This window comes from Xenopus tropicalis, chromosome 5 (genome assembly GCF_000004195.4).
Source record: "Xenopus tropicalis strain Nigerian chromosome 5, UCB_Xtro_10.0, whole genome shotgun sequence".
NCBI classification, from domain to species: Eukaryota; Metazoa; Chordata; class Amphibia; order Anura; family Pipidae; genus Xenopus; species Xenopus tropicalis.
In genome coordinates, this window is record NC_030681.2 from 49,975,723 (window position 1) to 50,081,845 (window position 106,123).

The window sequence follows — 106,123 nt, forward strand, 5'->3', positions numbered from 1 at the left end:
ATCCTTTGGCCCCAGAGCCAAACAATCGAATTAGCCTGGATTCTCCCGATATCGCCCACCCATAGGTGGGGATATCGGGAGAAGATCCGGTCACTTGGTGACATCGCCAAGCGAGCGGATCGGCCCGTGTATGGGGAGCTTTACTTAGTTTTTTACCTTTCTTTCTCCTTTAAGTCCAGTTACAACTTATACTTGACATTGTACAAAAGTGCATTATAGTCTTGGAATATGGAAATATAATAACGTAACAATGTTTACAGGCAAGGTGTACCCAGGGGTGTTTCTGGCCCCGGAGGCACCAGCTTCTGTGATGCTGCCCCCCTGACCCCCCAGCACTTACATTTTTTTGCGCTTGAGGAGACTTAAGAAAAGGCTGCAACAGGCAGATAGAGTTGAGCAAGTAATGCAGATTTCAAAACCTCTTAAAGAAGAGGATCTATCTTTCCCCAATAAAGGGAGGCCTAGAGGCCCACATGTGTCCCACTAAGGCCCTCTGGACTCTTGTGGAACCATCAGCCCCACTGGATCTGTGCAACCTGGAGAAACAATAACATCAAAGATTGCAGTACAAGTACCATCCTACCTGTGGCTTGGCTACACATGGACTACTGTGGGACCCTCTAGGTAAATCCTGCCAGTTGGTGGTGCTGTTATGAACTTATTTCTTAAAATTGCACCAAGATCTTGTGCTAACTGCTAATTAAAATTACTAAAAAATCCTATCCCTGACCTTTACTTTTGCCTGATAAATATACCGTCTTATGGTTTACAGATAATGAAGCACTGGTACAGGGGGTATAAACTCAGTTGTATTGTATTTTTTTACATGGTTCTCCTTTATTTTGTTTCTGAGACTTATGGCCATTTAAAAGAAACAAATAATTTCAGTGATTAGTACAAATTAGTAGTGGCTAGTAAGAGTTAAGGAAACTGTGCTGCTTTAGATGTATTGTAGGTTTGTAGGGTAAAATAAAAGTGGTGAAATTACTATGGTGTCTAACTGTATCATAAAAGCAACATAACTGGAATAGTATTTTGGTTTATGCTTATTGACTGTTTTTTGTTTGATTAACGGTGATGATAAAATAAACTTCCTGCAGAGTGTGGGTATACTCATCTTAATGTAGGCAGCCAGTCACCTGAATTTTTAGGCTCTCCAAACAATCTTGGGGTAGAATGAATTCCTTTAATATGAGTATAAGGGGAATTTATAAAATGTTGCTTTGTGTTTTTACACATTTGAAAGCATCTGCAGTATGTGTAATGTATTTATGATTTAAATGGTGCAAACATCATACCAACAGATTACAGAGATTTCATTTTTTTCACATTATAAACGTATTTTCCAAATATATCCATAAGAGGGCAGCATCCCCTAACATTGTCCTTAGCTGGGCTTCCCCTTGGAATTTTCCAGCATAAGGGGAGGTGAGTTCTAGAGCCTATAAGGGGATGGGGAAGGGTCATAGGCGGAGGGTGAATTTTTTGTTTGGGGAGGCTAAAGGTGTTACACACTGAGACCTGGAAATTATAAACATTTTTGGCATTTTCTTAAAGGTTTTATGATCATTTTTGTTGGGACCTTGTGTCTCAACCCTTTCTCCTTGTAGAATGTAAGCTCTTTTGGGCAGGGCTCTCTTCACCTCTTGTATCGGTTATTGGTTGCTTTAGATATTACTCTGTATGTCCAATGTATGTAACCCACATATTGTACAGCGCTGCGGAATATGTTGGTGCTTTATAAATACATGTTAATAAGAAAACAATAATAATAATGGGCACACTTACAGGGCAAGCAAAAAGTGCCACATAAGGCTATAACATATCTATGCTTGTCAACCTGCTATAGACATGCAGTATGTTCTGATAGACAATCGGCAACCCAAGTATATTATATAGGGATGCACCGATTCCAGGATTCGATTCCAGCCAAACTGGAATTAGCATATGCTAATTAGCATGCAGAAAGGGTTAAATGGTCAGGTGAATTTTTTTTAACCCTTCCGACATTAATTACCATGTTAATTAGGATTAGAATTCAGTTTAAAAAAATGTGGGTTCGGTGCATCCCGAATATTATATAGCGAGAAGCCATGCAAATTGAAAATTGGATATTATTTAATAAAAGAAAGCAGTTGGCGCTGTCTGTGAACTAATATTTAAAATAAGACCCCGGCAGAACTTTGCAAGTCCAAAGTAAAGCACAGGGCTTACTATAGCCCATCTGGCATTTGCCAGAATATCCTAATTGCTACTCCAGGCCTGGTACTGGTTTATTATATAGTGGGAAGCAGCTGGTGGTAACACCTCAAGCAAATTATCTATACTGAAACAGCTGATACTGGCACCTCAAGCATGTTGTAAAGAGAGAATTTAGAACTGGCACCTCAGCTGTTAGTACTGGAAACTCAAGCCCATAATGCACAATGACAAACACACATTGTATATAGTAAGTCAGTGGGTACTGCCCAAAGAACATTAAAAATAATAATTAATGGGTAATGATGCCCAGAGTATACACTACAGGCAACAGACTGTGGCACCCAGAGCATGTTACCGACTGAGAGACTGTGGATACTGGCGCCCCAAGCATGCTACACAGTGAGAGACTGTGTAGCATGCTTGGTGAGTACTGGCACCAAGCACGCACAGTGACTGATCCATCAACCATATGATCACAGCACAATTCTAATTTTAATTAAAGTGTAGTTTGACCACTGTGCTGCTCTAGGGCCACCAACATGGGCACTGCTAGGTAACATGAATCACATGCCCAAAATAACAAATTTATAATAATATATAGATGTACAAAAAAATATTAAAAAAAATACTCAGTACTCTACTCACAATCTATTTTGTTGCTCAGTGCTTTTGTATTATTTTTGCTTCTATTTCCCAATCTTCTCTTCTGCTTTTCTTCCATTTTTCCTTTGTCTTTTTCTCTTATTCTTTTCATTCTTTCATGTTTCCCACATCTACTTATGTGCTGTCACTTTCTATATATCCCAGTTTCTCCTCTCATTTTTTTCTTATTTCATTTTCTTTCTTTAACACTTTTTTCTATCCTGTTTTGTTGTTACTGCCTTACTGGGCTGCTGTACAAAGGATGTTTCTAGGTAGGTGAGGGGGCGTGCGGATGGCAGCAGGTAAGTTGACCTATTTGGGGGTAAGGCAGATACAGCAGTGCTTGGGTTATTTAAACCTTTTTGTCTGCTATAGCTTAGGTGCTGCAGCTACTACCGAAAAGTTTGTTCTAGCCAGGGATGCCAGATGTATTTTTGCAAACTAGCCAAAGTCAGTTCTAAAACCAGCCCAAAACTGGCCAAAAGCCACTTTGAAAGTAGCCCAATATGCACAATGAAAAAAAATTCTAAAAAACAAAAGAATATATTTTTTAAAGCATATAATCCCAACCCATGCCCTGTGCCCCCTCTACAGTTACTGGGAAACTTGATAATTCCCTGCCCTCTGTGCCCAGTCCAGCTGGGAAGTCACTGCAGAAATAGATTTCAAATGTTGCATTAACCCCAGACTTGATATACATATGAGGGTATTAAACTACAACTCTCAGAAGCCCCAAGATATCATGGGAGTTATATCTTAAGGATCGACTACATATTTGCCCCCACATCACAGTAGAAAGTAACAGTATAATCACATACCCGATATAGAAGGTTGTAGAACAAACAGGTTGAGCCTGACAGAGCAAAAAGTTAAACAAAATGGAGTCTCTGTCTATACTGGGCAATTGCATGGTGGGTATTGTAGTTTTATATTAATTCTAGCTGTAGGCTAACTGTTAGATACAAACTACATAACCCAGCATGCAGTGGAACAGGCACACTAGGGGAAAAAAACTTTGGGTAGTTTCCAAACAAAGCTCCAAAAAATAAATTCAAAGTTTGCCCTCCAACCAATCATATTCCTAGCAGCTCAACTGTGACTTAAACCTTAAAGGCAGCACTTGTGGTGAAATATACTTAATTTATTGCCACAGATGTTTAAAGCAGCCTGGCACTGCAATAACTTTCCAACCACTCTGGCACAATTAGCTGGCAGTAGGACCCACTGGAGACACACATCGCACAGCACTTAGTAAGGGTTCCTTTAATTTATTTTTTGTTTGTTTTGTTTTTCAAGTGTCAGGGAGGTTTGGGGAGGCATAGCTGGTGCCCTTGTTAGGAGAAAACCGCACCAGCCTGGGGTAGCTGCAGCGGGTATTTTCTCTTCCGTATTTCTTCTGTCTTCGGAATTCCTGGGCCGGCGCATGTGCAGTAGAGTGAAAAAACTGCCTTTTTTTGTTCAAATTCGGCTTTTCACTCTACTGCGCATGCACATGAAGGAACAAGATAGTAGCTCCCACTAGATATCAGAATAGCACAAAATAGTAAGAAATCCAAGTCCGGCTTGGGACTCCTCCAGTTACATGAGTGTAGGAGAAAAAATAGGTTACCTGAAAGAAATTCTAATGTGTAGCGCTGGCTCCTTCTGAAAGCTCAGACTCACAATGCACTGAGATGGCTACTTACACACAAATATTACAACTAATACATTTGATGGTTCAAGAATACAATTTTAAAGCGTAGAGTAAGTTATTTGCTATGTTACAGTGTAATTTAGAAATAAAAAGTATACCATAAAAATCATGATAGAATCCCAATGTTTGTGTACCTGCTTTCAGGTCGTATTGCTGTGTTATACCCAGTTCCCACTAGATCTCCTATGCCTACCGGGCCCCTCTCCCCAGGTCCCCCCACAAGGTCACCGTGGGGTTTTCTAATACTGAGTTGTGCCAGTGGCACCTGTGTACCTTTTACTTGTATTGCTCACTTCACAATCAAGCTCTGTAGTTCTCTGTTACTTTATCTGTTTTCTATTTTTGCAAAGAGCATAACACATCCTTGGCCAGTATAATATAATATAGGTGTGTGTACGGACACCTTTACTGCTGATTCACAACGGCACCAACGCTAAGGTATTTTCAGATTTGGCACATGTTGGTAGTGCAGATTACTTGAAGGCTGTTTAGCTCAAGAAATAACATATAACAGATTTTTGTGGATAAAACAGTATGTTCAACACAAACCCTATTCACTAAACTCATGTTGAACGAGTGGAGTACTGTCCCTTTAAGACTGATAGCACACATGGTATATTTAGCCAGTTGAGAAGTGCTGAATCAGCCACTGGTGCCTACCATTCACTTTAACAGAAAGACAGCAATGGTACTGGCACTTTTTAGCCTCAAAGTGTTTATAATAATCATTCAAGCATTTTGGGGCTATAACAACACCCATACCATTGCTGTGACACCTATAGAAATGATGATTACCTTATGTCAGTGCTGTCCAACTGGCGGCCCGCGACCCCCCTCTGTGTGGCCCCCCACCTGTCTGGCTGCTTTGATGACTTACTCTTGTGTAAGCTTTAAATGGTATCAGTACTGTGATTAACTGGCCCCCTGCATGGTTCTCACCTCAGATTCAGGCTGTAATCAGGCTGTATTGTTTAAATATGTAATCCCCTGTGTTGTTCACACCTTTTAATCTCTGCATTGTTCACCCCCTGCAGTGTTCACACCTCAGCCTCAGGCTGTAATCACCCATATTGTTCCCCTGTTCACACCTCAGGAGCAGTAGAAACCCACAAATAATCCCTGCACACTACAAAAAGAACATATACTGAGGTGGTACTGCAATTAAAACGTTTTTTAATATATAGTTATTGTGCAGACTGTAGGAGCAATGCTGGCAGCATTGTGTCACTGTAGGCTGCCTGTGTGTGCCATACACAGTCATCATAGGGCAAGCAGAGTATGGCACACACAGGCAGGGTAGGGAAGGCAGAGTATGGCACACACAGGCCAAGTATGGCACAAACCAGCCAAGAATGGCAAACACAGTGAAAGTATGGCACATACAGGCAGGGTAGGGAAGGCAGAGTATGGCACACACAGGCAGGGTAGGGAAGGCAGAGTATGGCACACACAGGCCAAGTATGGCACAAACCAGCCAAGAATGGCAAACACAGTGAAAGTATGGCACATACAGGCAGGGTAGGGAAGGCAGAGTATGGCACACACAGGCAGGGTAGGGAAGGCAGAGTATGGCACACACAGGCCAAGTATGGCAGAAACCAGCCAAGAATGGCAAACACAGTGAAAGTATGGCACACAGGCAGGGTAGGGAAGGCAGAGTATGGCACACACAGGCAGGGTAGGGAAGGCAGAGTATGGCACACACAGGCAGAGTAGGGCAGGCAGAGTATGGCAAGTTTTTGCTGTACTACAACCATTAATATGGGTATGGTCATGTGATAGCATGGGTGTTGTTTCAAGTGGGTGCGTTTTCAAAAAGGGGAGTAGTCAAAACTGGCTTCCATTATCGGCCCTCCACCACGTAGGTCAGAAAAATTCCGGCCCTCGGTACCACAGAAGTTGGACAGCACTGCCTTATGTCATAAGATAAAAATGTATGCATAATTTGTGATCCATGTAAATAGTAAAATATTGGAAGGGGAGGGATTCTATTGTTAAACACTGGGTAAGAAGCTTTATTGACTGAAAGGTAGAGCTTTCGTAGCATTGCTTCCACCTGGTATGTGTTTGATATTCTGTAAAAATTCTTTGGATACTGTTAAATATTCCTTGAATACTTGGATTCCTTGAATACTGTTATAATATTCATTAACACACACATTATTTACACCATATAAAACCAATGATTTATTATGGTGCTCTAAACTATGTGAGCAGAATAATTAACTTGTACCACAATTAGGGTCGCCACATTGGTATTTTACTGCCCTCACTTAGTATAAATGATGCTTCATTTCACTGCCATCCATAGGGAAGAAGATACAGAGGTATAGGAAGGACTTGATTTTTTTTAACAGAAAAGTTGGAGACCCTACCCACAATCCATTCTATCACTGTATATTCTGTGTATGGATTAATTTGGCCAAAGATCTAGGATCTCATATCTAAAATGCTCAGGGGCTTTACAATTAATACCCACTGGAACACTTCCTGATAAGCAGGTTCAGTATATTCTAACACAGTGATCCCCAACCAGTGGCTCCAGAGCAACATGTTGCTCAACACCCCTTTGATGTTGCTCCAAGTGGCCTCAAAGTAGGTGCCCATTTTTAAATCTCTGGCTTGGAGGCAAGTTTTGGAAGCACAGAGACATATTATTACTCCAAGCAGAGTCTCCTGCCGGCCAGCAGCCTACATAGGGCAACCAAATAACCAATCACAGCCCTTATTTGGATTCCCCACAAGTGTTTGTGTGGCTCATGAGTAAGAAAGGTTGGGGATCCCTGTTCTAATATATAACATGCCTTAGAGGGAGGGAGGCTCAAAGTTTGCCCTCCAGCCAATCAGATTTCCTGCAGCAGAACTGTGACTTAAACCTAAAAGGAGGCTCAGCACTTGTGGTGAAATATACTTAATTTATTGCCACAGATGTTTAATGCAGCCAAGCACTGCAGTAACTTTCTGACCACTCTATCTCTGGCACAATTAGCTGTCAGTAGCACCCACAGGAGACACACATCGCACAGCACGTGAGAAGTGGAAGGAAAATCATACATGATTCCAAACATTTTTTACAAATAAATAACTGCAAAGTGGGGTGTGCGTAATTATTCAGCCCCCTGAGTCAATACTTTGTAGAACCACCTTTTGCTGCAATTACAGCTGCTAGGCTTTTAGGGTATGTCTCTACCAGCTTTGCACATCTAGAGACTGAAATCCTTGCCCATTCTTCTTTGCAAAACAGCTCCAGCTCAGTCAGATTAGATGGACAGCGTTTGTGAACAGCAGTTTTTACATCTTGTCACAGATTCTCGATTGGATTTAGATCTGGACTTTGACTGGGCCATTCTAACACATGGATATGTTTTGTTTTAAGCCATTCCATTGTTGCCCTGGCTTTATGTTTAGGGTCGTTGTCCTGCTGGAAGGTGAACCTCTGCCCCAGTCTCAAGTCTCTTGCAGACTCCAAGAGGTTTTCTTCCAAGATTGCCCTGTATTTGGCTCCATCCATCTTCCCATCAACTCTGACCAGCTTCCCTGTCCCTGCTGAAGAGAAGCACTCCCAGAGCATGATGCTGCCACCACCATATTTGACAGTGGGGATGGTGTGTTCAGAGTGATGTGCAGTGTTAGTTTTCCACCACACATAGCGTTTTTGCATTTTGGCCAAAAAGTTCCATTTTGGTCTCATCTGACCAGAGCACCTTCTTCCACATGTTTGCTGTGTCCCCCACATGGCTTGTGGCAAACTGCAAACAGGACTTCTTATGGTTTTCTGTTAACAATGGCTTTCTTCTTGCCACTCTTCCATAAAGGCCAACTTTGTGCAGTGCACGACTAATAGTTGTCCTATGGACAGATTCCCCCACCTGAGCTGTAGATCTCTGCAGCTCGTCCAGAGTCACCATGGGTCTCTTGGCTGCATTTCTGATCAGCGCTCTCCTTGTTCGGCCTGTGAGTTTAGGTGGACGGCCTTGTCTTGGTAGGTTTACAGTAGTGCCATACTCCTTCCATTTCTGAATGATCTCTTGAACAGTGCTCCGTGGGATGTTCAAGGCTTTGGAAATCTTTTTGTAGCCTAAGCCTGCCTTAAATTTCTCAATAACTTTATCCCTGACCTGTCTGGTGTGTTCTTTGGACTTCATGGTGTTGTTGCTCCCAATATTCTCTTAGACAACCTCTGAGGCCGTCACAGAGCAGCTGTATTTGTACTGACATTAGATTACACACAGGTGCACTCTATTTAGTCATTAGCACTCATCAGGCAATGTCTATGAAAAAAAGGATTGCTCTCAACGCAAACCTTAAAGCAAAATTTCTCAGACAACGAGTTTATAAAGAAATATTAAATAAACAATTAGGTAGAGGGAGTAAATAAAGGGAATAATGAATTATAAGTACCACAAATTTAAGTGAGGCTCGGGTGTTCAAACCCCGAACCTACCGCTTGAAATCTAAAGTCAATCCCTTTTATGAACCAATATCCGAGAAAGCAATATGCTCACCAGTGCCCGGCAGTGGTCCGGGTGCTCTCAGCCCCGAACCCGCAGCTGAATGGGAGTAGTTTCACAGTAGAAAAGGACATCAAGCACCTTTCGGACACCGGGGATCCGTTTAAAATCCAAACTTTATTTCAGCATGTTTAAAAACAAAGAGTGCCTGACGCGTTTCGTGCGTTAGGAGCACTTATTCATAGGCAAACCACAGTAAGTATCAAAGGTCTTTAAATAGCTAAATTGCTAAATTGATATGACGTGGGGTTGAGGAAGCCTGCTAGGGCCCCGCCCCCCCACACAATTTAAAAAGACAGACATGAGAAATACATCGTAATGGATTCTTTTCCCAAGCAGATCCCATCATAAATTGAAACACGCAAAATACAATAAATATATAGTAAAATAATCAATTAATATGGAAATTCCAATAATGTAATATATTGAGTCTATACAAGTTTATAAATATTATATATAAAACAATGTAATCATAAATAAATACAAGTACAAGGAAGAACATATTAACAAAATGAGACACTATAAATGAATAGTACACCATCAGATCTCCGGTTCTTTAAGAGGTCAGTATCCAGTGCTAAAGAAATTTATTATTGGGACAAATCTGTGATATGCAGAGACTATATTTTAAAATATTTAAGAAACTATGTTTCATTTTCAGAAGCTCATATTTCATTTTTAAGGGAAAATAAAACTACATAATCATTGGGACCAAACTACTATATTCGGGGGAGGGGGCTTAGTATATTAAGGCCACCATTATACATAACAACTGATATCAAAAATCGAATTTAAGCCCACAGGATGACGAGTGTTCAGTGTAAAGATCCATTTGATCTCCAAACGTAAAAGCTTAGACAGTCTGTCAGAATCTCTTTCATCAGGCAAGACTCTGTCTATTACCTGTATCTGTAAATTGGAGACATTAGATTTGCAACAATGTTTAAAATGTCTTGCTACTGGACTGCTTTCGTTACCTGAAACTATGTGTCTGATATGTTCTCGCATCCTATTTTTTAAAGGGCGGATAGTACAACCAACATACTGAATTTGGCAATTTGAACATGTCAGAAGATACACAACAAACTGTGTGTTGCAATTCGCATAAAAAGGTATGTCGAATGTTTTGCCTGTAATAGAGCTACAAAAGCTCATAGATTGTTTGATATATGTGCATGTCACACATTTTCTTGCACCACAAATATAAGTACCTCTTGTTTCTAACCATGTCTTTTTTACTTTGTTTTTATTCAGTTGTGATCGCCATAGAGTGGGAGAGAGGACGTTGCCTAATGTCGGAGCCTTTCGTGCTACTATTTTACATCCACCCTGTAATATCGCAGACAGTTCAGGATCATTATATAAGACCGGAATAACACTATTGACTATGGGGCTGATTTTATAAAATTGGTTACTGAAACTTGTAACAAGAACTGGTGCAGTTCCTTCCGTAGTTTTGTTACCTTTATAGTTATAATGCTCATTAAAAGTCTCCGTCTTCCTTTTATAGTTACCATGTTTGAACTCTATCCTTTTAGTGTTTTTAATATCTTTAGTATTATTAAATAAGTCCAATCTCTTAGTATTTAAAGCTTTGGTAAAAGCAATCAATAAAGAGTGATGTGTGTAACCCCGATCTAAAAACCTATCTCGCAAAAGAAGGGATTGCTCAATAAATGCTCTATCCGTACTACAATTTCTGCGTAGTCGGATAAATTGACCCAAAGGGATGCCTTTAAACAAATGGCCTGGATGGCAGGAATCTGCCCTCAAAAGGGAGTTTCCAGCACAGGCCTTCCTGAAAACTGATGTTTCAATGCTAGTATTTTCAACGGTTAGAGTTAAATCCAAAAATGAAATAGTGCGATTGTGAAATTCACTAGTGAACCTCAAATTGAGTTCATTGGTATTTAATTCCTTAACAAAAAGGGTCTGTGCTGGAAACTCCCTTTTGAGGGCAGATTCCTGCCATCCAGGCCATTTGTTTAAAGGCATCCCTTTGGGTCAATTTATCCGACTACGCAACCCCACGTCATATCAATTTAGCAATTTAGCTATTTAAAGACTTTTGATACTTACTGTGGTTTGCCTATGAATAAGTGCTCCTAACGCACGAAACGCGTCAGGCACTCTTTGTTTTTAAACATGCTGAAATAAAGTTTGGATTTTAAACGGATCCCCGGTGTCCGAAAGGTGCTTGATGTCCTTTTCTACCAGGCAATGTCTATGGGCAACTGACTGCACTCAGACCAAAGGGGGCTGAATAATTACGCACACCCCACTTTGCAGTTATTTATTTGTAAAAAATATTTGGAATCATGTATGATTTTCGTTCCACTTCTCACGTGTACACCACTTTGTATTGGTCTTTCATGTGGAATTCCAATAAAACTGATTCATGTTTGTGGCTGTAATGTGACAAAATGTGGAAAAGTTCAAGGGGGCCGAATACTTTTGCAAGCCACTGTAGTAAGGGTTCCTTTTATTTATTTTTTGTTCGTTTTGCTTTTCAAGTGTCAGGGAGGCAGATTTTAATTAAGCCTTAATTAAAATCCGCCTGTGGGAAGGCTGAAGGACCTTGTCTGTATGACAGAATACATAGGAGAAAACCTTGAAACACTAGAAGAGAGTGGCTTCCTCTAGCAAGGTCTGGTGGGTGTAGGGTGGCAATGCACAATACTAGCTTGTGACAGTGTAGACCTGCAAAGAACTGGGCAATGTGACACCACTGTGGAGATGCTTAGACAGGTAACTGGCCTGGATGCTGCTGGCTAGTGGTCTGGATCCCCTCCAGTGAAAAATGTTCAGTGAGCAATATGCTAAGCCTGAATCCTTTCAGCACTGTAGTCCTTTCACTTTAGGCCAGTAATGCCTCAGGAGAGCTCCCTGTAGTTACAATCCGTTGGTGAAGCACAAGTTGCTCTTTCTAGCTGTGCATCACTCCCTTACACTCCTAGAACGTACCAGCTAGTCCTATAATTTAGCTAAACCTTGTTCATGGGGGGGTCCTGTTCCCAGACTTTATCTAGAAGGGTTGTCCCTCTAGTGCAGAACACTCATATATATGATATATAAATAAGATAACTTACAAAGGCCTCTGCCTAGCACTTGTAGCATATTTCCATCCATAGGGACTGTTAACTCTATAGGGCCCTATAGTAGCTTGCCTTAGAGGTAAGAGACAGTCAGGTTTGTTAGCATGGGTAGTTGTCAAGGGGGGTTAATGAAAAAATCATCCCAGCAAATGTGCCTCCAGATAGGAAACTGCCAGTTTATCCGGAACTGTGTTGCTCTGCAGCTCAGACATGACAGTATATTTAGGGCATAAGTCATTTTCTTGTAGATGATCCATTTTGTCCATTTCTGCTGTTAGACACATGAGGACAGTTACTATGGAAAGATATTCCCTGGGTGCTAGAAAGCCTGTGCCAAATGCCCATGATTTAAAGTAAAAACAGAGTGTTCTACTTTGCTGCAAAGTGCATGCAACCCTTTCTGAATACAGTAATGGCCTAACATTTATTTTAAGCCAGTGACTAATCCACCCACCCCACTTACAGACTAATCAGCAACTGTGAATCTCTTCAGTGTGAAACACTGTTATTAGGCCAATTCACCATTCTTACAACTCTTCTTGATATATGTTTTTAAAATGTTGCAGCAGGGGTTGCAGAGGTTACATGTGCATCTGCCTTATTCCAGAACAAGAAGGCAGGTAAGAGAGGACTATTGGGGGATTCATGAAGACATTGGATTATTTATTTCCACTTTCCTTCCTACACAATGCGCAACATGATGTTAATTATAATGACCTATTTTTCCCTGCCAGTACTCTCAGCTTTAATAATTGTCAATTCTAAGGAGAGGAAACAACATGCAGAGTGAGTTAGTGCCGCTCCATGTGGATACAGAAAGGAGAATTACTGGGGGATGGCAAGTTATTAGGAACCCCCCAATTATTCTAATGGCTCATTCAGGCTTTTGGGTTAGTGCTCCACTTTGTCAAAAAATACACCAGCCTGAGGTAATTTTATTATTAACAGAGGATGCCGTAACAAAGGAAAAATATGGTGGCACATTGCTAAGAAGTAAAAAATCCCAGGCTAGTGCATTTTTGGAAGAAGGAGAGTGGGGTGGAAAAACAATATAATAATATATAAATATATACTGTGACTTTAAATAGTAAGACATATAATAATGATCATGTCCAGTTAAATTCTCCTTTGATACATGATACAATATTTCTTGTCTGGTAAAAAAGGAATATTGAAACTAAATAAGAAAAAAGAAAGGCCTGGGATATTTAATCTACGGCTGCTCACCAACACAAGCCCCAGCTGGGTAATTTAAAAAATAAATAAAGAGAAGACATTCATTTATTATAATTTTACAGTGTCACCATATTCGGGGTGGATATGCGGAATTGTCCTTCATACACTATGTATGCCATTGAGAGAGAATGGCACAGGTGTGCATCACTGCTTTTTATTTCTAAAAATGGAATGTGTGAAGGATAATTCTAAAACAACATTAGAAAAGCCATTTTGTCTTGTAATTTAGAGAGTGCTGTTCCTCTTAAACAGTACTGTGCCCAAACTGACTCAGTATCATTATACAATTATGAACTCTGTGCCTTCTAAATTTATCTACATTTCATTATAATTACCAACAGTAATTTCTTTCTTTCTTCTATATTGGCAATATCTTGATACGGTAGTATTAGCAATTTATGTCTTTTATGGGCTTTGAAAGAAATGCTACAGGGCGGTGACATGTGCTAAGGAAAGGGGTGCTTCCAAAGTTTGATTGCATATGCATAGGTATATACATAAATCACAAGGCTTCAGCCCAGTGTTGGTGAGGATGGCTTTTGTGCAATGTCAGAATGAGCTGGTGGGTCAGTCCAGGAAGACTAAAAGGCAGAACCCAGTACCCTTAAAAGGATAGTTAACCTTTAAGTTAACTTTTACTATGCTATAGAATGGAGGTTAAAGTGGTTGTTCACCTTAAAATTAACTTTCAGTATCATGAAGAAATTGATATTCTCAGCTCATCTGCAGTCTGACTTTATTTTTTATTTTGTATGATTTTTCAGTTATTTAGTATTTTGTTTAGCAGCTATTGCAAGGGGCCTTATTTACCCTGGCAACCAGACAGTGGTTTGAACAAAATGTGGGAATATGAATAGGAGAAGCCTGAATAGAAAAATAAGTAATAAAGGGTAATAATAGCAATTAAATTGTAGCCTCACTGAGCAATAGGCTTTTGCTGCTGGAAAAAGTCAAAAAATGAAGGCAAATAATTAAAAAACGATAAAAAAATAAATAATGAAAACCTACTGCAAAGTTTTCAGGTAAGGGACATTATTCACCTCTTCCCTGCTCACAATTTTATCCTCTTTTGCCTTCTACTTCTTTTCTTTATCCTTTTTGCATTTCTCACCCCTTTTCTATTCTCAACTGTTTAAAGGAACAGTAACACCAAAAAATGTATATATTTCAAAGAAATTAAACTATAATGTACTGCTGCCCTGCACTGGTAAAAGTTTTGTGTTTGCTTCAGAAACATTACTAGAGTTTATATAAACCCTGGTGTGTAGCCATGGGGGCAGCCATTCAAAAGAAGAAAAGGCACAGGTTATATAGCAGCTAACAGATCAACCCTGTAGAATACAATGGTGTCTTATCGGTTATCTGCTATGTAGCCTGTGCCTTTTCTCCTATTTTCCAGCTTGAATGGCTGCCCCCATGGCTACACAGCAGCTTATTTATATAAACTATAGTAGGGTTCCTGAAGCAAACACCTCAGTTTTACCAGTGCAGGGCCACAGTACATTATATTTCAATTACTTTAAAACACTTTCCTTTTTTGGTGTTACTGTTCCTTTAACCTTACATTCCTTCGTGCTTACCATGTATTATTTACAATCTCATTTCCATTCTTCTCTACTTCCTAAACCCCTAAATCTGCATGATAATGAAATACAAATAATGTACAAGGGTATCAGCGTCACTCATAGTAAATAAGCCCTAATGTCTTTAAATTGTAAGTAATTCTCCTTCTCTTAACCTTCAAAGCCCTCCATTCCTCTGCTCCTCACTACATCTCTTCCCTGGTGTCTCCGTACGTTCCTGGCCGACTCCTTCGTTCCTCGCAGAGCAATCGTTTGGTTGCGCCCCCAACTACTACTGCTGTTTCCCGCCTTAAACCTTTCTGCCTTGCTGCCCCTTACATTTGGAATTCCCTCCCTGATGTCCTCAGGAGAGAATCCTCCCTCAGTCTTTTTAAAACTAAACTTAAAGACTACCTTTTGGAGCACTCACCCAGCACCTGATCTGGAAACTGGCACTTATACTGTAATGTCACCCACTGTGACCTATAGCACTTACATTTGCCCATTTGTGTCTGTTAGTTACCCCTCCCATATAGATTGTAAGCTCTACGGGGCAGGGACCTCCTTCATCTTGTGTTTCTGACTCTTATTGCAACTGCACCTTATTTATTGTTGTACTTTGTATTTATCCATTATCTTTTGTATTTATCCATTATCTTTAACCCCCTGTCTGTATTAATGAATTCTACTGTACAGCGCTGCGTACATAAGTAGTGCTTTATAAATAAAGATATACATACATACAATTAACCTAAAAGAAATGTTCAAGAAATACATTTTCACATAGGGGCCTATATAATAATACTAAGGAAAAAAATCCAATGTAAGTAAATAGTCTGTAGCAGAGTACAGTCTGAAAAAAACATTAGCATATTTGCACAATATATTGTCTTTATTTAAAATAGCAGATCATTTTAGATGGCATACTGTATTTTGGAGCAAGCATTAAGCCACATGAACCTACCACAAACAAATCCAGAACTGTCAGTTGGTGTTTACATTGTTGTATCCAAGATGCAAAAGTTATATGTTGGATCCCAGGTATGAGGGCTCATGTATGTCCACAAGTGCAGTGACCAAAGTGCAATTTTGAGCAAACTTTCCATGTTTATCACCACAATGCAGCATTCAAGCATCATTGCAGGCACAAGGGAGTGATGTGTCTGATTCTTTAGACGCAAGTGTGTTGCACCTATAGATGCTGACTACAAAGACAACCCTGGAGCTACTGCGTGGTTAGGAGGTTCCCCTGTATTAATACACGCAGCAATGTTCAATTCGGAACAGAAGGGAGGAAGAACTGAGCAGTGCCAAGCTTAACTATACAGGACTGCATTTTGATGTGTGGTGTTTTTTTAAGCAACTTACCGCGACAAAATTGCAGGAACCTCAACTACACTCGCAGACGTAAAAGAGTACAATGATGTAATAGTGCAGAATGCACAAGTCAACTGGTAATAATAAAGATAGGTACAAAGACATTAGGGCACATACACTTACCTAGAAGCAGTGTGCAAAGTGCACTTTTGTGTGCAATTGCCATGATTTTTCCCCCCCACAATGAATTATTTTATCCCACAATTCTGCGCCTATCACAGTTGCATTGGATTCACCAAAATGGACGCAACTGTGTATTTTCCATAAAATAAATTAAAAACTCACTTGTGTTAGGGAGCAGGGTCGGCATTCGGACAAGCAAATACATATGCTACAGGTATGTCTCACTGCTGCTTGTTCTACAAATCATCACTGTGGAAGCATAACATACGGCTGTGTTCTCTTCATACACTTGCTTTGTCTTTAACTGCTACTTATTTTGTATCTTTTTTATTGTAGTTATAGATAATGCTACGCAGTACATTTCTACACTGGGCTGTTTTATCTATTGGTTTCGTCCGAAAAATATGTTGCTGCGAGTCCCTTTACTGTAATAAAATGTAAAAGGAATGAGGAACACAGGGTAAAATTTACATTTAAGTAAAAAAGTGGAATGGGGAAGGAAAAAGAGGATAGATTCCAGGCTATAAAGGACAACAACCAGAATACACACATTTTTTCTGAAATTAAAAAAATCGCACTGTAATGAATTGGCCCCTAAAGGTTTGGTTTGACAATAACATAACTTGGAACCTGGCAAAATACCCCTCCCCATTAACCCCCTTTATCCAGAACTTGATTTTTCCCCCTCCCACAATAAAAGGGCATTTTAGCATTGGGCAAAGAACAAAGGCCAGTCGACAAATATATCCATGCTAGTCCATAAGGGTAAAATCCCATCACTGAGTGCTATTGAGGGAATATGGGGGAAACACCCTCGCAATATGTGGTGTTAGAGCCAGTTATACTACTACATGAATCTACTACTAAATAAAAATCAAAGGGACTGAACTTGGTGGGAGAAACTTATAGAGAAAGCAGACAAAGCGAACAAACCAATCTCACGATACAAGCTCTAGCGCCTCCAGAACCCAGGAGACAAACTTATAACAAGCTGGTATTACACTCCAACAAAGGTACATAAAATATTCCCTCAAACAGATAAAATGAGTTGGAGATGTAGCTTAGAGGTGGGAACTCCATGGTTTGGTTGTACAGGGATAAAGAAGTACTGGAAGGAGATATTCAATACAATTCATAAAATCATACCATTCCAAAGGAAATAATAATCTATAATATAATAATAATAATCACTATGATGGAAATGGAAATCACCAAACCTGCCTACAGTTATAGAATGGTATAAGCAAATGTCAGAAATAAAAAAATTTGAAGAAATAGCAGCTATGACCAAAGGAAAAAATAAAACCTTCCAAAAAACATGGCTACCATGGGATACCTACCTAGAAACTGCGTAAGGGAATACAAAGCCCTACCACAGCTGTTCACGAATGAGTAAAAGTATCAAGTACCAACACCTTTTTTGTTCACTGTAAACGTTCTTTCCCCTGCTATTAATTACCGTCCTTTCTCCAAGTACTAATCCACCAACAAGGTTACTTATGCTCAGGACTCTAGAATTACATGTCTTAAACAGAATAAATTTTATTAGTTCTACAGTGCATGATAATTGTAAACCCACCCCCCTGCTTTCTGTACCCCCCTAAAATATCTTCTTAGTTAATGGCAAAAAATAAAGATTTTACAAAAAAGAGGAGGATAGAAAGCATAAACGGCAAATTACAAAAAAAAAATTCAGAAAAGGGGAGATGAAAGGAGAAAACCAGGACAGAAGGGGCCGAGGGTAAAGGGAGCATAATAATTAGCATGTAAGTGCAAAAGCAAGGTCACAAAGGGCCATTTATTTTGTTTTTCCTTAACATATTACCCTTACAGTGAGATTATTTCTCATTTATTTATTCTTATTTCTTATTTATTTATTCTTTATTATGCTGCAGAATACAAGATCTTGACTGCATGCTTGTTATCTTTCTATAATTTAAAAATAGGAGCCTGAGTACATATACTGGCAACCAACTATAGTAATATTTCTTTTATATTAGGATTACCCTTTTCAAAGTGGAAGTGCTGTTCTTGAGTGGATAGAATTGTTTGGAATTTGTCTTTTTATGCTGATAGCAACAAAAGACGTGCAGGTTAGTATAAAAATAAGTAGAAAATATCCCCAACCAGTGGTTTGTGAGCAATATGTTGCTCCCCGTGGCCTCAGTGCAAGTTCTCTTTTTTGAATTCCAGGCTTGGGGGCAAGATTTGGTTGCATAAAAACCAAGTATAATGCCAAACAGAGCCTTCGTAGGCTTCCAGTTAACATAGGTCTACCAAATAGCCAATTATAGCTCTTATTGGCACCCCCAGGAACTTTTTCCATGCTTGTGTTGTTTCCCAATATTTTTTCCATTTGAATGTGACTCACGAGTATAAAAGGTATTGAGAATGTGGAATCTCCTGAAGACCTAAAAAAAGAAACTTACAAAAGCCACAGATGAAGGAGGAGTAGAAGGTTTCCAATACTGCTTCTCAGAATTACCTTATACGGACTGATATTTTCAGAAAAATAAGCAATATAAAGTAACAATAACAATTAAACTGTAGCCTCACGGAGCAATCGTTTTTGGCTTAGGGGTCAGTGACCCCCATTTGAAAGCTGAAAAGGCAAATAATTCAGAAACTATGAAAAACAAGACTAATTAAAAAGTTGCTTAGAATTGGCCCTTCTATAACATACTAATAGATAACTTAAAGGTGAACCGCCCCATTAATAGTTATTATAGAGAGTTATTAGTTTTGTTAGACAACTTTAAAGGCATGGGTACTATAAAGGATTATGGAATTTCTAGCCATATTCATTTAGAAGGTTTACTTTTCATTTTCCAATGAAAGATTTGTGATGATGTGTGCAATTAGTGGATACTGCTTTCTCGGTTTCAAAATTACACAAAAAGGCAATGTTTAGGACTGTCTAAGGCCTCTTCAGATATCCACTATATCATTACACCATATTGTCAAAGACTATACACCTATTTAAAAAAAACAACTTTCTATTAAGACCATGTGATGGACTATGCAGTCTATTAATCCACTGCATCTTTAGTTCATTTCACATCAGTATGTTGTTGCCTCGTTTCTGAAAATCTCCATTGAATCAATAACCTGAAAACGCAATTAGATAACAAAATGTTTAGTTTGTTGAAAATGTGCTGGTACAGTTGAATGCTTAAGTGGGTGGAGAGTGGTGGATTTGTGTTTAGAACTGTGATACATGGGTGTATATGGTTGAACCTGTTTTTCAGAGTCTGATATATAATTGGCTGGTGTCTGGCCTAAAGAGTAGTTATACATAGTAGCAGCAGCAGTATGAGAAAAATGGGTGAGCATTACCCATGTCTGCCAGTCTGTACGGTGACGTCATGGCGGGGCCTTGTTAGTCTGAGTTATGTTATTCTTTTCTTGTGAAATTTTTAATAAAAAAAAAAATAAAAACCCTCTCCTTCCTAAAACTTTGCTGCCCGCTACAGACTAGGAGCAGGGGGCAGCCATGGGCAGGATGTGGAGGGGGAGCAGTAGCGGTTGCTGTTGGGATGACTGTGCATGCACATGTACCCCCTCTACCTATGTCTGTATTAATAAGTGAGAGACAGGGACTTTGCCGTCTCTATTACTTTATTTTACCAATTTGCATCATGCCATAACACAAAGTGGTGCTCCACCAATCTGTAAATAAATACACTGGTCTTATATTTTTGATGTATTCTAGCCTTAAAGTCAAGCAAGAACATATATAACTAATGGTTTTGTGTGTCACTTTTTTTGACGCCCAGTTTATCTGTTTCTTTAAGCAAAATCACACTTAATTTCTTGTGTCTGATGTAAATGCACATAATACATATTAATGACTTCTCTGAGAAAGCCAAATGATCAAATTAGCCCAATATCGCCCACTTTTAGGTGGGCATATTGGGAAAAGATCTGCTCACTTTGCTACCTCGCCAAAAGATCGAATCTTACAGTGTATGGCGACCTTTACTGCAGACGGGGGGAGGGGGGGTTAAATCAGGATGACTTTTGAGAAATAAAGGGGAGTAAACATGGCTGACTATAGATATTGCTTTGTTCATCAGTTGTTAAAATGTAATCTTCTGTTGCACCATTTGAGCTAGTGCCCAGCACATGTGCAGATGAGTGGAGCAGATAGCCAGAACAACAGTAAGGTGGCGATTTCATGTATAGTATGTGTATGGTCTGATCAACTGGACAATGTGTGGGATGGGCCCATGTAACACTCCACCTTAACACTCCATTGAGCAAGATATGTTGTAAGGGGGCTTTCATTAGGCAACAGGTAAAGATGTATAAACACAGCACAAACACTGGAATAAAAGCTAGAATATTTTGCTTCAGACAAATATAAATAGTACATGATGTGTTGATTTAAACAAATAATTTGATATATTTTTATGTTGCTAGTTCATAAAAGGAGAATGGGGGTGCCAACGTGTTACCCATCCCAGTGAATAAAATTGCCTACTTTTTACACTGGTCTGACACTACCTGTGGACTGGTCCTTTCCAGTGCAGTACCACAACACTATCTTCCTCCCTTCTTTCAGTTATTCCTTGGGCAGTAGCAAAGCTTTGGAGTTGATGTCTGCTGACCTGCCATTTTCCTATACCCGTGTTATGAGTCTAGGGGGACCCTGACTATCATTAGGTTGAGATTTTTTTCCACTTCACACTGAATGGTATGGCCTAAAACATGGCCGATCATTATCACATTCACGATATGATCTCTGGGTGCTTGAACTGAAAAAACACGGCCATATATGTCACTATGAAATAAAGCTGACCGAAAAAAAAAAAAAAACCCTTCTCACAGGAAGCCCGACTGGAAGGGCGGTCCCGAACGCTTGGGCTGCGTGACGTCACTAGCCGCTGTCAGAGTGGCAGGAGACCCGCCCAGACAGCAGCGACAGCCTGGCTTCCTTCGAGTGTGGGCGGCAGCGGAGCCCGGGTTGCGGTGGATGTAGGGGCGGGAGATTGGACGGCGGTCAGGACGTATGTTACGTGACAGGACCGTTCCATAATCAAACCTTATCGCTTGCTTGCGGAGTGGACGCGCTCGCTTTCCCTTCTTCCCTCTCCGGAGCCATCGGTGGCGGCCCCTCGCTGTTAACCGCGGCCCCTGCCACGGAGGGCGGCCATGGACGAGCAGGCGGGGCCCGGCGTATTTTTCAATAACAATAACAATTCGCTGCTGTCCGCTGGTGCTGGCCCAGGTGGTGCCGGGAAAGGGTTCGAGGCTGGTGCAGCAGATGCGGCCTCAGTGGCCGGGGGAGGCGGAGGAGGAAGCGCTGGTACGGCTGGTAGGGCCCAGTACAGTATCCCTGGCATCCTGCACTTCCTTCAGCATGAGTGGGCTCGCTTTGAGGTGGAGAGAGCTCAGTGGGAAGTGGAAAGAGCCGAGATGCAGGTAAGGCTGGGGGCTGCTACTGAGCCCAGGCGTCTGTCACTTTCACCTCTACATTCCCATATGTGAAACGTACAAGAGTTTGGCGAGAGCTTGCCTGCATGTGTGAGCTGTGTGCCTGTGTGAGCTATATGTGCCTGTGTGAGCTATGTGTGCCTGTGTGAGCTATGTGTGCCTGTGTGAGCTATATGTGCCTGTGTGAGCTATGTGTGCCTGTGTGAGCTATGTGTGCCTGTGTGAGCTATGTGTGCCTGTGTGAGCTATGTGTGCCTGTGTGAGCTATATGTGCCTGTGTGAGCTATATGTGCCTGTGTGAGCTATATGTGCCTGTGTGAGCTATGTGTGCCTGTGTGAGCTATATGTGCCTGTGTGAGCTATATGTGCCTGTGTGAGCTATATGTGCCTGTGTGAGCTATATGTGCCTGTGTGAGCCATATGTGCCTGTGTGAGCCATATGTGCCTGTGTGAGCTATGTGTGCCTGTGTAGGCTGTGAGCCCAGGAGCAGGCAGCCTTATATCTGAGTGTGTGAGCCCAACTGGCCATGGAAACCAGGGCTCCCATTTATACACGAGAGGAATATGATGTGTGGGAGGAGACCCTCACAGGCATGTACAGTATCAGGCATGTACAGTATGTGTGAGATCACACCCAGACATTCTATATCATGGGAACACCTGAACTGTGTTTGTAAGCTTCTACAGTTCTGACTTGTGAACATCATCATTACTTATTTACAATATCTTCATTTGTCATTCTGTGATGTTAGATATTGACAGTCATAAGGGTAAAGAAAGATCTCAATGAACTGTTTTTTTGCCCAGTGAAAGCAAAAGTACAGTCATTTCCTAATATTCATTAATAAAAAAAAAATAGCGGTTTGTGTTTATCCCTTGCTGTTCCCTGGTTCTGACTTTTGGAACAATGTCGCAGAAGTCAGTTCTCCCCCATATCTTCTAATTAGCATCTGCTACAATGTTTCAGGGCTAGGAATCAGAACTGTAGCTTTGGACTGGAATTGCATTTGCAAATAATTTTTGTAATGTGAATAATAGGTGTTGGAAAGTTGCTTGGAATCTTCTTTGTCATTAAGCAATGTGGGTAATTTTACACATGCTTTTATCTGTCGGCACACATAAGTTGACCTCCATTTTATTGAAACACCATCTATTCAGTATTTAGCACATGTATGATGTGCACAGTGATGTCATGTGTGCCATATGTGTAAGCTTACGTTAGGTATATTTCAAATGGAAATGGAATGGACCCACTGCTGGCTTCTGTTTACACAGAAACAGATCACAAACTAATTTGAACTTGCTCTTGCCCTACATATGGAGGTTACTGAAGTTTCTAGATATGTAGACACGTCAGCCCATTGGCTCATACTGCATGCATGCATACATCCACAAAATCTTATTTATAAAAAATTTTAAAAAAAATAATGTACCCCTTTCACCTCAGATTGACTTTGTATACAATAAAACCATCATCAGTCATGCTGTTGCTGCATGTGGGTTAAAGTTTATGGACACTACACATAATTTTTCACTTCCACTAACAAATATCTCTTGGATGGGGTCTAGTATTTTACTTTTAAAGGAGAAGAACAGACATACAATACAAGAATTCCAATACTTTCCTGCATGTTACATTTATGTATACATTGTTACACTGGTATCCATATACATTATGTTCACTCTGTCTTTACGTGTACAAATGTTAACAGTACTCCAGCCTACATAAGGATCTCACCACCCCAACCCTAGCATTGCTGACACAACCAACTCTATGCTCTCAAGTCAGTATCAGACCTGCAATTACAACTGGGCTGGGACTGTGTTAAAGGGAATTAAATGAAAATAATAGAGCTTTCCTTATTTACTAATAGTACTGACATGATCCTGTCAATTATAGGATCCTGTCAATTATATCGGTTTTGTGAACCAAGTAGTTATGGCTTATACATTTTGATTACTCTATGGTTTGCACTTTGGTTCTGGCAAAAAACAACAACATTTTTTTAAAATACAAATCGGAGGATGTTCAGAACAGTAAATAGTTGGCGGCCACCAATTGTACAAAAAATGACTTCCATTTTAGGTCCCTCAAGGATATCGTCCTTATACAATACAATACACGCACAGATTTTTTTAGTTAGGGGACAGAAATTTTCTAACCTGACTAATTGACTAAATGACCAATCACCATGGTAGGAAAATTATTGGATGCTAATTCAGAGCCCACACACGGTCCGAAAATTGTACAAAACTAGGTTTCATATGATTTTATCAAAACGTGTATGGCCAGCTTTAGCTTTTACTAAAGGGGTAAATATCCCATCATGGTGGCTTAGTAGTTGGTACCACTTCCTGCAGTGCTGGGATTCTGAGATTAATTCCAGCTTTGAAACAATCTGCAAGTTCTTCTTGTTCTCCCTGAGCCTGAGAACACTTTTCCTACAGGTGCTTTTTTTTCCTCCCACATTTCAAAAGATACATAGGCAGGTTAATTGACTCCTGATAAAATTGATCCCTACTGTGTGTAAATATGATAGAGACTTAAGGTTCCCATACACGGGCCGATAGTAGCTGCCGATATCGGTCCCTTGGACCGATTCGGGCACTTCCGACGGGATCGGGCCTGATGGGCCATAGGGCAGGTTAGAAAATCTAGTTGGATCGGGCCGATGCGGACCCCGGACCGACTTTACCTTTGCCCGTCATTATAATTCGATCGTTTGGCCCTATGGCCAAACAATCGAATTCTCCGGATATCGCCCATCCATAGGTGGGGGATATCGGGTGAAGATCCGCTCGCTTGGCAACATCGCCAAGAGAGCGGATCTTATGGTGTATGGGGACCATTGTAAGCTCGACTGGGGGAGGGATGTGAATGATGTATAATCTCTGTAAAGCGCTGTGTAATGTGTTTGTGTTGTATAAATAACAGATACTAATCATTGAATATTGTCCAGTAATACTACCTCAATTATGGAAGCATATAAACTGGTCACAAATGTTAAAAGATGGATTCATAAAGTGTCAGTTTTCCACAAATAAAACCTAAAACACGATTTTGATTTTGCTGTTGCAGTGTCTGATTCTTTTAAAGGAGAAGGAAATGTTAGGCTCCCCCCAGTGATTGTAATCACTTACCTGTTACCCCGGGCCAGTGCCTCTTTTAGCAGGAAACTGCACCGACCTGGGATACCTGCGAGCGATTCTCTTCCTTCTTCTTTCTTCATGCCTCTTGCGCATGCGCAGTAGAGCGAAAAGCCAAACTTAAACCAAAAAAATCAAGTAAGTGATTACAATCACTGTGGGATGCCTAACATTTGCTGATTTTACCTTTCCTTCTCTTTTAAGTGCCATTTCCCAACAATTGACACCATAGGAACAGTGTCCATACACTCAGGTTTGTCTACATTGATGTAGCAGTGAGTGGTTTCATGAATCTAGAAGCAGAGCTTGCAGTTATTGTCCATGATATTCCATTGTGGTTTAGCCAGAAATAAGTTTTATGGCACAATATGAAAGTTAATGTAATTTTTTGGATTCTTCAAATACCTTCTTTATTTTAAAATTGATTTTTTGGTGTATTTATTCCTTATGGTAAGGATACTAGATATTTTGATTTATCTGGGGCACTTCTAATAAATTCATATTGCCAGGCCGCATAAATTGTAAATTTGTTACTTTATAAATTAAAGGGGTAGTTCACTTTTAGGTGAAGTTCTAAAATGGTCAGTTCTAAGCATCTTTTAAATTGGTCTTCATTATTATGTATTATTTCAATATTTTTTTAATTATTTGCCACCTTCTAACTCTTTGCAGCTTTCAAATGGGCGTCACTGACCTCAGCAGCCAAAAAACTATTGTTCTGTGAGGCTACAGTTTTTTTGTTGTTGTTACTTTTCTATTCATTATTTCTATTCAAGTCCTCTCCTATTCAGATAACAGATTCTTTTTCAAATCACTCCCTGGTTGCTAAGGTAAGTTGGGCCCTAGCAACCAGCTGTTGAAACTCCAAACTGCAGAGCTGCTGAAGAAAAATCTAAATAATGAAAAACTAAAAATAATGAAGAAAAAAAAAAAAAGGAAGACCAATTAGAAATTGTCTCAGAATATTACTATTTGCATCATACTAAAGTTAAAACAACCCATTTAAATTCAACAATTGCTTGCCCAAATGTATTTGTAGTTTTCAGGTGTCAGTGCATAAATCCTACTAATCCGACTCCTCTGTTTTTAATATGCTAATATATTTTCCATGTTGATTGAAAGAATACAACATACAAGGCATTTCATCACTTCCAAAGCTCAAAACTTTTAAAGCTGTATGGAAACGATGCCTACTTTTGGGAACAACCCAAAGAACTACTGGCTAGGAAGCTGTCGCACTACCCTATTGGCCATCCAAGGCTGTCACTATCAACATGAATTAGGATAGGTTTCAAGTTGGGGTCTAAATCTATAACACAGCCTATGTTATTGCGCCTTTTTATTTTATTTACTAAAGAAACTCCAAACATTCCTTAAACCTAAAGTTTAAACAAAAGACAAAAAAAATTAATACAATAAGGTTAAAATAGCTCAGCTGGACTTCACAGTAGTGAAACAACTACACATTAGGCTTTATTCTTACAGCAGAAAAGTTCTTTATTATGAGTATTATTTTCTAAATAGGACATTGTAACATATTGGGGGTTTTTTTCGTTACAATTTAAATATATTAGCTATTTGGTACTCCAGGTACCCAAAATAGCCACTGACTCCACGACTCCTTACTCCACAGCTCGGGTCATTTTTACCATTTTGATTTATGTTTTGATGGGTTTATGATATCTGTTATGACTTCCACATTTCATTGTGCACCAGCTTGTAGTAAACATTTTTATGTGCCAAATTCCTAGCAAGGGTGTGCAGTGGTTTGAAATTTTCATGTGTTTGCTAGGTAGTAATAACATGGGTTATATAGTACAGTGATACTTTTCATCTGGTTGTATACTTCTATCTTTGTAATGATACTTTCTGTCTACTGAACTGAATTTGTTAGTGTGTTAAATTTGTGATGTCAGCATCCAGTCTCTTGCATTGTACAAATAGCTAAGGCTATGTAGAGTTTATTAACATCAGTGGAGTCATTTCAAAGATGGGCTCTTGTCAGAATGTAGAATGATCTGCGTTAATGTAGACATGATACACATTATTAGTGAGCTAAATGTATGTTGTTATTGCTTTCAATGGAAAATGTACTAGTATGCTTATGAACAACATTCATCTCACCCTCATAAGATTATTGCTGTGCCAACTCGGGCAGTCTTACTAGTCTGGTTAAATTCTTATAGCCTTAATTTCATATAATTGAGTCAAAGAGGATTCGAGTCACATAAAAATTGTTACTCTAGAGCTGGTTTGATCAGTGAGATGCAGGTTTAAAAGCACCTAAACACATCAGCTAATTGATTCCATTATATTCTGCCTGGTTGTAGTACTCATGAGAGTTGCATTTTATGCCATTCACGTTTCATTGCATTTCATTTTTTACACTTCACATGCTGCATTTTTCTGCATGTGATGCATGCTCAGAAACAATGAAATAGAGTGTTGTGTTTGGAGCTGACAAAAGTGCATGCAAACGCAATATAGGCATTTTCATTTGCTTTGCATGTGCTTCTAAAGGCATGGGAAAAAGCCTGTGTGTAAGAGCCCTAAAACCATTAAGAATTAAAACAACATACTGACAGCAGTCAGTTGCTTTATTAGTAGGGATTCAATAGATTAGTCACCTTTTCATTTGTAGAATGACTACATTTTTCAGAACTTTTGGGAGGGCTTGGAAATGGACAGAAATATTTTTTAGAGCCATAATTGTGACCTTGTGCATCGCACAAAAGTTCTTTTACGTGCACATGTTCTAAACACAACTTAGGGCAACAAAATCAAGGTGATACTAGTCTACACATCAAGCTACATATAGTGAATCTCCACAAAGTTTAGGGATGGCCAAAAAAAAAACTTTTTCAAACTCGTGTTTTCATGAATGTGCCCCTATGTGTTGCCAAACAAATTCTTGGCATTGAACAGTAAGCCAACTGGAAACAAACTACAGTGCTGCCACTTATGTCTTTTTAGGTGGGCATAAGTGCCAGCCCTAATAAATAAATAACAACGCCCTTTTGTTTACACTTTATTTCAGTAATTAGAAAAAAGTAAAATTTTGTCAGTCCCAATTGAGATTGGTACAGTAACACCAAACTTAAAATATAATGTACTGTAGCCATGGGGGCAGCCATTCAAGCTGGAAAAAGGAGAAAAAGGTTACATTGCAGATAACCGATAAGCTCTGTAGAATACAATGGCGTTTTATCTGTTATCTGCTGTGTTACCTGTGCCTTTTCTTCTTTTTTCCACCTTGAATGGCTGCTCCCATGGTTACAATGGAACTCATTTATACAAACTATTGTAGTATTTCTGAAACAAACACCAAACTTTCACCAGTCTAGGCCAACAATACATTATATTTTATTTGCTTTAAAACATTTTAATTTTTTGGTGTTACTGTTCCTTTAAATTTGATTGTAGTGGAATTGTAGCGCTACAACATCTAGAAAGCAAATGTTTCTCAGGCTGGACTGTGTAGTAAAATGTACAATTTATCGTGTGCTTTATTCAGTGGATTTCTGACCACACAAGTAGTTACTGTACCACACAAGTGTTTCTTTTTGAAAGTAAAATATGTTTTCCTTTAGAGAATTAAACTGGTAAAGTTGACATTGTCTAGACAGAAGGGTGAGGCATGGATTTAGCTGGACCAGCAATTCGCACAATTGTTGTAATATGTAACTAAAAAGAATAGATGAATTGATAGATGTGTTTTCTTTTCAGGAATTAATTTGCTTTATATTAATATTATGCCTGTTAGACCATTCCAATTTTTCTGACTTCGTGGCCATACACTTTCCAGTAATATTGCCTATGTAGATATCAGACGGTTCATCGATTTGGCAGGTTTGAAAATGTTATTTGCTAATACACCATATAGGCCAGTGCATGGTGCAGTGGCAGATGAGGAATTGAAAGAGAGCAGCTTCTTTTTACTTCCTGCAGTTTGGATCATTAATGCTGTTGGTCAGAATGAAACAAAAAAAGAAAGGGTGCCATACTGTACAGTATCCATCTGTTAAGTCATGCCTGTATTGTAAGGTGCATTCATTTGTTATTGTCTTTTACAGGTATGGGACCCATTATCTAGAATGCTTGGGACCTGGGGTTTTCTGGATAAAGGGATCTTTCCATAATTTGGATCTCCATAACTTAACTCTGCTAAAAATCATTTAAATATTGAATAAACCCAATAGGCTTGTTTTGCCTCCAATTAGGATTAATTATATCTTAGTTAGGATCAAGGTACTGTTTTATTATTACAGAGAAAAGGGAAATCATTTTTTAAAAATTAGATTTATTTGCTTAAAGTGGACTCTATGGGAGATGGCCTTTCTGTAATTTGGAACTTCCTGGACAACAGGTTTCCGGATAAGATATTCCATACCTGTACTTATGTAGTCAAGTGTAAACTTGTAAATAACAAAATTATTGTGAATGATGCTCCCTCATTCTGTGTGGGATTTCTAACCTGATAACAGTAGACTTTTCTAGGACTACTTAGGACTCGGACCCAGGTGGTCACTGAATAGTTTGTGCTAAGAAAAATTTATTAAGTCTGCATCAACAAAAAAGAGAGGATTTCTTGTGTTACTTCCCTGTGTAATAACAGAGGCAATCCACTTTCCTGAATATAGTCTTTCGGAAGGAATCTGTAAACAAATCAAGCCTTTGGATCAATCACATATACACAAAACACAACATATTATTCATTAGTAGGAACTAGAGGATTTTCATATGCCATATTATACAATCCCATATTTTTATTATAAAACGCTTGCTTAATATGAGAAGTTTGAGAAGCCAGGATAATAGCCAATCAGATTCCCAAGTACAGACCGGTTTCGCCCTATAATTCATGTATCACATAGCTGTCATACTTCACTTATATAGGGTGTGTAATTCACCTATCTGTGCATTTCATGATGCAATTTTAAAATTGTTTATGCAAAACATTGTAGTGACTTCGAGTTGCACTGAATCTATTGAGAGCGAAGAAAAAGATATTTATATTTAAAAAATTTAGACAAAAGAATCCAAAAAAAAATCCCAAAAGTAAATCATTGTCCTAATAAAAATATTGTAAGTAACTAATAATATACAGTCATGGCCAACATTGTTGGAACCCCAGAAATGTTTCCAGAAAATCAAGTATTTCTCACAGAAAAGTATTGCAGTAACACATGTTTTGCTATACACATGTTAATTCCCTTTGTGTGTATTGGAACAGAACAAAAAAGGGAGGAAAAAAGCAAATTGAACATAATGTCACACAAAACTCCAAAAATGGGCTGGACAAAATTATTGGGCCCCCTTAACTTAATATTTGGTTGCACACCCTTTGGAAAAAATAACTGAAATCAGTTGCTTCCTATAACCATCAATAAGCTTTTTACACCTCTCACCAGGAATTTTGGACCACTCTTCCTTTGCAAACTGCTCCAGGTCTCTCTTATTGGAAGGGTGCCTTTTCCCAACAGCAATTTTAAGATCTCTCCACAGATGTTCAATGGGATTTAGATCTGGACTCATTGCTGGCCGCTTCAGAACTCTCCAGCGCTTTGTTGCCATCCATTTCTGGGTGCTTTTTGACGTATGTTTGGGGTCATTGTCCTGCTGGAAGACCCAAGATCTCGGACGCAAACCCAGCTTTCTGACACTGAGCTCTACAGTGCGACCCAAAATCCTTTGGTAATCCTCAGATTTCATGATGCCTTGCACACATTCAAGACACCCAGTGCCAAAAGCAGCAAAACAACCCCAAAACATCATTGAACCTCCACCATATTTCACTGTAGGTACTGTGTTCTTTTCTTTGTAGGCCTCATTCCATTTTCGGTAAACAGTAGAATGATGTGCTTTATCAAAAAACTCTATCTTGGTCTCATCTCTCCACAAGACGTTTTCCCAGAAGGATTGTGGCTTACTCAAGTACATTTTGGCAAACTGTAGTCTTGCTTTTTTATGTCTCTGTGTCAGCAGTGGGGTCCCCCTGGGTCTCCTGCCATAGCGTTTCATTTCATTTAAATGCAGACGGATAGTTGGCGCTGACACTGATGCTCCCTGAGCCTGCAGGACAGCTTGAATTTCTTTGGAACTTGTTTGGGGCTGCTTATCCACCATCCGGACTATCCTGCGTTGCAACCTTTCATCAATTTTTCACTTCCGTCCACAGGAAGATTAGCTACAGTGCCATGGGTTGCAAACTTCTTGATAATGTTGCGCACTGTGGACAAAGGCAAATCTAGATCTCTGGAGATGGACTTGTACCCTTGAGATTGTTGATATTTTTCCACAATTTTGGTTCTCAAGTCCTCAGACAGTTCTTCTCCTCTTTCTGTTGTCCATGCTTAGTGTGGCACACACAGACACACAATGCAAAGACTAAGTGAACTTCTCTCCTTTTTATCTGCTTTCAGGTGTGATTTTTATATTGCCCACACCTGTTACTTGCCCCAGGTGAGTTTAAAGGAGCATCACATGTTTGAAATCTTATTTATCCACAATTTTGAAAGGGTGCCAATAATTTTGTCCAGCCCATTTTTGGAGTTTTGTGTGACATTATGTCCAAATTGCTTTTTTTCCTCCCTTTTTTGTTCTGTTCCAATACACACAAAGGGAATACACATTTGTATAGCAAAACATGTGTTGCTGCAATACTTTTCTGTGAGAAATACTTGATTTTCTGGAAAGATTTCTGGGGTGCCAACAATTTTGGCCATGACTGTATAATGCTTAAAACATGAAGCATGAGTACTGAAAGCAGTATTTGCCTCTTTTTGCTTTGCTCTAGAGGTTCTGATTTTTTTTTTTTTAAACAAAGTGGCAAAAACCTTGACAGACCTGTGAAGAACCCTGCAAGGCTGACATGTTCTACATGTGTTTTCAAGAACTGGCAGTGTAGAAAGGGGCAGAAAAAAAATGCTTTCTTCAGTTACGTGTACAAATAGCTTCAAAACCACATGTGTAGTGAATAAATGTTGAAAAGTATTTTCTTTCATTAGACACAATTATATTTTTTACATATATTCATATTAATGATAAACTGCCTGTTTTATATTTAAGATTGGTATTTTATTGTTGACAATCTTTTTTTTTTTTTTTCCCCCCTTTTCTTTTCGCTCTCATATAAAATTGATTTGTATGTTTTATTATGGTCTATTGCATTTCTAAAGAGTTCTCACAACTTCTATTCTTAAAGCGACTCGTATGTTAAAATGGAATCTAAACCCAAAAAATGAACTGACGTATGCTTGGATTGTTTCTTTAAGCACTTTCACAGTTTTTACATTCATTTTCTATTTGTAGCAGCTTTTGAGATATTCACATTTTTGAGATACTTAAATGTTTACATTTTCTAATGCCAGGCTTTTGGATAGAGAATCAGCAGTCCTAGGGTTAACAAACTCCTGAAAGTTCTTTGAAAATACGTAGACCATTTGTGTCTGTAACACTTTGCCTGCAAAGAGAGCTGCTGATCTAAAGCCCATCTAATCTAGCAGTGTATAACTCTAAAACTGCAAATATTTTAGAATCTTAAAGGCACAATGCAAGAACACAATTAGAAATGCTGTGTGTAAGGGTGATAGATGGCCCCATAACTTGCCACTGTCTTGACTGGGAAATGCCTGAAATTGTCAGTACACTAGAGTGGATTTGACATACGGTCATCTGAAAACCACCTGTGCTTGGGTCTTCAGGTTTCCCATTCAATGCTTTTTCTGGTAGTTTTTCCAGAAATCACTTTTTAGACTAATAGCAGGGCCATTTCAATTTAAGAAAATAACCCCTCAAATGCAATAGCCAATTGTCATAGGAATAAATGGGGGGCTAATTCCAAGTGTTTTGACGTTTGACGTGCTGGTGACAGCGCTTGGAATCTCTCTAAAGGGCTGTTGATGGTGTTTGCACTAAAAACCTTGCTAATGTTTCTTGTCTAAGAACGTTTTAAAAAGAAACTGACACCAGAAATTAAATCTTTTTTTTACCTGTCATAACATTATCTTTGCATGCTATTTATAATCTTGTTGTGAAAGTATTTGCCCAATGCTTTTACATTACCTATCTGATCCCATATTTTCCTCTGAGGGGGCTGCTATATTTGTGCAGCAGTAGTCTATTTGCATTAGAAGCTATAACTGACAGGTTGAGGGACAGTCAGGTTGGAAAACAGTCAGGTTTAGTAACTTCGAGTAACAATTACAGGTATGGAACCCGTTATCCAAAATGCTCGGGACCTGGGATTTTCCAGATAAGGGTTTTTTCCATAGTTTGTATCTCCATACCTTAAGTCTACTAAAAATCATTTAAACATTAAATAAATCCAGTAGGATTTTTTTTTTTGCCTTCACTAAGGATTAATTATATCTTAGTTGGGATCAAGTACAAGGTACTGTTTTATTACAGAGAAAAAGGGAATCATTTTTAAAAATCTGAATTATGTATAATGGGAGATGGCCTTTCTGTAATTCTGACCTTTCTGGATAATGGGTTTTCCAGATAACTGATCCTAAAAAGCAGGCCTTCAGTGGAAAACAATGAACATGACCTGTAGGTAACTTTTAAAGTACATACATATTTTGAAGAATACTTTTTTTTTTAGTAGTTTAGGATGCAGCCCCAGAGAGCTCAATCTCACCCTCAGTGCCATCTGTATTATTCTTTTATTAAATACCCTTGTAAGTGCTTGTCGCTTTGAAACATGTGCTTGACAAGCATTTGCATAGCTGGTTAAACTTAAATGCCATAGTAAGCAGTGAGAAAAAAATTGTATGGCATTTGCAAAATGACCTAAAATCCAGGGCTGTGGAGTCGGAGTCGAGGAGTCTGAGTCGAAGGCAATTTTGGGTACCTGGAGTCGGAGTCGGCAAAAAATGAACCGACTCCGACTCCTACTAAATTTAAATGGGAATAAAAAAAAAAAAATAAAGCAAGTTTAAATGTCCCAATTCACAAACAGTCATAATTAATTACTTATCTGCTATAAGAATAAAGCCCAATGCACGCAGTGCATAAACGAACACATTGAGCAACCATGAAGCTTTTCATTGCCTGTATGCTTCACTAAATGGGATGTAACGCACAGTTAAGGTGCGGCAGCTCCACTGCGTCGTGTTCCTCTGTTACTGGGAACCCAATGCCCACTGTGAACCTAGCCTAACTCTCACTGATAACTAATTAAGGAAAAAAAAAATTGCAGGACTAGAAATACTTGTATACGTGAAGGGAATGGATAGTCAATAGTTTAAAGGAACAGTAACACCAAAAAATGAAAGTGTATAAAAGTAACTAAAATATAATGTGCTGCTGCCCTGCACTGTGTGTTTACTTCAGAAAATCTACTATAATTTATATAAATAAGCTGCTGTGTAGTATGGGGGCAGCCATTCCTGCACCAGTACAGCTGGGGTGTTTGCTACAGAAACCCTACTATAGTTTATATAAATACCCCGCTGTGTAGCCCCGGGGGCAGCCATTCCTGCACTGGTACAGCTGGGGTGTTTGCTACAGAAACCCTACTATAGTTTATATAAATACCCTGCTGTGTAGCCCCGGTGCAGCCATTCCTGCACTGGTACAGCTGGGGTGTTTGTTACAGAAACCCTACTATAGTTTATATAAATACCCCGCTGTGTAGCCCCGGGGCAGCCATTCTTGCACTGGTACAGCTGGGGTGTTTGCTACAGAAACCCTACTATAATTTATATAAATAAGCTGCTGTGTAGCCATGGGGGCAGCCATTCAAAGGAGAAAAGGCACAGGCACATAGCAGATAACAGATAAAACACTACTGTATTCTACAGAACTTGTCTGTTATCTGCTATGTGCCTGTGCCTTTTCTCCTTTGAATGGCTGCCCCCATGGCTACACAGCAGCTTATTATATAAATTATAGTAGTTTTACTGTAGCAAACACACCAGTTTTACCAGTGCAGGGCAACAGTGAATTATATTTTTATTACTTTAAAGCTCTTTTATTTTTTGGTGTTACTGTTCCTTTAAGACTGAAGCTTTAAAACATTTGAAAAACTGCTGTAATTCAGCTGTAATGTTAGCTTAAACTTTAAACATGACTATGGGATTCTAGGGAAATCATTAGGAGTAGGAGTATAGATAAAATTGTCTTTCAGTTTATTGTCAGTTCAGTTGTGTTTTAAGTGCCCCTTCCCCTTCCTGGGAAGAGGAGTCGGAGTCGTGGAGTCGGAAGTATCAGAAACTGAGGAGTCGGAGTTGGAGAATTTATCTACCGACTCCACAGCCCTGCTAAAATCAAAGCCTGTGCCATTTTTTTAAGAATTAAAAGCTTGCAGTGAAGTAAAACAGTGGGTTTATAATTTCTCCTACAGTTAGAATCTTGGCCCTAATGGATGACAGAACTGCTGTTTTTTTGTAAAGAGACACTGTTGGCACAAAACTGACTATAACATCACTAAAGTGACTATAATTTCTCAAAAACTTCTGAACTTTACTAATTATCACACATTCTTTAAGGCACTAATAGAAACCTACTGTTTTATTGTAGTGCAAAAATGTAATAAAGGTTAAGTTTTATCGGCTTAACTGCCTTAGATTGTAACATTTATGATCTGAGAAGTAAAGGCTAAGAATGCCACCAATTGTACTTTGTTACATTATGCATCAGTTCCATGCATCGGTGATATTTCTGAATGTACAGTTCTCATGTAATATTTTAAAAAACATAATTTATATCATAAGTTATTTACTGATGAACCTTAGTGAATAAGCATGTATATATTGGTAAATATCACGCTTTTCCACCTTTCTTGAGCCTTTCTCGAGGCAGCTAATACCTGACAGGAAATAATGCAGGTTCTAACTGTGCGTCTGAGTAAAATACTCAGCTCTGTAACAGGCCTTAAACTATAAATTCAGAATAAGTATGTAACCTACAGATCATAACAAGTTGCCTATTAAAGAATCTTATAATATTGGACTAATGTGTGTGTGCGTGTATATGTTTGTGTGTGTATATTTATATATTTTGTCCTTTTACAATGGTCTGTGTACTTTCTCAAAGGTCACATGACAGTATGGGAGTAAGAGAGAGCTATGTTCATTCATTGGCTGATACAATGCACATGTGCTCTTTGTTTGTGTGTGCGCACAGTAAATCACATGAGCGAGGGGGCGGCTCTTACTACTTAAAATGCCAGTCTGATTGATGATTATCCAATGGCACGTACTAGGGGTATGGGAACCCCTTATCTGGAAACCTGTTCTTTAGGAATGTAAATAATGGGACGGCCACTTTAAGCAAATGATTATCGTTTTTAAATTTTTTTTTCTCCATTATAATAAAATAGTACCTTCTATTTAATCGTAACTGTGTTGCATGAATCCATATTTGTTGGATAAATCTTAAAAATGATTTAATGTTTACATTTTTTTCTTAGAAGACTTTCGGTATAGTGATCCAGATTATGAAATGGTCCCTTATCAGGAAAACACCAGGTCCCAGGCATAATAGATCCTATACCTGTTACTAGAGTATATTTTTTATGTAAAGTATTTTTTATGAAGCAGAATTCTACATAAGAGCAGTTTTATACAGTAAATTTTGATAGAGGTATAGTTTTCCTTTAAGTACTTAAAATGCTACTTTTTCTGCATGAGATTATCCAATGGCCCAGTTAAAAAAAAAAATATATATATATATATATTTATATATGCGGTAAGGAAAGTATTTTACTTGTGTGCTTTTTATCTGGTATATTTTTATAGAGTCTTTTGTCGTTAAAATTTAGATAATTTGTGTTGAGTTCAGACTTTTTTTTTAAAAAAAAGTGAAAGTTCCAAGTATAGGGGAACCTGTTAAATAGTGTTAATGTCAGCTAGTGTGTGCAGTAGGATATCTTGATGTACCTCACAGAGACAAAGTAAATAGGGAGCAAGCTTCAGAAAGGTGCAAGTTAAGGAGCTTATGTTTTTCCAAGTGCAACACCCTTCTGATTAATTTAAATAGGTGCATGACTTTAAACTAATAAAACACTCACCAGCATAACATAATTGTTTGCAGTATTACATTGTGTGTGTTATATGGTATTGGACTAGAATGCTAAGGACCTGGGGTTTTTGGTGTGTGTACACACACACATATATGGTATTGGACTAGAATGCTCAGGACCTGGGGTTCTCCAGACAAGGGTTTTTGTACCTTAAAAAACCTTTTAAACAGTATATACACCTACGGGTTGGCAATATCGGAAGAATCCAGGCTAATTCGTTCATTTGGCCCTGGGGCCAAATGATCGAATTATAACCACGGCTATAGGAAAAGTCGGTCCGGGGACCGCATCAACGAACCGATTCGGTCCCCAATCCGACTAGATTTTTTAACCTGCCTGATCGAGATCTGGCCGATTTCAGGCCAGATATCGGTCAGGCAGGCCCGTCGATAGTACCCATACATGGGCCAATTAGCTGCTGAACCGGTCTAAGGGACCGATATCGGCAGCTAGAATCGGCCTGTGTATGGGGACCTTTAGGTGGGCAAATTGTGGTAAGATCCACTTTTTTTGTTGAGGTTTCAGCGGATTGTGGCATGTATGGCAACCTTTTGGATGTCCGCAATAACTTAATTAACTCCAGTATTTTGCTTCCGGTATCTTGTGCAATTTGCCTAATTGATTTCCATTGTTGGTTATAAGATAGGGATTGGAAAAAATTATTATGCTATTACGTTTCTTCTGGGGATTCTGGATTACCTAGCTATGGCCGTTATAGTATTTTGCAGGGCACTTTTTTAGACACAGTGATGTGTTTAATGTAATACACAATAGGAGGGTTATGGGTTATAAAAAAGGCTGTGGCTGGGCAGCCTTGGTAAAAGTTAGTAACTAGGTATGTTTAAAAGTGAAGTTAAGGCACTTACACTGCCAAATAAGCTAGAATGAAAGAAACAGTAAAGAGAACAAATTAGAATAATAGAAAAGATAAAAATGAAGGCCCTATAAGTGCCTTGCATAGCTAAAATTACATTAGTACATAATTTAGGTGGAAACTAAAATGTTATAATGTAAAACAAATCTGCAGCACCAACACCATTATCAGCAAAATCTACATTTTCACAATGCTGTTTTCTGTAGAGAATCAAACCAGTGTTTCGCAGAACTTGTTTTTCTTAGAGAGAGCCCAAACTGGTTTTAACACATGGGCAAGATTTAAATGCATGCTGTGTTAAAATAGATGCTCTGTTTAATTCTATACAGAACCAGTGATTATTATAAGGCTGTGTTTGCAGTTCAATTTTGTACAGCAGACATCTTTTGGTGAACCATAAATTGCCCCTGCAACAATTCAGACTCATGCCTCTGCAAGTTCAATAGCCTATCACAAGAATCAGGGTTCTGCATTAGAAGCGCTTCTTTCTGCATTTTGCAATAATATTCAGATATGGTTTATTTTAACTGTAGTGTATTAATATTTTCTGCACTTGCAATTTGGTGCAAGGTGCAGGTACAAGTATGTGACCTATTATCTGGAATGCTTGGGCCCTGGGGTTTTCCGCATAAGGGATCTATCTGTAATTTGCATCACTATGCCTTAGGTTTGCTAAAAATAATGTAAACATCTAATAAACACAATAGGGTTGTTTTGCCCCCAATATTCTTGCAGTTTAGTTGGGATCAACTACAAGGTACTGTTCTATTATTACAGAGAAAAGGAAAGTCATTTTTAAAAATTAGCATTATTTGCTTAAAATAGAGTCTATTGGAGAATGCCTTCCCTTATTTTGGAACTTTCTGAATGAGTTTCCAGATAATGGATCCAACTCTTGTATATCAGAGCATACATTTATAATAATAGATGCCCAATCCACCCTATGTTGTAGCTAAGGGCTTGATGAAAACAATGCACACCTTTATTAATAGCATGGCCAGCTCTTTGTTATTTCTGTGTTGTTAATTCACACATAAGAATAACAGAGCCTATATTGGAGGCAAAATAATCCTATTGGTTTACATTTTTTTGGTAGACTTAAAATATAGAGATCAAAATTATGGAAAGATCCCTTACTCGAAAAACTTTAGGCCCCCAGCATTCTGGACAACTGGTCCCATACCTGTATAATCATATATCACATATAAATGTTAAAGGTAATCTAAGCCTGCATATAATTATTGATATAAACATACTCAAAGAGCTTCTCAAAGCACTTTTACGATTTATGTTATTTTTCTGTTTTTGTTGAGTTCTGAGATTTGCAGCTACCATATGTTTGCAAACACCTAATTAATGGGGGCCAGTTACTTCTATATAGAAAAGCCAGGAGCTCAGATTAATATAGAATCTGTTCTTTTATTATGTAGTGTCTCCTAATTCAAAATGTTTTCTGTTACTCCACACTTAATCGTGGCTCTGCTTGATAGAAGAACCTTTTTTAATTTGATCTGGCTTCTATGCAAGAGAGACCTATGGGGTTATGTAATATAAGGCACTAAGTGTGCCCAGGATCAGTAACCCATACTAACCAATCAGCAGGTAGAATTTACTAGTCACCTGTCACAGATTTCTGTAGTAAAATTATTTTCATTTATATTTCTGTTTTTCTTAAAAATCTATAGCCACTGTTAGAAAAAACTACTTTATCCTGTAGCAGAGACATTTCAGCCTTATTTTGTACTTAAATCAGAATTGACTTCACTAAAGAGAGTGTACTACCGCTAAGCTCGATGCCACTCTGTTCCCCAAGTGAGGGGAATAATCATCTATTCTGTCTGAACTGCTGCTGGGGGCAGTTTATGGTTTGGGCTACACATAGCTGTATACTAATTGCTGGTTCTGTATGGAATTAAACAGAGCATCTATTTTCTAAAAAGGTATGACAGCATGCATTTAAATCATCCCTATTTGTTGAAACCGGTCGGGCCTCTCTGGTTAGAAAAACAAGTCCTGTAAAACCCTGGTTTGGTTTGTGAGAGAAAATAGCATTGTAAAGATGTAGATTAGGGTGTAATAATGGTGTTGTTGCAGCAGATAGTGTGTTTTGGGCAATTATTATTCTTTGTTTCCACTTGCATTTAATGTAAGCTATGTTTGATACTTATAGGTTCATTGAAGAGCTTCTGTATTTATTTTTCTTTAATTTTTCTGTCAGTTTCTTTTCTTCTATCTATTTTGAATTTGTTAGTGCTTTAGCATTTACTTTTACTCCTACCTAGCTGTGTAGCCACAGACATTCTTATCTCACATTATTGGGTATACATCTGTTACCTCGAGCCACCATTTTGTGCTCCCTCAGAGATCACCTGACAGGAAATAATGCAGCTCTAACTGGAAAGAGTGTGGGAGTAAAAGGCATGACTTTGTCCATTAATTGGCTCATGTGACCTAACGCATGTGTGCCCTTGGTTTGTTTGTGTGCACCATAGATCGTGTGATCCCAGGTGGTAAGGCCATAAGTGCATTAAATTACAATTTTCTATTTAGGATTTCCCAATGGCCCATACTACTAAAAAAGTATATTTTTATGAAAATGCTTTATTTAGACAAAGCGGTGTTTTTACATGTGAGCTGTTTTATGCCAATGTTTTTATAGACATTTACATTGTTTAGGGGCATAGTTTTTCTTTTACAAACTATAGGGGTGCCTTCTGGGACATTCTGCTTCTCTTCCTCTGTGTTTTGTAGGCTCCTGTGTGTATCTGCACTGACAGGCACAGCGCTGGCCTGAGTACAGCTACGGAGAGTGGAGATTGATACGAAAAAACTAAAGCATACACCTTGCTCCGTGTAGCTGCACTCGGGCCGGCACTGTGCCTGTCAGTGCAGCTTCATATAGGAGAGGATGCGTCCAGTGCGCTCTCATATTAGGGGCAATCCAGTAGGTTTTCTCATAGCCTTTACAGCAAAATTATTAATTTCCTTTATTTTTACATTACCAGTATGTTTTTACAGGGATTGTTAATCATTATATACAGAATTATATATGATAACTTGAAATGAATACAGGGCATAATTGATAATCTGATAAGTAAAGATTTGTCATTCTTTATATCTTAAGAGTTCTCATGTTTGGGTGTAGATAAAGGTACAAGTTTGTACATGAGGAATATTATGGCAGTCATTATGTTGTAACTCTACAGAGCCAGAATTGATCTCTTGCTTAATATTACATGATTAAAGCTTGACGTATTTAGTTTCATAATAGATTGTTTAAACTGACATTGTTTGGTGTAGTTCTCACTGACACATTTCATTAGCACAATATGTTTCAGGCATCCTTATGCTTGTAACATAATTGCAGACTGTTTAATGTTAAATATACCAGATTTTTATGCTGTGTTTATCTTTGTTTCCCTTTCCCTTAAATCCATTCTGTTGAGTTTCCTTTACCTAATTCCCTTTTATATTTTATAACACAGCAATAGATATGTCCTTTAAGAGGGGCTTGGATGAGTTCTTGAACAATCAGAATATCCAAGGCTATTGTGATACTAATATCTACAGTTAGTATTAGTGGTTGTATATATAGTTTATGTATGTGAGTGTATAGATTGGTAGGTGTGGGTTGTGTGTGCTGGGTTTACTTGGATGGGTTGAACTTGATGGATTCTGGTCTTTTTTTCAACCCTATGTAAATATGTCGGCTTCCTTGGTCTTTGCCACAATGCAGTAAAACTTTGCTATATCATTAACTAATCTATACAGCAATAATAATATCTATGGATTAATATAAATATCACTCTCCAAGTAATTAATAAGAAAAATACACCTAAATACAATAGGTGAACCATTTGTGTCAAAACACTGGAAAAAACGATAAGCATATCAAAATCTCTAATCGGGTGTAGAAACATCACCGGCATGATTTATAGGTACCTATGAATATGTGTGGCAACACACGAAATGCGTCAGGTCTGGATCCTTGAATAAAGCTTTTTGAAGTTTTACAACCGATGTCCTGGAGTCCGTTGGGTGCATACAGGTGATGTTTCTACACCTGATTTGAGGTCATGTTTTCCCTTGCAGCTGGTCTGGGGCATTGCACCCAGGCCACTGAGAGGAAGCGGTGAGTGTATATCTAACCGTTCACAACTGTACATAGTATATTAATTGCACTAACATGAAGACTGATTATCTACAGAGCGAGAGGTTTGGGGCATAAGCACCCGGACCTGTAGTCTAATTTGGTGAGCGTTTGGCTTGTTATAAGAAACCATTAAATTTAAGCTTAAGTTTATAGTTCACCACTACACAAGTATATAAGTGAATAGGAACGACTGGGAGCCTCCAGACAAACAGAGTGAAGTATATCAAAATCTCTGTCCATTTTAATCGAATCCCAGCAAAAAACTATATATGTATTAAACACATTCTCAGGTATGCGCATAATCATTATGGGTCTTAAATGTGTTCTCATTGTAGTTAAATTCCATGCAATATTCTCTATAACCTTTAGCACTAATGGAGTCTATAGTTAGTCCTGATGTGAAAAATTAGCATCTTGGGGTCAGAACACAGTGACTCAGCTAACACTCATGCCTACACTCATGCTCCTCATGCAGCTACTAGGACAATCCCAAGTAAATGTTGCATTCATTAGGAAATTCTGGTATTACATGTGATATTTGTGAAACACCATGCAAGGAAAGGTAAAGAAAAGTATTCACAATTTCCATCACACATATTTGAAGCAAAAGATTACTTATGCCAAATATTTATTATCCTATAAATATGTATTATGTACATCATGATTTATCAGCATGATAATTGGATTTCTAAATGAAACTCTACTTGAACCGCTGTTGTTGCAGAGGACAAGAAGTTGTAGATGGCAAAACTAGTTTGAAAGTCATATACACAGACATCTGTATCCTTTTTTTTTTTTTCCTTCTTTCAGCATTGAGCTTATTTTCCCCACTGTTGAAATACTTATAATTATTGTTATTTGAATTCAGCATATTTTTCCTTCATGAAAAAAAAATGAATTTTAAAAAATTGAAAGGTGTCAAGAGCATTCCACACTGGAAGTTCAGGTGGCTTCTAAAAAAACTTGACCCTAGTGTATGCTGTGAGTGTATGTGAAAGGAAAGTTAGACTGAAGGTTTTGTTTACATTCAAAAAAACATACTAGCAGTTTCATTGACTCTTGGGTAAATTAACCCTTAGTAGTTGGTTATTTGAACATTTATTTTTATCTTCAAAATAGTGTTAAAGCTGTTGTCCAGAATGCTCGGGACCTGGGGGAAAGTTTGGATCTCCATATCTTAAGTCTGCAAAGAAATAATTTAAAGAGGAAGGAAAGGCTAAATCTGGGGGCGGCACCCCACCTATTGTTAATTTAAAATGGAGGCTATGGGAGATGGCCTTCCTGTAATTCTGAGCTTTTTGGATAAGTTTTTTTTTTTTTAACGGATCACTTACCTGTACATGAACCCTGTTCAGAGTGTTGTGACATTAACAGTTGCTTTAGGTATAAGACTATATGTTTTGTTGCTACAAAAAATATTATAGCATTTGTGACTTCCCCTGTGTTCTCCTACAGGCTCAGATAGCCTTCCTGCAAGGTGAAAGGAAAGGACAAGAAAACTTGAAGAAAGATCTAGTGAGAAGAATAAAGATGTTGGAATATGCTCTGAAGCAGGAAAGGTATTTCACGTTCTTACATCATTAATTGTTTTAACTTTGTTAAAGACAGCTTAACTCTAGACCGGTGCTTCTCAACCTTTTTTCACTTATCTTAGCTAACATATGGATCTCACTATTTTTTAAAATAATATACATGGGGCAATTTTATCAAAATGTGAGATTAGAGCTCACCACAGAAAAAGCTACCCACTTTCAATTTGTTTCTTTGAGATTTTTAGAAGCATACTTGTCAAATCAAATAGTGAACTATATTGTTCACCAACTGATAGATGCACTTTACTGTATTTATAATTTTTGCATTAACTCCATAGAACAAATTTTTTAGTGCCCTAGGGCAGGTAGTATGCACTGAAAATTAATTTGAGGGCCTCATCTAGCTGCAGGTCTACATTTAGACCTTTTCTTGATGGTGGTAAAATCTGCAGTTTTTGATGTTGATGAATTGTTAGCGTTGTAGTGAGACAAAGCTGAGGTAAAAGATGGCTTTGTATGGGTTTTGATCAGCTTTAAGTGTATGGCTTTCTTTTGTGATTTGGTACTTTTATTCTTTGGGGCTTTAGTTAATCAAATATACTTTAACCTTGGACCTGTCCAGTAAATGGATATTTGGCCCATTCTATAACAGTTTCCTGTCTATTGCAATCAACACCTTTTAGGGTGCACAACTTTGTCGTGGCCTCAGTGACAAAGGATGCTATGTGGTGTGTGCACCAAGCCCACCAGTTTAAGCCACACTTGATCTTAAGAGCACTTTGAAAGTATGGCAAACACCCCTGGATAAAAATAAATTTTGGCTAGGCCATGCCAATGTATTCCCCAGCATTTGATAGTGTGGCAGGGTGGCATTTCGCATTTTGATCCATTTCGTGCCACTTCAACTCCTTACATGGCCCCATTTGTTCATAACAAGGTATAGGCATATATAACATTGCATTGCTGTATACTACATTCAACTAAAATGAGTTTTCACCCAAAATGCCATCTTCAGTGACTCTCAAGTTGGGCTTGCAGCGGTGTTTAGCAAATCTTACTATAACTGTTATTGTAATTAATTGCACTTCAGACTGGAATATCCCCCTGCCTCACAAGCTTCATACTTTGACCTAGCTAAATTGCTGGCATGTCTTTTTTTTTTTCTTATTGCACAATAGTATAATTTATAAAATACCTTTACCTAAGTTATTAGTTGCATGGCATATTTTCTTATGCTGTTTATTCCTGTTTCTGGAAGTGTATATGTGCTCGAGATGTCAAAGTGGAAAGAATGCTACATGCATAAATATATAAACACAGAGTATGTTGAATAAAATAATGTCAGATCATAAGAATTGGTCCGGGATATGAATAAAGTACTTACTAAAGCAGCTCATGCTCCGATCATAACATACCATGAATTTATTAACTTTCCTAGGGATTTTGTAAATTAATAAAAATCTTCTCTTAAGCAGATCTAACCATGCAGCTCTTTGCAAACCTGAGCTAACACAAACCAAAGCAGTCCATTACTTAGGGCTCTGGCACGCGGGGAGATTAGTCGCCCGCAACAAATCTCCTTTGTTCACTGGCGACTAAAATGTACATTTTTAGCTGGTGGGATGGTAGTTTGGGGAGATTAGTCGCCCGTGACAAGGGAGATTTGTCGCGGGCGAATAATCTCCCCGTGTGCCAGAGCCCTAAGTAATGGACTGCTTTTTAATGGATTTTTAACCCAGCCCAATTAAAATGAACCTGATTAGATAGCAGTCTGGAAGGCATTTGATTCAATCCCTTAAACAAACTGATGAAAGTCTATTACAACCCCAGTATCTGCCCATGTGTGAGCACCTTTAATAATATTTCCTTTCTTCCACTCATTAAGAAATGTGTTTGTTTTTATAATGATAAAAAAAAATAAAATTTGACCTTACAGGCTGTTTTTTTTTTCTCCTCCAGTTATTTTATTTATCACCTTCTAAAGAACATGATGCATTTCAAGGATAATTCTCTCTTCCTTCAGATTATCATTTGCTTTTTTGTGTGATTTGATCTAGTTTAATGCTTACCATTTTTTGCTGAAGAGCTACCCTGTGACATAGGCAGAAGCATTCTCCCCAAACCTTTGCTTCTTACTGTTTATAATAATTATGTCCCTGGAAAAACAATACTATGATTATTTGCAGTCATATATCAAAAGGTCAGCAATATGTTCTTTGTTTTGTGGATGGGTTGGATGATTAAACATACCAAAAAGAAGCATGACAGATTGTGCCTTGGTGTGCTTATTAGGATGTTTCATATATCAAGGTTCAGCAACTCCTTAACTCCTTCAGAGGGCAATCCAAATCTGGGCTGCTGCACAACACTCATACTATTGTTTAAGGTGCATGGCAATGATCATGATTATCCTGTAGGCTGTAAAGTGTTCATAATTTTAATATATTATATATGTATCAGTAATAGATGTGTATGTGGTTGATTTAAGACTCTTCTAAGGTGCTCTTCTAGTTTTGAGACTTAAAAGCCTCAGGCTCATATAACGGGGACAAACTGGTTCATGCAAAAGTTGTATTTATCTAAAGATAACCCCTTGGGCAGAGCCTAACACAGTTAAGCAAAACTGGAAAAATAGATGCTGCTATTGGTTTGTATATTTACTCTCATTTATCTCCTAGCAACTGCAGTATCTCTTTTTTTCACCCATAGTTGGTGTGATTCAGTTTGCTTGTTGTCATGGAGAAGTGAAGATCAGGAGAAGTAAAATGGGTTATATATTAAAATTCCTTTATGAAAAATATAATGGTCCATGGCAGCATGTGTTTTATTTCATTTTTTTTAATAAGCCAGGCACTGACATCTTATTGTTTATTCATAATAAGGGTAGTAGCAGTGTTTATTGGATCCCCAGGGCTTGGACAAGATGGAATTGCACTGCACCTTTGCTTAGAAAAAAAGCTGCATGCTGGTCTTGTAATTAGGGGTGGTAAGTTATAGTTCAGCAAGATAGTCTGTTTGCTGAGTTGGGAACAATGTATATGGTTTTGAAAGTGGCCTGCTATTTGAATGAACAGTATTTTATATGAAGCCCAGTATGCTGTTTGCAGATATAGCTGGAATGTTAGATTTTTGCATAAAACATAAAGGATAAGTAAGCCTTTTATTTTAAAAGCCCCTTAAACTCTAAAGTTCCCCTAAATATCATACCTTTGTTCTTCAACTCAATTTCATGTGCTTTCTAAATTATTAGAAATGCAGCTGCAGCTCCTTCAGTTATTTCCTAGTCTAGCATGAAGCTTCACCCCTTTTCTAAGCTTTTTTCTCTTTGACTGTGATGACGGTCAAAGAGGTGTCTGCTGCGCATGCTTGTGCATCCTGCTCCGATGGAAATCGGTCAGGCTTGCACAGTAGTCACCTCTTTGACCATCTTTATAGTGAAAGAGAGAAGGAGAGCTCAGAAAAGACAAGGGGGCCGAAATCACTCTAGACCAGGAAGTAGCTAAAAGAACCGCAATCGAGCTTCTTGAGATTAAATGAGGCTGAATGCAGGGAGAAAGGTATGTTAATCTGGGCACCATTTAGAGTAATTTTAGAGATAGAAAAAAAAGGTTTACTTATTTTTTACACCGTTTTATAAGGCAGGATTGATAAAACTGCCATCTTTATTTTTTTCTTGAATGAGAATACTTTGTATATGCCAGCAGTTTGTGCTGTAGGTCAGTATCACTCAGGAGCACATCACATATAACTGTCATGGACAACATGTGAATACCATACCATTTAAGTAAATGTGAAGTAGCTGGGGAGGGGAGAAGCATTTTGGTAGTCCAGGTTCTGCTTGTCAGGGTTGCAGCAATTTGCATCTGCTGTGGCCCTAAAATAATATTCTATAAGTTTTGCTGAAGAGATTTAGCAATAGCTATTTTTTTTCCCCACACGTGTTGGTAAAATGGAAACATTTTGTGTTCATAAAAGCACACTTACAGTAAGGCAAATGTATTTGTCATAGGCACTTGGCTATGCCCCTTATTGTTTGTCTTTTTCTTCCTATTATTCAGGGCCAAATACCACAAGTTAAAATATGGAACAGAATTGAATCAGGGAGATATGAAACCCCCAAATTATGATTCTGGTAAGTTTTGACATAACACAACTTTTGATCTTTTTGTCTTCCAGAGAAAACTGTATGCTTTTATGTCTCCAAACTAGTCTGCCAATATAGGCTTTCTTTCTTCAGTTTCCTGTTATTTCAGCTCTTTTCTGTAAACCTAAGGTTCATATATTCTACTCTATTCCACCAGGACTAGGCCAAGCCAGCCAGATGCCTGCAGCGCGAATTGCAGGCGCGGTCTTACGTTTCTTTGCGCCTTAATGCACGCGTCGCCTCTGTGTGCGCCGGATTGGGTTTCGGGGGAACTGCAGCGGCCCGGTGCCAAGCAGTCCACGGCCCGGCACCGGTCCGCAGACCGGCGGTTGGGGACCCCGGCCCTAGTTAACCCAGCTGGCCACCTTAACCTCCCCCCCCCCCCCCCCCCGTGTGTGCGCTTGCTCCTTGTGAGCACTGCCGAGTAACAGTGGGTGGACAAGGGGTAGGGAAAAGAAGAAGTTTGTGGCTAACCCCCCCCCCCCCATTTTTGTGCCATGGGCAAGTACCTCTTCTGCCTACCTTGCTTTATAATGCAGTGCAAATGTTCTAAAACAAGCAGCTATCATCCCATGACAGTAGAAGGGCACTTTTGGTCATGTTTATAATATATTTAGGTGTCTGTCATTGGGACCAATTTGTCCATGAATGTTGAGTTCTTAAATCACTTGAGGACTTTAAGGGTTGCTTATGCGATCCCCCTGACTTTAATGGGTAGTAAGTACAACCTCTAAATACAAGCATGCTATTTAGATATGAATTCACATACATATGTTTAAAAGGGTGGGATGGGCTCACACAAACCAGTCTACATATTTAATTGTCATCGACTGAATGTGTTTTGTGAAAGGAATTACTGTGAAAGTATTGGGTTTAAATTTAGCAGACTCTCCTATGATTATATTGTATAACCGTCATGGGTCATTACAGTTAAATGCAAAGTGTCTTTTTGCATGTGAAAAGTCACATCTTTCACATCAGGCTATATTAAGTTCTGACCAGAATGAATTCTTTTTACATTTAAAATGTTACCACATTGTTCCTTTAGGGTGCAAGTAGCTGATCATTTAAAATGTGCCATCAAAACTGCTGTTCATTTGCTTATGATGCCACATTTCAGCTCTGAAATAATGAACCCTCCTCACCACTCTGCCCAAACATCTTAAACATTGGGCAGGTAAAATAAAGCAATCTCTGCCTTGATGCAAAACCTCCAAAGCTACTTACTCTATTGCTCACTACAAGCCAATGTTCGAATAATACGTTATGATATTAATTTGTTAAATAGGAATGCTGCTGAAATATTTATATGGTGGTGCTCACTGCAGGGATATCACCCATTACTCATTATACCCCTTATGGACCCCCTAACAACTATTTTTAAATGCTAACAGACTCCCAGAAAAGACCACCAGGCTCACCTCCCACAGTGAGCCATGGCAGTCAGAGTATGGCACACAAAGCGGGCATAAGGCACAGTATGGCACACACAAGCAGGGAGGTATGAACAATGCACGGGTTTACGGGTGTGAATAATGCATAGGCTTATAGCCTGAATCTGAGGTGTAAACAATGCAGGGGGGCAGTTTATCTCAGTACTGATATCATTTAAAGCTTACACAAAGGTAAGCAGTCACAGCAGCCAGACAGATGGGGGGGACCACACTGGAGGGCCATGGGCCGCCAATTGGACAGCACTGTATTAGATAAAAATTGGAGCTGTTCATTTTTATTCTTTTAGGGACAAACATAGCTTCTACATTTTATTCGGTAAATTATTTGTTATTACTTTCTAGATGAAGCAAATGAAAATGAGATACAGCCACCTCAACAGAATAGCCAGTTTATATGGAAACAAAGTCGACAATTGCTAAGACAGTAAGTGACATGAAATAGTACTGTACTAACCTTGCTGGTCTGTATGAAAATGTGCTATATTTTAGGAAATTTTTCCAGATTAATTTTTGGAAGTGTTTGAAGTAATGTTTTACAGTTTAACTTTGCATAGGCTATGAATGAACTATTGTTCTACTGATTTTCTTCAACTGACTGTAGAGGATGGTAGTGCAAGAGGCAGCTCTGCAACTGGTACCAGATAATTTATTAGCATATTACTTTCAGATAGCATTTCAGTGGACAATTATCCTGATGTTTTATGTTTACACTATCTTTTTATTTGTTACAGATATCTTCAAGAAGTTGGTTACACAGACACCATTCTTGATGTGAAGTCAAAACGTGTGCGTTCTTTGCTAGGCCTTTCTGCTGATTCTTCAGACAGATTAACAGATACAAATCAGGACTCCATGGTTAATGGAACTGAAACTGAACTTCCTAATCCACTGGTTCTTGGGTAAATATTCAAGTTAAATGTAAACATTTATGTGTCATTTTTTTGTTAAAAAAATGTCTTTTAATTGAATAATTATATATTATTATTTTATTCAGAAGTTTCAGAGGTTGATGCTTTGAACTTCTATTTGTGATTCAATTATAAAATGCATCCTTAATTAAATGCTTGGATATTTTATTTTCGTAAGTATATTTTGTTTGTACTTTAGCAATTCAGTAGTTAGTTTTCTGTATGCTGAAAGAATTCTAAACTAAAGTTTCGGTCTATTAAGATATTACAAGTTAAATTATTGGGGATTAATGAAAATGGGTAAGGTTGCCTTTAAAGTATCTTTTAATATGATGTAGACTGATATTCTAAAAATTAGCTGTCAGTCTTCATTTTCAGTCTGCTGTGATTTTCTTTTTGTATTAGTGTTTTTGTTCAGCAGTTCTTCAGTGTGGGAAATTATACCAGAATTAACTTTTTAAATGGTTTTAATGCTCCATGTTATATTTATGAAGTAATACCTAAATCTTTTTTTTTTTTTTTTTTTCAATCACTTGCATTTAAACTAAATTGAACTTTTGAACTTACTAGACTTACATTTTGTTTGGAGCAGTGTGAAAAGCTTTTTTTTATCTGAATTTATAACCCTAATAGCTCTGTCCTGGTTCAGTTTACTGCATCTCATTGAAGCTGATAAGATGAGTTTGGCATGTACAGTCCTTTATAAATCCATGTTGGTTCTCTAATTTACTGTGTATAGTGTAGATCTGTATACAATCTTGGTGAGGCTGATTTCATTAGTAAGCCTATGAGTAAGTGCCTCACAAGGCACGAAACGTGCTAGGCTGCTTTTTTGTCCTATTAAATGGTTTCTTGATTTTTACTTGCCACTACTGTTATAATTATTGATGGTTATCTTTGCATAGAAATTATCTAAAATTGCATTTATCACCCCTGACTAACCTTTACTGGCTAAGAGGGGATTATAGGCAGATAGGGGATGTTCTTTTTTCCCATAAAATCAACGCACCAGAGGTCACCCCTTTAGATTAGAGGAACGGAGCTTCCATTTGAAGCAGCGTAGGTGGTTTTTCACGGTGAGGGCAGTGAGGTTGTGGAATGCCCTTCCTAGTGATGTGGTAATGGCAGATTCTGTTAATGCCTTTAAGAGGGGCCTGGATGAGTTCTTGAACAATCAGAATATCCAAGGCTATTGTGATACTAATATCTACAGTTAGTATTAGTGGTTGTATATATAGTTTATGTATGTGAGTGTATAGATTGGTAGGTGTGGGTTGTTTGTGCTGGGTTTACTTGGATGGGTTGAACTTGATGGACTCTGGTCTTTTTCAACCCTATGTAACTAAGATAACCATAGCAAGCTTTTTCAAACATTTTAGTTCCTTTTTCAAGATGATTACAATGAAGCTGTGGTGCTTTCTGTATATATAACATTAAGCTCATAGATCAAATAACCAGAAAAAAGGAATATCCATCTGTGTGGAAGGTGTTAACAAAGTCATATACAAGGGGGTCTGCAAGGGACAAACAGATAAGGTACAGGATAATGTGGATCAAAGTGGCTTGATATAAATTATGGCAAGTGTGAAGTAAAAGGAATTCCATGTGATTAATTGGTCCAGTGTCTCTACAGATGTTTGTATTTCTTGCTTGGTGCAGGCAGTTCTTAATCTACATAATTCACCATAAATCCAAGGCCCAGGTTCAGTCCCTTCTCCAGAAAGTTGAAACTTTTCATTAATTTGTACTCCCATGCCTTTCTTTCATTCTCCGTTTAAAGATCCTTAAGGGAAACTTAAAAGGAGAAGGAAAGGCTAATAAAGAGTTAATCTCAAGTTGCAGGCTTACCTTCAGTTATCTCAATAGTGCCCTTAAGTCTCCCCAAATTGCGATCGCTCAGATGATCAGAAGCCAAACAGGAAAAAAAAAACGCTGAGCTGGGTAAAGAGGATTCCCAGGACTGTTGGCGGCGCATGTGCACATGTCCCTCTTCAGCAGCACGAGCAGGCGCGCTCCCCTTCTGAGATAGACCGGCAAACGTCCAGTTGCCATGGCGATGCGCTAAATAAATAGTGCGTACAGCGGCGAGCCGGGCCATTTGAAGTGGATGCAGCAGGAAGGATAGGCGAGTGCTGGTGAGGGGTGGCTTGGAGTGGGCAGCACAACAGGCGAGTGCTGGTGGGGGGAGCGGGCAGTGGCCAGCGCAAACAGTTCGGACGGGGGGGGTGGGGTGCTGGTTGCTCAGCACACTGGTGGGTGGGTGCCGGCTGGTGCGGGGGGGGGGGGCAGTTGGTTTGTGAGCTGGTCAAAGTCGCAGGATGTTGGGGACGCACGCGCAGTAGAGACGGTGAGGGAGAGGGTATGGGCATCCCTTTTTAAAGATGGCGGCGCCGTTCACTGAAACAAGTATGTAGTTTGTAGTAAGTGTATCTCTGTTAATCTTTCATTAGGCAAGCCAGAAATATAGTGTTTTTACACAGCAATAGTAGTACTATTTAAAAGTGTGCTTAATAGATTTTGACTTTCCTTGTCCTTTAAACACTAAACTTATTTTTCATTTCAAAAGAGTTACCCTGTACTATTTTGGGAAGAAACAGCTTGTTTGGAGAAGACATATAATCTTTGAGTTATAGACAGAGACAGTGCTTTGTTTCACATTATAAGGAATTCCCCAACTTGACAAGTTTGTACATTGGAATTAGGGAGATGCTGACTTAAAAGAATACTGTCATGGGAAAACATGCTTTTTTTTCTAAACACATCAGTTAATTGAGCTTCTCCAGCAGAATCCTGCATTGAAATCCATTTTTCAAAAACACAGATTTCTTTCATATATGCAATTTTGAAATTTCGCACGTGGCTAGCCATATTCTTCATTTCCCAGGGTGCCACAGCCATGTGATCTCTGCTCTGATAAATTTCACGCTTTACTGCTGAGCTGCAAGTTGGAGTAATATCACTGCCCTCCCTCCCCCCCCCCCCCCCAGCAGCCAATCAGCAGAACATTGGGAGGGGAGCAAGATAACAGCTCCCAGTAGGTATCAAAATAGCACTCAACAGTAAGAAATCCAAGTCCGGTTTGGGACTCCAAGTTACATGGGAGTAGGAGAAACAATAGGTTTCTGAAAGCAGTTCTAATGTGTACCACTGGCTCCTTCTGAAAGTGCAGACTCAGGCACAATGCACTGAGATGGCTGCCTACACAACTAATACATTTTACAACTAATACATTTGATGGTTCAAGAATACAATTTTAAATGGTAGAGTGAGTTATTTGCTATGTAAACAGTGTTAAAGTATACCATAAAAATCATGATGGAATCCCTTTAATATCCTGTTGCATAAGCAAATGTGAATGATGTAACTTAGGACCCCCAGGCCAATGTTTGTGTATCTGCTTTCAGGTCGTATTGCCCCCTCTCCCCTGGTCCCCCCACAAGATCACCATGGGGTTTTCTAATATGGAGTTGTGTTTCCTATTTTTGCATAACACATCCTTACAATACATTTGTTGGTTCAAGAATAAAATTTTAAACGGTAGAGTGAATTGTTTTCTATGTCAACAGTGTAAATTAGAAATAAAAAGTATACCATAAAAATCATGACCATATCCCTTTAACTTTCCAACCACATTTGCCCAGCACTCTAGTGATAGTTTTGTGTATTAAAAAGTGGGGGTCTAAATTTGAAATATCTACTAAAGATATATTTCCCCTTTAGATAAAGGGGGCTTTTATCATGGTTTTCATTTCTCATTTCACCATGGTAGCTGCAATAAAAAAAACATTCTGTAAACCATTTTATGTGTTTTGCATATGCAGACATTTAAGCTAGTGTAAACATTGTCACCAATTGAAAATAAATTGACTAGCAAATGTAAACTTTGGCTATCTGCTATGTATATCTCTATGCTGATGCTATTAGCGACTGAAGCTATATATATCACCCTAGCTGGGGTATCTGGAAAACTGTTGATCTTGGCATTTAGAATGCAAATAAATATAATGTAGGTAAATCTATGGTTATACATATATTTGGTATATGCAAGTAATTGAATGATTTTTTCCATGTTCCTTTGTTTTTTCTTGTTAAAGCTTAAGGTACTAATATAATCCCTTGATGGAAAAGTACCTAGAAATAGAGGGCAGCATGGTGACACAGGGGTTAGCATTACTGCTTTGCAGTACCGGACTCCTAAATTTAATTCTTGCTATCTGCACTGTGTCTGTGTTCTCCCTGTGTATGTTCAGATAATAATAGACCTAGCCATAGTACTCAGGGCCAGCAAGTACCTATATTATATTAAAAAAGGGTATATGCTTACACTTATATTCACATTAATAATGTAAGATTTCTGTTGTGAAGGTTGATGTTTCAAGTCTGGATCACAGAAAGTGTGCTTAGAGTGAGGGGTTTATTATCAGTCACAATGTGAACATAACTAAACAACCATACAATTCTCTCTTATTTTACAATTGATGTTTCAACATGACATAAGGGTAACCCTTGACAGTAGTAAAACACAGGTTTAATCGTAAGGGTTTTTTGTAACTGTGCAAACTGTAAAGTTTAAATTCTCCCCCTGAATCAGTTGTGCTGGTAGATACTATAGATCAGTGCTGTCCAACTGGCGGCCCGCGACCCCTGTCTGTGTGGCCCCCCACCTGTCTGGCTGCTTTGATGGCTTACCTTTGTGTAAGCTTTAAATAATATCAGTACTGAGATGAACTGGCCCCCTGCATTGCTCACACCTCAGATTCAGGCTGTAATCCCCCTGTATGGTTTAAACATGTAATCCCCTGTGTTTTTCACACCTTTTTAGTTTCTGCATTGTTTACCCCCTGCAGTGTTCACACCTCAGGCTCAGGCTGTAATTATCCATATTGTTCCCTTGTTCACACCTCAGACATTGTATGTACTGCCTGGCCTATGCTGCCTGTGTGTATGGCACACACAGACAGCATAGGGTAGGCAAAGTATGGCACATAGGCAGTATAGGGCAGGCAGAGTATGGCACACACAGACATCATAAGGGAGGCAGAGTGCTGCCTGTGTATGCCATACTCTGCCTGCCCTATGCTGCCTGTGGGAGGTGAACCTGGCAGGGGTTTGTTCTGGGAGTTTGTTAGTAGTTGGAAACAGCCATTAAATAGTCCCTACGGTGTGTAATTATGTTGCTGGGGGTTGCTGTGCTATCCACAGGGGAGGAGAAGGAGGCATATGGATTTAAGGGTGTGTCTTAATATGACATAATATAATTCTTTCATATATGAATAACTGTTGATATCCCCGCAGTGAGGACCAAGCATTTGGGTTTTTGCTGCACTACCACCATTGTGTTAAAATGGGTGTGGTTTGAAGTGGGTGTGGTTAAAAAAGGGGTAGTGGCCAAAACTGGCTTCCATTAGCGGCCCTCCACCATGTATGCTATAGAAATTCTGGCTTCAAGAAAGACTTGAAAGTCTTAGTTAAACAAGTTGGGCAAAAAAAGTTAAAAAAAAGTTGGGCATTTATAGATCAAGTCCTCCTTGGATAACTAAATTTAGTCATGCAGACCTGGATTTGTGGAAAGGCTACAAAGGCCCGGGCCTAGGGCGGCATAAATTTACGGGAGACATATCACCCAGCCGCACCTGAACTTTTTCACATACGGAGCACTGGGGGTCTAGGCGCGCTAAAGTTTTCTGCTTGTTCAGTCCCCAGTGCTCTGTGTGTGACCTAAAAGGATGCGCTTGAGTGCAATCCTGGGGAAGGAGGAGGGAGGGGACGGGGGCGGCTTCTGGGCACCGTGTTTAGAAAACCTGCGTTGTAATCATGCGCCCCATTAGCTCATAACAGGGTTACAGATATAGGAAAATATCAGCCTTATTCAGCCTTAGTTTAAAGGGAAACGAAAGTCAAAGTCACTTGGGGGTGCCAAAATGTTAGGCACCCCCAAGTGACTTTAACCGCTTACCTCGTACCCCGGGCTGGTGCCCCTGTTAGGAGAAAACAGCACCAGCCCGGGGCACCTGGAGCGCAGCGCTTCCGTCTTCCTCGCTTCCTTTTCCTGAGTGCCAGCGGTGGGCGCATGCGCAGTAGAGTGAAAAGCCGACTTTAACATTTAAGTTCGGCTTTTCACTCTACTGCGCATGCGCGCGCAGCGAATCAGCAGCAAGGAAGCGCCGGCAGCTACCCCGGGCTGGTGCTGTTCCTTCCTCACAGGGGCACCAGCCCGGGGTAAAAGGTAGGCGGTCAAAGTCACTTGGGGGTGCCTAACATTTTGGCACCCCCAAGTGACTTTGACTTTATTTTTCCTTTAAGATTATTTTAAACAGCAAGAAGATTTTCACCCCAAATCTCACCCTTTAAATGACCATCAAGCTAAGGTATGTCTTGAAGAGCAATTAGGTAATATACTTTAAGGCCTCCAGTTGCACAACCCTAAACAATAGAGTATGTAGGAATACGTCCATAAAAAAGTTTTTAAATAGTTTATGGTAGAAAAAAACCTTTTGATGGAAGTATATCTTGTTTAGTGAAACGTATGTAGGTCAATGGCCTGATACTTTTTATGGCACTGTAGTTACTTACAGTTTTTAAATAGTTTAGGGTAGAAAAAAAAAACCTTAAGAAACTACAGTGCCAAAAAAAGTATCAGGCCCTTGACCTACATACGTTTTACTAAATAGGAAATTTTACTTTCAGTGAAATTTTTTTAAGTGAACTGAAATAGCATTGTTCTTTGTTAGAAAAAACTGAAACATGCTGTTAGCATAAGTATTTAAACCTCTACTCTTCTAAATTTGTAGTCTCCATTTGCATCAATAACTACTTTAATCTGTTGGGGTAGGAATGCACCAGCTTTGCTCACTCTTTAAACTTCAATTTGTCCCATTCTTCAAAGCAGATTTGAATTATTTCCTTAGTAGGATGAAGCATGGCCACCAAAATAGTTCCTGAAATATTTAGCAGGTAGCATGGGGAAGTTAGTGTGAAAGGCAGCACTGAGCAAGGCAAATAAAAATGAAAATAATCTCACCCTAACTAGGCCCACTGGCCTTATTCTATACTTGTACCTGGTAAGGTTATTCACATTCTGCCCAGTTCAGCCTCTGACTGCAGAATTGTCCCATCAGCTGTTAAAATTTATCAAGAACCTGCCAGCATGCCATGGAGAATATTCATCATATGTGTACTGCAAGTACCCAGGGTTCTACCTGCTTCGTATCCGGTCCTTTTTTGAGTCAGCATGCACTTTTATATTTCTGTCTTATTTATACATCACCCATTTTAAATACTTGTTTTAATCATTTTTTTTCTAAACAGACCATTCATTTTTCATCATAATATTAACCCCCATTTTTAGGGACCTAATGGCTGGTGGGGAACACTTTACAGTTCCCACACTTATATACTCATTTGTTCATTGTGAGCAAAATAAATAGGACTAGTGTAGGACAATGTGTTCTGACTATTCTTATAGTTAAAATCCATGTATTTGTATTGTTATCAAGTACAGGTATAGAACCAGTTATCCAGAATGCTCGGGACCAAGGGTATGCCGGATAAGGGGTCTTTTCGTAATTTGGATCTCCATACCTTAAGTCTACTAAAAAATTAAAAAAACATTAATTAAACCTAATAGGAGTTTGCGTCCAATTAGTATTATTTATATCTTAGTTGGTATCAATTACAAGGTAGTGTTTTATTACTACAGAGAAAAAGGAAATCAGTTTTAAAATTATGAATTATTTTATTAAAATGGAGTCTATGGGAGACAAGTTTCCTAGGTAATGGGTTTCCGTATAAGGGATCCCATACCTGTACTAATGTACAGGTGTGTAGGCGCATGCACTGTAGCTGCTACAGGTTTATATAAGTAATCGACAATAACTTGGAGATTGGTCACTTATTGTTATTTGTATTCATTACTATTTTTTATCCATAGTCGACTTGCTTTGTTATACTTATCTCGCATAATCAGTCCACTTATATGACATATAATAGGTTTATATTTCAGAATTATTGTGTACGAGAAACCTACACTGTTGCTTAGAACATTTTTTGCAGCTAATCTAAGTTTTTGTGCCTTAAACACTTATAATTACAAAGCAGCTTGCAGTCTCTCTGAATGCATACACTATACTTTCCATGCATTCCTTGGGTTTCCATGACAGTATTCTATTTGTATAGTGTATGTTCCTCACTTTTCTCTTTATGTCAGCATTCATCTTAACTGAAGTGGTTTATTTAGAGTGGAGGTGGTAGAGAAAAAGTCAGTACTAGGTAGGAGTCTGTTGAAGTGTGAAAAGCAGTAATTACCGGTTTATTTTTAATAACTGCATGTTCTTCTTGGATTTTAAGAAGGGGAAATTCCTATACAAGTCTATGAAATATATACAGATTATTGAAATGTTAAAATACATATCCTGTATATGTTTAAAATATCCTCAAAGGCTATTTTATTTTATTTTACAAAAAAAAGTAATGCCTCCTTGGGTGACATTTTTTATTTGCTTGCTTAAATTCTGCTTTATAAATGGTCTCTAGTTATAGCCACCTTAAGTATCTCAGGCTTCATACGCACTAAGCATGTGCATGTAATTGCAGTCTTCAGCTGAAGAGCATCAATAAGTGCATGCGCACAAATGCGCTCGGTGTATATTTCAGTGTTTATTTCAAATCAATATGTTGCATTTTTTGTTCACAGAATACCTGGGCCATAGGGAGTAGAGTATCACATCATAATCCCCTTTTGTGCCCCTATGGCATAATTTTCAGCAAATCAAAAATTTCCTAGAACTTAAGTATTGCTGACTGTTAGGAGCCCAAGATCCTTATATTATGACATAACTTGTACTTTGTGCTTTATTTTGGACAAAATAAATAGTAGATAGACACTAACTTCTTCCAGATATGGTGTATGTAGTCTTACAAAGTTGCTGTACTTTAACATTAAAGGATATGTTTTTGTTCATAATAAAAAAGAAAATGTAATTTTTTTTTGTTTTTCTGAATAACAGAAAGCCTGATATGACAGATTCTGCCTCTGTGCTTGAGACATTTAAGTTTTTAGAGAATGCTGCTGCAGAGTTCAGTGATGAAGAAGATGAAGAGGAAAATGAATCAAGGGATAAAACGATCATAGATTCTGCAACGGTAAATATTAAAATAGTTTAGGGCTTACGTCAGCTACATAAAAATGTTTTTTCTATCAATTTCATTTTAAAATATTGTTTTTCTAATATTTTTAGTAGTTTGCATCTAAATGTTGTACATTACATTACAGCTCTTGCATTTGAACAACTTGGTTGCTTGACCTTAAAATATTCATTGCATAGAGCTGAATTGTAGGCTCTAGCAGCTCTCTGGTAACAAACTTTAGCTATTTAGGGCACGCTGGATTTTTTAGTTCTAGATCTGAGGGGGGAAGCCATATTTTAAAGATCCCTACAGTACATTGATAAATTATTGCATCTCCATTTTGTGAATCATGCGACAGGATGCAGTGCATGGCCACAAGTCCTGTTTAGGTGTAATGAGTTTTCCAGCATGAATTCATGTAGGACGTTAATCAGCTGCTACATAAGTTGATGACATTTTGTTAATTTTGCTACGCTTACATTTAGATTGTACGAAGAAGAATCATTCCTGAATCTAATGATGACACAGAGGAGGCACTGAAAGAGTTTGACTTTCTGGGATCAGATGATGGTGAAGGAGGAGAATCCCGAAGTGCTGGAGATGGAACTGAATGGGGTAAATATAATGCAATATTTAGCTAAAATGTTTTAAATTTTTCGTTTCCAAATTTTTTCCAGTTTTAAACAATTTGTTTTATAATTAAAAAAAAACACAAAAGGTGATTGAGTCATATTTCTGCTGTTAGGAAGATCAGCTAGTTCAGTCTGCTCATTATGAGTTTTATATTTTAATTAATTTGACTTTGTGCAAGAAAAGGGACAATTGATTCTTGTTGTTAATTCAGTTTGCTTGATGCTTAGATAATCTGGAGAAAGTTCAGTTTGGTACATGCAAGCTTGGGGTGTCCCAACTAGTATCAAATCTTGGAACCCAGCATTTGAAAACAGAAAATGTTAGACACTGTGCCATCACACTTGCTATCATGTGTCTAAAAGTTTTTATGAAAGGGCTGTATTAAAATACATACACACTAAACATGTCCTTGCCTAATTAGATTTACACTGTGGTGCTGCTGTACCACTTCCCATAGCCAGCGTCCCTGTGCTTTCTATGTATCCCCTGTGTAGCATGGCTGCCCTCCTCCTATTTTTCCAAGGTTTCCAAGACACATGCACACTACAAAGTTGCAGGGTAGAAGTGTGCAGGAGCACACTGAAAGTGTGAGTAAGGTGCCAGGTGGTAAAATATTTGGATGTCCCACCAAGAACTCTTGGTTCTATAGCATATGCTGCATTGTCTCAGTGAGAAATATGACAGTCAAAACACCCATTCACCCTGACATCTGCTTCCTGTTTTGTTGTACTAGAAACATAAGCGTTTTTATTGGTAAGGTGCTGTAAACACGAGGAGAGGTTGCCAACAGGAAAAACAGATTTGGATTGCTGTTCTCCCAGAGAAAATTGTGTCAGTGTCATGAGCCTCAAGGGTTAAAAAAAAAAAAAAAAAAATCCATCATGAAGAGTAACCTTAAGTTTGAGCTTGACACTTGAAGCCAGGTGCTAAAGATGTAGTGTTACTAGGAAAGGAACACAACTTTGTGATGAAGCATCTCACTTTTTTTTTTAATTTCTCTTAGGTTTCTTAAAATCAATAGGTACTACAGAAACCAGTTTTTATGAGAGTAGGAAACTCACCAAATGTACATTCAGTAAATAGTACAGCATTAAACTCTCTGTTTTCAGTTTTTTTTTAGAATTATTAGTACAACAGCTAAAAACCACTTACTTGGTTTTGAATTGCTGATTTCCCATTCCTTTTATTTTTATTTAAGGTTTTTTCTACAAAGTAGCAGTTTAAAGACCTTCAAAATTGATTACTTTCGGAACAGTTCTACTAACTTAAATTTTGATCTGTGAGAAATAGACTAGTAACCTGGTGTTGAACTAAAGTACAGGCTCATATATGGGTAATTGATATACAGGTATGGGACCTGTTTTCCAGAATGCTCGGGACCAGGGGTTTTCCAGATAAGGGATCTTCTGTAATTTGGATCTCCATAACCTAAGTGTGCAAAATCATATACAAGCCAATAGGATTGTTTTGCCCCCAGTAAGGCTCAATTATACCTTAGTTAGGATCAAGTACAAGGTTCTGTTTTATTATTACAGAGAAAAAGGAAATCAGTTTTAAAAATTAGAATTATTTGCTTATAATAGAGTCTATGGGAGATGGCCTTTCCGTAATTCAGAACTTTCTGGATAAGGGGTTTCCAGATAAGGGATCCCATACCTGTATAGTGAAATTGACAGCTTATTCAGTTAAAACAGCCAAAATGTATTTGTGTATGGTAAAGGAAACACAATCTTGTTACCCGTATTTTTTTATACTCCGAGATAAATAGACCCATTCACTAATGATAGCACACAGTTCATTTAAAGTAATACTGACACGTTGCTATCAGTTAAGAGAAATGTTTTTTGTTTTTTTTTATTATTATTATTTATTTAAATTTTTTTAAATAAAGATCCTCTGCGCATATAGTATATCCCTCTAATACTGGAGGACTCCACTTACCACATCCTCGCATGACCAGCATAACCAGTGCTTCTAGGAAGTATTTTGAGAACCTGGGGGAGGGGGAAATATCCTGATATTGCTTCTTTTCCTGTTATTCCTAGGATGTGTCAGTATCACCTTAAATGTGGTTGTTAGCCCTCAGCTTTCATATTTCTTCTTAAGGGGTCTGTATTTATAAAGATTTGTAAAGATGTCAAAAAAATACAAATGATATTAGCATTTTTTAAATTGTATGTGTTTATAAATAAATAATAATAATAATTCTGAATAACTGTGACGCCCCTGCTTATTTATTTATTTATTTATTTTTTTACACCAGTTTTCATGCCTAATATTCTTTTCTGTCCAAACTTGTTCAGTTGACTAGTGGATTGCAACTGATATAAAATTGTGTAAAGAAATTACGTAATTTTAGGCATTAACCTGATTTAAACAAAAAGCCTTTATAAATATGACCCTTAATTTTTCTATGGATATAATTTCCAACAGCTTGTATTCAAAAAGACAGGATGGATAACAGGCCACCCTAATAAAATAAACCTCTTCTTGCAACACTATACACAGTGCAACCAATCCCCTCCTTGCACAACATGTTATTCTTTTTAATCTGTTAGTTTAAGTCACTAATTCATTCAAATGCATTTTTTATAACTAAATGCTGAGAAAATTGGCATATATTAAAACATTTTTATAGCCTTTTATAAAATTAGGCAATGGACAAAGGTTATGCTGGATTAGATTAAATACTTAAAATAAAGGTGCTACACTGGTAAAGCATTATATATGCATTGATACAGAAGATTCTCAACAACTGTTCATACAGTTGGGGTTTTACTTTTTTATTTTTATATACAAATGTTTTTTTTCACAATTGCATAAATTATTCTAATCTGGAAATTTCTTTTATGTATGCTCTCGTGAGTGGGAGCTGCCCTTAACACCCTTATAATAAACTATATGAATTCATCCAAAGACTGGAATGAACAAAGCCTTTCACAGAAATGGTATAGCTTTATACAAATGGTAAGCTACAACTGATCAGTATAATAGCCCTCTTCAGATTAGCACATTACATGGCCATGGGATGTCACTATTTCACCTACTCCCTCCCTGCGTTTAAAAATAAATTGACAGGATTCTCACTGAGAAAAGTGAAGTCATTTGTTCTGAAGAGGAATGTGTTTGATTTTTTTTTACTGTTTAGAAAAGGAAGACCAGTGTCCCATAACGGAATCCTGGAATGTGGATCAGGGAGTTATAACCAAACTCAAGGAGCAATACAAAAAGGAGCGCAAGGGGAAAAAAGGGGTGAAGAGTAAGTGGAAAACATTGCACTTCAAAGTCATCAGTCCCACCTTCTTTCATATCTTACCTTCTTTCCAAATTTTTTTTTCCTTTTTCTTTCAATGTTTTCCTGAACCACTTACTCTTTTACTTTGCTGCTCCTTCTCCTATTACCTGTTCATCTTTTAATGCGCACCAGACTTGTGTGATTTGTATATAAGCTGACTGTTAGGATTTTATAATTAGAGGCAGTGGAGTGGAGGACCTTTTGTGGGTAATAAGACATTTGGCCATTGGAGAGGTTTACTAATTTTTCAGGATTTCTTTTCTACACATATACAAGATTTTAATAATACTAATTGTTTCTTAATCACTGTTTCACAGATCCTTCCTTTAAATGAAAAGCAAAATTTTTTGGTCATTTTAAGCTTTTCATATATTACTAAGGTAACCAAGAATGTTAAGGCAGAATGGCTGACATTTCCTACCACAGAGCACAATTTGATTTGTGATAATGCCACTGCATACGCAATAGTTCCTTTATCCGATATGATAACAAATATTTCATTTCTAAGTTCCAAAACACTGCTGTAACATGTCAGGGAATTTCTAAATTGTACCTAAAGTTATAATGTTTACTATGCCATGTTAGATTTTGTAGCTCCTCTATGGATCAACGTTAGGCTTCCTAAATCTGCCATTTGCTAGTATTTCATTTGTTCCAGAGACCAGATGTACCTGTTGGTTTATTAGATTAGCAGAGCAGAGTGTGACTCTAAAACAGAAGGCTTTGCAGAATTTATTTGGCTCATTACCTGACATAGAAAAAGGCTACTTCTTTGGAATGTTAAATGGGTTATCCATATTAGAGGCAAGATGCTTCTTCTTGCTCTAGCTACAGCAAATATCAATTATTATAAACTAAAGAAAATTAAAATATCATCACCTGTGATCTCCTTTGTTCATGGCCATGCCCTCTTCAAAATCAGCATGATTATTCCGGTTTCCTCCCACCACAGGGACAGACATTCCATCGATTATCTTCATTGTGTGGCATGCCCTGCAGAGCTCGGTCTTAAGGTTGCCATAAATGTTACAATTAAGGTGATAAGCTGCAAGAAAGATTGTTTGTTTTCTCTACTAATGTTAAGAGTAGAATTGTCAAATATACAGGTAGAAATAAAAGATTTCTACCCCATCTGAAAATTCAGCATAAAAATTTTCTATCTTGTCCAATCGTAGAGGCTGCCTAAATCCAAGGCTTTTGCCTCGTCTACACCATACATGCACAGAATTATCATTTCGTACGATAATATCAGTGCATGTATGGCCACCTTTATGTTATTAATTGTGGATCTGGAAGATGTGACACATACAATTTATTTATTTTTATTTTTTTTGACAATTTGTCCAGTCCCTGTTGATTAAAAGCTGCTCCACAACATGATGCTTCTACATACATGTTTCATTGTAGGTATGTGTTTTGTTTTTTTTTTTTAGAGGTATGGCCAGTTTAAGTCTTGGTCACATGTTTTTTTGCCAAACAGCCAATATGGTTGACTTCTTTTACAAGTCTTCTTTGTTGTTCGTGCAAAGAGTTTTGATAGACAATCTTTTCAAGGAAGTATCTAGGTGATTAATATAGCTTCCAATTACTTCTAATTGAACAGTGTTTACTGCCAGTAGAGAAGTACCCACAACTGTTACCTGCCTTTCATTTGAAAGGGTAATGACTGAAATGCATACTGAATCATTTTCTGACTGTAACGCTCCATTATATAGTTACATAGGGTTGAAAAAAGACCAGAGTCCATCAAGTTCAACCCTTCCAAGTAATCCCAGCACACACAAACCTATACTGACCTATCTATACACTCACATACATAAATCATATATACCAACATCAATACTAAGATACTGTAGATTTTAGTATCACAATAGCAAAAAGAAAAAGAACACTTCCTATCTGCCTATAATTCCCTTTAATGTACTTATACAGAGTAATCATGTCCCCTCGCAAATTACTTTTTTCCAGAGAAAACTACCCCAACCTTGACCGTCTAACCTTAAATCTTCCATCCCCTTTACCAGTTTAGTTGCAGTCTCTGCACTATCTCCAGCTCAATAATATCCTTCTTAAGGACTGGAGTCCAAAACTGCACTACATACACAAGGTGAGGCCTTACCAGAAACCTATAAATAGGCAAAATTATGTCAATACCCATTTTTATACAAGAACAGTACTTTATTTGCTTTAGTAGCCACAGAATGACACTGCCTGGAATTAGACAACTTGTTATCTACAAAAATTCACAGATCCTTCTCATTTAAGGATACCCCTAACACACTATCATTAAGTGTATAACTCGCGTTTATATTATTCTATCTATAGTTTGGCTTTTTTCCTATGGGCCAAACTGTAAGTGATATTCTATAAACGGTACATACTGACGTTATAACACGCCGTTTATAACAACTAGCACATCTGGCTGCTGCTCTCTCCAAGCAGCTAATTTACCACCCAGTCCCTTCCCGCACTTCCTCACTATACAAGGCACTGTCACTGGCATCTCCTGACTCCCTCTCAAGTGTTCGTCTTTCTTTCCTTCCTTGTGCTGCTCCCTCCCTGCTCTGCTCCTTGTGCTGTTCCATCTCCAGTTGCCCTCCCCCGCCTCTTCTCTCTGGTCCTGCGCCTTCTGACTCTCTCTCTCCAGTCTCCTCCCGCACCCCCCTCTCCGGTCATGCTGCTTGTGCAGTGCACTCCCCGGCCCTCCCTCTCTGGTCCTGTTCCTTATGCTGCTCCCTCTCCACTCTCATTTATATAAAAAAAAAAAAGTTTAAAAAAAACAATGGTTTTTGGTAAAAATAAATACATGTCATATTAATACTCATAGATATTTTTTTGTACATTAGCTTAACATGTTTGTGCTGAGTACTGCAGCAGAGTATCACCGACATGCTGCACAGAAAATGTACATTATTAATGTACCCCTACTGCAATTTATAAAGATATTAGTAGTCACCTTGGAGTTATGTGACATGTATAAAAGCACTTTGCCTGCGGCCTTGTGCTTTTATATGGTCACATAACTCCTTGGTATCAAAATATCTTTATAAATTACATTGGGGGTATATTTTCCAGTATTTAACTTATAGCTTTGCACAATTTAGTATCGTCAGCAAAAATAGAAACAGTACTTTCTATGCCCACCCCAGGGCAATAATAAACAAGTTAAAAGGACCAAGGACTGACCTCTGCGGTGCTCCACTGGCCCAATTAGAAAATGTTCCCTTTATTACCACTCTTTGTAATCTATCCTTCAGCCAGTTTTCTATCAATTACAAATATTATGTTCTAGGCCAATATTCCTCAATTTTATCATTAACTTTCTGTGAGGTACTGTATCAAACGCTTTAGCAAAGTCTAAGTAGAGGACATCCACTGCCATTCCAGCATTGAGGTTCCTGTCTCATAGGAGGCAACTAAATTAGTCTGGCAAGATCTGTTATGCATAAACCATGCTGGCACAAACTTACAGTATTGTGATTTGCAATGTATTCCTATCCCTTATTACCTACTATTGATGGCAGACTAACAGGCCTATAGTTTTTAGGCTTAAAACTAATCCTTTTTAAAATAATGCCACCACATTAGCAATTCGCCAGTCTCTCAGCACCATGCCAGACCTCAATGAATCCTGAAAAATTAAGAAAAGAGGTTTGGCACAACCTTAATCTCATTTAATACCCTAGGAGGAATACCATCCAGTCCAGGACCTTTTGTTTACCTTTACATGTTCAAGTCTCTTTTGAATTTCCACCCATGCATCAGAAGTTATATTACTAGAATTGGGTCTATTAAAAGGAAAACCTTCATTAGCTGGCTCCTCAGTTGTATGGACAGATGAAAAATAAAAGTTCCAAATTTCTGCTTTTTTCCTGTTCTCATTAACCATCTGACCCCCCTGTGATAATAAGGGTCCCACCCCTTCTTGCTTCATTTTTTTACTATTTACATATTTAAGGGATATTGGATTCCTTTTACTCCAGCTGCAGTACCCCTTTTCCATCTCTATTTAAGCTTGCCTTATGAATGCCTAGAATGCTTTACCAACCTCGACACGAACACTTTTATTCATCAATAAAGGTTTTGCTTTGCGATGCCTTTCCTTGCTTACAAGGGGAATGTACTGACCTGTATGCTTGCTAAGCAATGTTTTAAATAGATTCAATTTTCCTTCTGTGTTTTACCCTGTGAAAAGCCTTTCCCAGTTGACACATTGCAGAGATGCCCTTATACTGGCAAAGTCTGCACGTCTAAAATGTAGTGTTTTTGTTACACCCTTTTATATAGAGCAGTCTTTGCAGCATTATCTCATAGGAGACCATGTCATGATCACTGTTCCCCAAATGCTCACCCACACAAATTTTAGAGATGAGTTCAGTATTATTAGATATCACCAGGCCCAAAAGAGAATCCTTCCTAGTAGGTTCTTGTGTAGCACCAGTAGCTGGGCCTCATCCTCCTCACTTATACAGGGTGGTTTATAGCGTACACCATTGATCATTTTCTTTGCAACCTTTAGCCCCGCTGAAATCTCTACCCAAAGGGATTCCACACTGTCTCTGGTAATTTCTTTAGCACATGACTTTACATAAAGACAAACCCCTCCACCCTTTCACCCTTCACAGCCCAGTCACATATTTCATCCCACCAGGTGTCAGTGGTACCAGTTAAAACACAATTTTAAGTACATGCAATAGACTCCAGCTCTCCTAATTTACCTGACAAGCTCCGTGCATTAGCCAGCACACAGTGGAGATTACTACTTCTCCCTCTCATATTTACATTAGGTAACGGAGAGTTTCCATAATATATGGATCAAACACAAACAGCAGGCTTCAATTCTTTTTTTTTTTTTTTTCTTCCAGATTTATTAACAAAAAACATTTATTATTAGTTAAATTGTACAGTGGGAAATCAGTTGGCATGCAAGAGAAAAATCCACAAATATTTATGCAACCTTATGCAAAACTATACAGCCTCCAAATTCAAACAGATGAAAAACCCAATTTTTATAATATTTTATTTACATTTATGAGGTAGTTATTTATTGGTATGCCTCGTTCATTTTAAGAAATCAAGGATAAGACGGACTTTTTAAGATGAGGCTTTTCTTTGGTCTTAAAAAGATGATGTTATAAACAATATTGAAAGCAGACGAAAATGTAAACTTTAGTAAAATTATATCTATGTCTAGGAATAACAGGACATAATATGCTATAAAATAGTGCTAATATAATAATATGCTATAAAAACTAAACACATTTTAAATGGGTGTAAGCGACACATTTCCTAAATACATTCACAAAGGACTGTGTTCTGCAGGTTGCATTTTTCCCTGATTGTCCCATTTCTACCTTGATTTTGTGAGCCCACAACACTCCAGCACAGTTGGGTTGTTGCCCACTTTTTTCTGTGGAACTTACCAGCAGCCTGATTTACTGAGTTCTGATTAGCATTTTTAGGTGCTGTTATATGATTTGAAATAAAAAGTGCCAACACTAGGATTTTGGCTCCTGTGGATGGCATCAACTGTGAATATGTGATTACACTTTCCTTTTAATGTAGAGGTACAGCAATGGAATGAAACAGTACTATCCCCTTATTTACCTCCTGTTTATACTCAATTGTACACTATAGTCATTCTGAATGATTTTCTTTGCAAAACAAACTAATATGTTGAAATGGGCTGATGTTTAACACAGTATTTACCACTTCTGGGTCATCAATATGTTAGTTATTGCTTGGTTGTTGTTTGTGTACTTTTTGTTCCTTTCAGCTGCCCCCACATGTTTCCCATATTATAAGCTTAATATCTTTGGATTTGCAATATTTTTACATTTGAGAAACTACTTTTAGTAGTTGCTTTGCCTCCCGCAATTCATCCATTACGGCCTTTGCTGCTCTTAAGCCCATTTCAAGTTTGAGCATAAGAGCACATATTGCTTCATGCAGTATGTTGTTTGTGCATTTCCTACATCTGTAAATAATTGCCAAATGAAAATATAAACAGGCTAACATCATATAGTCACCAAGATACTGTAGAAAATATTGGATGCAAATGCATGTTGTAATTTTCATATTTACAGATCTAGGAAACTTCATGGACCATGGGTTAGACATTTCCATTTCTTAAAGAAACTTTTGTTCCTAAACTTATAACAGGGAAAACCTCAGAAGAAATGTCTCAGCCTTTGTACCATATAAAACAATCAAAACAGGGATGTGGGAGCATGTTGGAGCAAAGTACAGGTAAGTGGTAAGGTTGATGAGAGGAAGTTAGAGGTAGATGTATTTACTCTACCTGCTTGCCATCTGTTATGGTGTATACCTGTTTCCTTAAATTAAATCTGCTTTTCTTATACAGTTTATGTAATAATGTATGGCTACCAAAATGGATATTCAAGCTCCTATTAAATCTTGAATTGTTTTTTAAAGAGCAAACTGAAACGTATAAACAAATGTAAATATAATAGTTAGCTTTCTCTCCCATAAGAATTTAACATAAACGTTAAAAAACCCATAAAAATATTTTATATATTGTTTTTGTTGTGGTTAGGGCCAAACAGATCAAAGTTACAAGATATGCTGGCTAACCTTAGAGAGGTGGACGAGCTGCCATCACTGCAACCATCAGTCGTGTCGTCCTCAAGGCCTACAAGTTCAAGGATAAGTGAACAAGAAATAAACCGCACTGATGAAGGTAATAATCTTAGATTTGTAATGTGTTATAATTCCTTTAAAAATTCTCTACTTAAGTTAGTAATGCATAATTTATGTAACACAAATATAAGCCGAACCATCATTGATGTGCCAAAGGACTTTTAGGACTTGTAACAATATTTTGTGTCTGTTGTTAGTGTTTCATAAAACCCTTGAATAAGCACTTAAATTCATTTAAACCCACCAGTGAATCCTATTACCGCTATGCATGCTCTAATTTGACTACCCTTATAATAAGGATGCTGTCCTGTTTGTGAAACCTCTTCTTGTCCTTGACATTCTGGTTTCTTTAAACAAGAGTTCTTTGAACCTTTTTTGGTTGAAGGTCCAAAGTTTGGTCAGGGCTCCATTTAGCTTATAAGATAAAAACAATGCTCAGTGATTTGTCCATAGTTCCAAGAATATCTAAGGCATCGTAGAAATGTCATTCCAGATATCAGCCTATGTGACCTTCAGGCTGGGCATCCAAGACAATTAGAGACAAGATAGACATTCTCCACAGATCTCACCCTTATTTCTCTGATATTACCCTCCTCTGAGGTCACTAAACCATTCCTTTTAAAATTTAACATTCTCCTTGTAGTATTTTAATTTCTGTTTTGCTGGCTCCATTCAGGATGCATGCTTTTACTGTAATAGATTATTCAGTGGTGGGCAACTGCTTAGCATTTAGGGCAGCAGGTCTTGTTATACCTCAGCAGGTATAAATTGGTACCTTATATTCTGCATCCAAAAATTCTGCATATAAATCGGATGGAACCGTAGCAGAAGTTACAGTGCAGAATGTTCAAGCTCCTGATGAACCTTCAGTCAAACTAGGACGGACACAGCAGTATATCTTAGATGACAAGGTTAAGTTAATGTGGTGCAGCCTGACAAATTTCTGTGATTTAAGATTTACTGCTAGAAGTGTATACCTGAAGAAGCCGCATCACAGGACAACAAGACATTGCAAGTTTGTTCTTTTTGGCAGTATTGTAGAAAGTGATGACATACAGGCCCAAATTTGATAGCCAGTGAAATTTTATGGAAATAATTCAAAATTTGTGCTGTATTTTCCTAAAAGGGGTTGGCAAGTAACATGTTGCTCACAAGCCACTGGTTGGGGATCACTGCATAAGAACATCAATGGGAAAGAGGATTCAGAGAAACCTTCTTTTAAGCAAGATAATAATTTGGGGCAAAAAACAGAGAATCGTTTCTGCCGTAATGATTTTAAATACCTAAACTAAAGATTGGACGGATTTGATAATGTGTCTCCCCAGAAATATAACAGTTCTAGAGATTTAAAGCACTTTCTATCTTAAGTAAGTGATGATTCTATCCTCACTGAAATTCCTGATGATCACCTCTAAATAATGCTACTGGGTGGGTTTGGGCTGATTTATGGGTCACCACTTTGGGTGGAGATTACTTTGCCCAGCTGCAGCACTCATAATTTTTCATTTGTACGCTGCAGCTGGGCAGTGCATTGCTGTCCTCTTCATTGGGGGAATAGTGTTTTTGAAGTCCCTTCTGACATCAGCTAAAGAAGCAGCATTTGATCTTCAAGCCCCTTGAGAAGAGGCAGGTTCATTGAAAAGTAATTTCTTAGTAGATTATAGAATAGCCTATTCTTAAGTTAAAGGTAAATTTGCATTTTAAGACCATTCAGTTATATTTAGTAGAAAAAAAATGTTTTGTTTGTGAGTATGAACAGCATACAGTCCTCATCACCCATACAAATAAGTGCACCGCAGTTGTGCTTCTCAAATGTACAGGAATTGTAAAATGGTGGTAACTTTTCTCTCCTGCTGTCAAATGTGTCCAGTTGTTTTCTTTTCCACAAGTACTGATAGCATGTGCACTGACTATTTAAAGTAGCATTGTCAAACTCCCTGATTGTTGACTTTGCTTTGTTAAAAATATCTTAAATAATTCAAGGAGTTGATGTTATGAAGCAACCATAACTTGCCACAGTGACAAGCTGTTGTGTGTTGTAGCAGCTCAGATACAACAGCTGCTGTGTAACAACATACAGCTGGAACAGTATAGGGTTCTCCACTCTGAAACTAAAAAATTTTGTACAGGACTGACACATTCCTGGCTTCTGCTGGAGTATCTGCTGTTTGTTAAGGTCCAGGCACTGAGTCTATTCTGGTAAATGCCTAGCTGCGGTCTTCTAGTTGTGTGATTATCATAGTTACAGGGAATTTTACTTGTGACACTGCATTGTGAAGGCAAAATTATTATTTCTGTGTTATTAGAGAAATGGCTAAAACTCTTTCTGAGCATATCCAAGGTAGCAACAGTGACAGGCTGTCGTCCATCCACACTGCTTTATATGCTCAAGAGGAGAGCAGTATGATCAAAACAAATTGAATTTCATTACCTTTGAAATTTTAGTTTCTTTTTTAAGGGTCATGGCAGATTGGTGCTGACCATACCTTTTTATTGGCTAACATGTGGATCACCACATTTAAAGTGTTTAACATGCAGCAATCTGAATTTTAGTAAAGGAAAGGGTATTTGTCGCCTGGCGGTAGTGCAAATTTCCTGCATGTAGCACTGACTTCCTGCGAGGCGAACTTCTCTTTATAGCTGCCCTCACCTGGTAGATCTGCTCATTCACCTATATATCTAAACAGGGTCATATGTATAATTTGGGGGGGAAAAAAGCACAAATCCGGTATTTAAAGGAGAAGGAAAGTTAAATACTAAGTAACCTTAATCAGAAAGGTATATGTAACTACAGCCATAAGCACTCACAGAAACGCTGCACTGACTTCTCTGTAAAAAGAAACAGGATTTATTGTCTTTGTTTTCCTGTGCCAGAGTCTGCGCAGCTCTCTCCCTTCTCCTGCTGCCCCCTCCCTCAAGAATGCTAAGAACTCCCTCCCCCTTAGGAATGTGTGATCTGAGCCAATCAGCAGAAAGCTGACTCATAATCTTACAAACTGCGCATGTACACCGGTCTTGGTGCAGGAGCATGGCATTATGGGAACTTTCTTTACAGAGCTCAGTGGTTTTTTTTTCCTATGAGGCTTCTGATCATCTGAATGGGAGAAATATGGGGAGACACAAGGGCACTGTTGAGAGAACTAAAGGTATGCCTACAGGTTGAAAATAACTCTTTAATAGCCTTTCCTTCTCCTTTAAGTGTAATAAAAGTGGTTTCCTGTTATGCACCACTATTGTGACTTTCTGAGCTGAATAGTGTTTTTATTATTTTGCACCATTAGGTATCTCTTAATTTGAGAGTATTTCATCCATTAATGTGCAGGTAATGGAAACTGTTGCTTAAGTCTATCAAAAGAAGCCATTGTTCACCTTTGCCAAGCATCTCCTATGGTGAGAATACCACACCCTTCCAACATAAGGTTTTTTCCCAGCTTAGCAATATTAGGAAAGCAGACATTTTTCCAGAAAGGGGTCTAAGGAAGTATATTAGTAAACAGCATTAGTTGGACTGTTTTTTTGGCAAACTTGTTGCACAAAAATCACAACATGATTGGTACAGGTAGAGCCCAGCAATGTGCTATGACGTTGGTAAACTGACTGATGATTTGCGTTTTCCACCTAAGCTGCCAAGTGGCTTAATTGAGCCTCAGTGTAGTACAAAAAGATATTGGGGAAAGCAACACTTAGTCAAGGTATTTAGTTGACAAGGGCGGGAGCCTCCCCAAATCAGCTGTGTAAATAATGTGACAAAGATACACTAAAGACTAATTGGGCAAGGGGCTTGCCAGAGACCATAAGTTAGTTAGGGAAGGAGTATCACCTTTTTAAGTTGTATTCTACCCATTGGGCCTATTAAGAAAGATTTCCAAGTTTTGCTTTTGTTAGTTATGAAATCTTTTAGCAGAAGTATGTTTACGTTATAGTATCCAGAAATAGGTAGTTTGATCACTACCCCCAAATAGGTAAATTGATTGACTATTGGGGAAGGTTGGATCCACAGGTAGAATAACTTACTTATTTAGCAGCACTTGTAACAGCACCCTTAATTTGAGCAAATGTGGTGCTTAGGCCTAGGAGACTTACCAGGGAAAGTCCTTGATCACCCAAATATACTAAAGTATTGTCTGTGCATAATTGTATATGTTCTCTTGCACGTGAAATTGGGGTGTTGTCTAATTGCTTGTGCAAATGGCTTCATAGCTAGGGCAAAGAGCATTGGGGACAGGGGGCATCCCTGTCATGTGCCCCTTTTAAGTGGAAATTGTTCACTATTGGAGCCATGGACCACTATTGAGGCCTTTTACAGAAGTCAGGACCAAGGTAAAAAAGTTTCAGAGTGCGCCACAGATGAAGGGTAGATGTCTAGTGAAGTCAAGTTCTGAGGACATTTTTCTCCCCAATATGGTTTTATGCAGCTTAGTTACCATTGTAAAATTGGGAAATTGATCATTTTAAATTATTTGCTTTACTTGACACTTTCTGGATATTGCGTTTCCACATAAAAGATCACATTCTTTTAAAAGTAACAAGCGTGTGTTGTCTTTTTTTCAGTGGAAGCATTAACTTTTCCACCCTCATCTGGAAAATCTTTTATCATGGGAGCAGATGAAGCTTTAGAAAATGAGCTTGGACTTGGAGAGTTGGCTGGACTTACAGTTGCCAATGAAGCAGATTCTTTGACATATGATGTAAGTTCTCCTTCAGAGGGAAGAATTATCAAATAATTTTTACATAAACTGATATTTGCTTTTCATTGTTATTTATGTTGTTTAGAAAGCTAAGAATAGATTGCATTATGTCTTTTTATAGCTGAACACTTAATTATTACATTTTATGTACCTATGATGGTTTTTGATCGATCAGTTCAGTTAAACTAAAGAAGCCTCTCAAATAAGCTGTCACACAGTGTCAAGATTACTGAGCAAGTCCAGTTGACTTATAATTGCCACTACTAGATATACTGATGTCTCTTTTTCCTTTCTGTGTTTTTCTCTTGAAAGCTGTCATAGAGGAGCTGTGTGTTGTACAATGTAAAGGGCTAGTTCACCTTTAAATTAACTTTGAGTATGATGTAGTCAGTGATATGAGATATTATGAGATCATTTTTTTATTTAGGTTTTTTTAGCTCTACAAAATGAAATTTCAAAAGCTATCAGGCTGCTACGGTCTAATTTATGCCAGCAACCAGAGATTTTTGTAACGGACTGAAAGATGCAGCAGAGGTTATCAATATAATGATAAGCAATTAAATAAAAAAGCAGCCCTTTGCTGCTGTAGTTACGCCAAAGACCCCAGACACCTAGATAGCATTTTAAAATGCAGGCTGGAAAAAAGCAGAAGAGAAGGCAAACAGTCCACGTAAAAGGATTCTAAGAATAGGACTATTAATAATGTATTTAAAGTTAACTTTAAGGTGAACTACACTTGCAAAAAACAGTGGAAGTAGTTGTTAGAAAGTTATTATAGGAAATGGATTTTATGATCACTATATTTTAGGCTGTGATTCAAAATATTGCCGTATGGTTGGTTTTACCTTTAGGAGGTAGGTGTATTATTTGGTTATGTAGCATTGTTAAAGTTATTTGTATATAATTCCTTTTTACATAAAACTATAAAGATGTGTGAGTTGTCTTTTCTCTCTCAAGATTGCCAACAATAAGGATGCGTTAAGGAAAACATGGAACCCTAAATTCACATTGAGAAGTCACTTTGATGGCATACGTGGCCTCGCCTTCCACCCTTCAGAGCCAGTGCTTATTACAGCATCAGAAGACCACACTTTAAAAATGTGGAATCTCCAAAAGACTGCTCCAGCAAAAAAGTATGTTTGTGCTTAAACTATGCACTGTTTTTGATTTTTATTACCATAGTGTGTCCTAGGCAGTACTGACAATTTCTTTCTTCCATTGCACCTTGTTGGTTGTAGCTCCTCTTCACTTCATGCAGTTTGGGCTGTTAGCCCAAATAAATGGAAAGATGGAATGTGGTTGTCCATGTTTATGACCAGTCCATATAGTATCCAGCCTTTTTGCACAAGGGCTGATTGGTCAGATACTGTGGAGGGTTGACCAGTTTATGGCCATTTATTACACTCAAATAATTTTTGCAAAAAAACTATAAAATAGACAAGTCAGTTACATATATAAATTACACTTTTTCTCTTTTAGGAGTACATCCCTTGATATAGAACCAATTTACACATTCAGGGCGCACAGGTAAGAAACAAGGTTTTCTTTTTTGCTAATGTTTCTATTTAGATCACCGTTTATATTTGTGGTAATGGGTAAAGTTAAAGATTAAGAGAAATTTTTAATAGCTGTGCAGTAAAATATTTAGGCATTGATTAAATTAAATGCATCATACACCAATGACTTTTCAAAGAAGAGACTATATTTGAAATATATGTTTTTTTAGTCCCTTTTATATTAAGGTATTTCCTAACATGGTAAACTGGTGCCTGTTGTATTTATCCGCTTGAACCGCAGTGTAACAAAGGTCCATAATTTATGCACATGACTGCCTTCAAATTGAACATGTTCTAAGATTAATTCAAGTTTGATTTGACTTATTAAATCATATATCAGTGTTTAGTATCTCTCGCTTGTGGCAGACGTGTGATCAGTACACTGCGCCAATTTAATGTGCTTGTGCCCGTGCCATTGATGAGTTGATGCCACATGCATAATGAGCTAGTAGGGAGACTCTCTCATTAAAAGGGTTTTAACCTTCAAATTAACTTTAAGGATGGCAGAGTCATTAATATTCAATATTGATATCCTCAATAGGTGCTCTTTAAGGTAAGGCAGTAAAATATCTAGAATGGCTAGACATTGTACTGGATTAGAACTAGTGTTATTTGACTGCGCCTAAGTATCACCTTGCAAGCAATATTTTCAATTGTCAGAAGTAATTGCTGATAGGTTATTTTTATCTTCTACTCAACGTTGAATTTTGTTTTTTCGTGTTTTTAATTAATTACTCAAATAAGCATCCTATCCTTTCCAGGGGCCCAGTACTTTGTGTAGTAATGAGCAGTAATGGGGAGCAGTGTTACAGTGGAGGAACAGATGGTGTTATCCAGAGCTGGAATACTCCTAACTCCAACGTGGATCCATATGATTCTTATGGTATGTTACAAACTTAGCAGTTTGCAGCAGAGGGACATCAAAACTCATCATATTCATGCACTTTTTCACAATTTTTAAAATCAAATTTTCTGTTTAATGGGTAAAAACAAACTTAAAAAGCACATATGCCCCTTGTTCTTCTCAGTGCTGATGAGATCACAACACAGTGCATTGGCTATTAAAGGAGAAGTAAACACAGCCTTTGCTATAACGACCAGTATATTGCCTTTTCCACTCCCAAACCCCATTGGTTTCTCAGGATTTGTTTATGCCTTTCAGTTCCGACTTTTGAAACAATGTTGCAAATTAAAGAAGTGCACAGATTGTAAAGTGTTAATAAATAACCATATCCAACTGAAATATTGGATATTGTTTAATGTGTATTAGAAATTGTTTAGTGTGCTGCTTTAATAAGTCAGTGTACGATTATTCCATGGTATTTACAAATGAGCTAATGGACAATGGTTGAGGAGTAAAACCAAATTAATTATTTTGAGGTACCGTACTAGCATTATCTTTTAAGGGAAGCGACTTTGTGTGATGCTGAGCAAGTTCATTATGGCATTCAGAATCTTAAAGTGGACCTGTCACCCAGACATAAAAAGCTGTATAATAAAAGTCCTTTTAAAATTAAACATGAAACCCAAATTCATGTTTATATTAACACATCAAAACCCATTATAAAGGCAATTAAAAATCCCAGCTGTCAATCATACATTGCTTGCCCCGCCTCTATGCCTTAGGCATAGAGGCGGGCAGTGCACATCTCACTTTTCCCCTCCCTCCTCATCATCTAATTGTGTAGCCAGTGCATGGGCATAGGCATCTGGTCCCCCATTCTGGCACATAAACAAGATTTTGGCATGATACAAAGCTTGTCTTCATAACAGTGTCCACAAAATGGTGCCTGCCTGCTTGCTTTGATTGAGTAATTCCAAGACTGAAGGAAACAAGATTTGTATTATTTATATAGTGTAAGTAAAGTTTATTTTGCTAAATAATTTGGAGTTATTTCTTAGGGTGACAGGTCCCCTTTAAGGCAAAGCAAGTTTTGAGAGAGAGACAATTTTAAAGTCCCTGTGTCTAGAATAATGCTGTTGAATGTATGAATGTTTGCTTTTTTTTTTTTTCCCCTTAAAAACAGACCCTACTGTTCTGAGAGGAGCATACGAGGGCCACTCTGATTCTATTTGGGGATTAGTTTATAGTGCAGTACATCAACGTTTATTGTCAGCCTCTGCAGATGGAACAATACGAATCTGGAATGCTGCTGAAGTCTCTCCTGCATTAAGCACATTCAATGAAAACCAAGGTAATTCAATTAACATTTAAAGTAGTTGATGGATTCTTTACATTATTTTCAGTTTTTTTTTTGTGTTTTTTGTATAATATTTTATGGAAAAGAAGAACAAACCCCGCCCTCCCTGCATTACTGTCAAGTGTCCCTATCTTTGTAGCTGCTATAAAAGTGCAGAGTTGGCAGGTGCCAACTACTACAAATACTACTTGTATATATTTGTAAGTCTTTCTACTATGCAAGGTATATTTGTACTTAGTAATCCAGTGGGAATGTATCATGCTGCCAGTAAACATAATTTTAAACAAAATGTAATAAATATGCAAACTCTAAAAGCAAGTAGCCTTGCGAATCGTTTGTTGCCTCTTCTATATGCGGCAAACGCAGACAAAATGCAAGCGACCTTTCTTTTTTTTTTTTTTTTTTGGCGTGGTACCCTTTGTTAGAGAAAATGTGACAGAATATTTTCTTACAAGTGAGAATCACATTGTTTCATTTATTTTAAATGAGGCTGAAAACTTGAATGATTTAATGAACTGGGAAAATATTTCTTAGAGAATATTCCTATTGATTTCTATACAACCTCACTATGTTTTACTTGTTTTAGAAAATACATGATTTTTAAAAATTTAGCCCCTATGTTTAATTTGGAATACATCAGTCTAAACATTATTATTATTATTGCCTTCTTGAATAAGAGTTATTAGCTGCTGTTTCTCAATATTAACTTTTATACTTTTCATTCAAGAACTAGGAATTCCTTCTTCTGTGGACCTTGTAAGCTGTGATCCAGCCCACTTGGTAGCTTCCTTTAACAGTGGACACACAAGCATCTTTAACATGGAGACACATCAGAAAGTTTTAACATTAGAATCATGCATAGACACAGGTATTTGTAAACTGAAATGGGGGCTTCTCTTATCTTACGTCAGATGTATTTAGTAAGTCTTGGGCCAAAGTTTGCTGAATTATGGTATTCCTCTTTTTTGACAGTAAACACATTTATTAAAGCTGGCCATACACGTAGCGATCTGACAAAACATCGTCAGATTCGCCACACACCATTCAGGGCTGAATCGGCAGGTAAGGAGGTAGAAACTATAGGATTTCTACCTCCTTCTGCTGATTCACCGCTGAAGGGAGATTTTGGTCAGGCGCCTTCTATGGCGATAGATCGGCAAGTCGGCCGATATCAGCAGCTTCCTGCGATATCGGTCGACTCGCCGACATACCATACATGCACCGAATATCGTACGAAACGAGGTTTCCTGCGATATTATCGGTGCGTGTATGGCCGCCTTAACTTGTAGAGATGCACGAACCCTGAATCCTTTGCAAAAGATTCGGCAAATACAGATCCGAATCCTAATTGGCATATGCAAATTAAGATAAGGAAAAAGTGAAACAGAACTGTGCGCTTTGCGCATGTTCAACTTCAGTGTTTATGTGACAAAAAGTCACGTGATTTTAAGGATTCAGTTTGTCCAGAGGCATGGATTTGGCCAAATCCTTATAAAAAAGGCTGAATCTTGGCCAAATCCCGAACCAAATCCTGGATTCCATGCATCCCTATTAATTTTCATCTGCATCCAGGTTTATCCTTCATTAATTTAGAATTTTCTGTATTTTTTTTTCCTTCTCTTTAGCTGTTAATTCGACTTTCCAGATAAACAGAGTAATCAGTCATCCAACTCTTCCAATAAGCATTACTGCTCATGAAGACCGTCATATAAAGTTTTATGATAACAACACAGGTAAATGTTACTTTTACTAAGTCCTTATTAAAGGAGAAGGAAAGGCTAAGTCACTTGGGGGTGCCAAAATGTTAGGCACCCCCAAGTGACTTAGAGCGCCTACCTTGTACCCCGGGCTGGTGCCCCTGTACAGAGGGAACAGCACCAGCCCGGGGCACCTGTAGACACCGCTTCCTCCTTCCTTTGCGCGCTGCCGGCGAAATCCGCCGGCCGGCGCATGCGAGGAGGAAGGAGGAAGCGCCGGCAGCTACCCCGGGCTGGTGCTGTTCCCTCCGTACAGGGGCACCAGCCCGGGGTACAAGGTAGGCGTTCTAAGTCACTTGGGGGTGCCTAACATTTTGGCACCCCCAAGTGACTTAGCCTTTCCTTCTCCTTTAAGCCATGAATTGCAGTACTATTATAGCGTAGTGTTCCCCACTTTCTTCTCCCTGGGGTCAAACTCTGGTTCCATGTATTTTCCACACAAAGACTAATTAGAAAGAGTTATGTCAATCGGGATTTAAAAATAAAAACAAAACATGGTTAAACCTGCAACATTTATACACAGGCTTTTCATGAGTATTACTTAATTTATTTAAGTCCAGGAATAGCTGTATCACATCATAATACAAAAGAGCCATCAGTAGCCTGTAAAATATATACAGGTATAGGACCCATTATCCAGAATGCTCGGGACCAAGGGTATTCCGGATAAGGGGTCTTTCCATAATTTGGATCTCCATACCTTAAGTCTACTAAAAAATTAATAAAACATTAATTAAACCCAATAGGATTGTTTTGCATCCAATAAGGATTATTTATATCTTAGTTGGGATCAATTACAAGGTTCTGTTTTATTTCTACATAAAAAAAGGAAATCAGTTTTAAAATTCTGAATTATTTGCTTATAATGGAGTCTATGGGAGACGGGCTTTCCGTAATTCGGAGCTTTCTGGATAATGGGTTTCCGGATAAGGGGTCCGATACCTGTATCTGTAATTGTTACTTAGTGCTATAGCTTGTGTAATATACCCCACTAAAAATTATGTATTATAAATATTTATGTACCCCTGTTGTAAATCGAGGATTTTAGAAACATCCTTTGGAGCTTGATGACCTGTGTAAAAGCACTCTGCCTTCATGTGCCTCTTTATGCCGTTCATTTGAGAAAGTGAATTTATTGTTTTCTTATAAAGGCACCCTTTTGGGGTCCACCATTTAATAAGGTTTCCCATTGTTCATAACATGTTACAGCCTTAACAAAGCTTATGTTTAAAAGAAATGAGTGTATAGAAGAAGAAATAGGTATTCTCACCTTTACTAGCCTTCAGGCTGTCCCAGGGAAGCTGACATCCCCCCGCTTACCTGTTTCGCATATGAGTGCTTCAAGGGGGGGATCATCACAAGTGCAAAAAAATCAGTTGGTCTTTCTGCACTAGAAAAGCAAATATTCAGTTCTTAAAATAGCAGCTTTTTGCCACCACTGATAACCTGCCACACACTGCTGTCTTGAGGCAAGGCCTAACCATGTCTTTAAAGGAACAGTCCAGGACCCCTTAGGCACTGACAGTAAGAAGGGTGAAACACAGTATGCTATTTTAAAAATTAAAAAAAATAAACTTGCTTTTTTTAACAGGGATACTACTATATACGAACTAGCTAATTTATTATGTTGGGTTGAAAACCCCAACATACTGTTCTTCGACTTTGGCTTATTCTTCCGCTTCTTCTTATTCTTAGCGCCCCCCATTTTCTAAACGCTACTCCTCCTACAGTTTTAGGGGTACAACACCCAAACTCCCCACACTTCTTCGCCCTATAGCGGAGCAGGTTGCTTGTGCTTTTCTAAGCGATCCGCCCCCCCGTCTTTTTGTGGCGCCGCTCCGAACCCCCCAATTTTCCCATTGACTTTGACAGGGAAGATTTTCAAACTGCTGCCACTCTTACAACTTTGAAGCTACACCCCCCAAACTTGAATAACATAATAATGGGGTCACCCTGAATGAAACAGCAACATTTGTTGCATGACCCAAAGTGGGAGGGGCCAACAACAGCCAATCAAATTTCACCTGTTGGCTTTAATGGGGAAATTGAAACTGCTGCCAATCTTACAGCTTTGAGGCTACGCTCCCCAAACTTGAATCACACAGTCATGGGCTCAGCCTGAATGAAAATATGATGATTGCTGGATGCCCAAAAGTGGGCGGATCTGTGAACAGTCAATCAGATTTTACCTATTGATTTGGCGGAAATTCAACCTGCTGCCATTCTCACAGTAATAACACTGGGGTCCCCAAACTTTTTACACTTGGTCACTAGCCAATCAGAGTTTACCTATTGACTTTCAATAGGGAAATCCAATGTGCTGCCATTCTCACAGAATTAACACCAGGGTCCCCAAACTTTTCACAGTTGGTCACTAGGGGACTGCAGTTTTAGTTTTGAAAAGTGGGTGGAGCCACCAACAACCATTCAGATTTCACCTATTGATTTTTATTGGTTTGTTGCCAGGGTTCCCAAACTTTGCATAGTCAGTCACTGGGTGACTACGCATTTAAGGTTTTTTGTATTTTTGTAGGTGGGTGGAGCCACCAACAGCCAATCAGATTTTACCTATTGACTTTACATGGGGAAATTCAACCTGCTGCCATTCTCACAGTATTAACCCCAGCGTCCCCAAACTTTTCACAGTTGGTCACTAGAGGGCTGCAGTTTTAGGTTTGAAAAAGTGGGCGGGGCCACCAACAGCCAATCAGGTTCAGAGTTAGAAAAAGTGGGTGGAGCCACCAACAGCCAATCAGATTTTAACTATTGATTTTCAATGAGGAAATTCAACCTGCTGCCATTCTCACAGTATTAACACCAGGGTCACTAGGGGACTGCATTTTTAGGTTTTAAAAAGTGGGTGGAGCCACCAACAGCCAATCAGACTTCACCTATTGATTTTTTTTTTTTTTTGTTTAAATTTAAAATTCTGCTTTTCTCACACTATTTATGTCAGGGTTCCCAAACTTTGCACAGTCAGTCACTGACTGACTCCATATTCATGGTTAGACAAGTGGGCGGAACCACCAACAACCAATCCATTTCCACCCATTAAATTTCATTGGTTTATATTTAAACTGTTGCCATTATTTAAATATTAATTCCAGGGATGTTAAAGTTTCCAGAGTTAGTCACTGGGTATTTGCCGTTTCAAAAAGTTTCAAAAAGTGGGCAGAGCCAATAAACAGCCAATAACATTTCACCTATTTACTATGGTAATGGTACAATGGGGAAGTGTAAAATGCTGTCAGTCTCACAATTTTTATGCCTGAGTCCCCAAAATTTGCAAAGTTGGTCACTGGGGTACTGCAGTTCAAAAATAGGAAAAGTGGGTTGGGCCACTAACAGCCAATCAGATTTCATCCATTGAATTGTATTGCTTTAAATTTAAAATGCTGCCATTCTCACACTACTTATGCCAGGGTGCCCACTGTTTGTCACTGGGTGACTTCAACTCAAGGTTAGAAAAAGTGGGCACACCCACCAACCACCGATCACAATTTACCTATTGACTTATTATTAGTTTAAATTTAAACTGCTGCCGTTCTTTAACTATTAATCCTAGGGTCCCTAAACTTTGCAGAGTTAGTCACTGGGTAACTGCAGTTCCAGGTTAGAAAAAGGGGGTGGAGCCACCAACCACCAATCACTGTTGTCACTCGTTGACTTTCGGTGGGGAAATTTAAGTTGCTGCCATTCAGACACTATTAAAACCAGGATCCCCAAACTTTGCATAGTGGTTTTTACTATATAACTGTGGTCCATGGTCAGAGAAAGTGGGCAGAGCCCATTCAGTGACTTCAGGTTTTTCAACCCAACATGAAGTTTGTTCTCAAACTTCCCTTTCTAGTTTTATTTGTTGTTTTACTTTTTACTAGAGACACTAGGAAAAGGTTCAGACTGCACCCTCTAAAAGCTTTTTGTTTAAATAGCCCTCATGTTGTGACTTTTCTGTATTTCTGTTTTCTCTGTATTTTACATGTTCATTTGAAACAAAAATGTTACCCTTGTGTCTCATTTTCTCATTTTGCGTTATAGGAAAACTGATTCATTCAATGGTAGCTCATTTAGATGCTGTCACAAGTCTTGCAGTTGATCCAAATGGATTATACCTGATGTCTGGAAGTAAGTGTTAAATCTGTAGTACGGTGTTAAGAGTATGTAGCTTTAAGATGATTTATATGCTAGGATGGCATATTTTCAGTTTTCTCTAAATCCTACCAGACCGGTAGGTGCCAGGCTTGAAACTGTGACTAAAGCTATATAATAAATACTACTATAAAGGTGCCTTGGTCCAACTGTAGCCTCACATTTTTCAAATATAAATGTTCTGTTCAAAGTTAGTGTTTATGATGCTTTGAGGAAGTATTATCTCTTTGCTTTAATTGTCTTGATGGGATGCTGTCATCCATTGAAAAGAATGTGGAAGACTAGGGCACTATAACACCCCCTCCCCCAAAATTTTAATCCTAGAGATGTAAAATTATAATTTGATATTTTTCTTTTCCAAGGTCACGACTGTTCGATACGTTTATGGAACTTGGAAAGCAAGACCTGCATACAGGAATTTACAGCTCACCGCAAGAAGTCAGACGAATCTATTCATGATGTAGCATTCCACCCTTCCAAATGCTACATTGCCAGTGCAGGAGCTGATGCTCTAGCCAAAGTTTTTGTATGACACCATGTTCCACTGTAGCTTCTCCTTTATTCGTCCAGCCACATCAAACAGAGACCTATTACTAATGCCCGACGAAATGACTTATCTGGCCTTTTTCCCTTCCTCCTTGTGTTCGATAATCAGGATAAGACGCAAAAACTGTATTGCGGGTTTTAGTTTTTCTGGGTTCTGTTTTGTACACTTATGGTTTGTTCTGGGTGCTGTGAACTCAGCTGGTGCTTGGAGCCATTGTTCTGTTTTTTCAGATGCCCTCTGAGCAGTAGCAGCAAATTCTTTTTAGGAGTGCATATTTGACCAGGCAGGCCTGGATCAAACTAGGTTCCACCATAATCTTGGGGTGTGGCTAGTGGGACAAAAGAAATGGCCAGTATAGTGGCAAATTATCATAGTATATTCAACAGGAATGTGTTGATTCTTTTATCTTTCTGTAATAGCTCTAACAAGCCTGTTAGTGAATAAATTAGGTGTACACTTTTTCAGACTAATCATACGATTATATTTATTTCTCGTTTGAGGCATTGACTGAGAAAGTATTTCCCGTCTCATCTATTGGCTATTTAGCAAAAAGCAAATTTCTCTTAATTCTCTTTGTTTGAACACAAACCCAAGCCATGTGTTAGCTTTTTAATTTTAATATTTATTAAGAACATTAATAAGCTTCATCAAATCTGTTGACTGAACTTCTCCTTCATCATTTCCAGCTGTGTGCTTTTTCAGTAAGAATAAATAAAATGTCTGCTACCTGTTCCTTAAGTAGGATTCATAGAAGAGAAACTCCGTTTTTCATTTGCGTTAAGCTTATTTGTAATGCCGAACAGCAATGTTAAAAGTAATGACAAAATCACTTGGCTGATTCTACAGTAAAACTACAATATGTTCAAATCTCCCTCTGCTGTTTTACAAGCATTATCATGTCACTTTTTACTAGTATTACTGGAATAAAGCTAACTATTACAACAGGATTTCTTAAACAGGCGGTATACCAAGCACGTTTGCAGCAATGAATAGGACTTTTGATGAGCATGCCATTTGCCTGTTGCTTTAATAAAAAAATTGTCTATGGTTTTTATGTCAATACGCTTGCCAAAGAAACTGAAAGTAAGTTCCTGGTCCTTATAAGATAAATAGACCACTCAGCTGCAGCCTTTGTTAGGTATTGAAATAATAAGCTTCTTTTAATTACTTAATAAGAACCTGGAGGTTAGAATGTGACCTACTTTCAGTTTCAGTCTTTGCCCTGTTTAGTGCAAACAATTACAGTTACCATAAATATTAATTAAAGAGGTGTTTAACATTTAAGGCAACTTTTAGTATGTAACAGAATGGTCAGTTTGAAGCAACATTTAAATTAGTCTTCATTATTTATTATTTTTTATAATTTTTGCCACCTTCTTCTTCCTCTTTCCAACTTTCGAAGGGGGCTTACTGACCCTAGCAGCCAAAAACTATTGCTTTGTGTCGCTACAATTTTATTGTTATTGTTAATTATTACTTATTTTTCTATTCAATTCCTCTCCTATTCATATACCAGTCTCTCATTCAAACTACTTCCTGGTTGCTAACAACTAGATAACTGCTACAATTACAAACTGGAGAGTTACTGAACAAAAATTAAAAAAAACACAAATAATAAAAAATAAAGACTCACTGTAAATTGCCTTAGAATTGCCCTTTAAATAAAACAAATAGGCAAAAGTAATGTTTATCACAAGCCTTAGTCATGTAGTCATATACCACCTTGTTAAGCTTTTTTCACAGGAGCCTAGGTTATGTCTGGGAATATGCTTTGACACCCAATAATTGGTTTAAAATGAATTATGCATTCCTTTAATTTACTGCTGACTGTCCTACAAAAAAAATAATGACTGTGAACAACATAGGGTCCCATGTCTAGTCACAACCAATAGGTTAAGAATCCCAGCATTAGTAATCTGCATATTTCCGTAGTTATTGCCACTGAATGACAAACTAACCGATGTGGGATGTGTAGCTTTACTAAGCCAAGCAATATAAGAATGTTTTTTTTTGGTAACAATTCTAACAACTTTGTTTCTTTGGTTTTTTTGTTTGTTTTTTTTAATCTCTGAGGTCCAATAAATTAATACTAATCTATTAGCAAGGTAATTGGATGGTGTTAAAAGGGACAGTTATACTGAAATGGCTTTGTATGATGGAGATAATGGTATTTTAAGGCACTTTGCAGTTTCATTACTTTTGGTTCTTGTTCAAAAAACACATTGTTAAAAAATTATTAATAACCTGAATCTTTACAGGTCTCAAAGTCCCCACTTAGCCTAACAGCAATGCAGAAGTCATAGAAATATACCAGAGAGGACTTTTATTTAGAGACATAAATACAAAAGAAGATAAAAACATTGCCCCACTATTATAATTCACACTAGTGAGAGGTAGGGTAGCGCATACTTCAAACTGCAAATGAAGACCATTTGCCATTATCTTGGAATATCGACATCATACCAAATGTTCATTATAGGTAAACTTCCCCTTTAAGTACATAATCGATTTCTTGACCATTTTATTTAGTTTTCAGTTAAATATCTTGCCATATTAGTTACTGTGGAATGGTTAAATGCACTCAGTACCGGTGCCTCTTAATGTTATCGTGATAAAAATTGATAACCACCTGCCTCTACTACCTTCCATCTTTTCTTGTCCTAATGGATCCAGTGGTGTTTTAAACTATAGGATAAATATATATATATCTATACACTTGCCATTATATTGGCTAACACACTGATCTTTGTTGCACAGGCATGCTCAGAGCTGTTTGGAAAAGTATTGACTGCTCACATATAGTCTGATCATTGTGCTAAAGTGTACTAATCTGCTAAAAATAGCTAAAAGAAAATTGGAGAGAAATGTCACTAAATGAACATAAGACGATGATTAGATTTTATAATGTTATCACTTGTTAACAGGACATAAGTACAGTATGTGGCTCTTTACTTAGACTTTGAAATTGTGGATTATTTGTGTATTTGACCTTTTTGTTCTTTATTTTTTTCATTCTTTCTTTCTAGACTAAGTAATTGAAAAAAAAAGATTTATTTGGAAATTCTAAGCGCTATGTATATTATATATAAATATATATATATATTGTAAACATATATTAAATGTGTCTAGTATGGGATGACTCCAGGGGTGCATTTTAATCTTTTTGTATTGAGTTCTGAGTATTGAGTGAGTGTACACAAAAGATTCTGGTTTGGGTATGATATTGAGTATTTTGCTGTTACATACTATATGCAGTTACAGCTGTTTCAATTGATGTACATACATCTTAAGTTGGCATGCTTGTTTTAATGACTGTAATATTTAGTTAATTAAAACCTGAATGTAAGTAAAACTGGCTATTTAAACTCTAACAGAAAAAAATAATGTTCCTCATGTAAATCTATTGTAGTTGAATCAGGTGAATGCTGGATAAGGATGAAAGGTGCCTTTATTTTTAGAAAAACAAAAAAGCTAGAAAAAAAATCCATATGGGGGGGGGGGGGAAACACTTATGCTGTAAGTTGCTAGTTTATGTTTGTCTTTTCTCACTATGCCCTTGGTATGGGAAACTTTAAAGTGCTCAGTGCCAGGGCTTGACAAAACAACCTCTTGCCAAAACTACTTAAATATTTTTTTCTTTAATAGAGAAATATGTTTCATTCATTTTTTCAAAATATCCTATTAAAAATTTAAACCAATATAACTTTCCTTTATTATTGTGATATTATAAAAATACCCTGTAATATTTGTCTATTGCAAACATTATTTCTGGTCATATGGGACTTATTTACTGTAGAAAACACAACACTGGAATGAATTTAAAAATATGAAGCATGGTTTAAAGGGTGGTTCACCTTTAAGTTAACTTTTAGTATGTTATAGAATGCCCAATTCTAAGCAACTTTTCAATTGGTTTGAATTATTTATAGTTTTTTAAATATTTGTCTTCTTCTGAATCTTTTAAATGGGAGTCACTGACACTGGCAGCCATAAAACTATTGCTGTGTGATGCTACGCTTTATTGTTATGGTTACTTTTTACTTATCTTTCTATTCAGGTCCTCTTCTATTTATATTTCAATCTCTCATTCAAACCACTCTCTGGTTGCTATGGTAATTTAAACCCTAGCAACCAGATAACTGCTGAAGTTCCCAACTGGAGAGTTGCTGAACAAAAAGTGAAATCATTAAAAGAAAAAAAAAAAAGTTTTTAAAAAATGAAGATCAATTGCAAATTGTCTTAGAATACAAGAATACCAAAAAATAGCTTAAAGGTGAACAACCCTTTAATAGAATTAAGTCTATTAAATGTGTTAAAAATCAGTTTTTTTAGCTCATATTTTATTAATTCAACCAAGATACTTCCAGTATATGCTTCCTGCTTTCTAGTGGTTGAGGTAAATTAAAGGTGTTCTACATTTTGTAATGGTTCATTAAAGTAAACAGCATATATATATATCAGTAATGTTCAGTAGTATGCCGAAATCTGAATTTTGTACAAGGAACTTTTACCAAAATAATTCTTGTTTGTAATAAAATATATAGTCTTTGGGCCTTTTTCTTTTTTGCAGAAATCTAGTATTGGCTTAATGGATTCCCAGTGGTTTTGGCATTTCCAGCAGTTGTCAAAGTCTGAATGGATTTAGGTATAAAGTTCTTAGTTTGCACCATATTCCTTGTGTATTCATCTCAGCAGATGACCACAGTAAGCTAACTTTTACAAAATTCCCAGTGTCTTTCAATAGCCACAGTCCTTTGTATAATTCTGACGACCAACAACCAATTATGATTTGATTTGTGCGCTTTAATAATGTTATAACCCAAAAGAGAAACAAGATTGTTTCATTTGCACTTCTGCAGCTGTTCCTAAGCTGACCTTTCCAACATTAAAAAACACCATGCTTCTAAATATCTTTTGCATTATTTTATGGCCATGTAACTCCTGTTAACCAATGGTGCCTTAATTATACTATAGGGGCATTAGCACCATGTAAATATGTAATATACAGACACTTATTTAACCCTGTGTACACCTAATGTGCCACAAAATATTATAATTGTATAATTGAAGTGTACATCCCCTTGATTCTTAGGCATTTAAAGTCATGTGGCTGTTAATTATACTATTTTTTGCCAATTAGTCTTTGGGTAAAAAAATAAGTACAGTAGGTATAAGTGTACCACATAAAAGAGGACACATCTGGCCTATGTCTTGGGTAATGACACTGGTTCATTTTACAATACAGCCTCACTGGGATCATCAGTGGCCAAAATTTTGTCCAGCACTGATATACTCCAGACCTGTGCTTAATTCCATGCACCTGCCCCCTTCGTAAGGTATCTGCAGTACACTCAACATTCAGGGATGCACTGAAAAATTGGAATGGCTTTAAAAATAATGAGCAGCTTCAATGCACAGCAATCTATTATTTGAATTGCCCATTACCCCAAGATGTGGGGCATATTGCTGATTTGCTTTGTGGGACATTTTCTATTGATCTGGTAATTTTGGTTAGATACTTCTGGGTAATGTTTGTCTTTTGCATATTTGAAGAAAAACCAGCAGTGTTTTCAGAAAGTCTAGTGGCAAGCTATTGGATCAGAAACAAATTACTGTGGCATTTCAAGCATACAGATGTCTATACAGGCCCCCATCAGCCACAGTCTATGGTATCTTACAGCTCCACCTTTGGCATTTTCCAAAATCCACAAATTGCCAGTGTGGGCATGCTGAAACAGCCACTATGTTCACAGAAGAGCTTTTAGATTTTCCCTCACATAAGAAGGGAACGGAATGGCAGCTAGCTGTGAAAGACTGCAGTTTTTCCTTCTGTTGTGTTACTGATGTCTGCACCTCCTGCTCCCTACTTTGCCCTTTTTAACTAAAGCATTAGCTGGGGGGTATGCCTAGGTGCCTCCCCCTCCGCTCACCAATACACCTCTGACTAAAGCAGTGAGGGGAACCACAGGTCTCTGTTCTTCGAAACTGTCATTTTTTTCTTTTGCACACTGTGGCATGCAGATTTTCACATCTGATCATTGCATTTACCTCACCAAGCTTTTCATTTCGTTTTGGTACTGTAAGGCTCTTCAACATAATCCCCTCCAATATACCCTAGTATATGTTTTTATTAAAGGAGAAGGAAAGGCTTAGTCACTTGGGGGTGCCAAAATGTTAGGAACCCAAAGTGACTTTAATCGCCTACCTTTTACCCTGGGCTGGTGCCCCTGTTCAGAGAGAACAGTACCATCCCGGGGTACATGGTACCTGCGAGCGTTTCCTCTTCCTTCTTCGTGAACTTGCGATTGCACAGTAGAGTGAAAAGCCGAACTTTAACAAAATAAGTCGGCTTTTCACTCTACTGCGCATGCGCCGGCCCAGGGATTTTGACAACAGAAGGGAGAAGGAAGCGCTCTCTGCAGGTACCCCGGGCTGGTGCGGTTTTCTCCTAACTGGCACCAGCCCCGGGTAAAAGGTAAGTGATTAAAGTCACATGGGGGTGCCTAACATTTAGCCTTTCCTCCTTTAAAGCAATTTTTTCTTAATTGTCAACCTAAATATGCTAGGATAAATCAGCCAATAAATGAACAGATATTTGTCTTTCTCCCACACTTCTTCCTGTTACCATTAGAACCTGCAGGTGATCTCTGAGGGAGCTGAGAAACGCTGTCAAGAGTATTTTGAGACCATTTTTTTTTTAAATTTACAGCCTAAATAATTTACATAGCCTTTTTAAGGAATTTTCTCTCCACCCTTTGATAAACACGTGCCAAAGTATATTCAGTATATCCACATGCAAAATCCCAAGATAAAAAAGTTATACTTGTAAACTACATAAACTGGCAGTGACAAGTATCCACTCTACAAAATGTATCCTGTGTCATATGATACAATATTAACTAAGTTTTAGAAAAGTAGCTTGGCATTGCATAAACCAGGCCCAAATGGATACTTTGCTGTGGCGCCTAACATGCATTTGTAAGCATCACCACTAGAGGGTAACCACTTACTACTTTACTTTTTTTTCTGTAGTGCTTTCACCGTATTTAGAAAGTTATTTTATTTATCATATACTTGAAAATGTTTATTGTTTATTTTACCTGTGAAATGTTATATTGTAGCTTAAATTGTTTTGGTTTTTTTTTATTAATATTTTTTATTTTGCATTTAGTATAACAATGTACAAAGGTGCAGCTTTTGGGGTTTGCTGTGGTGCAAGGTTGGTATGAAATATAATTCAGGTACATATATGAAAACAATCAAAAAGTTTTTATATTCTTTTTTCATACATCCCTCTTAACCAGACACCAGAGCTGGTCTATACCATGTAAGGTATCCGATTTTACAGAACATGTCATTGCGCTATTGCTCCATCATTATGCAACATTACCAAGACTGCAGCTTACAATTCAACAGCTTTCTAAAGGCTCATACAGGAAGTGACATGACAGAAAGAGAAATAACATCACAGCTACACATACATCCCAGAAAGGATCCCAAATATACATATATACACCAAGGTCCCAAATAGAGAGAGAAAGTAGAACCTTTCTTTACTCCAGTAAGGGCTAAACTCTATGAGCACTTTTTATGGATGTCGACAGATCGAAATTTTGCAAAAGAATAGCATTACCCAATATATAACAATTTTTATTTTTAATGCCTCCTGTGACAAACACACCAGTTTAATTACTTTCTCCCACCTCCACTACAGGAGAAAGTAAGCTTTATCAGAAAGGTCTATGTAAATACAGCCGTAAGCACTCACAGAAATGCTGCACTGAGTCCTCTGTCAAAAGAAACAGGATTTGTTGTCTTTTTTTTTTTTTTCTGTGCCAGAGTCTGCACAGCTCTCTCCCCTCTCCAGCTCCCCCCTCCCTCATAAATGTTAAGAACTCACTGCCCCCCCTTAGGAATGTGGGTCTGAGCCAATCAACAGGAAGCTTCCTCATAGTCTAACTAACTGAGCATGTACACTGGTCTTGGCGCAGAAGCGAGGCATTATGGGAACTTTCTTTATAGAGCTCAGTGGGGTTTTTTTTCTATGAGGTTTCTGATCATCTGAAGGGAGACTTAAGGGCACTATTAAGAGAACTGAAGGTATGCCTGCAGCTTGAGATTAACTCTTTATTAGCCTTTCCCTTCTCCTTTAAGCCACCAACAATGCATTCAGCATGTTAGAAAATCAATTTTCCTTAAGAAAACAAAAAGGCCACAGGAAAAAGTATGTTTAAACCTATTATATCAGTCCTTCTGTCTCTCTGATCAGTTTTTCTGAAAGGATGGGAGTGGCCTAGTTTAAAGAAAAAAAAAAAAAAAAAAAAAAAAGGGAAAGTTGTGCTTACCACTAAAATGTAAACCATTAGGCGGGGGTGTAATGAGGCTGTGACCACAAAATTCATATAGACAACAACAAGAGACCCTTTGCACTCCTCCTTTATCAATAAATATATATATATATATATATATATATATATATATCTATATCTATCTCAAACGCAACAGTAGAAAGCACTCACAGCTACAGCATCAATCAGGTCAGTGATATATTTCAGAATACCATCTACACGCTTCGATCACCACAGGGTCGTCATCAGGATGATGGATTATATATTGAGCATTAAGACTAGGTTTTACCTACAACTCGCTTGCTTTCAAGGTGAAAAAAAAACCCCAAATGGTTGCTCCTTTATTGGCCCATTAGGGTAACTTGACTGTAGCTGGAAAGGCCTAGTTTAAACCTGACATACTGAGAACTTCCTATTTGCTTACATAATCACGTTCAGGCTTTGTCCTTACTTTTTCCCTATTGGACCAATTCATTGGGTGCTTGTGCACTCTAACCAGTTGCATACATTGAAAGGTCATTGGTTAATTTCTCCCTCGCAAAGGCTAACAGACTCTGCATATCACAAACTTACTTTTATGGTAGATATGCAGCACTGTCACAGGCACAGTAAGCAGTCAGACTGACAGGAGACACAGCCAATAGGAGTTATGTCTGCTGCCAGTAGTATGTGTGACATGATGTAAGGAAGTAAAAAAGCAACTGTAGTGTTTATAGGGGTCACTGATGTTCCCCCCAGCACAGGGTCTGTGCAGAAATGAAGGATTAGCAGAGTGATTATTCTCAGGTGAATATCTCTTCAGAATTGATTAAGCACTTTGTTTTAATATATAAAGGTGTTTTTAACTATTACAGGTATATTGGGTAATGTTCTTCTGTTGCAAGATCCAAATCAGTCTGGTAGGAAAATCTTGAGGTGGCTTAAAAAGACTGCTGTATCTAAAAAAGAGTCTCCTCCATTAATTGTCGGAACACAAACTTGTCTCAGACAGTGGAGGCATTAGCAGAACACATTTTTAAAGCTGTCGCCAACATTTTTGCTTATGTTCACATTGTAAGGCTGAAGACCTAAGTTCTCTCTATGCAGGGCCACCATCAGAAATCATGGGGCCCCTCCCATCAGTACAAAGGACACACAGACATAAAAAGGATCAGGGCCCCCCTAACACAGTGCCCCCCTAATGCTATGCTGGCCAGTGCCCCCCATACACAGTGCCCCCCTAACACTATGCTGGCCAGTGCCCCCTTACGCAGTGCCCCCCAAAGACAGCATGTTGACCTCCCAAATAAAATGATTAATTATGTCTTGGTCTTTACTTAAAATACTAAGGACTGTAGGGGCAGGGTTTTTTTTGTTTCCTGTCCTTGAAGAGTATGGGGGACACTCTCTAAGGCTGTGCAGGCTCAGTCCCTCTAAATCTTTGATAAATTCTAACTTGGCTTATTCCTTTTAAACTTTGGCCAAAGAAAACTTTATCATGGTCTTGGAACACTGCAACAAAGTCACTGCCTTTTGGCAACTTTCAGGCATGTTTTCACATGGTGGAATCTTTGAGCTGAGCTGAGTGAATGGCATTTATAGCATCATGATTCCAACCAAAATATATGAATATAAGATTTTTCCTAGCCTAAAATAATGTAATGTTTTTTGTAAGATTTTTTGTAACGTTACAAAGATTTTTGATTGTTAGTACTTTGAAACAATAAAAATACAACACGGGTCTGAATACTTTTGCAAAGCGTTGTGTGTGCACAGGGTTTGTACACTGCGTAAAAATGTACAGTTTCTCATTTTTGTGAGGAAACTCCGTGTGCGCACTGACATGCGGATGTTATGTTGGTCAGCAGGGCTGAACTGAGCAGGTAGGTGTGTGCATCACCCTTAAGATGGCCACACACAGGAAGATTTGCTCATTTGGCGAGGTGACCAAGCAAGCAGATCTTTTCCCGATATACCCACCTAAAGGTGGGCGATATTGGGCTAATTTGATTGAATGAGGATAGGCAAAACACTGGATCAGGGACCGCATCAATGAGCCCATGCGGCCCCCTACCCGTCGAAAGATCTAACCTGCCCGATCGAGATATGGCCAATTTTAGGCCAGATGTCAGTCGGGTAGCTCCATTGGGGGGCCCATACACGGGCAGATAAGCTGCTAAATCAGTCTAAGGTACCCAAATCGGAGGCTAAAATCTGCCCATGTATGGTTAGAATATAAAGATTTGAAAAATGCATGCTTTTCAACTTAGTAGGGACCCTTTTATTGCAATTGTCAACCTAAGACGACAGGGCCCTTGTTTCCATAGTGACATAATTACAGGATTAAGATCAGAGCAGCTGATAGCAGGTAGTTCTTTGCATCCAAAACAAATGCTGAAATAGGATTGGAAAGAATGATACTGTATGTCTTTTTTTTATATGTGTTGTAGCTATCTTGTAATAATAGGGAATAATAGTGATTTTGTTTTGCTCTTGTGCTTCATTACAGCAGATTAGGCTGGTTTCATAGAATAAACAACAAATACAAATTTAACTATATAACTGAGGATTATAAAGGAGGGTTCTGTACATCTCAAATATTCTTTGAAAGGGCATTTTTGACCAGTTACCAACACACTTTTAAATGGTTTCCTTTTGCTATATCTGATGACCTTTTAGGATAATGACATATACTTTGTATAAAAATACTAGATACAGGTGTATATAGGGTAAGTAGGTCTACCTAAACCCAGTTCATTTTGGAGCCTATCTTTGCAACCTGAGATTGCCTTTGGCCCTACCAAAACCCAAGCTATGCACAGCTAATTTGGTTTAGGCTCTCAGTCTCTATTTTCCCCTCTAGGAATGCAGACATCATTTTGTCAAACCTGGGGGCTAAGGGCTGTTTTAAGGTATATGATCTTGTAACCCATGATAAACTACAAAGTCTTATACAAGGAAACAACAAGCCGTGAAGCCAGATATAGCTATTTCACAATGAGGCATTTTCTCCTCCCCTATGTGGCATAATGGGAGGGATTTGTACTCCTTTGCAAACTTAGGTCTAAACTCCAGGAGCATTTTTGTCAAATGGAGTCGGCAAAATCCAAGTTGGATGTAGTTAGGTTAAAATATAATGGGACTAATACAAAAGTCAGATGTGTAAACTACATGTAATTATTGCCATCCGACACAACACGCCTGTCGGATACAAATGCAGCATGCTGCATTCGCATCCAACACAATAAAGTTGCATTCATTTGGAGTGACTTTTTCACATTGAATTACATTGACTTTGGGATTCAGTTGCATGAACAAAACACATCATCCGGCTTTATCTGATTCAACTTTATATTACAGCCTATAAAGATCACATTTTGTAGGATCTTACAAAATGTTGTGTTGTTGCATAGTGGATCAGATTAAATCTAACCAACAAACTCGCTTGTGGAGTTTATAAAAGGCAGGCAGCATAAAGATTTTATATTGAATATCTAAAAAAATCCCAATCTCTCACCTTCTTTGAGACAAGCTTTCCTAAACAAGATCTACAATATGCTACATAGGAAACAGGACTTGGGGGTAACCTTGGCATTGAAGGATCTGGAGTCTGTGTGGGAAAATGAGTCACCCATGTAAAACAAAAAGAGAACCCCTATAAGGTAATGATACTGTGGTACCAAACCTCCCCAACATCTCTTTTGTTGGTGCTGGAGGGCTATAAATATCTCAGTTCCACTTACCACCATTTTTGGGACTGCCCTCCACTATTGGATCTTAAATCTGATAATATTGGAGGTCCATAGGTGACTGACCAGTAGTTTGTCCTATGGTGCATCTTAAAACAAAGCCTCCACATACTTGAATATTTGGGCCCCCTACAAGCTCATACGTGTAGTTAAACCCTCTGAGGCTGCTCTTGCTTCCTCTTGCTTATGTCTTGCCTATGTTATGTACTGATAGGTGTCTCTCTGGGCCACTTGGGTCCATTTTCTTTGTGCTAACTCAATTCTCTTACAGCACCATTGTCCCTTATTGCAGGGTTATATACGTAACGCTGATTCTTCTTTTGCTGGTGGATACTTTTATTCTCTTGGTAATTTTTATGCACTTAATTGTGCTTCTCATTTTCTTTTTGCTATGTATTTGCAAACTTTTATATATTTATGTCCTAAAACTATGCTTGAAAAAAAAACTTTGTTACAAAAAATATACTAGATACATGTTGCCATGCATCAGGATTTCTTATAAGTGACAAGTGGGTTCATTCATAAAGTGGTGGACAGGGTGCAAAGTGCAAAAAACAACCACAAACCACCATGAGTATGGTGTAAGGATGATGTATACACTGATATTCTGACAATTTACAATTGGTTTTCTTTTTTTTTTTTTTTAAATTTTCATTTATTTGGCTTTTTGTCCATCAGTTCTCCATTTAAGCAGCTGTCTGGTTGCTATGGTCTTGTTTAATCGAGAGACTGGAATATCAATGATAAAAAGATAAGTAACAAAAATAATAAAAACTGAAAGATAAAACAGCAAGCAAGTTTTTTTGCGCTGCGGTCAAGAAGCCCCACTTAAAAGCTGGAAAGATGTAAAAGTGGAAGACAATTTGAAAACTATTAAAAAAAAAAAACATAATGAAGAGCAATTGTAAAGTTGCTAGGAATAGGAAATTCTATAGCATACTAATAGTTAATTTAAAGGTGAATCACCCCTTTAAAGAAAAACTATACCCCCCAAACAATGTAGGTCTCTTTAAAATATATTGCATAAACAAACTCATATGTAAAACCCTGCTTCATCTAAATAAACCATTTTCATACAAATACACTTTTTTTAGTAGTATGTGCTATCGGGTAATCCTAAATAGAAAATTGCCATTTTAAAATTAAGCGCCGCCTCCTGGGATCATAGGATTCACAGTGCACACAAACAAGCCAAAGCACACATACATGCTAGGCCACATCAGCCAATTAATGGACAGAGTTCTGCCTTTTGCTTCTACACTACTTCCATTATTTCTGGTCATGTGATCTCTGAGGGAGTACACAGCCCATCACTAAATGGAAGATTAGTGGAAAGGATGTAAAAGGGCAATATTTCAGATTCTTTACTAGGTTACTTAGAATAATATAAATCTGTTGGTTACATATTCATGCTGGGGGTATAGTTTTCCTTTAAAGGAACAGTAACACCAGAAAATTAAATTGTTTTAAAGTAATTAAAATATAATTTACTGTTGCCCTGCACTGGTTAAACTGGTGTGTTTGCTTTAGGAACACTACTATAATTTATATAAATAAGCTGCTGTGTAGCCATGGGGGCAGCCATTCCAGTTGGAAAAAAGGAGAAAAGGCACAGGTTACATAGCAGATAACGGATAAGGCACCATTGTATTCTACAGAGTTCATCTCTTAGCTGCTACATAACCTGTGCCTTTTCTCCATTTGAATAGCTGCCCCCATGGCTACACAGCAGGGCTTTTATATAAACTATAGTAGGGTTTCTGAAACAAAAACACAGCTTTTACCAGTGCAGGGCAGCAGTACATTATAGTTTAATTTCTTTTAATTTTTTGGTGTTACTGTTCCTTTAAGTTGGTTGACTACATAAGCCTGGCTATATTGTGCTACTAAAACACTTCTGCTTAGCGTCTAGCCTTCACAATTGGCTATTGCTCTATAAGGGGTATTCTACCCCAGTTTCACTGGGACTCAATGTTCCAGTCTTCTTCAAAAAGGTAATCCCTCAGACTATATATGACTTAATACCTTACTTTTATAGAGATCTAACCGTAATTCCACCGACTGAGCTCTGCTAGTGTTCCCTGCTCTCTTCCCTATGAAACCCTTAAGTGGAATATAGGTTCCACATCTCACAGTGCCTAGGGGAAGCTTAATTAATAGTTAATTCTACTGACAATCATGTCTATTGCATTGTTTTTTAATCTGATATAGGCATGTTAACTATTTTACATAGTATATGAATATATTTTCTGTGCACACCTGTGTTATTGTGTTGGCTGGAATCACAACTTGTATGTGCACTCATGAGTTGACAAAGGGCACATTGACAGAGTCTCATTAAAGGAGAAGGAAAGGCTAAGTCACTTGGGGGTGCCAAAATGTTAGGCACCCCCAAGTGACTTAGATCGCTTACCTTTTACCCCGGGCTGGTGCCCCTGTACGGAGAGAACAGCACCAGCCCGGGGTAGCAGTGTGCGCTTCCTCCTTCCTTTTTGCTTGTGCGCGCATGCGTAGTAGAGTGAAAAGCCGAACTTAAACAAGAAAGTTGGCTTTTTACTCTACTGTGCATGCGCCGGCCGACGGATTTCGCCGGCAGAAGAAAAAGGAAGGAGGAAGCGCTTCCTACAGGTGCCCTGGGCTGGTGCTGTTTTCTCCTAACAAGGGCACCAGCCCGGGGTACAAGGTAAGCGATCTAAGTCACTTGGGGGTGCCTAACATTTTGGCACCCCCAAGTGACTTAGCCTTTCCTTCCCCTTTAAGTGATACTGATCATACAGCAGCTAGAAGAGTAAGGGCTCTGGCACACGGGGGAGATTAGTCGCCCGCGATTAACTCCCTGTTCGCGGGCGACTAATCTCCCCGAGTTACCTACCCCTGCCATCCCACCGGCGAACATGTAAGTCGCCGGCAGGATGGCAGACGCGGCGGCGCGAGGCTTTTTCGGCGATTTCCGCAAATCGCCCCGCCGCGTCTGCCATCCCGCCGGCGACTTACATGTTCGCCGGTGGGATGGCAGGGGTAGGCAACTCGGGGAGATTAGTCGCCCGCGAACAGGGAGTTAATCGCGGGCGACTAATCTCCCCCGTGTGCCAGAGCCCTAAAGTTGGAAAAGTCAAAGATGCAGATGCACAGAGGGCTTGTGACTAATCTAGTCCATTTAAATTATCCATCTGATTATGCACTCAAAAACCACAAAACTGACTTGATTAGTTAATCTTTTTGTCTGCTCTGTTGCTCTGCTGCCAAACAATGTTAACACCATGCCAGTGAATTTAGGTCACATGATTATGGGGTTTTTTTTTACTGAGAAGCTACACCAATGATTGCCATTTGAACTAATATTTAGTCATAAAATATAAACTGTAGCCATCAAAATTATTTTAGTATAAAATGAAAACGAATATGAAAGGTTTGCGTTTTGCTCTTCTGTTATATCTCATTTTAAATGGAATGTCACATATTGGCTAACAATACATATCACCTCTTTTAAATCACAGCTGAATGTTATTTATATACACAGTAGCTGTGATTTAAACTACATAACCATAATTAAGGGAGAAGTAAAGTCATTTTGGCATTTTACTGACAATAGATTCGCCACATTAGTGCCACCTAGAACATTATATTTAGTCTGCAGAAAGCTTTACCATACCTGAGTAAAGAGCCCTAGAAGCTTTTGTTTGTTTAAGATTGCAGCTGCCATATTAGCTTGGTCTTTGTAGCTTCCTGCTGCAGCTCTACAGGCTGGTAGCTCAGATTACACATTCCTAAGGGAGGAGGGGAGTTAGTTTTATAAATTCTTAAGGGAGGGGGGAGCAGGAGAAGAGATTTGCGCAGACTCTGGCCTGGATTTTTCTGAGAGAGGAAGTCTGATACCAAAGAACATGTTTACAAAAAAACAAATCTGTAGAGGACTCAGTGCATCTTTTTTCTGTGTTTATGGCTGTATTTACATAGAGCTTTCTGATAAAGCTTTCTTAGTTTTTACCTTTCCTTCTTCTTTAACACCAAATGTAAAAATATTTCAAATTTCATACAATTGTATGTTTATCACTATTATTTATATAGCACCAACAGGTTAGACAGCACTTTATATTATTACCAACAGGGTACATATTTACCCATTTTGGATTTGGGGGAATGTGTGTTGAATTTTGCAGCTAAAATAAACTCATGACACTTCATATGCACTTTACAATCTCTAAATAGCACATACTCTGTAAACCTAATCACAACTGGGTATGAAACTGTTAAACCGAATCCTTGGCTTTCATAATTAGGATGTTTTATTTTGGTACTGAAAAACAGGAGTCGGGCCAAGCAAGAACCCTGTTTAACCAGCCAGCCACCTTGTAAGTGAGTAGTTTGGAGTAGTCCAAACTACTGGATTATACCACTTTGGATTTGTCAGAATTTATTCTTTAAAAATCTATGGTTTTTTGGGGTAGACCTACTGTTAGGAGTTATTTACTGATACAAGTCAGCAATCTCCATGAAACTATATATATTTGGTACTGGCACATTCAGGAAACTTAGAACTTTCCAACCCGTTGTATTTTTGCACATAAACTAAAATATTAGTCATTTAAAAACCTATATCATTTTACAAAACTGGAATTACTTTAAAAATCCCAGCATATTTTGAAAGCTTATGCTGTTCTGAAATCAAAACAAAATACAGTTTTCCTAGGTACTAAAAGTTCCTGTCTAGAAATCCACCTGAAGTGCAAAAGCACTAAATGTTCAAGTACTGTCTGGCAGTAAGTGTAACTGAAGTGTAATCTTCTTCTAGCAGTAAAAAGGTTAAAAAGTTGGCTCTTTAGGGAACATTTGAAGCTTTGGAAGGAAGAAAGTGTGATTGTTGGAAAATGAGGGTGCCAAATGGCACAGTAAAGAAACATAAAAACATTTTTGTAGAAGGCAATACATAACTTCCATTTCCAGGTATAGGAGTATGAGAGAAGGAGAAGACTTCTGTAGGGACCCATAGGGTTAAGCTCCCTATGGCTTTACTTCCCTATCTAATCTTATCTGTACTGTTATAGGGCAGAGCCCTCTACACTCAGATTACAGTTATTAAGCTACTCCTAATAGGTTTAGCCAGGTTGACCACTCCCCTTGGTAGACTATATAGTGTCTTGCACAAGGAAGTGTCTTCCTCTCTGGCTGCTGTTGTCTCAGGCTTCACGTCATTGAGCCTGGAGGCATAAGGCCCCAGTAAAGAGAAACATCTTTATCTAAAGTCGGGGACAGGGGCCCCGTGAACGAGGTAAAGCCAGCACAGTCAGATTTATATAATAGCACCCTCTAGAAGTGGTAAGACCCCCCTCTGTGTGGCCCCCCACCTGTCTGGCTGCTTTGATGGCTTACCTTTGAGTAAGCATTAAATGGTATCAGTACTGAGATTAACTGGCCCCCTGCATGGTTCTCACCTCAGATTCAGGCTGTAATCCCTCTGTATTGTTTAAAAATGTAATCCCCTGTGTTTTTCACACCTTTTCATACCTGCATTGTTCAACCCCTGCAGTGTTCACACCTCAGGCTCAGACTGTAATCACTCCCATTGTTCACTTCTTCACACCTCAGGTACTGTAGGCAGAGTATGGCACATACAGCCAGCATAGGGCAGGTAGAGTATGGCACACACAGGTAGCATAGGTCAGGGAGGGTATGGCACACACAGGAAGGGTAGGGCAGGCAGAGTATGGCACACACAGTCAGGGTAGGGCAGGCAGAGTATGGCACACACAGGCAGGGTAGGGCAGGCAGAGTATGGCACACAGAGGCAGCATAGGGAAGGCAGAGTATGGCACACACAGGCAGGATAGGACAGGCAGAGTATGGCACACACAGACAGCATAGGACAGGCAGAGTGCTGCCTGTGTGTGCCATACTCTGCTTGCCCTATGCTGCTTGTGGGAGGTGAACCTGGCAGGGGTTTGTTGTGGGAGTTTGTTAGCAGTTGGAAATAGCCATTAAATGGTCCCTAAGGTGTATAATTATGTACTGGGGGTTGCTCTGCTATCCACAGGGAAGGAGGAGGCATATGGAATTTAAGGGTATGTCTTAATATGACATAATTCTTTCACATATGAATGATGGTTGATATCCCCACAGTAAGGACCAAGCATTTGGGATTTTGCTGTGCTACCACCATTGTGATAAAATAGGTGTGGTTTGAAGTGGGTGTGGTTTCAAAAAGGGGAGTGGTCAAAACTGGCTTCCATTAGCGGCCCTCCACCATGTATGCTAGAGAAATTCCGGCCCTCGGCACTGTAGAAGTTGGACAGCACTGGTCTACTGTATTTAGCAAGGGCAGTTAATAGCCCCAACCAGGAGTTGTAAAAGGGTTTAGCCTACCCCGGCTCTGTTGTCATTCTTTAGGGACCGGTTTTATTAGACGCCAGGTACCAGGTTAGGAGCTCTCCCCTGGACCACAGTCGGCCAGAACACTCCCTACTGAAAGGTCTTCATCTCAGGTATCAGCTAATCCTCTGTGCATCCTCCAAGTGGGATATTCTGTTCCTAAAGTGTCACACCTGCTACTATTCCTTGTGACATAATCCTATACTGCTGTGTCTGTGAGTATAAACCCTGCTGCACTATTAAGTTGTGCCTTGTCCAATAAACTTGTACTATAGTTCATCAGCAAGAACCTTTCTGGCGTCCATTATTCTATCTGCACCACACAAGCTCTATCTAGTTGTAGTTCAACTACACCCTCAGCTCCATTAATACCTCCCATATAGCGGAGGCCCACTCCTGTGTATTAAGGTCACATGTAACACATGCTCTATACCAATCACTAGCCTGGGTTTTGCCATATCTAAGCCAAACAAGTGTTACACTTCATTAAAGAATGTAACAGGTGACAGTAGAGGCAAGCTAAGATACAGTAATAAAGAAGAAATATAGACAAGAAGGTTGAAGGATTTAAAAGAAAACTACACCCCCAGAATTTATATTATGTTAAGTGACTTATTAAAGAATCATGCCAAACTGGAATATATATATATCTCTGTAAATATTGCCCTTTTACATTTTTTCCCTTGATCCACCATTTAGTGATGGGCCGTGTGCTTCCTGCAGCTCTAACTGTAACAGAAAGAAGTGTGGAAGTAAAAGACAGAACTCAGTCCATTCATTGGCTGATGTGGCCTAGCATGTATGTGTGCCTTGGCTTGTTTGTGTGCACTGTGAATCCTATGATCCCAGGAGGCGGCCCCTAATTCTTTAAATGACTATTTTCTATTTAGGAGTACACATTAGCACATACTACTAAAAAAAAGTATATTTTTATGAAAATTGTTTAGATGAAGCAGGGTTTACATATGATCTTGTTTATGCAATATATTTTTATAGACACCTACATTGTTTGAGGGTATAGTTTTCCTTTAAAGGGGTCCTTCACCCAAAACAAATTTTTTACATTGTGAAAGCTGTCCAATATATTCAATACTTATTTTCCATTTAAAACAGCATGGCCAGTATTACCAACTGTGGGGCCCATTTGGGATACCTTTGGTGGGGCCCCCAAATTTAAAGGGCCAGTAAAAAAATGTTTTTATCATTTTACGGGTTTATTTATCAAATTTCAATTTTTTTTTCTAAATCAAAGAAAACACGCATATTGAATGGTTGCTTATTTATAAATAAGGAAAACTTATGCCTTCTGTTATCCTCCTGTAACAACCAAACCCATTGTATTCTACATAGCGCATCTGTTATGTAAACATAAACCTTTTAGCCCATTTCCACATAAATGGCTGCTACCTCAGCTACATAGCATCTCATTTATAAACTATAATCACATTTTTTTTTATTCCTCTGTATTTCATAGAGACACAGCACAGAAATATCACTTTAGAAATAGATAAAGAACACTATAATGCCAGACATACTAGTAAAACCAGTGTAGAATGGCATTCTACATTGTATTCCACTGACCCCAAATATGCCAGTAACTATAATTTGCTAAAAAACATGTATATAGCAAATAAAATCTAAAATTCACAAAACAGCAGCAGTGCTGCAGTAGGTACCCTTAAAAATCCTTCTAGTTGTGCCCACCTGAAAGAATTGAATCCACCCCAGTGCAGGCACACACATGTCAACTACTGTGAGACTTTGGCGGATATCGGCTACGCGTGGTTGTACACAAACGGATTCAATACTTTCACTGCAGGGAAACACAGAAAAAGAAATGCATTCCATGCGTAGAAAGGTAGAAAGCAGCATGTTGCGTTGTACCTGCTTTTGGCGCTTATATGCGCCTGTGTTAGTACAGCCACATTAAGAAAAATGGAATTTATTTCTTCCTGCAATCCCCTGTCGTGGAACACAGGAGAATTCCAACGCAGGATAGCGCAGATAAATATACTAGCCAGTACAAGCCTTTATAGGGTGGGTCTCTTCTACCCTTATGGCTAAACTCCACAGGTGATCTTGTAGGATGGTGTTGGATCAACAAAATGCATCCTGCAAGTCAGATGTAGTGACATGGGTCAAAATATAATGGGACTGGTAGAGAAATCTGATGTGCAAACTACATGAAAGGATTGCCATTCCACACAAAACACCTGTCAGAAGGGAACGCAGCATGCTGCATCTTCATCTGAGATTAAATCTGATGGTGTCTGACCAACTTTTTTTTCTTGTTAAAATACATTGACTGTAGGTTAGAGATGCAAGAACAAAATACACAATTCAACTTTAACTGATCTGACTTTACATTACAGCCTATGGACATCAGATTTTCTAGGATCCTACAAAATCTTGTGCTCTTGCATGATGTTGTGTGCTGTTGCATGACAAGATTTGATAAAATCTGACCCACAAAATCTGACCCACAAAATCTGAATAAAATTTCCCATGAAGTTTAGCCCTAACTGTGCTGATCTACTTCTGTGTTGGCAGAGTTGTACTGACCTGCCAGTGTACAGGGAGAAAACCCAGTGGGCCCTGGTCCTGTTGGGTCTTCCTGGCCTGTGGTGAAAGCACTAGGGGATTCGACTGCATTGTGCGATACTTATCTGGGCTGGTGCCAGTATTCATCTGGAGTGGTGGGCTCTTAGCTGGGGGGGGAAGGGTGAGGCCGGATTGGGAGCCCTTTGCTCAAGTTTTCCGGTGGGCCCCACCTGCCCCAGTCTGACACACACTGTTGGTACCGACATATATTTTAATGTAGTTCTAGTTCTCTTTATTGGTTATTATGATACTAAATGATAACGGGAATAATATCTGAAGCCCCAGATACTCTACAGGCAATGACAGTAACCTTCAAAAAAGGAGCAAGAAGAGTTGTTAAAATGCACCAAA

At 38.3% G+C, this 106,123-nt stretch overlaps 1 protein-coding gene across 3 annotated transcripts; it reads left to right on the forward strand.

Annotated features, from left to right (window-relative positions):
- Window positions 1-21,275: 21,275 nt before the first annotated feature.
- Window positions 21,276-88,519, forward strand: strn (striatin). 3 transcript variants are annotated; one of them, XM_012962812.3, is made up of 19 exons: window positions 21,276-21,865; window positions 43,535-43,638; window positions 47,670-47,743; window positions 49,552-49,633; window positions 49,941-50,108; window positions 59,123-59,258; window positions 59,729-59,858; window positions 63,025-63,135; window positions 69,334-69,420; window positions 69,728-69,871; window positions 74,383-74,519; window positions 75,477-75,652; window positions 75,999-76,046; window positions 76,837-76,958; window positions 78,103-78,270; window positions 79,004-79,144; window positions 79,902-80,009; window positions 84,072-84,158; window positions 84,545-88,519. In XM_012962812.3, the coding sequence occupies exons 1-19, from the start codon at window positions 21,596-21,598 to the stop codon at window positions 84,712-84,714; spliced, it is 2,463 nt and encodes an 820-aa protein (XP_012818266.1). In that variant the 5' UTR covers window positions 21,276-21,595; the 3' UTR covers window positions 84,715-88,519.
- The last annotated feature ends 17,604 nt before the right edge of the window (window positions 88,520-106,123 follow it).

What these genes read in the sequence shown, in the direction of transcription:
- strn (XM_012962812.3), top strand. Translation starts at nt 21,596, where the DNA reads ATGGACGAGCAGGCGGGGCCCGGCGTATTTTTCAATAACAATAACAAT. An exon ending in TATGCTCTGAAGCAGGAAAG is followed by an intron (nt 43,639 to 47,669) that starts GTATTTCACGTT and finishes CCTATTATTCAG; the next exon opens with GGCCAAATACCACAAGTTAA. An exon ending in ATTATACCTGATGTCTGGAA is followed by an intron (nt 84,159 to 84,544) that starts GTAAGTGTTAAA and finishes TTCTTTTCCAAG; the next exon opens with GTCACGACTGTTCGATACGT.